Raw genomic sequence first — 144,179 nt, forward strand, 5'->3', positions numbered from 1 at the left:
CTACTTAATAGCTGTGATATAATGAAGGTACTTCAAAAATATGTATACTGAAGACCTCTTGACTTTAAATCTTAAACCTGAATAATCTCCAGTAATCCTGTATTCACCCATTTGCAATGCAAGAAATACAAAGCCCTCAAGATGCTGAGGAGGAATGTCACTTGAGCCTAGAAATTCTAGGCTATAGTGCACAATGACTGTGCCTGTGATTAGCCACTGCACCTCAACCTGGACAACACAGTGAAATCCTGTATCTTTAAAAAAAGAAACAAAGAAAGAAATTCAGAGTAATCAGCACAGTAAATCCTGTTGAGTCTATCTCCAGAATATTCCTCAAATTCATTTACTACTCTGCATCTCTACCATTGCCTTCCCAGGTCACTATTATTCCTTGCTTGGTTTATGATAATAGCCTCCTAACTGGTTACTTCTCTTTCAATTCATTTAGCCGCTCTGCTTAAAACCTTCCTTTTGCCAGGTGTGGTGCTCACATCTGTAAGCCCAGCACATTGGGAGGCTGAGGCAAGAGGATCACTTGAGCTCAGGAATTTGAGACCAGCCTGGGTAACATAATGAAACCTTGTTGCTACTAAAAATAAATAAATAAAACCCCAAAACAAAAAACAAAAACTCTTCCTTTTTTCCCATTACCTTTAGGTTAAAAACTCAATGTCCTCACCATGACCTATTAGGTTGCGATTGATTTAGCCTCTATCAACATCTGCAATCTTATATCTAGCAGCTTCACTGTTTACATACCATGTTCCAGACACACTGGTCTTTTCCAAGTGCCTTGAACTTTCTCTTTCCTGCCAGTGTTTTTGTGTTTACTGTGCTCATTGTCTAGAACACTCCTCACATGTCTGGCTCCTTCTCATTTTCATGTTTCTTAATATTCTCTATTAAAAAACACTTTTTATTTTCCTCACAATACCAATTTCAAGGTTTATCAACTTATTTATTCATTTTATGTTGTATATTCTCTACCAGCAAATAAGCCCCAGGAAGAAACAGAGATCTTGTCCATTCTAATCCACCATTTCATCACCATTGCCTAGTACCATACCACAGACATAACAGATGCCCAATGAATATTTCTGAATGCCCAAGTGATTGAACCAGTACTTCAATTTTGACATTTTAATACATATGTAAATAATTGAGTGATCTGGATGCCTAAATTTGGCTAAGAGGATAGGTTATATGGCAAAGTGCTGATCTGTTTGAGCAGTCTTTCAATAAATGCTTTCAGTTGTCATCAGCACAGTTCTTATTCATCTTTCATTTAAGCATTTGTCATTGTGCCCCATTGTAGAATAGCATAATACAATGCATACATGCCTCACCAATCTGATACATTTAAGGTCACGTTATTAGTAATACTTGAATATTGCTATTTCCGACTTCTCATTTTCTCATTCAGGAACTCAAATGCCTTGACACTTCCGACCCCTTCAACAACAGAAAGGATCTTATATGCACTTCAATATCAGTTTGAGCCGTAATTTCCCACCATCCTCTGCTACTCCAAGCTCTATCTTCACCATCAATCCTTGCCTCAGACAGGCCTCTTATTTCATTAAGGTCCATATTCCTACCTTTTTATTTGCAACAGTAATGTTGTCAGTGCTCAAACAATGTGTCAAGACTCTTTGCAATGTTTCATACCACTATATTAAGCTAAATGGGTAGGGTTCCATAGCAGGAGTGCTTGAGTATCTGAACTAGAGTAGACTCACAGTACAAGTAGACTCAAAAGCATATATGGCTCACAACAATAGAAGTGTATTTCTTGATTACGTGACAGTAAGAGGTGAGAGAACAGGGAGATGGATCTGCCATCTCTTACACTTTCAGTCACACAGAGACCCAGATTGGTGAAGTTCCTGCTGTTTCAGCATGAGGCTTCTAAAGTTCCCTGGAAGAAGATTTTATTATAGGCAGCAGAAAAAAAGAGAAAAGATCACAGAGGAGCACTTTCATGAGCCAGATCTTGAATAGTAACATCACTTCTTACAATATTCCACTGGATAGAGCTGAGTCACCCTGGTAATGCCTAATGACAAGGAGAGCTGAGAAAGGTAATACTTATCTGAGAAGTCACTTTTCAGTAACAATTTATGAATTTTTGCTGGATAATTGGCTCTGCCTGCCACAGCCCATACATATTTCAGAATATAGTGGAACACCTTTTCCAGATCACACGCAGAGCCCTTCATGTCCTCAGGATCTCCACATGATTCTAGGGTAGGTATATTGGGATCGGTTTCAGGACTTGGTACCACACCATACTCAGAATTACCATTTCATTCCTACATCAGTCTCAGATTCAGAAGCTGCTGAATCTGCAAACTTCTGCAAGAGTTCAAGGTTCTTTCTGTATCCTGGCTTGCAAAGGCTTCTGTTGAACCATAAGTTACATCTGTAACATTTTGGATAAGTACAGGTTTTTTTTTTGTTTTTTGTTTTTTACCTTCAAGGAAACTCTTCAACCCTCAACAAAAAGTCACTGGGAGAAAATCGAGATTTTCTGGTGACAGTGTTGCTCAAAACTATCTACCAGTCATACCCATACCACAGCTCCAACCCTTCTCAGATCCTTGTAAGGAGTCTGAATTAAGCCAGAATATTGGTTGGAATTTATGAAGCCATAGGGGCTAAAGAAAGAATTCCAGATAAGAGATAAGACTTCAGTAAAGACTGACAGGAATTCATTCATCGAACATTCATTCATTCATTCATTAAAGATAGCTCTCTGAGGTTTAAATAGCTTTTTGATGTATAAACAAGTGTAATATTCTTTACATTAACTATAAACTGCCTTATGGTAGGAGCTATTTGTTATTCTGTTAGTAATCTTCACAAAGTTGATTCTAAATCCTATTTCACTAGAAATTTAAGAATACATCTTAAAGTTCAAAAATGGTTATTGGAGGTTTTTATATATGATTTCATTGATAAAGATCTTTTAAAATTAAGATCAGAAGTAAGATTAGAATAAATGCAGAAAGAGTATAGGTATTTTCAAGATGAAGTCATAAAGCAACTAAAAATACAACTGAAAATAAGGTTAATATACTACAGAATTGTAATTACAGGCAAGAGTCCAATGTTCATGAATCTCAGTCTCCAGAAGACTGGCTAAGTAATGACATTTGAGAAAGTAAGCAGCAACTCTCCAATCCTTCTTTCTGACGGAAAGCTGGACAGGCCTAGCCTAGCTGGCTTGAGTTTGAGGGGCCGCCTCAGAAGGTAGAAGTGCTTCTTGCTTGCATCTGTGGTGCGTGGTGCCAGAGTCCAAATACAAAATTTTGTTCCAAGAAGAGATGCCAAGGGCCAATTTGCAGAAATGTGTCCAAATGTGCTGTCAAACCAAAGAAAACTGAAAGTCAAAGCCAAGACAACCAATAATCTAGGGAAGTCAACACCAAGAAACAATGGGTCAGAACTGGGCAATAACCAGGATCAAATGACTTGGGCAATCATTGTTCTAGGTAGGATATAAGGTAAAAAAAAGCCAGTATATATCTAATAAGCCGTAGAACAGGGCAGACAGTGAGAAAACTGGTTTCGAAAAAATAGCTAGGATAGAAATTAATTCTACCACATATTTTTAGGAATGTGAAATAAGTGGTAACAAATGTAACTTGAGTTGAAAAAAGCTGATAGATCTTGGCTGTTCCTAAACATATTCTTTATTGACTTGATTTTCAAATAGAGTTTTCAATTTTGACCAATAAAGTAATTTGTGTAGAATAAGACATTATTGACAGAAGATTTGTATAAAATATTAGAACCCTAAAAGGATGCACTCATTCAGTAATCTCCTCTTGAAACAATTTAATTGCTTATAATCCAGAAAAAAAAAAAAAAAAAAAAAGCAGAGGCCTAAAGGTGAAGGTTTGATTAGACAGAAATTTAGTAGCCATATAGTTTGAGTGTAACTTAGACTGGGTGCCCCTGAAACAAATTCAGACCCAAGAATCCATGTGCAAGTGATTTCTGAAGAAAGAGCTCCCAGGGTAAGGGAGTGAGACAAGCAGGAAAGGCAGGGGAACAACCCAAACAAGAATGCAATTTCAGGCAAAGCCTCCTGCCCTAGAGGATAGCTGCAACTCGATTCCACCAGGGTTCTCTGCAGTCTAGAATGTATGTCAGAGTTATTCTGCCCCAGTGCAAGAGAGCTGGCCTTCATATTTTTGCATTGCACTAGACCTTCATTAGTTAAGAGTTACCCTGTGTGGAGGTCCTCTTTTGAGCAGTCATAGGTACAGGTTGCTGGAAGCAAAAATGCAGTAAACTTAGGGTCAGAGCTACATGAAATAGTAAAAGGCATCAGAGGGAAGCTGGACAGAAGATTGGTAACTGTGGTGGTGTTAGAAGTGATTTTAATTTGCATATGTGTCTCACTCCTTTTGGGCTGCTATAATGAAATACTTTAGGCTGAGCAACTTATAAACAGCAGAAATGTATTACTCACATTTCTGGAGGCCGCGAAGTCCAAAATCAAGATGCCAATAAATCTGCTGTTTAGTAAGGGCTCACTCATTACTTAATAGATGGTGCCTTGTTGCTGAGTCCTTACATAGCAGAGGCACAGGGAGTTCCTTTGAAACCTCTTTTTAGTTGGGGTACTAACCCATTCATGAGGATGAAGCTCTCAGGCCTTAATCACTTCCTAAAGGCTCACCTTCTTACTACTATCACACTGGGTATTAAGCTCCAATATATGAATTTTGGGAGACACCAATATTCAGACCATAGCAGTATATAAACTGTTCCATTAAAAATACATTCTACATAATCATATGATTAAATATTCTTTTATAGGAAAATAGTATTTTACTAAAACGGTTATAAGAGAATATTTAAGTCAACTACAACAAAAATTGGAAATCAGTTTGCTTCTCAATCATAAGCAAAATAAACCCATAAACCAAGAGATATAATAAAAATACAAATAGGAAATGTAATAAAAGTGATCTGGGATGATGGTAAGTTGACCTAGTAACATAATTTTATAATGGCTGAACAGAGTGTAAATTCATGCATTACCATAAGACATAATAATTAGATTGAAAGGTAAATTATGAGAAAATATATAAGGTATACTGGAATGGTAATTGCATTATGATAAAATGTATTATTAATGAAAATATGGCATAAATATGATTTGACATTTGAAATAAAAAAGCTTTTAAAATGTGATGTAAAATCTTTGAGACATTCAGAAAGCATTTGACAGATGAGTTATAGAGTGGGAGTTAAACTCAGCTGTATCTGTTAATGGTTAAACAAAATCTAAATATGAACATAATGATATCGAATGATACTCCCAACACAAAATTATCAGGTATATAGGTAAATTTTTTACAAAAAAATTGAATATGCCTTTATTAAAAAATGGATTTTCTCCAATAAGTATTTATTCAAAAGCAATATGTGTTTCCTAATATAACTGAAGCAATGCAAGTATAGATAAAGAAAAATAATCTAAATCTAAAGCACGAATCCTCCATTTCTATTTCCTCAACTAACCAATTTTAAATTGTTAGTTGTTTGTTCTTAACATCTTTACCCATATTTATGCATACATGTGAAATGTACATAAGATTTATTTTTGTTCATTTAAAACAGTAACATTACACACAATATTTTTTACTTTCCCTTGCCCACTTAACAATATTACATGACCATCCTTCCAGGTAAATACACATACATTTACTGGATTTTCAAATAGGAGAAAAAATTTTAATAATAAGGATGACCCAAAATGTATAAAATTATTTCTCTGTGAATGATGAATATTAAATATGAGGCTTTTTCTATGTCACTATAAACATTGAACACTAATAAATTTTGTACCTATGTCCTTGTATGCCAGTGTTTTGTTTCCAAAGGATAGATTCCCAGAAGTGGAACATCTGGGTCAAAGAGTATGTACATTCTTTTAATGTAAAAGGTAAAAATAAAATTCAGTTGATGACCAAGTTTTTTTATTTCACTAAGAGCATAAGAAGTAATCAAAAGGGAAGACTCTCACAAGCTACCTGAGACAAATTTGCCACTTGACAAATTTGTATATGTGTATGTATATGTATATCATCTATATCATATACCATGTTCTCTCACCTATGGTAAAATTAACTGTTTATTCCCCTAAATCTAATCCCTTCATCTATACACCATATTTCATTCTCTCTTGCCGACTCAAAGGCAGTTTCCCTACAGCACTTCTCCCCTTTTCTTCTGTATCTTACACAAACTCAATATTTCCACTTTCTCAAGGCAAAAAATCTTGGTTCTGTCCTCGACTGTTCTTTCTCTCATGCTGAACATACAACATATCAGCAAATCAGGTTGATTATACTCTAAGATGTAACCAGGATACAATCACATTTCACCACTTTTAATGTTATAACCTTTAGTCCAGCTATCTCATTTTCCTGGATTACAGCTCTAGTTGTCAAAATGGTCTCTTTGCTTCTGCCTTTGTTCTTTTACAATATACTCTCAGCCATCAGAGTAATTCTTTTCACCCTAAGACCAATGATGCCACTATTTTCATAAAAAGTCTCAATAGTTCTGTGCTTCTGTCAGAGTAAAAACCAAAGTCTTTACACACATGAACCCACAGGTCCACCTGCAGCTCTTTACCAGATCTTTGACCTGATCTCCTGTTACTCTACACCTTGCTCACTCTGTTCCAGCTAACCGACCTCTGTGTTCTCTCTTAACTGTGCTAGATATGGTCCACTTCAGGGTCTTTGCACTTGTCACCCTTAACCATAACAAATTGCTGCTTACTTAATTGCTTCACCTCCTTTAATTCTGAACTTGGGCGTAATTTTCAGAGTGAAGACTCTGTAACAACCCTATTTAAAATTGCAGGCACCTCCCATATCCCAATCCATCTAGTCTTCTCTGTGTTATTATTGTGCAGCACTTATTGCTTTTAAATAAAATGCATAATTTCCACATTCTAGATCAGTTTAGATATTTCATAATTGTAAATCATTTTTATTATTGTTTAATGATTTTTGTATTCACTTGTCTTTATATTGTCCAAGATCTCCTTATGGAAAAACTTTAACATACGACTTAGTGGAACAAATTTTGTAATAAACATCCTAATACTCATCACCTATATTTGACCATATACATTTTACTGTGCTTGTTTTATTGCATATATCTCTATGTCATCATCATCCCATTTAGCAATCCAGCCACTTCACTTTATACGCATTTCTAAATAAATTGCACATATCAGGTTTAATTCACATTTTCCTGATGCCAGATAATGCTGAACATTTTTTTACATGCTTACTGTCCTTTTATATATCTTGTGTTGTAAAATGTCTGTACAATTTTTTGCACATTTTAATTGGGTTATTTGTCTTTTGCTTATTGAATTATAGGGTATCATTGTATATCCCATGTACCTCCTCTTTGCCAGCAGTATGTATACAATTTTCTTCCCACCTGCGGCTTGCCTATTCATTTTTTTTTCTTTTCTTTTCTTTTTTTTTTTCATTTTCTTAACTGCGCATTTTGATAAGCATATTTTAATTTTTGATAAAGTATAATTTCTCAATTGTTATAGGTATTATTTCTGAAACTTAAGAAACCTTTGCTTACATGAACATCATGAAAATTACATTTTTTTGAAAAGTTTGATTATTTGAGGTTTTATATTTATGTCATAGTCCATTTTGAGTTAATTTTTCTGTATGTGTCAGGGAATTTTTAATTAATAAAATTTATCTATTGGAAGAGTTTTAGGTTCATGGCAAAATTAAGCAGAAAGTACAGAGAGTTCCCACACACACTGTCCACCGCCCCTCAACACAACTACCACCGCCACTATACCAGAGTAGTACATTTGTTACAATGCAAGAATGTATATTGGCACATCCTTATCACTGAAGTCCATAGTTTACATAGCGGCTCACTCTTGGAACTGTACATTCCATAGGTTTGGATGAATGTATATTGACATGTAAAATGGTGGTTACTTTTTTTTTTTCTCTTTTTTTTGGAGACAGTCTTGCTCTGTTGCCCAGGCTGGAGTGTAGTGGTGCAATCTCAGCTCACTGCAAGCTCCACCTCCCGGGTTTCAAGCGATTCTCCTGACTCAGCCTCCCGAATAACTGTACTACAGGCATGCGCCACCCAGCCCGGCTAACTTTTTGTATTTTTGGTAGAGACAGGGTTTCACCATGTTAGCCAGGATGGTCTCGATCTCCTGACCTCATGATCCGCCCGCCTTGACCTCTCAAAGTGCTAGGATTACAGGTGCATTGTACTATTGTATAGGATAATTTCATTGTCCTAAAAATCCTCTATCCTCTGCCTATTCATCATTTCCTTCTCTTGAACTCTCAGCAACCACTAATTTTTTACTGTTTCCAGTTTTGCCTTCTCTGAAATGTCATATAGTTGGAATAATATAGTAACTGTAGCTCTTTCAGATTGTTTTCACTTAATTAGTAATGTCCATTTAAATTTCCTCCATGTTTTTTCATGGCTTGATAGCTCATCTCTTTTTAGCCCTGAATAATATTTCTTCATCTGACTGTAGCATAGTTTATTTATCCATTCATCGACTGAAGTATATCTTGGTTGCTTCCAAGTTTTGGCAATGATGAATAAAGCTGCTATAAACTTTCATGCAGAGGCACAACTTTGCAATTCATTTGGGTAAATACCAATGAGCATGATTGCTGGATTGAATGCTAATGGTATGTTTAGTTTTATAAACAACTGCCAAACTGTCTTCCAAAGTGACTGTATCATTTCCCATTCTCACCAGCAAGTGAAAGACTATCTTTTCTCCACTGTACTGCCTTTACTCCTCTGTCAAAGTACAGTTGACTATATTTTTATGGGTTTGTTTCTGTACTCGCTATTCTGTTTCATTTACATGTTTGTCTATTGTTTCACCAACACCAAACTGTCTTAATTACTGTAACTTTATAGTAAGTATTGAATTTTGGTAATATCAGTCATCTGATATTCTTCTCCTTTAATAATTTGTTGGCTGTTCTTGGTCTTTTGCTTCTCCATATAAACGTGGTAATCAGTTTGTGAACATCCACAAATTAACTGCCTAAGATTTTTATTGGGATTGCCTTGAGTATATAGATCAAGTTAGAAATAACTGCCATCTTGACAATATTGAGTATTCCTATCTATGAACATGAACTCTCTCTCAATTTATTTCTTATCTGCTATTTTTCATTAGCGTTGTATAGTTTTTCTCATACAGATCTTATACATATTTTGTTAAATTTACATCTAGGTATTTCATTTTTGTGGTGCTAATGTAAATAAAATTGTGTTTTAATTTCAAATTCTACTTGTTCATTGCTGGTATATTAAAAAGTGATTGACTTTTGTATATTAACTTTGTGTCCTTCAACCTTGCTATAATCGCTCACTAGTTTTAGGAGTATTTTTGTTTATTTCATTCATATTGTCTACATAAATGATCATGTTATCTACAAAGACAGTTTTATATATTTTATTTCCTTTTCTTGTCTTTATGCATTAGTTAGGACTTTCAATATGATGTTTAAAAGCAGTAGTATCTAATCTTAGTGGGAAAACTTCAAGTTTCTCATAATTATTATGTTACTGTGGACTTTTGTATGTGTGTGTGTGTTCTTTAACAAGTTGAAAAAGTTTCTATTTCTAATTTCCTGATAGTTTTTTTTTTTAATAAACAGGTGTTGAATTTGATATGATCTTGTGATTTTTATTCTTGAGCCTGTTGATGTGATGGATTGCATTGGTTTAGCATGTCAATCAGCCTTGAATACCTGAGATGAATCCCACTTGGTTATTGTGTATAATTCTTTTATACATTGTTAGATTCAATTTTTTTAATTGAAAATTGTTTGAGGATTTTTGTTTCTATGTTCCTGAGTGATATGGGTCTGTACTTTCCTTTTTTGAGTTGTCTTTTTTTTTTTTTTTTTTTTTTTTGAGATGGAGTCTTGCTCTGTTGCCCAGGCTTGCAGTGGCATGATCTCAGCTTACTGCAACTTCTGCCTCCCAGGTTAGCGGAGATGGGGTTTCACTATGTTGACCAGGCTGGTCTCGAACTCTTGACTTCATGTTATCCACCCGCCTTGGCCTCCCAAAGTGTTGGGATTACCAGCGTGAGTCACCATGTCCAGCCATTGTAATGGCTTTATCTGGTTTGGGTTGGGTAATGCTGACCTCATATAATGAATTAAAAATAATTTCCTGTGCTTCTATATTATGTAAAAGATTGTAGAGAATTGGTATAATTTATTGCTTAAGTGTTGTGGTAGACTTCATCAATGAACCCATCTGAGCTCTCTATTTTGGAAGGTTGTTAATTATCTGTTCAATTTCCTTAATAGACATAGGCTTAATTTCAATCATCTGTTTCTTCTTGCATGAGGATTGTCAGGTGGTGTCTTGCAAGAAATTGGTCCATTTTACCCAGGTTGTCAAATTTGTGAGGAGAAACTTTTCATAATATTTTTATTACCCTTTTGATATGCATGGGACCTATAGTGATGTTCTCTCTTTCATTCTTATACTAATCACTTATATTTTCTCTCTCTTTTCTTAGCCTGCCAGAGTTTTATCAATTTTATTGATCTTTTAATAGAACTAGCTATTGGTTTCATTGACTTTTCTCTATTAATTTCCAGCTTTCAATTTCATTGAGTTATGCTCTAATTCTTTTTTTTTTATATACTTTAAGTTCTAGGGTACATGTGGATAACGTGCAGGTTTGTTACATATGTATACTTGTGCCATGTTGGCGTGCTGCACCCATCAACTCGTCAGCACCCATCAACTCATCATTTACATCAGGTATAACTCCCAATGCAATCCCTCCCCCTCTAATTCTTATTATTTCTTTTTTTCTGCTTACTTTGGATTTCATTTGCACTTTTTAAAACTCTGGTTTTCTAAGGTTGACACTTAGAAACTTTATTTTAGCTCTTTCTTTTTTAAATATATGCAATTCAGTGTCATAAGTGTTTCTCTGTGCACTAGTTTTACAGCATTCTACAAATTTTGATAAGTTTTGTTTTCATTTTTTTTTTAGTTCAAAATATTTTTTGAATTCTCTTGAGATTTCTTTTTTGACCTATGTGTTATTTAGAAGTCTGTTGTTTAATCTCTAAGTATTTTGGAATTTTCCAGCTATCTTTCTGTTATTAACTTCTCATTTAATTCCACTGTATTCTGAAAGCAGGCATTGTACAATTTTTACTTTAGATTTGTGGACATGTAATTTATGGCCCAGAATACAGTCAATATTGGTGAATGCTCCCTGAGAGATTGAGAAGCTTTTGTATTTTGTTGTATTTGGATGAGGTAGTCTACAGATGTGCGTTACATCCAATTGACTGATGATGTTGTTGAGTTCAACTATGTACTTAATGATTTTCTGTCTCCTAAATCTGTCCATTTCTGACAGAGGGGTGTGAAAGTCCCCAACAATAATTATGAATTAATCTATTTCTCCTTAAAAGTCTATGAGTTTTTGCCTCAAGTATTTTGATGTTCTGGTGTTAGGTGTATATACATTAAGGATTGTTATGTCACCTTGGAGAACTGATATCTTTATCATTACGTAACGTCTGTCTTTATCGCTGATAAGTTTCCTTGTTCTGAAGTCTTCTCTGTCTGAAGTTAAAATAGCTGCTCCAGTTTTTTTCTTTCTTCTCTCTCTCTCTGTCTCTCTCTCTCCCAGGCTGGGGTGTAATGGAGCGATCTCAGCTCACTGCAGCCTCCACCTCCCGGGTTCAAGCAATTCTCCTGCCTCAGCTTCCCAAGTAGCTGGGATTACAGGTGTGTGCCACCAGTCCGGCTAATTTTTGTATTTTTTTAAGTAGAGCCGGGGTTTCACCATGTTGGCCAGGCTGGTCTCTAACTCCTGGCCTCAGGTGATTCAGCCCCCTCGGCCTCCCAAAGTATTGGGATTACCGGCGTGAGCCACCGCACCCGGCCTACTCCTGCTTTTTAAAAAATAATTTTAGTATGACATATCTTTCTCCATCCCTTTGCTATTAATATTTATGTTCTTTATATATAAAGTGAGTTTCTTCAGACAACATATAGTTGGGTCTTATTTTTTTATCTACTCTGAAAATCTATTTCTTTAAATTTGTTTATTTAGACCTTGATGTTTAAGATGATTATTGATGTAGCTGAATACAATACTATTAATATTTTGAACAAACTATGATCTATCAGATCAATTAAGAAAAATGAAAATTAAAGCTTATTATTTCAATATTTAGGATCTTCAATACAATGTTGAATACAAATGGTGGTGACTGTGTGCATCTTTGCATTATTCCCAATATCTGGGGGAAATATTAAATATTTTACCACTATATAATGTTACCTGTAAATGTTTATATATGTCCATTATAGGGTTCAGAAAATCCCTTTATATTTTTACTAACTGATACATTTTATTATAAATGGGGGCCGAATTTTCCCAAATATTTTCTCCACATTTCTTGAAATTGGCTTTTCCTATTTACTCTAATAATATGGTGATTTATATAGATTTATTCTAAATGTTAAAAACAAATGGACATGCTTGGAATAAACTCTACTTTTTCAAGATTTAAAATGCTTTTACATTGCTTGATTCCATATGGTAATATTTTATTTGTTATTTTGTGTCTATATTTATGAGGGCTAATTGTGTTTAATTTTTTTTTTTACAATGTCTTTGTTAAACCTACTCTTAGACTCATAACAAGGCTTTTGTTGCTGTTGTTGGTTTTGTTTCTTTTTTTTTTTTTTTTTTCCCCGACATGGAGTCGCGGTCTATAGCCCAGTGTGGAGTGCAGTGGCGCGATCTTGGCTCACTGCCAGCTCTTCCTCCTGGTTTCACGCCATTCTCCTGCCTCAGCCCAAGTTGTCTTCTTTTAATAAAATATTTTGTGTAATATTAGGTTATTTCTTCATCAGTGTTTCTTAGGATTCATCAGGGACACCATCTAGGCCTGTTTTCTTTTGTGATAAAATATTCTTTAACAAATTCAATTTCTTTAAGACATATGGGGCAGTTATCATGTAAGTTGGGAGGCACTGAACTTCTCTAAATCTATAAATTTGTATCTTTCACCTACTTGGAGAAATTTAGGCCACTATTTACTCTCTTTTTTGTGTGTGCTACATGCTCTCCCTTCTCTCTTTTGGGACACCATTGTGCTATAGGTCCCAGAGTTTCTTTTTATGTTTTAAAAATCTTTTTCACCCTGTTCTTCAGATACCTAATTGCATTGACCTATGCCCAGTTCCACTTCTCCCTTCATAGTCACAAACGCTGTCATACTTCCAGGAACTGTATCTATGTATGGCAATGCCTGGCAGAATAAAAGAGACATCTCTTTTTATTTACCAGTAAGGTTGCCAGAAGCCTTCCCCTATGACAGAACTATGTCACATGTCCATCCTAAGTCCAATTACCAGCAAAAACAATGGTATACTATTTTTGGTTTAGTGAGTTATATGGCCTTTAGGAGGAGAGTTTGTTCAACAAATAAATTAGAGACTCTGTCACAAAGGAAAAAGCTGGTCGTACTTCTTGGATAGGCAGCCAGCAGTATCTTCTACATAAAGCTCTGCATTGCAAAATTCCAAAAGACAATTTTCATATAGACTAACACAAGAATCATGGGCCCCAAAATTGTACGATTTGATACTGTTAAAATTAATTACTAGGTGATTTTTTAAAAATAGAATTGGGAAATTCAAAAAATGAAAACCAGCTTTATTTCTGTCTAACTGCAAAGCCACCTAAATATGAATGAGATCAGTATTGGTTAAAATTCAGGATATAGACACTCTAAGCATAGTTTAAAAGGAACAAGGAGAATATTCTAAGGTGTGTAGATTAGCATATAATCATTATTGACAAAAACATGGAAAAAGAATAGGCTAAGATTTTGTAAAAAGTCTACAGTAAGTTTTCTCGGGGTGGGGGGAAAGCAAATAAAGTTGTGTTACTCAGAGTTCTCCAGAGAAATAGCATGAATTGGAGATATATATATATATATATATATATATCCTATTCATATATCTGTATATATGGCTATACATTTATTTATTATCTTATAATACATCTATATATTGGCTCACAGGATTATGGAGGCTGAGAAGTTCCAAGATCTATAGTCAGAAAGCTGAAGACCCAGGAGAAACAATGGTGTCATTTCAATCAGAGTTTGAAGTCCTGAGAGATCATAGAGCTGATGGTATAAGTTTCATTCTGAATGGCCATGGCTTGAGACCTAAGAAGAATTGCTTTTCCAGCTTGAGTGTGAAGGCAAGAAATTTTTTTTTTCAGAGTCTCACTTTGTCACCCAGGCTGGGGCGCAGTGACCGTGATCTCTGCTCACTGCAGCCTCTGCCTCCTGGGTTCAAGCGATTCTCATGCCTCAGCCTCCTGAGAAGCTGGAATTACAGGTGGGCACCACCATACCTGGCTAGTTTTTGTATTTTTAGTACAGATGGGGTAGAGAGGCTGATCTCGAACTCCTGACCTCAAGTGATCCACCAGCCTCGGCCTCCCAAAGCACTAGGATTACAGGCATGAGCCACCATGCCTGGCCAGAAAAAGGTTGATGTCCCAGTTTATCCAGTTAGGAAGGAGTACTTCCCTCTTATTTATAGGAGGGTGAGCTTTTTTATTCTATTCAGGCCTTCAACTGATTGAATGAAGCCCACCCACATTAGAGGGCAATCTGCTTTACTCAGTCTACTGATTTAAATATTAATCTGATCCACAAACACCCTCGAAGGCACACTCAGAATAATGTTTGACTAAATTATCTGGGCACTTCATGGCCTAGTCAATTTGACACATGAAACTAACCATCACAAAAGTATGTCATTAGTTGATGACAAAAGCAATTATTTAATGATAAACTTCTCTGTTTACAGAAGTATTCCTAGAAGACGAAAGGACCAAAATAGGCAGTAATTAGATCCAGTTAGTTCAAGAGTGTGGTGCATATTAAAAATTCAGTCATTTTTTCAGATGAAGAGAAGGCCAAGGACTTTTTTCTTGGGATAAATTCCTAGAAATTATATCATTTTTCTGTTCATTAATGCAGTTTTTGATAGTTTCTTGGCAATTAATTCCTTTTAGCTAAAAACATTCACTGCCTAAAACATCAGTGCAATTAAGGACTGTCAAATATTAAACATGTAAACAAACAGAGTAGTATCATCTCATCATGGTTTGACTTCCAATCCCTTCCCATCATAAAATACCTACATTTATGCAACACCTTTTTATAGAAACTTGCATAAGACTTAAAAAATCCATTTAGTCAGAGCTCCCTTTTATCAACATTTGCATTTTCTCACTATATTACTCATTATCTTTTTTCCAAAAAAAAAACAACAAAATTTTGCCGTTTGCTGTAAAATATTGGTATTGTAAAAAGAATATTAGAAAGTTGGGGCTTCTAAAGATTCTGTCATTAATTAACTAGACAATATTGGAAAAGTAATTTTTCCTCTATGGACCATAGTTGTTTCATATGCAATTGTATAAAAAAATGAAAACAGAGCTTAATTTTAGACAGGACTTTCAGCTCCATAATTCTATGATTCCGTGAAATAACCGAGTAACTAGATTGGGTTTTCCATGTTAATGACCACCTGTTTTTACTATTGCCATTAAGTGGTGCTAGTACAATACAAACATCATTATTCTGGGTCTCATAGGTTAGAAAATTTTAGAGTCAAAAGGTCTCTATCCCCTTGCCTAAATATTATCCCTAAGACACAAAATTATGAGTGTCAGAACCAGAAATACAATGTAGATTTCCTAACTTTTTGGTTCAGCACCCTTTACCTCTTTTCCCATTCATCTGAAAATATAAATAAACTATGTAAGCCTGAAAAGTATTTTGAATTATTCTTTCCTCCCTATGGGACAGAAGAGACTATTAATATAATTTGTTAAAGCACAGGTTATCAGGCATTATTCCGTATCTCATTCCACATCATGTCATCATTCCATAGCTCCCTTTCATCCTCAATAGACCTGGCATTCTTCAGCAATGTGAAAGTCTACTAAGTGAAAGCTAAGAAACTGTATATTTTCCTATAGGAAACAGTTCCAGGAAATACACTTTGTTGGAGAATAAATCTAGAATAATATTCAACAGCACACAGCACACACGTCTACTTAGGAAAACACTGCCTTTTTCAAGATATTGTTCAATTCAAAACACATTACTTCCATACTTTATGTATTTTAGGTCATTTTATCATGAAAAATCATTTAAAAATCTACTAGTTGAAGACTCATTCCCAAATAAAATCATGTTACTTGTACTAACTTTAATATCTATACAATAGTGCTAGAAATAAAACATTATAAAAAAGAGGTTAATTTAGGTATGGGGTCTGTATTAATCTGTTCTCACACTGCTTATAAAGACATACCTGAGACTGAGTAATTTATAAAGGAAGGAGGTTTATTGGACTTACAGTTCCACATGGCTGCAGAGGCCTCACAATCATGGCAGAAGGCAAAGGAGGAGCAAAGTCACACCTTGCATGGTGGCAGGCAAGAGAGAGCATGTGCAGGGAAACTCCCTTTTATAAAACCATCAGATCTCATAAGACTAATTCACTATTACAAGAACAGCATAGGAAAAACCTGCCCTCATGATTCAATCACCTCCCACCAGTTCCATCCCATGACAGTGGGAATTATGGTAAAATTCAAGATTTGGGTGGGGACACAGCCAAAGCATATCAGGATCTTAAATAGCACCACTTTTGGAAAATGTGCTCAAGGTACCCCCTCCCTTCTGTCAGGCTCGTAAGCATACAATTTCTTTACAGGAACCTCACATACTCCTGAAATTGAGGACCGTGCCTCATCCTCTTGTCTCCACCACAGAGGGAAGTGATTGGGTCCTGGCTGTTAGTCTTGAGATGCTTTGACCAAAAGCAGGGATCTGGATCAGAGCCCCTTCCATTTGCATGCCGCAGGAGGGCTCTCTGCACTCCTCCCTTCACTAGTGCCTTGTAGGGAGCAGCGCTGTGACAAAACATTCCACCTTCCCCTCCTCCTCTCTGAACATAATGTTCTGTTTCCAGTCTGCTCTTTTGTAATGGAAATTGGGGTACACAGCTTTCTCATTCCTTTCCACCAACATCACATCAGCTATAAATGTTTAATTTTTCCTAATGGTCATTCACCCTTCCTCAGTTGGGTAGCTTTGAAAAATTCATTTTGTAAGAAAGACAATTCAACCAGGAGACAAGCTTTCCTCCAAATGACAGAAGCAAATAGTTTTGAGACAGAAAAATGATGAAAATGAAATTGGCTCCCCAAACTTTATATAGCAATTAATTTCTTCATAAAACCTTTATATGCTGTCATGTGGGTACAACTGTGTATTTTCAGTAGGCCTAAAAGGATAGCGTTTATCAATAAAACGTTCCTAAGTGCCAAAATGAATTATACTTTGTATTGCTAAATCTAAAAGTTGGTTTATTTTAAAAAAAGAAAACTCTGAAGCTGAGGTTTCTAACTTTACCAAAAATGTGGTTTCCTTGCTGTCTGTGTTTCATTTCCCTTGCTTATTTACCAAAAGATAAACTAGTCACATTTTTCCCTGGCTTTGCTTGGTTATAATTTTTTAACCTAAGAAACAATTTCATTTTGGACTTTGATAATAGGAGATCCTGACTTTAGGTTAAGACTCATTTTACTACTTTAAAGTTTTACTTATTTTAAAAATGCAGTAGCTAAAATTCAACTGACACACTCAAAATACCAAAATAGAGGTGAGAATGGCAGCAGAGTTTGTTAGCTAAATTCTAACTCTTAAGTAATGAGTAAATAGGGATTTTTTTTTCTTCATAGCCCCCTTGACGTCATTTTAAGAATCTTCACTAAAGTAAGGTTCAGATGCTCTCAGGGAACATTCTCAACTAGCTTGAAAAGTTTTTTACTCCACTAATTATGTAGAGTGTATGTGAACTATCCAGCCTGAGTTTCTAGGCAAAATAATCATTATTTTTTTATCTTGGTGGAAAAGTAGCCCAGAAGTTAGGTCTCTGCTCCCAAAGGAAAGAAGAAGGGTTAACTTGACACAGAGCAGAGTCCCAAGTCAAGGACAAGGGCTCTTTTTACTGCTACTGTTGTAGTATCAATAACCAAACAGAGCAGGTGGTTTTGCAGAACAAACCTCTACATTTGGGAATGAAACAGAGAAGAAGAGAAATTTCTTTCATTTAAGTATACCTTCAGAACCAAGAATTTTCTAGAATAAAAAATAAAATCAGGCACCTGAAAGAGAAAAATATAAAAAGACATAATGTGAAGTACCACTGTCCCTATTCCTTAGGCTCTCTCAACATGGAGTCTCCCAGACTTTGCCAACTGGCATTTCTGAGATTCAAAGTACTGAATCTGGGTGCCCAGGGCTTTTCTAGGCAGAGGATTGCGTCAGAAAATGGAAATAAATGTTGGCTTTGCCACTTGGGCAAGTTACTTCACTTGCCTGGATGTGGACTTATGTATCTAAAGTCCATCTTCCTTTCTACATTTTCCCCATCTTGTCAGACTGGAGGGCAAATAACTTACACATCTAATCATACAACACTTAAATTTCTTTGATAAATCAAATGCTCATAATTGCCTTCCAGTTACAATGGATTACTTTTATTGTTCTACTATGCAATTCTTTTACTAGCGTTATTTCTGTCAGTCTAGAAGCTGACCTGTAAAACAGAATCCAGCAATAATTAATATAAATAACATTTATCTGTTATAGATATTGAACTGTGCCAAAATTGTATACATAAGTTTTTAAGCATTTTATTATTTTTTCAATCTATTCCTAATGATCTGACAAGCTTTATTTTTCAAATTCAAAACAAGACTGTATGTCTAATAAGAGGTCCTTGAAGGGGTGTGTGTGTGTGTTTATAAAATGACAGGAATGAGTTGGGTGATTTCCCACAACTAAGTTTCAAATTGTAGAAAATAAATGATTAAAATATTTCTCATATATATTTTAGGAAATTATATATTTATATGTATGTTCCTATTTTTAGGAAACAAAAATATAAGACAGCAAGTATAGGCAAAACCCTGAAAATACACCAGCTAAATAAATAAACGTTACTATCTAGTGCTATAAGGTAGGAAGACTCTACCTTAATTCACCTACATATGAACATGGTTTCAGTGGTGTAAAGCAAAAGAATGTTTCTTTCTCACAAGTTGGCCAAAGAAATATTTCTGAGTTCTTTCTCCATCTGCCAATAGAATTAAAGTATCAAATTAAAATAGCCAAACTTCTGCTAATAACTGAAGATATCAGTCTGTCTTCATGCTGCTGATAAAGACATAACCTAGACTGGGCAATTTACAGAAGAAAGAGGTTCAATAGGACTTACAGTTTCACATGGCTGGGGAGGGCCTCACACTCATGGCAGAGGGCAAGGAGGAGCAAGTCACATCTCACATGGATGGCGGCAGGCAAAGAAAAAGAGTCTGTGCAGGGAAATTCCTCTTTTTAAGACTATCAGATCTTGTGAGACTTATTCACCATCATGAGAACAGCACAGGAAAGACTTGCCCCCATGATTCAATTACCTCCCACTGGGTCCCTCCCACATGTGAGAATTCAAGATGAGATTTCAGTGGGGACACAGCCGAACCATATCACTGCAATAAGAACATGAAAGCCAGAATTTAGACTTAACATATAGGAAAGAAGGAGACATTATAGATTTTTAAAGAGAAATGAATTTGAAAAGGGCCTACTGTTGAACCATTAACCTGAAAGCAGTCTCCTTCACCCCTGGCTAAGATTCAAGAGATATATCAAAATGCTGTCCTAACTTAGGGATAGCCCAGAATGTTTTCAACCACAAGGACAGAATCTTCCAAAGGCAAACATTGCAGTACACCATGAGAATTTTCCAAACATCATGTGCCAAATGCCCCAGAGATTCTGAAATGTTCCCTCTCTCCCTTCTTGCCCCACAGCCTCAGAAGGGACCACTGTTATTCTTGGAAGTACATTATATCGTTAAGTATGTAAGGTTGAAGTCTTGCCATTCACTAGTTTAGTGCACAGGAAGCAGCTTGTCACTATCGGCCCTGTCATTCTAGACAGCTCACTTTGCGTTCCCAGATCTCTTTTTTTTTTCACCTGTAAAGTAAGGGCAGTAGAACTACAAGGGTTAAAGTATTTTCCAGTTATAAAGGTACAAAATTCTATAATTTGTCAGGGTTATAAGATTAGAGGATGAAAGACTAAGCCCTGATCTGGGCTTCGTAGACTCTAGCCTATATTGATTTCTATAAGAAGTCATTTGTTGATGAAATTTGTGAAACTGTCTAGATAGTGAGCAATACACAAAATTATCTGCATATGTATTTCATTTGGGGGTTTTTGGTGCTCTACCTAGATTTAGCACCTAGCTATACAATTGAGGGCTGCATATTTCTTCGTTTTTAAAGATCTGTCTTTAGTTGAAAAGAAAATGTTCAAACAATACCTCTCAGTGGGCTAGAAAAAATATTAATTTCCCTCATTCTTTTATACACCAGACTATTAACAAACATCAGTATAACATGTTTCCTTATAAAAACATTGTTTTTAAAGATTAGTAAAGATTAATATTAGGAAATATTTAAACTAAAAAGAAAAAAGCTGATTTTAATTTAGAACTTTACAGTTTTTCATAAATGTATGTGATTTATGAACATAATTTCTACTTTGTTGGATTCCTTTTCTGAAGTCATTTATATAAATGTATTTTATTGAACAATCAGCAATCAAAATAAATTACTCGTTGACTTTAGACCTCAAAATCTCTGCAATTATATAAAAAACTCTGCAATTATCAATCAAAATTCAATATTAGATTATAAATTTCTAGAGGGCAAATGTCATGCAGCATTACCTTTTGTATGGTTCAAGGAATCCTGTACATCATCACGCAAGCATCAGATGCTTCACAACCTGCTTTGTAGTAAGTTGCACTTCCCTGTTATCTTAGATATCCAAAAAAAAAAAACACATTTTATGGACTGGTTACTTACTGTGATGGTATGTACTACTGTTTGAAGTAAGTGTCCTGACTAGGACAGAATTCTTTCCAGCTGATTTAAGTGAAGAGGCTTTAATAAAGTAACCAGTTACAAAGGTGTAGGCACTGTGAAAGAAACAAGGGATAATGATGATAGGCAAGCAATAGACAGGAACTGCTGCCAGTCCTTGAGCTTAAAGAAGATGGAGAAGAAATATTATTTTAGGGATGTCAGTGATAGCCAGAGTCCTGGAGGAGGGGTCACCCAGTAAGAAGGGATACAGCCATGGCCAGAAATGTGTCACTGAAACATAAAAGAGGAGAGGAGGAAATATCCAGAGTTCTCTCACCTTCTGTGTGCTGATCTAAGGACTCCATTGTCCCATTGACAAAACAAACTCCAAGTCTTCTATTTAAAAAGGACTGGTGATTCACAAATGTCAGCACAGAGCTGAACAGAGAAGGGGAAAGAATGGATCTGGGGGCCAATCGAAGGAAATCCAGTATAGCAAATATTGCACTGCCCCCAACACATTACATTTTCTGCTAATACTAATTCATAGAAACTACTTTCTTTTTGTCAAAATTTGCTTAACAGAGGCAAAATTTTTCAAATAGAAAAGACATCAGGTCAAATTATATTTCATAATAAGAGGCACAGAGGACAGCAAAAGGATTAGGGAAATTTTGTTGGGAAGTAATTAAAATAATAAGCTAGAAAGCAAGAAATATGCTTCTAGGAGTCTGGGAGCAGGAGTAAAGGAAAGGAAGTCAGGTTGGGTCAACACAAAGGATGCAACCAAAATCTCCACACAGTAAGGAAAACCTAGAAAAAAGGATGGTGCCAGGGACATAAAACAGGAAAAAATCAAGTCTTAATCGTTCATGAAGCCATAAATAGAAGTCACATTTTCCCTTAGCTCTTGTTGTAGAGAAAAGGAAAATCAAAAACAATTTTCAGGGGTTCTTCTTTCTTTTTCAATATCTCTCTTTCCAATACCTGGTTTCTGAGTCCTAAGATAACTATATTTTGCCCATCATTAATGATAAACTACCTAAATTCATGTATTCAATCATGTATGCACGTTCTTTATGGGGTAAGTTTCTCTGCCGTATTTATTGGAAAAAACCTTGCACCATTCACAATGCTTACCTACCATATAGTAAGCACTCAATAAACATTAATTGAATAAAAACCAGTTAAATGTCTGTTGGCATGACATCACAACTTTAAAGAAAATATTATAATCTGCCAGTTAATTCACAAACATAAATGACTAATATCAGAATGTTTACAATTTTGCCATAGGTAATAGGACTAAGATGCCTAGAGGGCCTGAAGTAGAAAGAGGCACAGATCCACAAAAGGACAGCTGGGAACACAGAAAACAAACAAAACTCTTCAGAGACTTCACAACTTTGTCAAGGGAAGGTTCTGTTTACCATCAGCTGGGAGGGGACAAACAGCAGCTTTGTGAAAATATGTTTGTTGTGTTTACTGCCAAGATGCAAAGTTCAGTTCCAGGAATTTGTGGTGATTTATTGTATGTTTTAAACAATCTATACAGAATTCTTTTTTTGTTTCAAAAGATTATTTTTATCATCTTGGCCATATTTCCTTCCTAATAACAGATCATTAAGTCTGTTTGAAAATGAGGGAACAGAAAATTAACCTTGGTTTCAAACTTTGAAAAAAAATTGTTTAAGCAACCTATGCTTTGAAATATCACAATACTTTATGGGAAATTAATATTAGAACACAGAAACCCAGATCAAATTATAAATCTACTTTTCTAGAAAGTCTCATCAATTTTCTAGAGGCGAACTTATAAATTCAGATTCTATTAAACAATTGGATCTCCTGAAAATATGGGGTATTCATTGCTTTTTGATTGTGTTCATCTCAGAAGCATTGATAAAATATCCCCCTTTGCCAAGCATATATCAATATTTATTTTGGCTAACCAGCTGGTATTTAATAATTCAACACTACTTTATTACTTTTCCCTGGTTTATCTATTGCAGCGAAGATGTAATTGATTTTCCATAACTAAACCCCTAACCCTTTTTATCATTTCTACTCTGCCATCTTAGACATATTAGAATAATGAGTGGTCAATGGTAAGAAGGGGAGCAGGAAGGAAGAAAAAGAACATAAACAGGACAGATGTTGCAAAAATTAGGGTAGTAGCCTAAGGTCTATCACAGGAGTTCCAAATTCTGGTCTACCATGGAGTGACCTGGGAATCAATTTATTCATCTATAAAATGCATGTGCTGGATTCAGTTATAGCTAAGATTCCCACTGGTTCTGAAGCACTGCATGCTACTATCTGTGGGATAACACCGCTTTTCTGTTCACTTGAAGCTCCTCATTTAAAAACAATAAGGTATCACTCCTTCATTCATCCAAATGTGAGTGATTATGAGCATCATTTCTAGCTGCAGCCTGGGAAGTGCACAAGTCCTAACAATGCCTTAAAACTGGCATGATCTGTGTCCAGGAGGGAAAAATGGGCTGCGACACATACTCACAAGGCCTGCACCACAGGCTGAAAAAATTAGGCCTCCATATGTCTAAATTTTTGAACAGCCTGGCTGACTTTTGACCTGACTTAGCATTATTTGAAGCAGCGTACTGACACTGCCAATAACATCATTCATAATAGGGCACACATCTTATAACTGAACCACAGATAGTGCTGAGCAACATAAAGAATCCAGGCAATACATATGTATAATGTAAACTGCTAAAACAGAATAGCTACTGAAGGATCTGCTAGTACGTACACTGATTGCTTCTCTGAGGTTGAAGAGCCAGGTTTTAGGATTCTTCAATGGCTGCAGCCATGGTCTCGTTTTAAAAAGCCTCAATCATTTCTCAAGACATCACATGTAACAAAAGGCTGCATCTATTTCTGTCAATACAGAGCTAGCCTAATAGTAGTAGATATGTTTAGGGCATAGAAATAAAGTATGCCTTCCTGAGGTTGGATAAAAGAGAAAAACAGCCTTTGAGAATTAGTAGGTACCACTCTAATCTGAAGCTTGTACTGTCCTTTTCAATCCTAGCAAAGAAACAATTAATAAAGGAACCCATTAAGACCTGATTATTGCAGCTAAAAAAGGAAGGTAGAATTTCAGTCCTTTGAAGTAACTGAGAATGATTCAGGCCTCATTACAGAGATATAATCTACATTCATACATTTATGTTAGCGATTCAAATCTATTGGGAGAGATTGAATTCCGTTAAATAGTGCATCTTTCCTGTGGAACTTTTCTCAGGCTTTCTCGGGCTAACCTAAGAGGTGACCTAACAATGCAAAGTAGTGGGGTATTTAGGGATTCAGCTGTGCTGTAAAAGAAAGGCTGTACAGAAAAGAAAAAGAAGAATGAGATATAATCTAAAAAGCTATGTCAGCTTTTCCTTTGGGCTGTTTTGTAAATGCCCTCTTGTCATCACACTGTACAGAAGAGTGGCGAAGGGGCTCTAGAACTTTCAAACACTGCACCTGCTGCAACCAGATTTTAATATGAAAGTTTAAAGACATCTTTTCCCTCATTTTAGACAGAAAAAAAGAGAAACTCCTAGCTAAAAGGTCTGAATAGCTTCTTCTACTGGAACATAAAGTTGGTAGATTGTGTGTGTGAGAGAGGGAGAAAGAGACTCGCTTTGGATTGGAGGGGCACATGTCTAGGGTGAGTTTAACAAAAATTTTTAAACCCCAAGGTGGCATCAATAGTGTTGGTTCCTATTGTAGAGAAACCCCAAAATAATAACTTCCTGTGTTTTGTAACTTTTCACAGCAGAATCTTTATTGTTTGGTTTCACCAAACATAATTTTGTAAAAACGTAGTTTTAATTAGTTGTAAATTCAAACATTTGGATTCTTCTGGACCATTGGCCTGAAATGCAAATCCACGGGAAACACTACACTGTATTTCAGGCGTTTGTCCTCTCAGGTATAAAACTGTGAACTAAAACATTGAAATTAGCACTGTTGGTTAATTTTTCAGTATCCTAAAGAAAAAGACTTGTTTGATGGATGCTCTTTATTTGCTTAACTTTCCAATTAATATCTACAGAAATTACAGCTAATTATATTAAACTTAAGAACCCTATTGTAATGTTCACCACATTGTTGAACTCTTCTAAATAAGCACGGCATGAATTATAACTAATGCAAGTAAAATCCTGATTCTAGTATTAAATGATTCTATTTCAAAGGATTTGAATGCACAGAAAAATATAAGAACATTCATGTAAACTCATTTTTCAAGTCACTAAATACTTAATTGAGCAATCATTCCTAATGCTCATCTCTAGAGCTATTTTTTTTATTTCTTTGCATTTCTCTGGTTCACCACCAACATGGAGGTCAAACACACATTATAGGGATCCTGGCTTGTGTGAACACAGGCTCTTCTAATTAGTTCCCTCCAAATTACAGTTGCTGTTGTTAAACTCCCAGTTCACCTTGAAGTGTTTCTCTATCTTACACTGGCAGCCTAACTTTAGTTTGAAACATATGAAATTACCATTTTTGTAGGTACAAAACCTTAAAATGTTGGCAATTTCATGGGCTTCAACAAAATACAAATGTCTAACTGTACTATGTGACATAGATACTTCATTCCAGTACATGTTTAGGCATTCCTTCTAGTTAAACGTTCCCTAGTTTAGAGTCATTCTTAAAGAAGTGGTCCTCTAGGAGTTGTTTCTTATTCAGATTGGGATGGATTATCACAGTATTTCCTTTTTTGTGCCTCTTAACTCTTGGCAAAGGCTTCCTAGCCTTGGACTTAGTTCTGTCAATACCTGGGCTGTGAGCTAGTTTCTGCGAGCAAGGGGGGAGTTGCAGTGGCGTTAAAGAGTGTGAAAAGGAGAGGAAGACTCCTAGAGCAGTGATATTGTAAAACAGAGCCCTTTAAACATAAAATGTGAAGATAGATAAAATTAAAAAAATAAAAAAATAAAAAACCTCCACTTTCTGACTAAGTGCAAAGGAAATTGCATAGAAAAGAAAACAGACAGCAGGGTATTCAGCCAAACTGTATGGTAAAATCTTTGCGATCGCCATAAAGTGCGTTTGCTTTGAAGTGCACGCGTGATTCAGTGAAGGGCTCATGTTAGCAATTAGAAATCGGTTATTTGGGTCCCTGATTTCATTTGCGCCAAGAGAGAGGCAACTTTTAAGGGTGACGATAAATCTCCCTGAGCTTAAAAGGCAGAAAGGGCCAAAGTGTGAACTTTTTACTTCAGCAACGGAAGCGAGAAATCAGTGATTCATTAAAGAGGAGACCTCCTTGGAAGCTGGCAGCAGAGGAGGAAAGGACGCTAATTATGTCTTCCTTTTCTGTGCTCGCTCCGATCAGTTTATAATCTGCTGCTCTGGAGGGTTTAAAATCTTCAGCATCTTCTGCTTTCTCCCAGCCCTCTCCTCTTCTCGGAGTGAGAAGGGGGGAAAAGTCAGCCAAGCATCAGGCTCCAGGTGGCTCTCAAGTACTTCACTGCCAAAAGAAATGGGGGTGGGGGGAGGATATCCTACGCAGGAAAACAAGTGAGAAAGGGGCTCCCCAGAAGGGATTAGTTCAGGCTGGAAGACAGCAAAATTCGGAAAGCTGGAGGATACCGTCAGCGCCGTGGCCCGCGCTGCGAGCAGGACGCTTTAGCAACGAATTTGCCAGAGCTAGAGGCGCCGGCGGCGGCTGCGGCCGCAAGAGCAGCTGCGAGGAAGGGACCTGGCAGCCCCCAAGCTGGATGCAAAGGCATCGCGCTCTCTCCTCGCTCCCCTGCTCCCCCACCCCCTTCTCTGCCCCTTTCACCCTCCCTCTCCCTGGCGTTCCCAGCAGCGTAGGGTTTCAGATGTCCCACCGCCGGTTGACCCCCTCCCCCCTCTTCTCCACCCCTGCAAATGAGGTTTGACCAGCAGAGGCAGAGCCCACCTCTGGCTTAGAATCACTGACATTTAGACTCCAGGTTTCAACCTGTTTACAAGCGGACTTTCCAAAGGAAGGGGGTGGGGGATAGGGCCATACAAAACATCAGCCGCCGTCCCCCAAAACAAAAAGTGGCTTTCGGCAGCCTTCAAATCGGCAGGCACCACTAAAAACAGAAGGGAAGAGAGGGAAGAAAACAACGGCGACTGGGTAGCTGCCTGCAGTTCTGACAACTCCAAAGGGATACACTTGTAGAAGCGGCTCGCAGGCTGGGGCTCCGCAGAGAGAGGCCAGAAGGTGCCAACCGCAGAAGGGCGCAAATATCTCCCCCTATTCCCCACCCCACCTCCCTTGGGTTTTGTTCACCGTGCTGTCATCTGTTTTTCAGACCTTTTTGGCATCTAACATGGTGAAGAAAGGAGCAAAGAAGAGAACAAAGTAACTCCTGGGGGAGCGAAGAGCGCCGTGACCAACACCACCACCGCCACCACCAGCTCCTGCTTCTGTGGCCACCCACGTCCACCATTCACCCGGAGGCTCCAGAGGCTCAGGCAGCGGATCCCAGAAAGGAGCGAGGGGAGGCAGCCGGCTTTTCCAAGGAGTTATGGATGTTGGTGCATTCACTTCTGGCCAGATCCGCGCCCAGAGGGAGCTAACCAGCAGCCACCACCTCGAACTCTCTCCTTGCCTTGCACCAGGTCTTACCCTTCCAGTATGTTCCTTCTGATGAGACAATTTCCAGTGCCGAGAGTTTCAGTACAATGTGGAAATGGATACTGACACATTGTGCCTCAGCCTTTCCCCACCTGCCAGGCTGCTGCTGCTGCTGCTTTTTGTTGCTGTTCTTGGTATCTTCCGTCCCTGTCACCTGCCAAGCTCTTGGTCAGGACATGGTGTCACCAGAGACCACCAATTCTTCTTCCTCCTCCTTCTCCTCTCCTTCCAGCGCGGGAAGGCATGTGCGGAGCTACAATCACCTTCAAGGAGATGTCCGCTGGAGAAAGCTATTCTCTTTCACCAAGTACTTTCTCAAGATTGAAAAGAACGGGAAGGTCAGCGGGACCAAGAAGGAGAACTGCCCGTACAGTAAGTAACAAATGCGTGCTCCCCTCCTTCCAATTATCCACCCCCAGCCCACACGGGGGGGAAAAATCTCTTCCAGATGTGGCCAGCTAAATATTTACGTCCCCAACCCCTGTAAAATGATTAAGTGGAATACTTTCACACTAATTCACCACCCGCCCCCCCGCCGCGTGTATACATTGTGCTGCCGCATCGCCTCCCTTAAGCGCGCTCCCTCCACATCCCCCACCCCTTGCCGCCCTGTACACCCCTTCCCTCCAGCCTGTCACTCGCCGGACCACGCAGGGCGCTCAAGAGAGTTGTTGCAGAGCAAAGATGCCCCTCTTCTCTCTCCACCGCCCTTCCCACCTCCTCCAAAGAGCTCTCTTTCCTTCCTTCTGGAAATGGCTCAAGTAAACACATTTTGTTTCTTTTCCCTGGAAATCTTGTTAAGTTTGGGACAGGCTCTTCAAGCTGAAAATAATCATCCGCTGTCAATTATAGGGGCTTTGTGGGAACTTTATTTAAGAAAGAAAAATCAATTCCACTCTCTCCCCACCCCCATCTCCTCACCCCAGCACCTCTAGATATGAGGGAAAAGCATTTTTCTGGTTTTGATTTTTGTTTTGTTTTGTTTTGCGTCCCTTATGTTAGTTTGAGTGATTGCAGTCCATGAAGTTAGCTTTTCAGGCACCACCGCTGCTATTTGTCTTCTGCCTGCCTTCTCTCTTGGTAACATGATGCTCGTGTCTGCATTGTCAATAGCGTATGCACTGCTTCGTGGTGTCCTGTTGTACTGTTTCTTCTGAAACCTCTCATATTGCAGAGCCATACTACTACAGCATTGTAAACATCTGGGGCTGGATTCACACAGACCTCACACAAATTTCATTGTCATTCTTTTATTTTCAAAGTAAAAGTCATAAGTCTGTTTCCATGGCTATAGTTTATCCTACAGTGTGACGTTTTCTCCTCAGTGTAAATTATGCCTGGGATCCATAGATTTTGTTCTTGCCTTTTCCCTCTCTCTTTCCTTCTTTCTCTCTTTCCCTTACTTCTTTCTTGCAGGGGTGTGGGCTGGTTGAGGGAGAGAAAACTAGAAGAGGAGGGGGTGGATATTGTGTCTCTTCTTGAATCAACCCAGCAAAGCCAAATTACTCTGTTGACTTCCTTTCTCAGTTATTTTCAAGTGGTGAGACTTATTCATCCCCTGTTGATTATTATGTGAAAGGAACCCAAGACTTTGTAATGGCACACTGAAAACAGTAAACAATGATGTTTAAACATCTTTAGTGACCATTTGGCATTATCTCAGTGGTAAATTCCAAGTCACCTTTAAAGGAGACATTTTTGTGTTCGTTTTTCAGGAATTCTAAGCATAGATTGTCAGCTAACTTAAATACATGAGTCAAGCATTTAAAGATTCCTTGGTTTAGAAAGTACCAAGTACTAATGGGAATGACAGTTGACCAGAATTTAGCATTTTATTTTTGAATACAAATTTACAATAATTAAGAATTTAGTTTTCTTCTGTGGGGATGCACACACACTCAACATTAACTTCTGTTCCTCCTCAGCCACTGGTTCTATTTACTAAAATTCACAATATGTTTATAAGTAATAAAAATACGTGTAGAAGTGCTTTTAAAGTGTTTCATTTTATGTTTCATACTAGAGATAATTAAGTACTACATTACCTGATTCATAGAAAGTAGCTGAAATAATGTCATAATGATGACAATTATTTTTGCTTAAAAGTCATTTGTTACCTGAATTCATTAGATCCTATGTTTATAACCTTTAAGGTTTTTGATTAAAATTTTAAAAACTTTATTTTCTTCTAAAATAAAATAGTTGTGGTGTCATTCAGTTAGGAGGATGGGGAAGAAGCTATACAAACATTGGGCTAGACAGAGTGAGCTGGAAATTAAAAAAAAAGAAATTCCGATGGACTGATTTCTTATTTTTCATGGAGGAAACTCAAAAGAATATGATAAAGTCTCAGAGTGTTATCTTTGAGCAAACTTTTTTCTTTTTAACAAATGTTTGTGCTATACTTTAAAGGTCTTTATAATATGACTTAAGAACAGATCTGCTGTTTTAGTTTACACAACTTAAATTGCTATTTTCTAGAATCATAATCACGTGTGATTAGTTGCATAGTAAAATGATTTCCACAGTAGAAACTGAATTTCATCTTTACAATAAGAACTACCTGCAAAGAAGAAAAGTATACAATATATATTGTATAAAAGGGGTGTAGAAAAGTTCCATCCTAACTGTCCAAAATATACTAATATTTTATTTTCTGTGTGATAGCATATATTATTTGTTATAATGACAAACTAAATATCTTATATGGTAATGCAATCTTAATCAATGGTTAAAAGTGAAAGGGGAGGGGTTCACTCCACTAAATATTGTCAAATCATAAATAATTTAGGCTTTCCAAGAACATCTGTGTCAAAACATAGCAAGTGAAAATTAGAGATTGAAAAAGCCTTAATTTCACATGTGGCCAGGTAATCTAAATGCTGCTACAATTTCCAACTGGACTGATTCAGCTGAACTACATGGTAGTAAGATATTGTCTAAATGTTGCATAATAACATGTGAACAAATTTTTGCCATGCCTACAGGGTAGCCCGCCAGCCGTCCACTAAATGGTAGCTTGTTAAATACTAGGATCTCTAACCTCTGAAGAGTGTCAGTTCCTTTTCCATAAACCACATTTCAGTAATATTTGCCTAAACAAGTTATTAATTATTCTCAATACACAAATCTGTTCTTTTGAGGTTTGCTTATTTGAAGATTAATTTTCTTTGTTACTTTTGACCCTAGTATTATTGCTGCTAAATTGCAGTAACAGCTTATCTAAAAGGTTATATGTTTTTGATGTCCTGGATAATTAAAAAACTGTTTTACTGGCTTTTTGCCAGCAGAATGCTAGCAAAAGGAAAGTAAGACAATCATCCATAAGTATTGCAAAATCATTTTTAACTTCTACTTTCAAAGCTAGTTCCCAGAAATTAGATGGTTCTAAAAAGACCGCATATACTAACAAAGTTCTTCTCTATATGGGTGATTATTATAATTTTTGAGGGGGGGTGCTATACTTTTTGTTTGCTTCTTTGCCATGATATGAGAGTAGAATAAAGAGAGCAGACATGAATTATTTTTCTCCTGCTAGAAGTCTGAGAAAGCTTGAATAATTTAGAATAGCTGTGGTGTATCTGTCACTAGATATGTGTAGGCTCATTGAGGTTTTTGTTTTATCATTCTTTACATCTTGAGCTTTGCCCTTGAAACCTTACCACTCGGCTTTAGTTCTGACCTCTTAGAAAGGCTGGATACAGCTGTTAGGTATCCTTGCAAGTTGGACCAGTTGACTTATTTCTGGATGTGAGTAAAACAGCTGTGAGCTTCTCCCATGGTTGTCATTTGTAGAAAAGAGGGATCTAGTGAAAGGAAAATGTATACCTAAACTTCAGACAATTAAGAATAGATATTCCAGAAAGGAAAAGTCACAAAAAAGGCTCCTGGGCCTTTCTAGGAAAGAAGTATGGAAGGCAATAGAGAAATCAATATGTAAAGAGTATGCTGTATATGCTTTCTCTTTAAATACACACTTCATTCAATAATCATAATAGTCCTATAACTATCAATATTTTTCAAATTTGAAAACTAATACTGAAAAAAGTAAATTGTCCAAGGTCATTCAACTAGAAATGGGCAGAACCAGGATTCAAGCCCCAGCCTATTGGTTGTATCTCTCCTTTCTTATTGTACCTTTATGTTACTTCCAACATTAATATCAATTTATTAGAATTGGACACCTGAGATCTCTACAATACAAATTATCCAGATCCTTACCTGCTTCTTGCTGTGAACACCGTTCTCTAGAAATAAATTGGAACAGAAATAAAATGACAATTGCAGAAAAACAAATACATTAAATGTGTCATTGCATGTGGCCACATGATATCAAACAAGGCTAGTGTATTCGCTAGGTAAACTCTCTCTTTTGATATTTGGGAATATAATTGCTTACGGATACATGCAAAATTCACATACATCAGTCTCACTTATGTTAACAGAGGTCATTAGGAATACATGACTATTTAAGAAAAATCCATGAATGTCATTTTATATAGTAATTGTTTATAGCTGAGGGCCAAATGTTTAATTGTTGCCTTGTGTAATAAAATAATTTGATTGTAAATACCTGTGAGAAGTTGGACTGTTGTAGAAACTTCTGATATATGACTCTAAAAAGGGCGACATCTTAGAGACTTAAGCTATATATATTAAGAAAATTTTAAAATAAACCTGCAAATCAAAAGGTACTTTACCATATAAAATGACAGATTATTGTCTGGGATTATTACTTTTTAACCAGGACTAGAGCTTATTGTAGGAAGCTAAATGAAGTGAGAAAAAATAATTGTTGAGGAAAATAGGAACTCAAAAATTATCCCCTAATAATGACACAAGAGTTTTCTGTGAAGAAAAACTATAGACAATTTATGGCTTCCACTGGTATCTTATTTCAGTTGTGGTTGTTTCTAGAATTTGGTTGCATAATTTATAACCGGCAGCATTTAATCATGAGCATTGAGGATTTATGAAGGTGGAAGACACTGTATTTAATGTTTACATGACATTGTCCTGTTACCTTTACTGCATTTCTACCATATGGAACCTCCAATTTGATGGATTTATCATAAATCTATTAAAAATGCACAATTCAAGAGAGTTTCCTCTTCATAAACCTGATTTATAACCACCTACAAGGAGAAATCTAAGGAAACAGTTGTCAGGAATTACATGCCCATATTGGAGCATGAGAATTCAGAGACACCAAATTCTAGGTCTTGGATATTTCAGTAACCTATTACCTAAAGGTGTGAATGACTCTTTAAAAGCAAGTGTTTTCAAAATGATGTTTAGGCACAGAATTTTAACAAAAGAAAAAGAAGTAGAAGAAGCGTGTCTTATAGGATCAAATAAACTCCACTGTCTTCATAGTTTCTTCTACATTTATACTATCCAGTTTAGAGTGAAAAGCTGCATTTCTTTAGAATTTAAAGAACTTATAGTAGAACATGAATGAACACTTTAAATTTCTATACAATTACTTTAATGTTCAGAAGCAAACCCCATTTATTATCCAAATGTCTAACTTTCCACAAGCCAAAAAAATGTTGAAAAAAATTTGACAGCTCATTTGAGATGGAACTAATGTTCCTCCCATTTATGAGCTGCCTGTGAATAACTACATCTTTCCTAAGCCTTAATGTCTATATGCTTATCCGACATTGTAGTGCAAATGATATTTCTTTATTATGCTTCAGAAAGAAGAGTAATATATGTGTATTAGTTCAAAGTGATTTTAATCTATCTTAACATTAATTTTGCAAACTTTGCAATCAAGAGTAATTCAGATGACATTTTTAGTATTACTGTTCCCTCATCTGTCAACCTTAATAGTTGATGTTTGCTTAATATAAGTAAGGAAAATATTAGAATTTTCCTTCCAGAAATAACAAATCTATTTTATTTTATAGAAAAGATGGAATATACAATTCATGTTTATATAATTTTAATATAGTTTTATCACAATATAGACATGTAATCAAATTCATTTTGTCTCAAGTCGTTTATGCAGAAGTGTTTAAATCTTTCATGGTATATTGCAATGATCTAAGATAATTTACATTTGACATTTGACCAAGGGTGTTTATTACTTTGTTTTCCAGATTTAAAACATTATTTTGTAATCAGCGCTCTTTCTTCTCAGTGCATGTTACCTTTATCTGTGCCATTCAGTCAGTATAACAAAGAGTAGCTTAGAAATGCACCTTTAAAATTAGCGAAAGGAAATATACCCGCATCTTGGAAAGTCACCAGTGACACCCTGATACTGAATTAATGAATACAAAATGTTGACATTGTACAGAATCAGTTTAAAACTCAGTACTTAATTTGTATAGATTTTACACAAATAGAAAGTTTCAAGATATCTAAAAGGGAGCCAGGTCACCCACAAAATAATGGCTTTAAAGGCTCCCTTGCTTTTAAATCAGATCAGTTGTGTTCTTCCTTTGAACGCTGTGTTCTAATTGGCACAATAAATCAAAGAAGACACTCAGAGTAGATTCCCATGTAAGGTGGACAACTGGACAGTGACTTTTTACTGCTGCTAACACGTGCATCCAATTACTATCTGATAGATTCATAGTGCTGGCAGTAAAGCATTGCCTTATTTTATAGTTCACCTAATAATTCTTCAACCTAAACAAGTCCACCTTTACCTATACCCATTCTGTCAGTATGTGCATTATTAATGAATGATTTTCAAAATTTTGGCACGCTTTCTGCAAGGAATGATGTCATTGAGCTATTAATGAATCATCTAACCCTAATAGAAGGCAAAGTATTGATTAACTTGATATACTCCAAATTTCAAAGAATTGTCAACTAAACAAACCTAATAATTTCACCACAACTGGAACCTAATTCTGAATAGGGTGGGTTAAATTCCATCTAATTCTGAATAGTGTTGGATTGCCACAAGATTTAGAACTTTTTTAAAAAGGTATTTTTAATGTTTTTCCATAATAATTATTATTATTACTTTTCTTCAAGGACCTTGTGTTAACATACTTTACTGATAAACAGACATGTTATTTCATCCTTAACCTTTTTTGTTCCTATGTTGAGGACAACTTGACATATTCATAGAGTCTTTACAATTCAAGGCTCATTGACTTCTTTCTAATAGCTTTGTTTTGAGTCAGTCTGTGACAACCTGCTTCTGAGGCATTTTAAATCCCTAATAGTTTGCCATCCCTTCCTCACTCCATTATTTTCACCTCCTTGGTTTTGTGGGTTTTTTTTTTTTTTTTAATAACTTTTCTCTGGTTTCAGAACTGGCTACATACCTTTAAGGCCAGGGAAAGTCATTCATGAGTGTTACTTGGCACCCAAGGTGACATTCAGGGCGTAGCATCTAAAACTGATAGTGTTGTTTTTATTTTGCATGAAAATCTTCAATGGTGTAAATTCAATGTACTCCATCAGGACCATCTTCTCATTTCAATTCTGCAGTGAATTCCTTCTTATCCCAGCATTCCAGGTTAATTTCTTTTAAGCTTTGCTGTAAGTGAAGTGGACAAACCACAGATGAGCCGCCTTCAGAGTGCTGATTATCCCATTACTAGATCATCATTCTGCATTTTTTCCTCCAAGTTAAATTTTTGCTCCCAATACCTCTCCTTGCTTTTCCCATTTTCTTTTAAATTATTTGCATACGTAACACTTACTAGCTACTTTGCCATTTTTCTTACATTTTTGTCTTTGTCTGGACTACCATAAAAGAAAGAAAGTGAAGATGATTTTAAAGACAGGGTCTCACTCATGATCACAGCTTACTGCAGCCTGAACCTCCTGGGCTCAGGTGATCCTCCCAAGCAGTGGGAACTGCAGGCATGCACCACCCTGCCTGGATAATTTGATGATTTTTGTTTGTTTGTTCGTTTTGTAGAGACAGGGTCTCACTATGTTCCCCAGGCTTGTCTCAAATTCCTGGGCTCAAGTGATCCTCCAGCCTCGGCCACCCAAAGCACTGGGATTACAAGTGTGAGCCACCACACCCAGCCTGAACACTTCTATTTTTCTACTTTAGTGATCATTTATTTTTTAAAAAATGAATGCTGATTTGGAGGTCTTTGATATTCCCAACTTCCAGAATGGCACTTAGATTATCAAGCTTCTCTGTGTACCCCTGTCAAATATATGTGGCTTTTAAAAATAAAACCGAGGTTCTCAATAAAACTGTTTTTAAATCAGGAAACAATGTAAAATATGTATACGTATGTCAGATGAAACAAATGTAGAAATGCATATGCCTTTACTAGGAATTTTTGAAATACCAACAGGAGTTAGAATCTGAAGTAATTTCGTAAGTATTTTCATATACTTCTCCTAAGAAAGAATTTTTTGGCACTGATTGATGAATTAGATTTAAGTTTATCATATGCAGAATCTGACTCAATAGTCAGATTGAGATAAATACGTTAAATTTATCTGTTATAATAATAATAAAAGTCAAGCTTGTTTTTACAATTGTTTTCAAATTTTAAGTAACTTTAATTTACTGACAGAATTATTAAAAGAAGAATTAATATTCTGTAACATGGGGTAAATGGTAACATATGACACTGATTTACATACTATTGATCTAAAGTAAGATACATTTATAATGGTATTCATGGCAGTAATTACCAGAATTGGGGGGTCACTTTTTGGGAATATCTCTGCAGAAGGATATGATTCCACAAGTATAAAAGAAAAGTGTTAGTGATGTTAATCACATTATAGTATAAAAACCTGATGAACAAAAATAGTGTTTTAGAGCTCAAATATGCTGACATCCAGGAAACAAGAAAGACGGTAAAGATCACATAATGAAACTTTTGAGAAGCCAGAAGGAAAAGTAGAAAAAGAGAAGAGGCCCTAGAGTGTTTAGACACATACTGTGAAAGGAGGAGGAGATGCTTTGCTGGAGTGATGAAGACAAGGGTTTTGAACTCTCAGGAAAGAGATCAAGCTAATGAGTAGCACTGCAAAAGGGCTGACATGACAAGAAAGGTGTGAGGGAAATATAACCCAAGCCCTGGCATTCAACTGGATGTTAAATTAACTGAAATGAGAACCTATGATCTAAGAGAAGTCCCACAGAAGTCATCGCAGCCAGGCTATCAAAGTAAGGAAAGCGAAGTCCCAATTCCTGCTAAACAGGAGGTATGACAGAGTGATTAAAAGTATGCGCTTTGATTCAAAGTGATAAAATGTATAGTCCCAGAGTGAAAGCGGGCTTTGAAGTCGCACACCTGTAGGCAAACTGCGAGATAAGAATTGGTAACTTTGGGCAAGTTGTCATCAGTAAAACAAGGATATTTAACAATACCTACCTTTTTACTGCATGGTAAAGATGAAATGAGATCTTACATTCATTCATTGATTCATTCAACTGAAATTTGAGTGCTTGCTTTGTGTCAGATAGTGCGTGAGGCACTGAAAAATGCATTGTTGAAAAAAGTTGGTCTTTCTGCTCTCATAGAGCTTACATTCTCCACAGAAAATGTCAAAGAACAAGTTAACCAAGAGGTGATATGATAAAAAATTGAGGTGAGTGCTATCAACGACACAAGTAGAGTGGTTTAATAGAAAACTAGGAAACAACTGGGAGCTACTCCAAAGAGCACAGCTAGAGAAGCCTTTTGAAGAGGTGAGAAGGGAACTGCAAAGGGAGAGTTTGGTGTCTCATTCAAGAAGTACAGAGAAGGCACACTGAGGCTGGATGTGGCAGAAGTTTGAAATCTGAATTGACACACACAGCTTAATGGTGCCTGGCACATCATAAGCCTTAATCAAAAGGGTACTATATAAAGAAAAAGTAAATATGATGCTTCCTCTTATTTCAGGGTGAAAACATCAGGAAAGCAACAATTATATTATTCGATGAAGTGGCGTTCAACAATGCTGGAATTGAGGAAAGAGGCGGGAAGGAGAAATATACCTGGCTTTTGTTTAAAAAGGGAAATATTGGCCAGGCGCAGTGGCTCACGCCTGTAATTCCAGCACTTTGGGAGGCCGAGGCGGGCGGATCACGAGGTCAGGAGATCAAGACCATCCTGGCTAACACGGTGAAACCCCTTCTCTACTAAAAATACAAAAAACTAGCCGGGCGAGGTGGCGGGCGCCTGTAGTCCCAGCTACTAGGGAGGCTGAGGCAGGAGAATGTGGTGAACTCAGGAGGCGGAGCTTGCAGTGAGCCGAGATCGCGCCACTGCACTCCAGCCTGGGCGACAGAACGAGACTCCGTCTCAAAATAGAACTACCTGAAATTTGATTTGGAATTGTAATATTCATAATGTTCTGAAGTTTTGGGGAAAAGTAGAGGCCTGGTTCTTTAAGAAACTGGTAGAAGAAACAGATTTAGCACTTCTAATCCAAAAATCTCAAATCCAAAATGCTCCAAAATCCAAAACTTTTTGAATGCCGACATGATGCCACAAGTAGAAAATTCCAAACCTGTCCTCATATAACAGATCACAGTCCAAACACAGCAGCACAGTTTATTCAGCATCCCCAAGGGGAAAAAAGATCCTCCCATCCCCCCTTTAGCTGCTGTTGCTTAACAGCTGATACAGGTATTCTGGTGATGCTACTGTGCTGCCTAATTACCCCGAACACATTATTTTTTTACTGTAATAGTGGTATGTCATGTTGTTTACTCTTAAGTACTTATGTATGAATAAGTGTAGGAAAATGATTGCTTATCAGTAGCATTTAAATTCAGAGTCAGGAATGAGGGTGATGCCAAATAACCACAGATTACCTACATCAGTGGCTAAGATAGTAGTAACACCTTTGCTTTTTGATGGTTCAATGTATATGGACTTTGTTTCATGCACACAATTATTTAAAATATTTTTAAAAATTACTTCCAGGCTGTGTGTATACAAATCACAAATTAGTTCTGTGTTTAGAATTGGGTCCCATCCCCATGATATCGCATTATGTATGTGCAAATATTTCAAAAACTGAAAAAATCCAAAATCTGAAACGCTTCTGGTCCCAAGCATTTCAGATAAAAGATACTCAACCTGTATTTGAAAACTGAAGGTAACTTGAGGAGAGAGCAGGGTGCTTAAAATAAAGAATAGAAGATGGATATTCTCAAGGGCACAAGCTGTAAATGGTTAAAAGAAAGAAACAAAAAAGAATAGCAAAATAGGTAACCATGGAAATTTGATAATTACAGAATAAAAGGCAACAAAGAAAAGTAATTCTTAATTTTTAAATATTTCAGAATAAATCTTATATTTCAACTTACAGTTTCGAACCAGCATTATTACAGATACTTAGTTCTTCATAAAGTTGGTAGTTGTTTCTTGTTTCTTATCCTATTACTGTGACCTTTTTGGCTTATACCCTTAAAGCATTTGCAGTCTAGAAGTAGAAAGAAGAGATTGTCACAGGGAGTTGAAAGAGCATACAAGGCAGTTTGTACGCAATGCCAAGAAGCAGGGCAGAATTTAAGTAAACAGCAGTCTCTAACTGAGGGAGGGATGCATGACATCAGGGGGTCACACTGAGGATAAGGAACTCTAGCTAGACAGAGATAAAACAAGAGAAGGAAGAATATTCTAAAAGAAGGCGCAGAAGTGTGTGGGTGTGGAGTCAAACATGAAGTTTTCAGGAAATCACAGGCAGGAAACAGAAAGTTTGCATGCAGGTGGGCATCTTCTGACAGACAAAGCAAAGTACAGTAGAAGGTGGTATCATGTGAAAGGGAAGTTTGTAAATTTATCCTCATATTTGTGGATCTCAACTTCTGGCAAGATATTACATTGACATGATTTTTATTTAAACTTGCCCTTTACTTTTTTTTTTTTTTTCATTTTTACTTCTTGAAGTAAAAAAAGAAAGTGGAAGAATATTTCAAAGGAGTATTATCTACATTATAACTGACAATCTAAATATAGTAAGTAGCAAGAAATTGTAGCTTAATTAAAAGAAAAAAAGAGCTAATTTTATACGAGGGACATGGAAAAGAAGTAGTTCTTCTGCTCTTCACTAAAATGACATTATTCTTCGTATTTCTGATTTGCCAAAAGATCATTATTTTAAAATTTAAACTAATTGGAACTTCAAAAGTTCTTAATATGTATATTTCAATGTGAATAGGTTTTGTAATTTCCATCTAATTCCCAAAAGGAACACCTGAAGCATCAGTATTTCTTGCTCTAGTTGTGGGCCTTTTTTTTTTTTTTTTTTTTTTTTTTGACATTTGTATTGTAAATTGTCTTAGATTTACTTGGTTTACATGATCAGAAAAAGAAACAAAATATGCTAAACTTCTTTTTCTGGAAAAAGAGTACATGTAAGTATTTTTTTAAAACAAACTAGGAGAAACATACAGACAGCATATATACAACTACACCCCCCTACTGACACTATGAGCTCTCGAGTCAGACTTCTTGGTGTAGATAACACCCACAATCTGGGTTATTTATAAAATTTCGTAGCTGTGTGATCATGGCCAAGTTACTCCCTGGGTCTTGGTCTCTGTATCTTTTAAGTTTAGGTAATAATATCACCCACCTCACCACTGTTGGAAGAATGAGTCATAAATTTATAAATGAGACTATAAATGTAAAGTTGTATTAAATACAGGACCTAACACCATGTAAGAGTTCAACAGTGTTAGTTCTCATTACTCTTTTATGCCATGACTACTAATGTTGTCACTAATTATTCCATTATGTGAAAAGTTCCCTAAATCATTGAATAATAAAAAATTCACCAGATTAATGCTTTCATCAATTGATTTTCAGAAAAATTTTGTAATATGGGTAAGATCATCATTGTTATGCCCATACTATGTTTAGATGAGAAAATTAGGCCTAAACGTTATTGTGCCAGACTGACATTATAGAGTTAGCATAATTGAGGATAAAACCAGGCCAGTCTTAGTGATGTTGATCTTCTATCTTTGCTTGCCTGGGACAGTTCCAGTATATGTCTCTTGTTCTGGCATTTCATTATTCATACCTGTTCAGTCTCAGTGTACTATCACAAGACCATCCTAGTCTTAATCAGTGTGATCTATGTAAGGCACAAATCCACACAAGCTAGTTCCCTCTTAGATACTACTACATACCATCACATCACATGTCATATGTCATATAATATCATGTAATCTCTACATTCCTTCACATGTCATATAAGACCCTAATGATTTACTCCCTACCAACTCCCCGACCTCATTTCTTACTACAGTGCCAATTATAGCTATTTTACATTGATTTCAGTTCTAGAACGTGCCCTGTCCCTTCATGTTTGGCCTTGGCAGACACTCCTAGTTCAGCCTGGAATGATGCCCCGGCCCTCTTTCCCAGCTCTTCTTCTTTCCAAATTTCACTTAGATGTCATCTCTGGGAAACCTTCCTGCTGTCCTCTCAAAACTTGTGCTTCCAAAAGCCCTATACCTAGTATTATAATACAACACCACACTTGATCAGTTGACTGTTTACCCATCTAGTTTCCTCATAAACAGAAAACTTATTGAGAGTAAGAACCATACCTCATTGACTTTTACATGCAAGCACTTAAGATAGTATTTGGCATATAATAAGTCCTCTTTCTACACATTATTAAGTAAATTACTGCTTTTAACCACATGACCTTGGTCAACTTACTTAGACTCTCAAAGTTCAGTCACCTGGTCTGGAGAGGTGATTAATATGCTACCTACCTAAAATGATGGTTGAAATAAATTAGCTCTTAAAATTTCACTTAGTTCTAAGTTCTACAATTCTGAGAACTTGAAAAATAAGTGAGTAGCGTCATCATTATTTAAGAGACTGAATAAAAAAATTCATTGAATTCATTAAAATTTCTGAATAAAAAATGTGTAATCATGAAGTGAATCATTTTTCATGTTTCTCTAGTTTTCCTAAGGTCACTACTGATAACATTCCGTGGATATTAAAAGTTACTTTATCTCCTTTAAAATTCCTACTGACTATGAGACAGTTATTTCTAGTTTCAGAGTTGTATTTTTGGATTCTTGGATAATTTGGTGGCAATTAAAAAATGAGCAATTCTTAGGAATTATTTTGGAGAGGAAGAATAAAGTGCTGCAAGGAGTCGGAGCAAAGAGAGTGGTCTTGTCTGTGTCGAAATATTTACTGTGGATCTTAAGCAGGTCATTTACTTTATCTTGGCCTCAGAGGCTTAATAAGAATATGACTGTATTGAACTAAATTATTATTAAAATATTTTAGTTTAGTATATTTATTTCACAGACTAAGGACTAGATTCCTGGAGTGTACCTATATTAGGAAATGTAGCTATATTATGCTGAATAATGACCACCCAAAGACATCAGGTTCTAATCCCTGGAAACTGTGAATGTTACTGTAGTTGTAAAGTTTTTGCAAATGTGATCAAGTTAAGGATCTTGAGATGAGGAGATTATCGTCATTGTGCAGGTAGGCCCTTAATGCTATCGCAAGTGCCCTTATAAGAGAGACACAAGGAGATTAGACATATGTAGAAGCACAAAAGGCAGAAGGCATTTTGACAATGGAAACAGAAAGATTTAAAGATACAGTGTTGTTGTCTTTGAAGATGGACAAAGGAGTCATGAGCCAAGGAGACTGGAAGAGGAAAGGAACAGATTGTCTCCCTAGAACATATAGAGGAGTTTGACACTGCTGACACCTTGCTCTAGGCCCAGAAAATTTGATATTGGACTTCTAGTCCCCAGAACATTGAGAGAATAGATTGATATTAGTCGAAGACACCAACTTTGTGGTAATTTGTTGCAGAAGCCATAAGAAACCAATATAGATATGGTACTTAGTTCAGGGTCATGCTGTAACCAAATCTAAAAGTGTGAAAGTGGCTTGGGAAGTGGATAGTGGACATAGGTTGGATGGATTTTGAAGCACATGATAAAAAAGCCTGGATTTCCTTAGACAGACTTCTGTTAGACTTCTCTTAGAAATATAAAGATAAAAGGTGCTAAGGTGAGGATTTAGGAGGAGGTGTTTGGCACAGTAGAGAACGCCTACCTCATTTAGAGAATACATGTAACATCATAAACAGAATGTTGGTAGACATATTAATATTAACAGTGCTTTTGGTGAGGGCTCAGAAGGAAATTAAGAGTATGTTATTGAAAACTAGAAGAAAGGCAATCCTTTCAGCTACAGAAATGTAGCTGAACTGTGTTCTACATTGTGTGAAAAACAGAACATGTAAGTGATGAATTTGGATATTTAACTAGGGAAATTTCCAAGCAAAGTGTTGAAGGATCAGCCTGATTTTTCTTCCTGTTTATAGTAAAATTCAAAAGGAAGGAGATAAAGTGAAAAAAGAACTGTTAAGCAAAATCAAAATAGCACTTGATGATTTGGGAAATTCTCAGCCTACCTAGATTGCAAAAGATGCTAAGTTAGGAGATTCACTGTTAGGAAAGCATGCTCTGAAGAGAAGGGTAAGGGTATGACTAGATAACCTTATGATAGTGCTGAAGAAATGAAACATGTGATGGATAGATTCCCTCAGCCACCTCAACAGAAGTCAGGAATAGAGATGAGGTTATCTAGGAAAGATCTGTAGAGAACCCTCTCATGGCATGAATCCCTGTGACATACACAGGAGGACCACAGAGTTTTTGAGAGTGTTGTATCAGCAGAAACACTGCCAGCTTGAACTAAAATAGACAAAGACGGAGCAAATTGAAGGAAGGCTGTCAGACTCCCAAAATTCTACAGGCAAGTTGATAAAACTCTTCAGCTGCAAACACATGATACCTTTAAAGAAAAAGGATCACCATGAGTGCAGAGCCTTGGGTACAAAGGAAGTGCAGAGGCATAGAAGCAGAGACTCTAGCCATGTGCCCTGAGGCAGGACCCTCAAGTCACAGAGGGTGACTCCCAGGCCGGGAAACCTAGTGGAGTTTACCCTGCTGGATTTTGAAATTGCTTGGGACCAATGACTTCTTTCTTCTTTACATTTTTCTCCTTTTGGAATAGGAATGTTTATAACTGTTATACTATGCTTGTTCCACCACTGCATTTTAGGAACCAATAACTTTTTTTCTAGTTTTATGGATTCAGTAATGGAGAATAATTTTGCCCAGGATAGATCATACCCAGAGTCTTATCCATATCTGAATTCCATTATTTATATTATACAATTTGAGATTTTAGAACTGTTGTTATTTAAATGAGATTTTGGACTTTAATTTAGGTAGGATATAGAAGGCTGAATAATGGTCACCCAAAAATATCAGGCTGTAATCCCTGGAACCTGTAACTATTACCTTATATGGTAAAGTTTTGCAGATGTGATTAAAAATTTTGCGATGAGGAGATTATCCTGGATTATTCAAGTGGGCCCCAAATACCATGACAAATGTCCTTATAAGAGAGAAGCAGAGGGAGAGTAGACATACACACAGAAGGCAGAAGGTGATTTGAGGATGGAAGCAGAGATTTGAAGATGCTACACTGTTGGCTTTGAACATAGTAGTAAGTCCATGAGCCAAGGAATGTGGCCAAGGAATGTGGCACCAGAAGCTGAAAGAGGCAGGCAATGGATGCTCCCCCGGAGAGCTTCTAGATGGAATACAGCCCTGCCAGCACCTTAATTTCAGCCAAGGGAAACAGATATTAGAGTTCTGGCCTCCAGAACTGTGAGAGAATAAATTTCCGTTGCTTTAAGCCATCAACTTTGTAGCAGTTTGTTATATCTGCCCTAGAAAAGTAATATAGGAATCTATGAAAACTTTGTGCTGCCCAAATTAAGGATAATTTGACAAAAACAAAGCAGTATCTTGTGGTAGATAGTACTAAGCATGGACTCAAATAGATATAAGTTCCAACCTCTTAAGAATTGTGTGAGTGAGAAAAGTCTCTAAACTTTTGCTTTCTGATTCCATCTATGAGGATTAAATGAAATAATCTATGAAAAGTATCCAGAATAAAGTATCAGGCTTATAATGGAACCTCAAATTTTAGTTGAATCTAAAGGGATAACAAGTTTAATTGACTATATGTTTGTAAAACATTATTTTAAAATACAGTTTATTTTCTTACAATACCTTGACTGCGAGGCACTACAAAAGCAAAGGACTTTGGTTGTTTGATACAGAACCTGTCCACAAAACTGGCCTGTTTTTCCTTTGGGCAATCTGACTTGATTAAAGGGTTTCCATTAACCTGGCCCAAGAACCCCTTTTCTGAAGATGGGCGCTAAAATAATGGGAACCTTTCCTATTTAAAGAAGCCCCTTTATAGTTAAAGGTGAGAGAAGACCAATTTTTAAAAATGGGTAATTAGTGTTGCCTTAGTTCATTTTCTGTTGCTTGTAACAGACTACCTGAAACTAGGCAATTTATAAGAAACAAAGTTTGTTTCTTACACTTATGAAGTCTGAGAAGTCCAGAGTCATGGGGCCACATCTGTTGAGGGTATTCTTGCTACTAGGGACTTTCTGCAGGGCACCGTGGCAGCAGAGAACATCACACATCAAAGGGGCTGAGTGTGATAGCTCAGGTTCCTCTTTCTCTCCCTATAAAGACACCAGTTCTACTCCCATGATAATACATTAATCAATTAATCCATTATGAATTAATCCAATCATGAGGGCAGAGCATTCATGAACCAATCACCTTTTGGTTAATGCTGCCGTACTGGGGATTAAATTTCCAATGAATTTTGGAGGGGACAAATATTCAAACCATAGCAAATGTAATTAAATTTCAGTAACTAGTACTTTCTGAAGGATTTTTCAACATTTATGTTGACGTTACTGTGTATTTACTCTTTGAAACTAACATCTTTTATCATCCATCTTCTCTCACTATGTATAGAATTCCTTTAACACCCTACCTTTAAGCCTCTCACATCTCAAAATGTTTCCATAATACATAGTACAACTCTCCTAAAATTTATTAACATCTTTGTTTATATCGCTTGAATTTTTATGGCCTGGAAAAAAAAAAAAAACAAGATTCTAAAACTGGCATTTCCTCTTACAGAAAATTTGTTTCTCTCACAGTAATAGAGGTATTGAAGTTGCAGACAGCAGATAAAATGTTTTGTCAAGTCTTAGGGTAATGGGGCTTTTATGGAGCTGAGGCTGACTGAAACAGCTGCTAATTTAGAGTGCTATGGAGCTTACTTCTTTTTCTCCTCTACACTTATTGTCTACTGAGTGTTGTGACTATAGTAATTTGAGAAGATAGGTGATGGTTGTGATATTGGGAAAGGTGGTGCAATTAGGAATGGGCCTCCGGCGCAAGGGAAATAGATAAGAAATGTGACCCAGGATTACCATGAGCACAGAGAGCACATGAGGATCAATTCTACCAACCCCAGTGTCATTCAAGGATTTTACTTATATTATCTGATACTAGGCAAATAAATGAATATGTTCATTCATTCCAATCCCCAGGAAGTTTCTGCAACTTTCTTGGAGATAGAATGCCCAAAGGCAGAGTTGTGCATTCTGATTTGAGATCCATAGCCTACCTATTTCTCTTTATAAGAAGATTCCTTCTAATGAGCATTTAGAAAGAGGCTTGGAGCAGGAGAGGAAAGCCAGATTCGAAATAGATAGTAATAACAGTCAATAACAGATATTTCTCAAACTTAGGTCTATGGACCACATGCTCAGAATGAACCAATGTGCTTGTTCAAAATGCAAACTATAAAAGTCTCATTCTAGATGTACTGCACAAAGTTGGCGATGGAGGGGAGGGGCAAATATGTTCACACAAAGAAATCTGAACTTTAATAATCTCTAAAAAACAATAAAATTAAGAGTAACACTAAATTAAGTGTAGAGGTGATGGGAGGAAAGGCCAAAGGTTTTTTGAGATTGAGATAATCTGAAAAATTTGGCAGAATGAATTTCACACACATATTCCAGGTTTGCGCATTTTCTGCTTTTGGACATATTCTGGAAAGGGAGAAAGTGCCAGTATATTCTATAAAAAGGAGGTAATTTTTAAAGTAAGTTGAAACATACGCTTAAGTTTAAATGCTCCCTGTTTGGTGAAAGAGATTTTCTGATAAATCTGAGATTAGGTCAGTTTTCAGCTCACTCTTGTAAGTGTCTGAGTGCATGTGTGCTAAAGCTGGAGGGAGGGAAGAGAAGATATGATACTCATCAAAAGCTGGCTGTTTTCTCACCATGTCAGAGTGCTCCGCCACTGCTATTTATGAGGAAGAGCTGGGGATGCTACACCAAATGACAGTCATGTAAACAAACTTTTAGAGATCGAGAGCTCTTCCCTTCTTTTTTAAGCCACAGGAATTTATGCATATGTGTGTCTAACCTCAAGAGTGTTGGCAGGAACCTAGCCCTCAAAACGATCACTTGAATTTGCAGCCCAGCCTCCAAAACTGGAAACATGGAGAAGGAATATGGACGAGATTCTATAGTTTCCTCAGGAACCATCTTTTGAACTCAAACAGTTCTTTAATGTCTTATGGTTTATTAAGAAAAAAGTCCTCTATTGTGAGAAATTCTTTCCTTCAGCTGTGGAGATTATTTGAGTTTCAGTTCCTGTGGATGACCTTTTCTCAGATGACTGGAACTGGGACTACAGTCAAAGCTGTGACTCTGTCCACTTTGGGTGTTTCATGAGTATGCAAATTATAGGCTCATGTCTGTGTAAGTGACATTTCTTTTTAACTACAAAATATATATAATACCAGATTCATATTCCATATAATTCATGGAATATCTCCTGTAAAGTCATAGGAAATATGAATATGAACATATTAATAAATAATTGACAACATGGGCTGGAAGCAGTGGCTCATACCTGTAATCTCAACACTTTGGAAGACCGAAGCAGGAGGATTACTTCAGCCCAGGAATTTGATACCAGCCTGGACAACATAAGGAGACCTCATCTCTACAAAAAATAAAAAAATTAGCCACTCATGATAGTGCTTGCTGGTAGTCCTAGCTACCAGAGAGGCTGAGGCGGGAGGATCGCTTGCTCTTAGGATGAGGCTGCAGTGAGCCCTGCTTGTGCCACTGAACCCTGGCCTGGACAAGAGTGAGACCCTGTCTCAAAAAAACAAAGCAACAAAAAAACTGACAACACATAACACACTGAAGCATCTTTCTTCCATCCAGATCTTTTAAAAATATTTTTTCTTCTTATCAAGGCTTCAAAGTCATCTAATAAGCTTAACCTATAGTTTCAGCTGAATTTAGCAGTATGTAACCACTGACAACGGCCCTAACTTACTAGTCTGAGATGATTATTTTACTGAACAACCTAAAGTAGTGTGGTTGCATTTTTCACAATCCCAAAATACTTCATGGAGGTGTGGAGGTTTGAAATTATTTGTTATATTCTGTGCTATGTTGTAGGAGGCACTTAGCCGAAGACATCCCTGCCCTAATGTTTGGTGCTCCAAAGAAGGATCAAATTATTTCTACTATTAAAGAATCTGAATTGCAAACTTCCAATTTACTCATTGAAAAATGCCATCCATCAATTGTCTTATTATATATTTTCCTCTATTAGTGACTACGATTATAGGTAGAATAGAAATATATTGCCTCCACCCTAGACCATCCTACCCTCTCATGTCCTTATTCAGGGCCTGGCACTCTGATTGAATTAATAAAATTTTGAATTAGTAATATTGACATTTTGTGAAGAAGCAGGCTGGGGACTAGAAGAGAAAAAACTAGAAATTGGAATAAGTTGTTATTAAAATCATATTTTTATAATCTGTTAGACTGACTATATAAAAATCCTTGTTTCCCTGTGTTAATCTTGGGCAAGGTTTTGAGGCAATTCAGTTTTAATCAACATATGTGTTATTTATGTGCCACTGTGTTTTTTTTTTATTACTTTGTGTATCAGCACATTACATTTAAACAACAGATAGACTTTTTTTATTTTTTAATCAGCATACAAAACTTTCTTTGAATGATTAATGCAAACTGGGTGAATGGTCTTAATTACTGATCTAGCTCCTGGTTTTAGATATTGTTTCTGTTCTGTTTTTAGAATAGGAGAAAATAATTTAATAACTAATGATATTGAATGCTTAGGTCTGTGTATTTTATATGTACACTCATTTAATGCTCAAAACAATCCTAGGGTGTGGATACTAGGTTATCCTACTGTACTGACGGGAAAATTTGAAGCTACTGAGAAGCCGAGTAACTTCACTGAGTAGTTAATAAGTGATGAGACTAGGATTTGAACCGGGTAGTATGGCTTCAGTTCCTGTGCACTTAATCACTAGGTATTGTGCCCTTCGATAAGATGCAACTCGTCTAATCTGAAATCCTTCAATTAGACAGAGGCAAATTAGTTACTATGCTACATCAGCAAATTAAACTGTATAGCTAGAGGAAACTTCCATAGAGTATTCTGTGCTTTCTTGACAAACTTTGCCTACATAAAGAACAAAAAAAGATCTCTTCTTGCCATCTACAAATGTTTACCTGCTGTTAAAAAGTCTGGCTCCTGACCACTTTCATTTTGAAATTCATGATGGCTAAAAAAGAAACAGATGAAAAAGAAATGGATTTTTTCAGTAGTTACTTTTCAAAGGATGATAAATGGAAACATTTAAAAAATACTTTTATAGTATGAATTCATTTTCTATCAGTTCTTTCCGTTTGAAATTTCTTATGTCATTTGTTTAATATCAAAGATTTTTAACCATCTTACATATGAGGAATACTATTTATTTTATTTTCTTGCAGTTTGAGAAATATTTGTCTTGATGCCCAACTGCCTGAAGACATACTCTTTTACAAAGAAAGCAAAATTTTAAGAGAAGTTAACCGAGGGTTGCTGATATTTATTTTCTTCTTTATTTAATCTTCCCATAGTTCCCAAGTTCAGAACTTGAAATATTATCTTTATTAGAGAAAGTATTCATATTAAACTTCCACATCTATATGTAGCTATTTTTAAGTCTAAAGTATTAATTAAAAATTATCCAGACACTATCAAATAAAATCCCCATCTTAGCAAAAGCTTTTCCCAACGAATTTCAACCACACTAACCTAGAATCAGCTTTTGCCGTACGTTGTACTAATGGAAGATTTGCTTTTTGCTTTTGAAGGCAAATTGATATTCACAAATCATATGTCACAAGCCACTAAAAGTGTCAGAATCCCACAGCAGGCCCTTGGTAGCTTGTTAATCTCTCCTGTTTAAAGGAAACAGACTAATTCACTTAAATATAATGAAAGCCATGCCTGCTCCAGCTTAGGCCCTCAAAGCTTGAGCCCATACAAGTCCTGCCTTCTTTCTTCACCTCCTTCTTTCCTGGCTCTGACAATTAAACATGAAACTAAGAAGCAATGCTTTCCTTAATGTTGCCATGTCTGAGCTCTTTCAGATGTCACATATGTGAAAATTGTGAAAATGCGGGATGCCTTTAAAAAAAAAAATTCATCGACAATATATACAAAGGGGTATCCTTGCCCACCTTTCACCATTGTTCTCTACAAAGCATAAAAGATAAAGCAGGATGTTAAATGCAGGGACCAGATGTATATATAACCTTTTGCCCTCATTATTCTAATTGGTTTCCATTAGAGAGGAGGGAGGGAAAAGTAAAATAGCACAAAAAAAAAAAAAAGGAAATAATTGATATAGATTGATATAGAGTGAGAGAGTGACCTTTTAACATTGGATTGACTAAAACCTGGGAATATTATAATCAGAATAACAGAAGAGCAATTTCAAAAGTTCAAATCAAAAGGTGATTCATATAACACGAAGAAACGGGAAGGAAATAATTTATCTTAATTTTATGCACCCAGAAATTGTTCAACTGTGGTCAATAGTGCCCCAACTATATTATTTTTTAACACTTCTCATATTTACATTAATTTTTGCACTTTGAAGGAAGAGCCAAATGTTCTCTGACTCTTATTGCCCAGATATACACAATCACATTTGTGGTTAACTATATTTGTAGTTAGTTCTCTCCCTTCTAACCATGTGCATTTTCCCCTTTTAGTAGCATTAGCTATTTGTGGTTCTCCATGCTGAAATGAAGTATAATATGCAGTAAGTTTAGATCTTCCAATCAAGGACTTCAATGGCAAAGGACCTGAGACTGGGATGACAATGGAGTCTTACTTTCAACCTAAGTCTTAATCAAAGCTTAGAGTCATAAGATTGAAAATCTGGAGTTAGGGCATGTAGGAGAAAAAACCACTTTCATTGCAAGCATACTGTACATGTTAGTCATGGCTCAGAGTGGAATAGGAATTTTATGGAGCAAGAAAGGGGAGGTGCAAGAAGAAGGTTTTGAGTTTCTTTCTAAGTGTATTTTCAAATAGCATTACAGTATCAGGATTTATAAAGAAAGAAACAATACAAAAAGAAAGCTTTTTGCCTCTCTCTCTTTTTTTTTTCTTTGCAAATTATTTGAGAATGAAATTGACCACGAGGAAGGAGACATGAGGAGACCAAAATGAGCTGACTGATTAAAGAGTGAGCTCCTGAATGTGGCAAAGTCTGGAATCCTACAAGACAACATGCCAAAGCCTGTTGACAGCTAATCTTGGGGTATAAAGTCTGAGTGGAGGTCTTAGGTATGGACGGAACTTTCAGAGGTCATTTAGGTCACTTCAGTCTCTCTCCACAAATCACACTCTTTGTTATTTTAGACAACTCCCGCCCATGCCGACATTTTACAGTAATAACTTTAATTGGAAAGTTGACAATATCCATTAATTTCCAATTCTAGTGTTTAGCTGTACCTATTTTTATCTATATATTTTTTAACTCAAATCTCTTATTCTCGCATTTTAGCTCATTTTGCCTTGGTTTCTCCTCTGTAAGCATGAGAAATAATTGGGTTTAAATACTTACTTAAAATCTTTACATATTCTATGTAAAAACCACCTACACAGATAATATTGTCAGATTTCTACCTTGGTTTCCTTAAACTCAAAGGATTCACACTGTGTTTCAATTCATTTTGATACTTTATTTGGTTTGCAAGATGATTTTACATGTATAATGTTATTTAGTTTTCACAATAGCACTATCAATTAGGCAGCATATATAGTAGTATCTTCATTATGTTTGTGAGAAACCTCATCATATTTCACTTAAACTAGAATTGTCTTTCTTTGAGTTCTAATTAGTAATCTTTCCACTGCACTATCATTTTAATCTTAAATAAAGATTTGTTAGCCACAGCACTATTTTGAACCAGGTAATTCTTTGTGGTAGGAGTCTGCCCTGGGTTTCGTACGATATTTACCAGCATCCCTGGTCTCCACCTACTGAATGCCAGTAACACCTCCTTCCCAGTTGTGACAACTAAAAACTGTTTTAAGCTGAGGAATAGAAAATCTGACTATATTGGGAGAATAATTTCATTCAATTACTACTAAGTATCATGAGATTCTCTAAATATAAGATGTGCATCTTCCTATTCGTATACATAAGATTGCTGAGTTATCATTTTTTTTATTATGACAATGCCTGTCACCTCACAGAGGATATAATCCAATACATTTTCTTAATATGTCTAAGGGCTTTAGTTCTCCATCAAAAAGTAATTTTCCACTTTTGCTTTAAAAAGAGTCACAGTAAGAAATGCTATTTCTTTTTTTCTAAGAAATTTAATTTTCAAAAGAAGAAAATGTAACTCAGATGAGTTTTGAAAGTCTCAGCTACCTCAGTCTTGGTGGATAGTTAGGGTTTCAGCCCTAAGGTTTTCTTTCTTTCTTTATGGGGCTCCCTCAGGTTGTGAGTTTCTGAAATATATAGTGAATTCTACAATGCAATTCAAATATAAGGAAGTCTTGTTTATTACCAAGTGCAAACTTGTTGCTTCATTACCATGTGATCCAAGGATATCTTACTTGTGTAAATAAGGTTATAAGAGAGATATAAACTGTGAAGGAAAATGTACCTGGAGACTGAAAGTGTATATGAAATAACGAATGATTTCACATGAATATGTAGTCAGTGATTGCCCACCCTCTAAGTTAAAAATAGATTTCCTAATGACATAGGACAAATACCAGGTTGCTAAAATTTACTTTTTCCATATTGTAGAGAGGCTCTTTCAATGAAGAAAGATATTATCAATGACCTTATTGGAAAGTCACATTTAAAGTGGATGAATCTTTCATGCTGTATTTTTGCTCTTCAACAAACATATCTTTTCTGGTGCTTCTTGAGTGTATAAGACATTTCATGGGAAGTTTCAAACTCGGTGAAATTTGCTTGTACAAATAACAGAAAATTTAGAGCATAAAGCTTTGAAATGCCTTTACATTTTCCAATCTATATTTTTAAAATTACTGTTGGTTTCACGAATGCCTAATGGCTGAGTCCTGTTGCTTCACTGTAAGTGTAATTGTATTTCCTTATGAAGGTTAAAATTCCCATTTCATTCCTTCCATTTATCTAAGTTTCTGGGTGACATTCACAATTAGTCATTAAAAATGATTGTGTTTAATTGAGATTTACCAGTGGCTTTAATACAAGTTTTCACTTAAAGAGCAATTATGTTTTATATTGCAAGTTGAAAACTGTATTAACAGTGAATTCAATGAAGGAAATTTAGAGATCTGAAGCTAATGAAAACTTTTTAATGATAGGTAATACTTAGGTAATCATATTCATCTGCTGTTTTTCACAAAAATTAACTCCAGGAAAATTGATATCGTTGTAGAATATTGGAAAACTTACAGTGGACACTATTTAGAAGTACATTCATTATTCAACAACTACTTTCAATACTTAATACATGCCAGCCCCCGTGAAATATTTTGGGGACAACATGAATAATAATTGCTGTCTCCTACTAAAACCAGAGACAGACGCATACACACATAATCATACAGTACAGTAAGTGCTGGAATAACAGGGCAGTGGAGGCACAAAAAGAGAGGGGAAGAGATAACCCTGCCTAGGGTGTTGGGGGCAGGAACACTCAGAGCTGAATAGTGTCAATTCAAGTTTCTCCAAGAGGGAATTTCTTTAGCAGAGGGTAAAGGATATATAGGATATTTCCAAGACATTATGGACATTGTGACTAGAGGAGGGAAAGCAGCATTTATAAGGGCAAATAAGATTACAACAATTTGTCATGCTGGGGGAGTATTTGTTCTCTAACATATAGTATCCATTGATACTCTATGATATCTCTATATGGGATAAGAGGACAAAAGGAATACAGGATCAGCGCCTGTGAATAACACTAGCATTGTCAAATATCAGGAAATATAATAAGGTGCTTTGTGCCATTTGCTGGGTTATAGAGTTCTCCCTATGTCCTAGGTAATTTTATCAAAAATAATAACATTACAGTGACTGATAGAATAACAGGGCAACAGAGGTATAAAAAAAGAGAGAAGAGTTAACCCTGCCTAGGTCTGAGTGTTTGGAGCAAGAACACTAGGAGAGGAATGGTGTCAATTCAAGTTTCAAGAAGGAATGTCTTTAGCAAAGGATAAAAGACTGTCTCCAAGACATTGGGGGCATTGTGAATAGAGGACGGAAAGGAGCACACATCATGGAGCAGATGATGTCATTATCATTTTTCAGAAGAATTAAAGAGTAACTAGTCCAAGTTCGAAAAGATGGTAAGTAGCAGAACCATGATGCCAAGCTAGGTCTGCTTGACTCCAATTATTATGAAATATCATCTCTCTTTTATGTGTTTTATCTGGTTTGGCATGGCTTTTTAGAGAGTACAGTCTCCTCAAGGGATCTTCAGGAGTGGAAGCAGGAGGCATAAAGACATGAGATTAGTTTGGGCAAAACAAATACAGATCACCTTTCTGGTAAAGGGAGCAGTTGAAAGAGTGGTAGGAAGTGACTTTGTGTCCACATAGATTTGAGAAAGAGACCTTTTGCAAATGCAGATGAAAGGAAATGAGAATGGTATGTAGGTGCTTAGGAAATAGAGGCTGTAAAACTGCTGAATAGACAAACCAAAATCGGAAAATTTTTAAGCAAACGTACAGAAAATAGCAAATGCAGATTTATTAAGTGAAATATAATAATGAGTTTGTAAGGCATAAAGAATCTGTAGAAGCCCAATGTTTCCAAATCTTGCCAGACTATGCAAGACAGACTTCTCTCTCCTCCCTGGCTCAGCTCCTAAACAGAGCTATTATCTACAGAGATAATTCCAGATGCTCTGACCCCTTCCAAATTCTTATTTGATTATCAATCATCTGAAGTGGAACTCTTACTCCCCATTCAGGTTTCAGGGTGATGCACCAAACTTTCCTCTCCTAATTAACACTGTGGGTCATCCCCAGGCACCCAGTAGTTCTTAGAGACTGGACTGTCAGACTCTCAAATCTATGACATTGCCTCTGGGGAGAAGAAGGAAGGGTGGACCCCTTGAGTGGCCTTCAAATGCCTCAGCATTAAAATAGAAAGCTCTCATGAGTGCCTGAAAAATCTCAGCTGTTATTTCTCCAGCTTAAAAATGTTTGAACTCAGAAAGCAATAAACTATAAGCTAAGAAGACCCAAGGAGCTTCTGTGGGGCAGCAGAAGCTGCTTTTAGCTGAACTAGGAAACCCTCTGATTGTCATCATTCCAGTCAAGATTTCAGCACTGAAGAATAATCTTGACACAGAGTTGCTGCTGCAAGGCAACTTACTATTTTGCCTTGGCAACTTTACTATTCCTTTTAAGTATAAAGAGTACCTTTTAACAAAGACATTTCTGGGAACTTTGGTTTGAATTCTGTATTGGGTCAATGAGATAGCAAGGAGGACATTCATTCAGAAAAGTTAGAAGTTGAAGTTAGGAAAATTAGAGAATTTCCTAAGCTTTTTGCAGCAGCAGGCCTCCTTAAAAGATCCAAATTTTGAAATATCATTAGGACAGAATATTTGCTCAATAAAGTAGTAATGCCATTAATATTCTTTCACAATTATTCAGTTGGTGATTGTGTTGCCAGAGGTGACTTGCTTCTTTTTAATGGTAGTGTTAATGAATGTCATCATGCCTTGCAAATATTCATTACATCCTTGCAGCCATCATATAAAGAGACATTAAGATTTCAGCTCCCATGCTTAAAAGTCTTGCAATTAAATTTAGAAAACAAGACAGCTAGTATTCTGATAAGTACCTACCAAAGTTCCTAATTGTTGATGCAAATGAAATGACATATAAAGTTAATACAGAGGTAGGCATGAGAGGCCATGAGGTAGACAAGAGGTATTCTTTGAAGGAAGCCTGTAGTCTAGAGAAGTGGCTGCAGGGAATTCTAAGTGTTGGCCTTGACTTAAATTACAAATGTGGCTGTTATGTTCAGGGATCAAGGACCAGATGCTTATGGTTGAATGAATGATTGCCCTAGGGAAGGGAGTGTTAAAGATTAGTAGGGAAAGCTAAATGGGCATATCAAAAGTCATCAGAAGATATCAAATGTCAGGATAAGCTGGAAAACTCATTAACACATTAAATGTCTTGCCCTTTAAAACTACTTTTCTTGATGGAGTATATTTTAAACAATTAAGCGAAACCTATTTTAATTAAAGATGCTACTGATGTGATTAAGTTGTCATTTTACAGTGGCATGATGAATTGTAACACTTGGACTTCAAAATTCTCCAAGTGCATTTTGGCAAAAGCTATTCCATGAAGTCATAATCTGTCATCAAGAACCGAAGCATTTAATGGTGAATGCAAATTTGTTTCTGTTTTCAGTGCTGTGAGGATTGGGATGATTTGAAGGGCAACTCTTAGGGTTCTTAAAAGGATATAGGTATTCCAAGGTGATTCAGTTCAGGAAGGTGGCATTTTCTAAACAATCACAGGACTAACCCTGGATCACATAGTTTCAAGATGGAATTAGATTTTCTAGTTCAGTAGAAAGTAGAATGATAGACAGTGGAGACTTGGAAGGGTTAGGGAGTGAAAGCTGTGGTGGATGATGAGAAATTATATAATGGGTATGATGTATATTATTCAAGTGACAGATACCATGAAAGCCCTCACTTGACCACTACACATGTAACAAAATTCCACTTGTACCCCATAAATTTATATGAATTTTTCAAAAAGAGATTTTCCAGTCCAGTAAGGTGCCTATAGTAAGCCACTGAAGAAAATGGCATTATCACCATTTTATAATGAGGAAACATAAGATTTTGAGACATTAAGCCAATTAACTGAAGTTACCCCACTAATAATTTAAAACTTTAGCCCAGTCTGTTAGACTGAAAAGTCCACTGTGCAACACCCTCCCTCAGATTCAATCTGCAGGATTGGTCTAGAAAAGATTTATCTAATTCACATTTTCCTTCTACCAGGTAATGTGGAAGTTTTTGTGATTTGGTGCTATGCAATGACAAATGTCAGGAAGAGTAATTAAGAATTACTTTCCCTATAGGATTCAGAATATCATATGTCATTATCTTTGAATATGCATGTGATTTTTGCAATGCTATCCCATTCCATGTGTGCCAATACAACTTTTTCTTTCAAAGTCTTTTATGCAAAAATATGCAAGTTAATAGCATACCTAGTAGCAATCCTCAAAACTTCACTGGCACATAAACTAAATATAAGCACTTTCCAAAGATGGTGCAAAAGAAATACAAGATGATAACTTGACTTTGCTGACTTCAGGTCTTATTAGGAGGCTCTCACTGGGGTATAACACTGTGCATAATCAACTGCTAAAAGGCTTGAGCCTTTGTGTATGCCAAGGATAAGCGTGTATGTATTGCATCACATAGAAAACAAATGTACCATAAAAGCAGAGTCTTTACTGGAGAATGTTATTCTGAGATTTTTATTTTAGGAGGGTAATCCTATTAATTATCTAATTTCCATTTTTCTCTTGGCTTTTAAAGTAGATATATCAATTTTAGATACAATGTACTGAGTTTTTATGTTGTCATGAGTAGAGCATGTACCATTAAAACTGATGTGTGGAGATAATATGCACCACATGGTTTCTTACTGTCTATATGTCTGGCTTTAATCACAGATTCTTCATGAAATGTTGCAATCCTGGGGTGAGCTAGCTGTTAGATTCTTCTGGGGTACAGTCCGGGCTGTGGATTTTTGGTGAAACTGCATTACGAGGCTACTGGGGTTAATTATGTCTGAAAGTTTCCAGTACAATCCACATCAGTTGACACTCTGTGCATACTACATAAACAGTCTGGAGGGAGACCTTTATTAGCAGATCAAGAAAGCAGCTAGCTGTCTGTGTTCTATAATGTCCTTTGTTTTTTAGAGCTTCTAACTCATGTAGCCCTTCTGTTTTATTTAATATATTCTTAATCAAATGTGTGCTTATTAAGCCAAATAATGAAGAGTCAAGAGGTTCAAATCTTGAATACAAATTCCCTAAATCTAAGAACAATTCTTAATTTAAGATTATGTACCCCAGGACAGCAGCACATTGAATCTGGGGGAAAGCATGCCAATGTTTACCCAGAATTTCAAAGTACATGGTGGCACTGGGAGCCATCCTAACCTGCAGAAGTGCTATGAAGAAATTAGCCAATGAACATACATTAAAGATCTTCTCCCTTATGTATGTCGTATCTTATCTGTTGGAACTTCTGCCATGTAGAATCTTCCTGATTGTCAATTAACCATAATGTTCTTATGTATAATATTCTTTCTGTTTCTAAACAAAAGAAAGGTGGAAGAACACTAGTCTAAGCTAATGCAGAAATGCCTTTGCACCCCTCAAGACTCCTGACTTTGAAGTCACTCAGCCTCTTGGGTACACCAGTTCTACTTTACCTGGCATGAACTCTGCATCATCTTATAATGTGGTGGGTTTGGTAAGTTCTGGAGGAGACAGAGGGGAATGCATTATTCCAATAAGTCTTCCTAAGAACCTTCATAGCAGAAAAGACTAGGAAGTTTGAGGGTCCTGATGGCCTTTTAAGTGAAAATACACTTACTTGGCTATACTTAGCTATAAGGAGAAATCTATATTCACCAAGATATTGAAAAGCAGGAGAATTTTGCTCCCAATTGGCATCTTTGTCTCTAAACTACCTAAGTGCCTCACAAAGAGAGGCAAAATAGTATAATGGTTAAGAGCAAGGACACTGGATCAGATGCTGAGTTTGAATCCTGGCTTCACCACTTAAGAGGTATGTGACCGTGGACAAGTTATTGAACCTCATGTACCTATTACCTCTCAGTAAAATGTAAAACAAGGATACTAATAGTGCCTCACTCAAGGCTATGATGATGGCTAAATTACTTGATATTTGTCACTTGGTAAGTGTTAAACAGTTTCAACTGTGAATTCTCAATTCCATCCATTTCTCTGATAGAAAGTTCATTACTAGTCATTTATGTATAGATCAACTTTTATATCTATAAACTAATATGAAAAAAACCTGGCAAAACTACAAGATAACTTCTTGCTTTTAGCCCAACACTGGGAATCTGTGACTCTGTGTAATAACATGATCTTTCAGATTTAAGATTCCTCCGCTGTTTTACAGAAAGAGGTTGAAGTAGATCACTGGTATAGTCCCTTTCAGGTCTAACATTCAATTTCTCCAACTTGAGGGTTTTGTTGCTGCTAAGCAAAAATAACTCATCATATTTCCAAATTGCATTAGAATGTTGTTGTTTTTTTCATAAAAATCTTAGAAAATCGCAGGTAGTGTCGGTGATCTAAATGGCATCTCTTACCTACACATACTTTTTTTTTTGTAATAATCTTTTTTCCCAACAGTTTTGGCAATTGAAGCAGGAAGAAGTGAAACATTAGATTTTTGAAAGCCAAGTATACTGGGGGAAAGGGATGTAAGGTCACCTGGTTAGTTTGAAGTGTATAATTCTTTTCTCTCTCACCTCATTCTGGCTTCTTCAGAATGGCAGTTGGGTAACACTGCATCAGTTTGATAAGGCTCCCTTGCCCTTCCTAACAACTAAAACCATCCTAGACACCTTTTCAGGGACACTCCTTCCATTAAAGCACTAGAACTTTAGAACTGCTTTTTAAAATAGCAGATACATTAATGATGTTCTTAAGTAACACTTTTCACTAGAAGAGTCTGACTGAGAAACACAGTTGATAATGCCGTACAATATTCTTATATTGAATAAAGGCATGGAGTCTTTCTGCTTCGAGAAACAGTCAGAAAATAGCCCTGGGACACCGATATTAGAAAAGGAACAGACACAAACTCCATTGCATTTGGCTGCCAGTAAAGAGCTCATTTTGTTTACATTATTACTCTCTAAAGAAGACAAGATGAAATTGTCATTATCCAAATGTTGTCTAGTGTTTTCCAACTAAGTTCCTGAGCACAAGTAAGAGATTGCCAAAAACCATGTTTACAACATTGAATGCATTGTGTAATAAAGTGTTAGGTAGATCAGCTAATAAAATTACTTATTTTAGACTTAGATAAGTTGAATTTGGGTTTAATTCACTACCCAATGGGGATAAAGTGAGTTGATTTTCTGATAAACTGAAACGTAACCAACTTTTTGTTGATAACAGAGTGTAAGAGCCTTTAGATATTACCCAGGGTAACCACTCCCTTTCAGTGGGAAAAGCTGGCAAATCTCAACTGAATTGCTAATGGTCATCTATTTAATTGATTTTGATTCTCGAATTTGTTAAAATGCAGTTGGCAAGGAATGTTTTTTATTGTCCCTGTTGGCTGACCTATGGACTATGAGCTGGAATAGAGTTGGTGAAAGTTTAGGAATGGACCTGAAATTAAATGTTTAGATTCCCATCATCTATTTCCTAAGGGAAATTGTAACAATTTCATCTCCTTCTTTTTCCTGACACAGAGAATTGTATGACCAGCACTCTCTTGTTAAAGTATTAGTGGATCAAGTCTTTTGGGAAAAGCTGCAATGTACTTTGAATATTTGTCCCACAGTACCACTTAGGATAATTTACCTGAATTTATTTTATTTATAAGATGCAGAATAGGAAACTGAATCATGATGCTTTAAATATAAATACACCCTGCTCTCAGCATAGTCCTGTGGAATCATATGAAAGAGGTCCTCTCTTCCACACTGCATTTTACTTTACTTTTATCATTTTAATTTTGTTTAAATATTGCAGAAAAATGTGGACCATTATATTCTCCCTGTTTTTATTATACCTTCTGTACACTAATAATTAATTAGTCTTCCTTTGTTTTGCACTATGAGTCTGAGATGTTTGTTAGTTCTCTACTTTCTTAGTAAATGGTACCATTTAAAATAGATTGTAAATATATATATATATTGCATAGATATTTAAATATATATATTATATATGCATACTCAGAGTCCTCTATAAGCTCTCTGTTCTACTTGTGACTTTTCATACTAGATCCTTATAATCTGTTTTCTCTTTGTTTTTGATCTGTTCTTTTATCATGTCTACAACAAAGATGTTTAACCTATGTACAAAGGGAATACAATTTGACTTTACATACCCCCTGTAGAAGATCATTTTTAATAGTAGTTTGAAGCCACATACATCAGAGTCATTTGGTAAGATGAGATTTTACATTTCTTGAAAAGTCCAGGAGACAATGGTTATACTTGGTGAATCAAATTGTCTTCCTTCCTACCCCATTTTACCAACTCTTAATACAAGTGAAATGAGTGTTCTTGTAAATTTTACTTTCTTTTTATGCCTTTTAGACCATAGTTCTATACACTATGTGCACACATGATTTAGAGACTAGCTACGTGCAAAGAGGATAAAGTCACTGCCTTTTAAAGCTCTGTGTTCATGTCAACACTTCCTAGCTAGATAGAAAGCCTAATGAATGAAAAAGGGAACTGGTATTATAATGGTAGTGAATTAGGAAAGCTAATACAACCAAGATCCAACCAAAGCTGCATCTGGGAGTGAGGTTTTAAGAAGCAGGCAGGACTGCGCACTAATTGTTGGATTGTTATTATATTACATGTGGCTTGGAGAGGAGATAGTGTGACTCAGGATAGGCAGTAGCTGAATCAGTAGCTCTGGGTTTTATCCATCACAAATTTAGTATTAAAACTTCAGCTGCATTGTAACTTTCCTAATGGAGCAAATTTCAACACATGACTTGCTGCTACAGCCAAACACACCTACCACTGCTTTTAGAGATTTTAACACTCATATGAGGACTGGTTCTATTTGGATATTTTCTGAGCAGGATAGAAAGTTTACTTATATCTGCTGGGTAATGTTTACAGCTCTGCTGTAACAATGAACAAAATTAGTGGCTCTGAAGATTTTCAGATGCAATTAGATGTAAGAGTAAATTGATTATTTGACCTAAAAAGCCCACATAACCATCCTTTAGTATGAGATAGTTGTAGAGACAGGGAAGATATAACAGAGTATTAACTATAATATACTACCAATGGTATTATTTTAATGATTTAATAAGCACTTTTAATTAAAAATATACCTTCCTCTTAGTCCATGTGAGAAATGCCGTTAATTATAATGTTAAGGCAACATATATGCTAGACAAAAGCATTTTAGTAAGAACACATGAGTGTTCAATATGCCATCCACACTCTACTTTCTATTTAAGAGTTTAACATACAAAGGTGTTACTAGAGATGCAACTTAAGGATATAGTATATTATTTGTTAAGGAGTCTGTTTGTATTCTCTTAAGAAAAGGGAATATTTTAATATTCAAAGGGTAAGGTAGATCTAACATATTTTAATTCACCTAAACTAAGAAATCCAGAGAGTTATAGCTTATTATTCACTCTCTTACTCTATATTATTACTTGGTTGTCTTGCTACCAATATGAAAGACAAAAATAGAGGAAAAAAAATCCTCAAATTACTTATGACATAATAAGTGCACTTTTTGCAAATTTATTTTATTTCAGAAATGGAAGCATGTTAGCTGGCTGGATAAACCAGAAGTACTCTTTCAAGTCTGGCTGTATTCTAGCAGAGAAAAGAAGAGTCCCCCAACTTTTTTTCATGTTAAATTATTGCGTTTTCTCTTCCCATTGATGGCTTAGTAGATAGTTCACTTAATCTTAAAGCAAATAGGGAGAGATGGTAGAGCTTCTGCCACTTTCCTTACTCACCAGCTATTTTTGCTGAGGAAAAATTTTCTAGATACTTTCTAATTTTGTTAAGAGAATCTTTTAAATTAGAAGGTACCTGAGCTCTCATAATATTTGAAATGTACCTTCAGGATTTACTTTTTAAAATTTATTATTTCTACATAATTACCAAGGGGTTTGATGCAATTTAAAAATACAAACTCAAAACAAAACTAATGAAGTGGGAAAATGAGAATAAAAGCTAAATAATGAGGGTTTAGTTGCAATAGTTTTATTGGAAACTGTACTGGAGATTGCTATAAATCATAATGTTTAGCTCTAAGCTTATTGAAATGTAAAGAAAAAAGAAAAAGCAGAACAAACCATATAGTTCTCAACAAAAATCAAAGCACAGCAAGCAAGGCAGGAAAACTAACAAAAATAACAACAAACAGATCATTTAGACAATAAGCAAATATATCTTGGCATTGGATTCTTATGTGGATATTGAGGAGGGACTATGGGCTATGCATTGGGAACCTAATATTAACTAAGAAGAAAGCGCTCACAAGATACCGTTCTAGAAAATTTACCTGCATAATCTTATTCATAATTATCATAAAATCACTATGAAATAAATTGTGTCTCTGTAAGAAAGATGAGAACAAAGAGACTATTTGTTTTCATTGCACCTACAGATGGCATTGTGTCATATAATCTTTTTCACTTTGGGAGGCCGAGATGGGCGGATCACTAAGTCAGGAGATCGAGACCATCCTGGCTAACACAGTGAAACCCCGTCTCTACTAAAAAATACAAAAAAACTAGCCGGGCGAGATGGTGGGCACCTGTAGTCCCAGCTACTCGGGAGGCTGAGGCAGGAGAATGGCGGGAACCCGGGAGGCGGAGCTTGCAATGAGCTGAGATCCGGCCACTGCACTCCAGCCTGGGCGACAGAGCGAGACTCCGTCTCAAAAAAAAAAAAAAAAGAAAGAAATCTTTTTTAAATTACAAAACATTTTGTCTAAGGAAGTATCTCAACAGTTCTTGTGACAAGCCTAGGATATAATATGAGGAAAGCTGAAAGTTTTTATTTTTAATAGTGTCAAAAACAACTTCTGTTAGCATTTATTGAGGACATATTATAATTAACTCATTCAAATCTCAGAAAAATCCTTGTGTTAGGTACAAATAATATTTTACTGATGAGGAAAAAGAGTCACAGAGGGAATCCTGGGGGCACTTTCAAATACCATAATGAGAGCTTCTCAGATATCTTCTAAATTGGAAGGTTCTCTTGGTAGAATCAAATGTATCTGGAAAATTTTTTCTCAGCATAAGAAGCCTGGGTAACCGTAATTGTAGAACTTAGACATTTCCCCAGGAGAATGTCCAAATCATGTACTCCTATCAATCTAAACTTGCACAGGGGTGGGTTTTAAGATACTTTCATGGATGTTTTTGAGCTTTAGACTGTTGCTCTCAAAAATCAGCTGTCTCAATCAGAGTTATGTCAGCAGCTGAGTTGGAGTCAAGTGGAGTTCCCGAAATGCACAGTTGATACTTTGTTCGTAAAATGTAAGAGCGAGGCTTGTACCCTGGCCCTGGTAAGGGTCATGCTACCTCTGTATTGGTGTCCCCTTTTAGAGGTATGAAGGGCCAGGCATGAGTTCCCTCTGTGGTAGCTTTTACATTGTGTACAAGCTACTCTTTGACTAAACCATTGAAATCTATTGTCAGAGCACAAGAGTTCAGCCAAAGAATTGCATTGGAAGTCCCTCAAATCCTCACCCTGCTAACCGGGTAAGTGGCATGGCATTATCTTTATCAGTTCTGATGTTGTGCCCAGTGCTGAATGATGGTCACCCATGCAGTGCATCCCCAAATGTGCTCCTTTTTCATGGATTATGCTTCTAATTAATTTTTGGCCCCACTTAGTCTGAGATGGAATAACTGATAATGGCATAACTGATTGATTCTATAAATATTTGTTAGTTTATTTTACTACTGAAATTAGTAGTATTACAATTATTAGTAGTAGTATTAGTAGTATTAGTAGTATGAGAATTTCACACTTGGAAAACCCAGACCTTAAACTTAAAAATCAAGATATAAATCAGTAAATATTTAACTCTACATGTGTGTGCGTGTGTGTGTTTAATTAAAAAAAGGAATATTACTGTTGTTTATCTTTTGGCACAAATTATTACACTGAATCTTAAACTATTGACTCCATCTCTCCAAATGTATCCTGCAAGAATGGAAATTCATAGAGTTCAAACTAATAATGGCAGTAAAATATTAATAGAAATGTTAGTATAGAAAGTAGTCACAGATAATCTGGAAGTTGTCTTTCTTACAGATAAGAATCCAATGATGGGGCTGACTTGGAAAGCATTGACTTCTGGTTTTCAGAGGAAACGTTTGAGTAGCATGTTTCTCTGTTTAATTAAACAGTATTTTTGATCAAACATTTAACTTTAGTTTCACTTATAGTTCTCAAATAGTCAGAGATATTTCTATTTTTAAATCTTTGGAAAACCACTTAACTGTTAAAAAAAGATCCTATCAAATGGGATAAATCAGAGAATGTGATATGTGTTATGGATATAGGACATCTCAATATAATCTCTAATTATCAAAAAGAATTACCATTGCTAAAAATATTAAGACCACAAAGACCTTAATTTGTAAAGTGATGGTAAAAAAAAAAAGAAAAGATAGCTAAATTGCTTTCCATATGAACTTACTAATGATCTGGCTTCCGGGGTAAGCAGCAAGACAGATGAGATGGCTAAAGAAATAGGAGGTGAAACAAAACAGAATGAGACTAAAGATTATAGAGACAAGTGCCTAAGAGAAATTTGCTCAAAGTAGAAAGTGGGAGAGGGGCAGGGAGTGTAACCAAAGTGTCCTAGAAAATAAGCACATCTTTAATTTAATCTTAAATTATTTAAATGGGACAGATCTATAGTCCCTCTTTAGCTGCAAATGTTAAGCAAAGTCTGTTGTGTTCATAAATTTCTTCAACGAGTTTTGGAGGGAAACATTACAGAAGAGAAACCCTGGTTCACGATGCAACTAGTGCAGAGCATAAGGAAGAAGAGTCACAGAAAATGAAATCAGAATTTTAGTGGACACACAAGATTAAGCATTTAGGGTAAGCCAGAATTTAGAATCAGAGGTGATGAGGGGAAGCATACGTCACCACTTCCCAGAATTCTTCCCATGTAAAGTTGCCAGATAAAAATTAAATATGGATTTCTATTAAATGGCTTCCAATTAAATATGGATTTCAGACAAATAACAGATTTTCTTTTTATAAATATGTCCAAAATATTGCATGTAATACACATACATCTAAAATAAAAAGCCATTTATTATATATCTTAAATTCAAATTTAATTGGGAATTCTGTATTTTTGTTTGCTAAGTCTGGGAACCTGCTCCTGAGAACCTCTAGAGATAATGCGAAGGCTGGGAAGTTCCACCTTATCTGGGATGGGAGTGATAGAAACTTGCACTGAACTTTCTTTACAACTCAGAAGGTCTGGTGAACACAAATACGCACAATTAGTGTCAGAATGATTATAAAATCCAGGTCCCGTGTTAAGTGCCCTTTCTTCTGTCCCTAGTTCTGTTTTCAGAACTAGGTAAGGCTACTCCATTAGTAAATTGTGTTACTCTGGCAAGGAAGTATGGCAAGACTACTCCATTAGTAAGTTTTATTAGTGTTAACTTTGTTTAATACTTATGGAATATTTCATCCTACTATTGCCAGTGATTTCAAAAAAGCAAATTATATTTTTAATAACTCACTGTTAACCCACCTTTATAGGCACAATTCTTCAGAACATATGAGACATTTCTTTAAAAAAAAAGTTGCAAGTCTACTTGTGCCTTATTAACTACTTTATCCATGGTATAGAGAGATGGCAGATAGAATCCTCAGGAGCTTCTGTTAACCATCCACATATTTGTCAAACATTTTTCCCCAGACACATTCTATTTACATTTTATACCAAACTGGCAGTCTTAGGAAAAGGCGTATTCCAGAAGGATTGTGTGGAAGACTCCTATATTGACCTTCTAAATTAAATAAAAATATAGCATGTTCCCAACATAAATAAAATCATATTATCTAGACACTAAAAACAGTTGTTCTATATAAGAAAAATGGTAGAAAAGAAAATAAATAGTTTTTCTATAGGAACAACAAAAACCTTGAGACAGAGTCATTGGGTCCCCTCCACCAGCACAGTGGAACCCTACTATAAGGGCATGAGATGAGTTTAATTAGCAATTATTGATTGAGCACTTATTTTGTGCTATAGCTAGACCTTTTGCTCTGTGCTAAAATTACAAAGTACGTCACAGTCCATGCTGTCATGTATGATTTATTCATGTGGCAATCAATATTTGGGCAAAGTATAAAAGGGTCCAAAAAAAGAAAAAAAAAAGAGTGATTCTTAGCAGAAGAAGAAAGATTTGCCAGGGACGAAGCATCACAAAGAGCAGCCCTCAGAGTTTTTGAAGGATGGATATGGGTTTGCTAAACAAAAAGAAGAAGTTCTATTGCTACTACCCTAAGGTGTGAAAAATGGCAAGTACATCAGTATTGCTCGAGTAAAATATGAGGTGGACAGAGCCAGACTAGGCAAAAGTCACCATATTATAAAGGGTTGTTCACATTTCTTCACAATGGTAACGTAAAAACCAAAGTGTTTTAGGCAGGAGAGCATGACTTGATCCCATATGTAACTCAGACTGATCACATTGACAGTGACGTGAAGGAGAGAGTCGAGTGAGGCAGGAGTTGTCCCAGGGAGCATAGGGAGGATGCAGTTATACTAGTCTGAACTGGAGACATTATGACTCATGCTTAACTTCATGAGGGATAGATTCATCCATTCATGCAGTTATCTATTTTTTTCTACAAATGTTTATTGAGTATTTACTATGTGCTGGGCCTTCTTCTAGGTACTGATTATATGAAAGCAAACTGACAAAGACGTCCCCACCCTCATGGTGATTATGCTGTAGAGAAGAGAAATAAATTTTTCAAAAGTATATCAATTCATTTTTTTAATTTATAATTTTAAATTTTATTTTTTAAGAAATAAAAAATGCTGTGCTAGAACTGCATTATTCAATTCAGTAGTCACTAGCCAAGTATCACTATTTTAATTTAAATTAGTTGACACAGTAAATGAAAACTAAATAGAATTATTCTGTTTCTCAATATTATTAGTCACATTTTAAATGCTCAACACTCACATACTGGATAGCATAAATTATCAAACATTTCTATTACTGCAAAAAGTTCAAGATGGAGCTACTTTGAAACTGATGATTTATATCAGATTATTTACTTAGGAGATGATATTTGCACTGAGACCTGAATGACAAAATAGAGTAAGCTATACAAAAATCAAGTAAATAAAGCTCAGGCAGAGTGCATGAGTTCTGAAAAAGGAAATCAATGTGTGAAAAAGAAAGAAGGCCAAGTGAGCTGGAGAATGTTGTGTGAAGGAGAGAGTAGTGGGAGAAATTTGGAAAGCAGATTCTGGCCATGTAGGCCATGCTAGGAAATCTGACATTTACTCTAACTAAATATTGATCTTATCTCCAAAATTAATTGATGTGTTAATTTGGGAAGCTAGTGAATGGATTAATGTAAGTGAAAGACATGATATAATTTTTATGTTTGTTTTTTAAATTCATTTTAACTATTTTGGGGACTGGGAAAAATGAAGGAAAAACAGAAACGAGAAAAAATGATGGCTTTGGATAGCACTGACAGTGGAGCTGTAGAGAAGTGAAAGAGTCAAGACATTTTGGAGGCAGAGCAAGTAGGTGTTCATGTTTGACTGTAAATGGGAGTGGAAGTACATAGGTAAGAAAAAAGGAGTAAGTGGTATTGCTTCCTGCTGAAATGAAGGCTATGGGACAAGGAACAGCTTCAGCAGGACAAATCAGTTAATTTTGGAGATAAGATCACTATTAGAATTTCAAGGGCAGCCGTTAAGTGATTAGAGGTTTATGAGGTTAGAGAAGAGGTCAGGGCTGGAGATGTATGTTTGGGCATCATCAACATATGTATTGAATTTAAAGTCATGAAACATAAGTGCCTGTGGAGGCAGCATACAACACTTAGACCTGAGTCCAATGTCAACCAAATATTTTCATACTGAGTAGAGGAAGAGAAGAAAACAGAAAAATGACTTAGAGGTACTAAGGAATGGGAGAAAATCAAGAGAATGATATCTCAGAAGATAGGTAAGAAAACTTTCCAAGTATAGAAGGTCAGCTATATTGAATGCCATGCAAGGAGGGGTAAGATGAGAAAAGACGGTTGAAATTGAGCAGCATTGTTGGTGCCTGATGAAAGGCAAGTAGAAGTTCGATTTTTGTTTGTTTGTTTTTGAGCCGAGAAAGGGAATGAACAGTGAAACAATGAGGAAACACTTTCTATTTCAGAGAAGGGAGGCAAAGGAAAAAAAGGAGAGAAATTTTGAGGAAAGCTTGAGGTCAAAATAAGGTTGTTTTTGTGAAGAGATCCCCAAGCATGTTGCAGAGAATGATCCTATATATTGTCAGATATTGATGATGGTAATGGTCATTCACTTTGGTTAATATGAATGGAAGTTCAATAATAATGGAAAATTGTAATGCATTAATAGTCTTGTAAACAGAAAATATAAAACCTAGCTGAAATATGATATTCTTGGTTAAATTCTACTTGTTCGATTTTATTTTACTGATTTTTTTCCTCAAGGTATCTTCAAATCAAGTCTTTCCATTTTCTCATTCTACTATTCATTATTTTCCAGCAGTATATTGTTTGTTTTGGAATTCGAAGACTATTTTTAAGGTCAAGATATTTTGCAGACTCCCACATCGAGTCATTATACCTACATTATGATGAAAAGCTAGTGTGGATGCTTTAAAACAAATTTTATTATCTTGTCACTAAAAATACCCATATATATTTAAAAATAGTGTATATACATAATATATGCTGATTTAAGTTATAGACAATCTCTAATGTGACTCTCAATTGTAATAACTGAAGTTTTTTAGGCACCCAAGGCCACAGATTGGTGGTCCATATGCAATATGAAAAGAAGGGAGCAAACAATTAATTGTATATACTGTTTGTTGAATCAGGGAAATTACAAGGAATATACAAGTGTTATTATCCAAATTCAAAAAGTTATTTTTTCAGATGAAATCCTTTGAAAGTTCCAAAACTTCCTTTCTTTTACTGACCCCTAGAAGCTACTGACCCGGTACATACCATAAAATTGGAACAATGTTGAAACTTACGTTCCACAGAAAACCATCATGAAGGAAAACTTGTACTTTCTCAATCCTAAGTATTGGAAATGCAAACTATTTGACCCTGGAAGCAGAAGTGGGTCAGGGAGTTAGTTTAAAACACACACACAAACACACACACACACACACACACACACACACACACACACACACACACAGAAAACAAAACAGTAAAACCCTAATTTTGGTAAAGGAAAAAAAAAAAAGGTTAGCGTTTGCCCCAACTATAACTCATCTCAAATCTGATATTTTTACTGTTTGTTTGAAATTTTGTAATAAAAAAATTCATTTAATCTTTTTAACAACTTTCAAATGACACATCTTATGGTTTTTATAGTACCCTAGTAACAAATACAATTTCTTAAAATGCTGTTTTCCTAACTGTTTGTCTTCAATCAGACACAGTATTATCATCTGCCTGAATTTATCCCCATTTAAGCATGAAGTCATAAAATTGGTTGGACTGTGGCAATGGGATGCATTAAAGTACCTGGGCTGGACTAGCAGTTTGCTTCAGCCTTAGAGCTGACAGCTTTTCTGTGTTTTCAATCTCACCTGTCTCTCTGTTCTCTATGGACGTCTCTTTGCTTGCACTCTGACCAGATCCCTGACCATCCAACCTGGCTTTTTCTGTTGTTCCCTATGTCTGGATGCACATTTGTTCACCTCTAGTTCTTTAATCAGAGTTGTGCTTTGATCTGTCTGCATTCAGCAAGAGCTTTTACTTTCCTGGGTTGTTAAACCATCATTAGAAGTATTTTCTCAACACCAGTCATTCACATACCACTACTACAAATGTTGCCATATCTGTCAGGCCCTATCCTATTATTTCCTTAATTCTTTTCCTTTAAGTTGACTCACTTTGTATACTAAAATTAATTTATTTTTAAAGACAAATTATTATGTCACTCTAATAAAGGGAAAGCCAATATCTGTTGCCATAAATAGAAGGTGATCACAGAATTAAATATAATAAAAACAAGATACCATGGTTAAATTCTGGCTATATGCTATGTTTTGGCAAAAGAATCTAAGTCTGAAGGCTCAGATTTCATTTGTTGGAAAGGGAGATAAGCAAGCTTTCCAGAGGTGTTAATGGCATATTAGTAATAAACTGAGATTTTACTTGACATAATCAGAAGGATTAAAAAACAGGGAAGTGTTTCATTTTATGACTTAATGTTATTTCATACTACTTGTATGTGTCACCTCAGAATCATCTCATATATCTCATAGCATGAAACATCTAGAATGTTATGTGTCCCACATTTTAGAAGGTAGAATTTTAATGTAAAATTAGATATCAGAGAGTTTGTGCTAAACATGAATAAAACTTGATAATACAATCAGGTAATGCATGATCTTCAGTCATATTTCCTATGGTTGAGCTATAATATTAGCAATAGACTTAAGGATCTTTAGACTTAAGGGATCCAAGATAAGTCATGATTGCAATGATTCTTCTTTTTCTTGTCATTTAATAAGACTTTAGGATTCATAGCATAGATTTCAGTGGGGAATGAGTACTTGTACCTAACTTGTATATAAAGTGGAAATTTAAATTCAAAAAAATTATTTAGAGTTTTTAAATGAAAAATTATTTTTGTAAACAAAATGCCTGTCATGAACTATAAACTCTAGACTAGTTATTTTTATTTGCTCATGTAAGGGTACCACACACCCACCCACTTCTATTTGAATCTGCACCCCATCTCTGGAGATGCTTCTTTCCTGAAGTTCGGAACTTTGATGGAATGATGAGGAAATTATTAAAAAACTAATTAGATCCTACCAAACTATGTGATGCATTTGGGGAAGAGGATTAATGCTTTGGAACTAGTATACAATGCAATAAAAGCTAGAGACTCACTTTACTCCACTAGAATTGGCTTACTGTTCTAGATTCTGTTTACTAATGTAAAACAGAAAGATTGACATCCCCAAATTTGGAGATATCATGGATTTCCTTTAGAGAGTAACATTCTACAACTTAAATTACTGAAATATCCCAAAGCAAGCAACTTATTATTTTTTTTTAATGCAGATGAACTTTAGTGTGGTCAAGGTAATGAACTTCCTAAATATTTTCATTCCCTTTATGTAAGGGTACTCTGGCTTCCTCCTGCCTGTGGTTTACTAGAGTGCTTAACCTATAGGTGGCAGTCAGTAAATACAGCACTTTGAAAAATGAATTCTGGTTAGCTAGTTTTTTTTTTTTTTTCCTAAAACTTTCTATAAATTTCTTAATTCCAAATCCTTGTTCCCTTGAACTCCAATTGAAGTCTTTTTGATACAATTTATGCAGAAACTTATATGTTATAAAAGGATTTGTGACATCTATATCTAATATTTATTAACTTTCACAAATTGTTTTGTCCTTTGACAGAATGTGCCTAACACAATGTGCACTGAATTTCAATGACTGAAGTAAAAGTAAGGTCTAGATGCTGGAGTGTGACTTCTACTTCTTTGTATCCTATAGCTAATAATCCATATGGGCTACTTCATAAGTGGTCATTGATTTGTCTGTGATACTCATGAAGATCAAATTTAAGACTAAAATAATATAATTTTATAAAGGAGACAGCTAATTAAGGAATATGTGGTAGCATGGACTGAGAATATAAATTTACTTGCTTCCAGATAGTTTTAAATTCACAAATGTTATTGCTAGAGTGAGGTTATTAAGATATGCATACATTCTTTTTAAAGAATATTATAAAAAAGACAATATTGTTTTCCCATCTCTAACTTCTATCATCACTAAATGGTATTTCTGCAAAGCATACAGGATTCATTGAAATTTAGAAATAAAATAACCACTATTTGTTGAATACTTTCCATACCTTAAATAATGTATTACTTACATAAATTCTATGCAGTAACATTGTTCAATATCAATCAAAAGAGTATAAGGCAGATCTGGTTCAACTCTGTCTGATTTTAAATTATATGATGAACCCACTGTCCCATGATTTCTCCCCAGTCACTTTGGATCTTATTCAGAAATGTTTCTGTTCTTACATTTAGGTCCTACAGCAGTGCTGAGCAACCATAACAGTTCCCTAGAAGTTTTAGGTCTTCAGATAATGGGTGTTAAATCTCCTCCAAGATTATTACATTACAGTAAGTTGGTCTATTATGTGGACATTATAGAGCTTTCATTGCTCTGCTTCAAAGAATAGACTAAAATAACTTACCTACTTGAAAACACTCATCAGTTTTATGTTTTTTTTTAAATAATAAGGCAGTGAATTATGGAAATAGCTCAGACTATTATCTATCTGAATATATAAAATAATAAACCATATTATATTTTTTCTTCTTCATTGTATTCTGTAAACCAGATACAGGACCGAATGAAGTAGAACTGAGTGGTGTAGTTTTATTTTTTTTACATTCTTGCTCCTAAGAATTCCCTACAAGTGAAATTTTACCAATTTTTATCCAATGCAGCATTCCTTATGTATACCACATTTTCAAGAAGACATATTCAATGAATCTGCATAATATCTGTAGGAAAGAAGCAAGTATAATGTTTTCTATTGTAAAAAAAAACTATAATAGTTATTAGATTAACAAGCATTTATTGCCATTTATTTCACCTAGAACTCGTATGCAAACTTTTACTCTAGAACCGAGAAATTGGACAGACTCTAGAAATGCTAAAAAATAAGAACAAAGGAAGACTTGATTAGAATATATTTTTCTCATATTAAATGGAAAGTATATTTCAAGTCATCATGTAAACCAATCGTTAACTTGGGGGTGGTTCTCATGTTAATTTCTAAGGTTTATACATGGATGTGGTTTTTCTTTCTTTATTTTGTTTTGTCTCTCCCCTTTCACCTTGGATTGACTCTTTCTTTGACTGTCATTTCTTTTTTCTTTTGGGCAAAGGACAACAAATACATTCCTAATTCTCTTTTCTTCTCGACAGTTCTGAGTTTACCAAAGGTGGTAGATTTTAAATTCCTAGAAAAAAAGGTTAGCTATATACAAGAGAGTTATTCCACTAGAGTCTAAATTCTCAAAGGCATTTTCTTTCAGAATTTCGTATTTAGTAACACTCTGCTGTCCTAAAGTGAGAGCCAAGAACTATCAATAATTTATGTCAGTATTGTCATAATAATGAAAATTAAAATTATCACACTGAAAAAAGACAATACCTGTAGCCACCATGACAAAGAAACATTTATCTGTGACCTGTTATTAAACACTTCTTTTCATGCTGCATATAATGTCATTGAACTTTCAAATTTTTATTATATCTCATAATATTTTGCTATTAGGTTGGTGCTGTATGTTTTTTAAAGAGCTAATGGAAAGTACACCAAGAAGCTAAAACATTGGCACTTTATGGATACAAGGGAAGATTTCAAAGTCTTATAACCTTCGCTAAAGTTATAACTTTTGGGCAATTCTTGAAGGGACATGGAAAGAAGCAAGCCCAAGGAATGTTATTCCTATTCTTTGGGCTACTTTCATTTCACCTTCCAAATTCTGTGTTGATGCCAACTCCTGCTTTTTCCTTCCACAACTATTTCAGTCTCATCTGCTCCTGTCATTTTTATAGACTCCTTTCTTCTTTAACTCCATTTCTCCTTGACTGTCCAAAGTGGTAGATATGTGTGAAATGGAAAATTTCATGACCACTTTGGCAGTAGTGGCAAGTGGTCACTGGGACAAAGACAAAGCTACTTTCTAAAGTTCTTCACTCCTAGCCTCTCATAAATCTTGATTTCTTACCTTTTTCTGTCCTATTAACTAACTAAATAGTGGAGAAAGAAAGTTCAAGTCAAGAGAAATGAGCAAAGCTCTACCTTAATTTAAAGCAATATATAAGAATGAAGACTTGAGTCTTCAGATGTAAGAGATGGATGTTGATAGGAACATGAAAAGAATGGGGGCAGATAGCCTGAAGTGCCAGTCCTTTGTCTGAGATAATACGGACTCTGAAAGAAGGGAAGAATTTAACCAAAAGTTGGAAGGTGAGGAGCTGAACAGCACAGGTAGAAAGCATGACATTAAAGATAAGGGTCAAATGGCCAGAGGAAACCTTGAAGATAAGAAGACATCATTCAAAGAATCGCAAAGTGGAAAAAGAAGAAGTGGAAATTTCTCAGTATGGGCCTCATAGGTTACTGTTTCACAAATAGAGTGTTGATAGGAGGTTATCACTGCATTTTAGATAATTTGCAAATACACAAGGAAAATTGTCTTGCTATACCAGAACAAAGCCTACTTATATAAAGAGAGCTAATATCCCCAATAGAATGCCTTATGCTAAAGTTTTTTAAATTTGTGAGGTTTTTCTCTTGTCCTCAACTCTAAATGTCTTTAATATACTGTGAGTACAATTATCATAATTTCTACATTCAAAAGTTAAAAACCAATTAAATTATAATAAGTGTAACATTTTTTGAGTGGTGGGTTAATTTATACTTACTGGTACTACTGAACTCTAGAATAATTTAACTATTCTGGTCATATCTGTACAACATTTAGAACCTCAAATGTAAAGACTTCAAATAAAAATAATTAAATAAAGTTTAAAATGTTCTTTGTGTTTGAATTTTAATCTCTATTTAAAGACAGATTAGATATTTTGGAAATTTTCATAAAATACCCTCTTTAAATCATATTCATTGTGTGCTTTGATCACTTTCAGAAAAAATAGTGAAAGGAAAGAAGCTGTTTAAAATTAAATATAGTTGGTCTTAAATGAACAGGAAATTAGATTCATTGATTTGACTTTACATGACCATTTATCCACATTCTAACTGACGTTCTTAACATGCCTTAAATTCATTAAGTAGCTAGTTAGACAATCTCAATTTAGATATAGTTTGTTTTTCTACAATAATTCTCTATGTTATCTTCTTACATTACTCACTCAATAACAATAACATGTCTCATTCTTTTGACTTTGATACTTAAAGCAGAACATATTAATCACAAACAACAAAAATTAATAGAGTACTTTAACTCAGCAGTTTGGGAAATTCTGATAAAGTTATAGAGAAACTTTAAATTGTAATTCAAATCTGGGGACACATATTTGTTAGAATTTAGCCTTTTTATAATAAATGTTTCTTTGAACTTGTGTTGTGATGAGGGAAGACAATGGAAAAGCCTTGCTGATCTTTTAAACACATCAAAGCCTTAGGAAGCTAAACATGCTAGACAGATGCTTTTGTCAACCTGACTGGTATCTGTGCCACATCTTTCAATGTAGATATGGCATTTATCTCCTCTAAATGGCAGAAGACCTCCGGTCACTGCATGCAGGGACTCGAAACCAAGAGGTCTACACAGAGCTTCATAATTTCTTTTGGTATCCCTCAAATTTGATTATTGTCATATTTTCTGAAAAACAATTTTGTACTCTGAAAAACAAGTACTAAATACTGGTTGTAGAAAATACAGAAGAGTACAAAGAAAATAAAAATAACCAATAATGTCATCACATAGAAGCAATCATTGTTATTTTAGATTATCTTCCTTCTTTCTGATATGTAAAAACTATATGTGTTAAGATAATATGTTAAATTGTAGCTTTTGTGGAATTGTGAGCATAAAATTTCATATTTAAAGCTTACATTTTATTAGCAATTCCTCAACTCATTAATGCTATTTTTAAACTTTTTCTAACATATTGTATGATTGTTGGTGGAAGCATAATAATTACGTTAGAATAATAATTTATTTAACACATACATTTATTTGGACATTTAGATTGTTTTCACTTTGTCATTATTACACATAATAAATCTAATATGTATTTTTTTTTTTTTCTGACATGGAGTCTCGCTCTTTTGCCCAGTCTGGAGTGGAGTGGCACAATTCGGCTCACTGCAACCTCCACCTCCCGGGTTCAAGAGATTCTCCTGCCTTAGCCTCCCATGTAGCTAGGACTACAGGCGCGTGCCACCACGCCTGGCTAATTTTTTGTATTTTTCGTAGAGACGGGGTTTCACTGTGTTAGCCAGGATGGTCTCGATCTCCTGACCTCATGATCCACCTGCCTTAGCCTCGCAAAGTGTTGGGATTACAGGCGTGAGCCACCACGCTGAGCCCTAATATGCTTTTTAATATCCAAATCTGTTTTTGGCATCTCTGACCATTTTATTTTCTAATAGTGCTTGGTGTATAGAAACATATTGATTTAAAATACTTTTAATTCAACAAACTGAAATAAATGTTTTCAGTAGATTATTTTTGTGTTTTGGCTAGGCAGTTATCATCAAAAGGTAATGATGGTATGGTTTCCTCTTTTTAATACTTATCTTTCTAATTTTTGTTTAACGTTACATTGCATTGACCTGGAATTGTGAGTTAATGTTAAAGACTAGTTGTGTCAGTGGGTGTAGTTTACTAAGAGGGAACTTCATTTGAATTCCTGGGATATATATCATAATGAGATCTTCTATAATACACTATGGAATTAAATTAATTAATGTTTTATCTAGGATTCAATAGTATCTTTCTTTTTGTGTTATCTTAATATTTCAGTATCAGAGTTATGCTACTTTTTTTGCAAAATAAATTGGGATCACTAATACAACATAAGCTTACCTATTTTAGAAAATTTAATAATATTCACAGGTGAAACCATTAGATGTTAAAGCCTATTCTGGGGATTAAAATTTGTTATAATAGTAGTGGTAGTAATAGCGGTACTCTATCTTACTAAGATAGCCTCTTTCTTTGAGTCAGCTGTGGGCGGATATAGGATCTAAGAAAATTGGAGGCTCACTTTTTGTTATTTTCAGGTTTACCATTCTGCCTTGCCACTTCCCAAATTGGTTAGTAAGTGCTCTTTTTCTTCCATGTCACTTCCTCTATCTAGACTTCACCTTAGATGGAACATAACTTAGATGAAAAATTGCTCTGAAATATGCAAAACAAGGAGATTAATAATAATAACTGTTATTTTACCATATCCTTTTATCATTCTTCTACATCCTTTTAAGGCATCATCTCGTTTAATTCTCACCACAGTTCTAAATTCTATTATTATCTCATATTACAGATGAAAAAACTGGGCTTAGTAAGCTTAAATAATTTGTCCAAGGTTACAAAGATAATAAGTGGTGGAGCCAGGATTTGAACTTCATCTTTCCAAAGTCCAAATGTATAAGCTCCTGAGGAGGAGGGTGTGGGGAAATGAAGTGATATGATTACAACAAAAAAAAGCAGACAAACATAGAATCTGGCAATCAGTAATTTTGATCACAGTAAGTATTTGAAACTGATTATCTCTCAATATTATGAAACAAAACCACAAAAAGATGAGAATAAAATGTATAAACTGGCACAAAATTATGGATTTAAATACGATGAAAGAAATTTTGAAAAATGCCAGTATTTCTTAGATGATTTAAATCATTTTCAGACAAAAATTATATATTTTAAGGAACTCTCATTAAAGAGATAAAATGAATTAGAAAAAAAACCAAAAGAGAATCAAACTCACATACAAACAAATTAATAATGAGCAGTTATAAAAACCACAGTTCTCCAAAAACATTAATGAAATGCTGATGAAAATTTGGTTTTAAAATATGATGCAAACATGCAGGTTCATTAATATACAATGATAAAGATAAAACAATTCTATCTTATTCATCTACAAATTTGTAGTTCAAATGGTACATATTTTATGTTATCTCGTTTCAGTTTTCTTCCTTTTTACTTTCTAGTCTATCAAGTATTTGAATCCATAGAATTGTCCTATTTGTTAGACCTCCACTGAAGTTATTATTGTTATTAATATTTATTAATTATATTCTGATTTTTAAATATTCAATAATATGAATGGTTACATGAGTTACTAAAATGGGTATGCCTAGGTAAAGTAGCATATTCTATAACATTTGTTTACAGATTATCTTTCATTTTCAATCTGGACTTCCCCAAATTGTATAGTCAATAGAGTGAAAAGCAGTATATTAAAGCTAGGCAGGCAACTCTAATCATATGGCTTAACTGCTATATGAATTGGTACAAAGGATTTGTTTTCCATAATTAGCTTCCATGTGCTAAAAAATAATTTAACCAAAATAAATAGAATGTAATTGGCCTCTCTTAATAATGCTCACATTGTAAATCCATGAATACATTTAATATGACAAAAATTATATTTGTCACATAGAATTGGGAACACAAAATCTAAATGATTCTTACCAGTAGAATTCCCAAGAGAACTTTTGCTTGAATTTTATTTTGATAAAATACCCTTAACATGAAAGTATGTTTTTTGTTATATACTAAGATACATACTAAGTAGAACGTTAGCTATAAATAGGATGGAAAATATAGCCACTAGAGTTTAACTTGATACAAAAAGGAAAATCTGGAGATCTCCAGTCTACTTGGGCATGCTTAAGGGAAGGGAAGGGAGAGTAGGTCATTTCTTCTCACCATTAAGAAAAGATGCATGAATGCCTCTTGGTGAGTGATCATTGTTATGAGTCATTGTTGTTATGTTATGCTCCACATATTCCTACCTGTAAGCCTAGTTTAAAAACCAAATTCCATTTATAACTGATAATTAGAAAAAGCTTATTCAGATTTATACGTTCCTATCTTGCTGTTATTTATCACTCTTTCATGATGAGGTTAAATTTTGAGTCTGGAAGTATGTGGAAAGATTAAATTGAATCAAATACAATATTATATCTTTTTAAAATCCTAACGTTAGTAGGGGAAAATGTTCAAGTGAGAATGATTAAGAGAGACAAAGAAAGGGAAAAGTTCTTCTGTGATACAGGGATTTATCTTATGCTTACTCATGATTTCCTCCCAACATTTATGATCAATTTCCACTGAGCCTTTCCTGGGCTTGTTTATGCAAGTATCTTTATTTGTCAGCTGACTAAACAATGTCAGGCACCAGCTATCATGTTCACCAGGCATTACCATATCAGGTGGTAACTATTCTGCAATAGTATCATTTTTTCTAGAGCTAGTGAAAAGCACATTTGGCTGGTACTAAAAAAAATATGAGTTTAAATTTCAGCTGGCCTAACTACCAGTTGTGTTAAGGTAGGCAATTCATTCAACCATTAGGACATTCATTGTGTCCAATCCAAATTACTGACATTCTTTAATGTGACCTCTAAAGATATTTCCACTGGTAAGTTTCTAAGGTTGTGCACATGTACCCTAGAACTTAAAGTATAATAATTTTTCTTTTTGTTTTCCTGTGTGAAGTAACCATATTCCCCTATGTATCTGGGATAGGAAGGTGGCTGACATTTCTTTTTTTTAAGTGACCTGGGAGAGCCTTTATGTTGGTTTTGGATTTCAAGATTTCTTTGTAGACAATCCCTGAGACTATTCCAGAAACAAACTTAGAATATTCTATGAAAGGACTAGAAGAAGGAGTATTTTCAAATGAATTCTTACTCTGGAGTACAGAGATAATATGGCAAAATAGAAACGAATACAAGGCCTAAAGTTGTGGACATAAGGATAGGGCACTATATCCTCATTCAAAATAAAAAAAAATGGAGCATAACAAAGTTTCAAGACAAGTAACTGAGGCTTGCTTGGAAGTAGAAAACTGCGAAGGTAAATTTGAAGTAATATTTACCATTATTATAAGGAAATGGTGACCCTCCTAGTTGAATCACCTTTTGCCCCAGGTGACCATTTGTTTCTGAAAAGAAAGCGGGTGTGGGCCAGAAGATTTCATCTGCTGAAGAGGATGAAAGCTACGCTTTAAGGGTAGAGTAGGGAACTAAATTTAAAACAGAGATACAAGTCGCAGGCTCTGCTTTCTCTCTCCCTGCCTTTTCCTACAGTCACACTCCTCACAGATCGATTAAAAATGAAGAGATGCTGAGACACCAACACACATTATTTATTACTCAAACTGGCAGCCTCATGTCATCTCCTTCCATTGCACTAAAGAGGCAACTGTTGAAAATATGGAACACAGAAGGGAAGGATTCCTGTTCATCTGTTGATTAGCTGGAGTTAACATTTTGAAAATAAACAAAATGCAACACAATCTGGTGGTTAAGGTTTGATATCATACATGAGTTTGGACCTTGACTCTAACCTCTTTTAGTTTCAGCTTTCTCATGTATATAATGGAGAATATAATGGAGCCATCACACTAATGGCCGATGTTTGCTTAGCATAAGGTCAAGGACATAGTGATACCCCATAAATGGGACTATTATTAATCTTCTATAAATTTTGTTATACTTTAACATAGTTGTTTATTTTTTTTCTTCCTCTCTGTAGAATTAACTAATGACAAAATACCACTGCTGGGTTGGCTTCCTTGCTTAGGTCTATATTCTCAGTACTCAGAACAGTGCTTTGAACATACAGGTTTTTGTTGCTAAACTTTGACTATTCTACTGTCTGGGAAGAAATCTCACTATGCAAGAGTTAAGTGCATCTGGCTATATATACTCAGTGTTCCATCAACAAAGCTTACTTCTGTAATAAAATACACAAAAGTAGTGAGTATTTTCTGTCTAGACTGATTTGGATATGTATTTTTACATAACTACAGAATTGTAAAATCTTAACTTTGGTTCAACAAGTTGTAATTTTTTTTGGGGGGTCAGGACTTCTTTTTAATTAAAATTTACTAACATATAATAAAAGATAAGAGGAACACAATGTAAGTCCTAATGCATATACTGTCCTATTAAGCCTAGATATAGAAACTTTCTAGAGATTGCCAGTGATCAAGAACTATGTAGTTTTGCCACATGAGCCCTTTCAATCTGGTGGATTTAATTTCTTCCTCATATTCTTCCCCATCTCCTTCTCACGCTCTTGCCCTTTTCTCTCCTCCTCCTCCTTCCCCTCCTGTTTCTTTTTCTTCCTCTGCATCTTCTGCTAACTAGAAACTTCTTTCACATCATGTGCCAAATATGTTTCCTTCCTTCCTTAAAGTAATTATGTACCAAGGCAAATCACTTAAACTCATGCTACTCAAAGTGTGGTCCTAGAACCAGCAGCATTGAAACCACCTGGGAGTTTGTAACGCAGAAGCTAAGGCGTCACCCCAGGTGATGTGTATAGTTTGAGAAGCGCTATTTCAACCTAACTTGTAACTACTCTAGGGAAGATATGGTTTTATCCACTAGAGGGCAGTAGGACATATGTGCCACTGGCATTACATTTATTTCCCAAGTATAATTAAAAGCTCTTTTAAGAACCACTCTCAGTTGCCAAATGGATAGTATGCTTGGTTCCTTTAAAAGAAAAAAAAAAACAAAGTCAAACCAGGTTACATAGAGAAATTCAACATGTGAGATTAATGAAATAAGCAGTTCTATGGCACTAGCATAGTATAAAATCAGGTGCCAAATCCTAAATTGTGATTTTGGCTCTTGTTCATAGATCATAGAATTATAAAGCTGGAAAAGTCTTTGATAATCACCTCTGGGGCAACTGACTTATTTTACAGATGAGGAAGGAAACTCCTAGACATTAACTGGCTGTTTCAAATTCATACAGCTTCCAACTTGCCAAGTCAATAGCAACAAAATCCCTACCTAAAGACTGCGAGAGAGAGAGAGACTTTAACATGATGCTAAACACCTTTTTGTATTATTTAAATGGAAAAATGGGGTTCATACTTCTGCTTTACACATCTATTGAGTTTAATAGTATTAGATGTTTCTGAAGAGGTGGGGAGATAGGGAGGAATTGGTAGGTTATTTTTTCCCTTCAAGTTATTTATATTCAGTTGCACTACCATCAGAACACAGCTTGCATGTCTCCATCTCAAGCCCAAAAGTGTCCACATGTAAATATCAACCAATCACTAAGTATTGAGTAACCACAATATTCATGGCACTGTTCGACATTCTTTTTAGCATGATGCTAGCATGATTTCTGTTCTCGATGATCTTTGGTTATGTGTTGTTAACAGCCTGGCTGGTAACTGCTTTTAATTTTCAATCCCTCATGTTTTTTGCATGCAAAATGGGATCAACAACATTGTGTCAGACTCAGAGACACAAAAGGTGATGAAAACTGAGCTGGTGGATTCTCATTCATCTAAGGAACTGGCAAGGCTTTACAGAGAAAAGAACCCTAATTGCACATACAACACCCTCAGTACAACTTGCTCATATGTCTTCAAAATGACCTTTTAGCTTTGTTCTTTTGACTTAGGATTGTCTTGGAGATGCGGGCTCTTTTTTGGTTCCATATGAACTTTAAAGCAGTTTTTTCCAATTCTGTGAAGAAACTCATTGGTAGCTTGATGGGGATGGCATTGAATCTATAAATTACCTTGGGCAGTATGGCCATTTTCACGATATTGATTCTTCCTATCCATGAGCATGGTATGTTCTTCCATTTGTTTGTGTCCTCTTTTATTTCACTGAGCAGTGGTTTGTAGTTCTCCTTAAAGAGGTCCTTTACATCCCTTGTAAGTTGGATTCCTAGGTATTTTATTCTCTTTGAAGCAACTGTGAATGGAAGTTCATTCCTGATTTGGCTCTCTGTTTGTCTGTTACTGATGTATAAGAATGCTTGTGATTTTTGCACATTAATTTTGTATCCTGAGACTTTGCTGAAGTTGCTTATCAGCTTAAGGAGATTTTGGGCTGAGACAATGGGGTTTTCTAAATATACAATCATGTCATCTGCAAACAGGGACAATTTGACTTCTTCTTTTCCTAACTGAATACCCTTGATTTCTTTCTCTTGCCTAATTGCCCTAGCCAGAATTTATGTTGAATAGAATGGCGATCATTAAAAAGTCAGGAAACAACAGGTGCTGGAGAGGATGTGGAGAAATAGGAACACTTTTACACTGTTGGTGGGATTGTAAACTAGTTCAACCATTATGGAAAACAGTATGGCGATTCCTCAAGGATCTAGAACTAGATGTACCATATGACCCAGCCATCCCATTACTGGGTATATACCCAAAGGATTATAAATTATGCCGCTATAAAGACACATGCACATGTATGTTTATTGCGGCACTATTCACAATAGCAAAGACTTGGAATCAACCCAAATGTCCATCAGTGACAGATTGGATTAAGAAAATGTGGCACATATACACCATGGAATACTATGCAGCCATCAAAAAGGATGAGTTTATGTCCTTTGTAGGGACATGGATGCAGCTGGAAACCATCATTCTTAGCAAACTATCACAAGAACAGAAAACCAAACACCGCATGTTCTCACTCATAGGTGGGAACTGAACAATGAGATCACTTGGACTCAGGAAGGGGAACATCACACACAGGGGCCTATCATGGGGAGGGGGGAGGGGGGAGGGATTGCATTGGGAGTTATACCTGATGTAAATGACGAGTTGATGGGTGCAGCACACCAACATGGCACAAGTATACATATATAACAAACCTGCACATTATGCACATGTACCCTACAACTTAAAGTATAATAATAATAAATAAATTTAAAAAAAAACCAAAAAAAAAACCAAAATGACCTTTTAAAGAGTGTTTTAATGTCAATGCTTTTTTAGAAAACATTGAATCAAACATGAAAATTGCTTGAGAAAAATTTTGCAATCTCCAAGTAAAGGCAGTCACATTTCCAGTTTCGTTTTCCTTTTTCTCTTATGATCAGTGGAATTATTTAATAAAACCTAAAATCACATGAAGTTTACGGACATATTTGGATACTGATAGATATTTGCAAGCAGTTTCTAAGAAAGCACCTGAATTGTTAAGCAAAGCTCCAAAGTGAAAAACATAATAAGCAAAATCTTGGTGCAGTGGCCCCAGAAACAAAGGAGCTCCTAAAATAAGTGCATAAAAATTTTAAGCACTCTCTAGTCTGGCTTAATTTGTATCTTGACAAAAGGAAGAGGCTTGTCAGAAATATAAATTTAGCTCCCAAAGAAATTTTTCAGAACTATGTCTTCAAACCACAGAAAAGCACTTCTCATTTGCCTGTCTCTCGCTTTACCATTAACTTTAGTATATAAATGAAGTCATAACCAACTGTCATAATTTTACCAGGAATCACTATTTATAATGTCTTTTCCCCATGATCTCACCTTAATTATTAAGAATATGAATGCAAAATACTGTTTGTGAGACAAAGTCTGAAGAAAACATCCATGTTTTTTATTTTAAGCGAACAGTCAATAATCTCACAAAAATGACGTCCGATCAATCAAGTTGATAATTCTTAGTTTATATTTTGAACAGTTTAAATTGTAATTTTGATATTTTTCTAAGAGACAGATGAGGTTTTATATTGCTTATATAGGCTATATATGCTCTCTATCCTATCAAATAGTACATAGTCATGAAACAAAACAGTAGCATTTAGTATGCTTTATCTTCAGCATTCATTACACACACAGTTATTTTAGGAAAGTAATGTTACCATTTGGACTTACTCTACCTATTTCATCTGAGAACATCCTCTGTTTTCCCCTCATTATAATAAAAGAATAGCTCTCAATTATTGCCAGTAATATTAGTGGCACACTCATGTTTATATCTCAAATATGCTTTTAATTTTCTGAAACAGAGGCAAATTGCTGGTGATATCTTAATGTTTTAAGGTAGTAATGCCAAAAGGCTTGGATCTGATCTTAAACTGAATATTTCCCAGATGTTTGGTAGGGTGAAAGGTGGAAATGCTAACCGAAACGAACTTCCTATCCCTGTTATACTTAGGTGAATTTTAAGTAAGGATTAATTAGACATTGAGACCTTATGAGTAGTCAACTTCACAGCTCCCAGAGATAAAAGCTGGGGGCTTGCTCAGTTGTAACATAAGCCATATGTTGAGAAAGAGAAGTCTCGACTGCCACTGTCTCCCTGCACCTTGTTGATAGTGCTCCTTTAACTTTCTTTTGAAAATGCAATATTTTGAAAATGTTGAAAAACTACTAAAGGACTAGACAAATTACAGTTTTTGAGTAAGTATTGGGTAAGTATTGAAGTTGCAGAAATACATCCAAAATATTTAACTCACAAGAATGAGCTCATAAATATAAAAAGACAGCTTAAGAATGAAAAGAGGAAACTGCTATTAATGTGGCTTATCCTAGACCAGCTTTGTACTGGCAGATACCCTGAGGACACTGAAGCTCTGAAAACTCTATGTCTCCATGGGAAGCCAGGCTGCCTATTACAGGAAGAAGAATTTAGCGCAAATTCACAGTTGTTTGCCCAGATTCAGTAGAGACCAAAGATGAACTGGAACAAGGCCTTGCCAATTACCCATGCTTAAGGGTTGGGTGCTTTAGCTTGACAAGATTTTGCCACCTAAAACAGCTGTTTTGTGTTGGAGACTAGATGGCAATTTTGCCAAAACTACTTAAAAAGTCTGATCCATCAATTTCAAAGCAAATGTTTCTTATATTGGGTACATGCTCATTTTTGTGATTTTTTTTTCATTTAAATTTTCATGTGAATATGAGTTCTAGTTTAGGTTGGAGGTGTTGATGAAGTAGCAGATAGTGATGCCAAGTTAAGAAACTATGACCAATCTATACCAACCAATGAGAGAGATCTACTTCTATAAATATATAAAAGACTAGGCCGGGTGTGGTGGCTTACGCCTGTAATCCCAGCATTTTGGGAGGCCAACGCAGGAGGATCAAGAGGTCAGGAGTTCGAGACCAGTCTGACAAATATGGTGAAATCCTGTCTCTACTAAAAATACAAAAATTAGCCAGGCATGGTGGCACACACCTGTAATCCCAGCTACTCAGGAGGCTGCGGCAGGAGAACCGCTTGAACTCGGGAGGCAGAGGTTGTAGTGAGCTGAGATTGCACCAGTGAACTCCAGCCAGGCCAGCCTGGGCAACAGAGTGAGACTCTGTCTCAAACAAAACAAAACAAAAGACTGTACTTGGTAAAACCAAAAGAAATCAATGAAATACACCTATTTACTAACAGTAAGAGCACAATCTACATTATTAATTCTTCAAATACGTCAACTAGTTATTCTGGGTTGGAATCCACTTGAAATATTTTTTCTTATAAGGTTTTCCTCTTCTAAGGCTATTTATTTATTTAGAGACAGAGTCCCACTCTGTCACCCAGGCTAGAGTGTAATGGCACAATCATGGCTCCCTGCAGCTTCAAACTCCCGGGCTTAAACATCCTCCCAACTCAGCCTCCTGAATAGCTGCAACTACAGGTGTGCACTGCCATGCCCAGATAATTTTGTATTATCCCCACTTATGAGTGAGAATACATATTTGTCTTTTTGTGTCTCACTTGTTTCACTAAAAATAACAGCTTCCTGTTCCATCTATGTTGCTGCAAAAGACATCCAGACTGGAGTGCAGTGGTGCAATCACAGTTCATTGCAACCTCTACCTCCTTGGCTCACATGATTTTCCTACCTCAGCCTCTTGAGCATCTGGAACCACAGGCATGCACCACCACGCCCAGCTAATTTTTCTGTGTGTGTTTTGTAGTGACGAGGTCTTACTATGGTGCCCAGGCTGGTCTCAAATTCCTAGGCTCAAGCAGTCCTCCTGCATTGGCTTCCCAAAGTGCTGGGATTATAAGAGTGAGCCACCATGCCTGACCATTAGACTTTTTAAAAGTATTTTATGCATATACATGAGATTGTCAGTATGGGTTAAGATCTCATAGATAAGATAATTATAAGGGTTAAGGGAAATGTACATAATCTGAGAAAGTACGTATCTTGTAAATAAAACAACTGGTTATATGTTTTTCTGCCTGTAATAAATTTGGCAGCAAGTCTGCTACCTAAAGAATTTTTGTGTCACAATTTTGCTTCAGTTTCAAAGTCAAAAATATCTCTGGCTTTCCAATGTGATTACCTTGTATATAACAGTTAGCCAGCAAGGGCAACTAAAAAAAGAAACCTATGGATTCTAATGAGCCGTACACTCCTCACTCAACATCTATGCCAGTAGTTTTGGAGGGGTTACATAAAGGTGAAAGCAGAAAAAACAAAACAAAACAAAGCAAAACAAAAAAAAAAACATGAAAACAATTTTCAAGTGCAGCCATTTAACAGTATAGTATGAATATCCCTTGAAGTTTGTGAGTGGGAAGACATCTAAGGAAATGTCTCTGTAGTTCTCCTTTTGGAAATAAAGCTTAGCTGGACAAGACCCCTGGCCACAAGCCTATGCAATTAGATTGCTTATCCCAGTACCACAGATGGAATTGTTAGCAGCTGTCTTTGTCAACAGGCAAGTTGGAGAAACAATAAAAAGAGGAGCTGGTGATGATGACAGAAGAAGGGTGTGAAATGGTTGTGTGCTTCCTAGTAGTCTTTAAGTCTCCACATACAGAAAAGCATTTGTCCTCCTCCCTGTAGTTAAAGTGTTGAATGACCGAGAAGGCAAAGAGGGATGAGAAAGCTGTTTGTTGTCTAGAGGAAGAAAGATAGGATCTCCTACCATGTCAGAAAGCTGTTAAACACTCAAGATGAAAACACTCATCAGGGTTTTAGAGTCAACAAGCAGTTGTTTATGTTTGGATGTTTGCAGCGGACCTTATTACCTTAACATCCTTGACCAAGTTTCTGAGACAAAGAATATCCAGGGTGTGGACTGAGATATTGTACTTTGCGGTTAAGGGACTCTTTTTAAAAACCTTTTTTAAAAGGCTCTTATGACTGCAAACTTGGGTAAGAAAAGAGTACCAAAGTGGTTCTGGGCTTTTGTTGTGGTTGAAGGAAGTGAATTTAGAAGAAAAAGGCTGAGCAGAATAATTCTGGTTTAGGTTTGGGACTCTTTTATTAGTTCTCTTCCTATAGCATACGAGTCACAAGATATCCTTTTTATGTTTCATAGATGGCTTTTATATGCAGTAAACATCAAATATTGTCAGTGTGATTTTTCACAGGGTTACATTTGGCAATCAGTCCCTCGGGGTACACGTTTATTATTTTGAGTCAAATATCCATACATAAAATAATGTGAGGATTCAGCCTCAGGCTGGAAACCACGCTGAAGACTGAAGAAAAATTGGGGCAGTGGGGTGGGGAGTGCTGCTCTATAGTGCTGCCTACCCTGGAAGGGCTTCTGATTTTACCCCACTGAGTACCCTGGGCATAGTTGAGACACAATTAAGTAGGGAATACCTGCCAACAGAGGAGCAGCTTCCCTTTTCCTGTAGCGTCCCCTTTCAACTTGAGAACTGAACCATGGTGAACAGAAAGAACACCCAGCACTTCTTTCTTCTTTCCTTTTTCTAGGAAAAAATGAGTTTGCCAAATTGAAGCAACTACTTTTCACATGAGTTTCTTCAGATAAATTTATTAATTTGTTTATATATATACATATGAAATGAGAGCCCGGTGCCGGTAGTACAGCATCAGGTAAGAGAGGCAGATGAGGCCCATATGAAGAAAGAAGAAGTATGCTTTCAATAAACTAAGGGCGGTCTCAACACTTTGGGAGGCTGAGATGGGAGGACTGCTTGATCCCAGGAGATTGAGAACAGCTTAGGCAACATAGTGAGACCTCTGTCTCTACAAACAATATTTTTAAAAAATTAGCTGGGCGTGGTGGTTTGTGCCTGTAGTCCCAGCTACTTGGGAGGCAGAATTGGGAGGATCACTTGAGCCTGGGAGGTTGAAACTGTAGTGAGCCATGATCATGGCACTGCACTGCAGCATGGGTGCAGAGTGAGACCCTGTCTCAAAAATAAGTACATAATAAACTATGGGCAAGTTGGATCTCTTTTAACTTCAAGCCAAATTTGCCATCCTCTTCATCATACTTCTCAATTCTACTACATGATCAGAGATAAGAATTTTGAAAGATCTTGAAATCTGCACACTAAATATTTCTCTTCTAAATGAAAAGATACCTAGTTCTTGTATCAGTGCATTAAGAAATAGGCTCAGCTACACAGTAACTGTAATCTATACATAAGGAAAAATTGCTTAATAGAGTTCTATTCCTGAGTTCTGTTTCCATGGTTTGCCAGAGTTTAATTAGGTTTTTCAAGCTTTTTAAGGGCATGTCTATTTTTATTTATTTCTGTTTTGATTAAGTTTTATTTTTATTTTTAAATGCTTTTTGTACCTGTTTTTGTATAAGATAGATGTGTATCTATTCATATACATACCTATTGATTAATAGTGACTGTGAAATATATGCTGTATGATGTATGTATATTTGTTAAAATATATATTTTCTGAAATTAAATTATGACACTAAATTTGATGTCTATTTGGATATCATTTATAAAATCCTTATAAAAACAAATAAACAGGGTTTACTTTGAATTTTACCAAAGAATAATCTACATTGAAATTAAGTTATGTTACATACAGTTTTTTTCCTGATCTTTAAGAATTAGCATAAAAAGAGGAAACCTTTGCAAAAGAAATTGAATAGTATGAAACTGTTGGATGTTGCTTGTTCTTTATAGATGTTTACATTAATTTATTAATCTGACTTGGTAAAAAGTCAACCACTTTACCTAGAGTTATGTTTACCCATTTTGGTGGCAAGTTGCAAAGTTGTTTTCAAATTTATCCAGTCTTTTCCAGCTTTTGTTTTTCCCTGTCTCATATTTATGTACTGACATTTTAATCATCATGCATTATTATAAATTATTTTATTTCAGTTGAATTTAATAATTGTCTGACAATACTTTATATGCTAGTCAGATTTGAGAAAATCAATTTAAAGTCCTTCTTGCAATTCATTATATGCAATAAATAATGTTAAGAGAGTCTTTCTTCCAAAAGGAATGCCTTCAGATTTTGACGAATAAATGTAAATAGAAACATTTCTTCAAGATATGATATTGTGGGGTTTTATGTAGCTGAACCCAGGTACATTAAAAAGAAGCTTAAGATAATGTTTCTCTGAATATTCTTCATCTAAGTTTTAAAAGTTTTAACAGTTTCAGATAAAATTTGATGAGGAAAATTAGACATTTACAGTTAGCATGACTTGGATATATATTTTAATAATGTATTTAATAATGTAATATATGCAAAGTCAAGTCAGTTCAATAATTTTCTTTTTTTCAGTGTTTCTTCTCTTTTAACTTTTAGTTTTTGCCTTCTCCTTTATCTCCCAGATCCCAGCAATATTTTATGTGCATGAGAACTCAAGTGCATAGTAGTTTTAATCTATCGTCTATTCTTAAGTAATGAAATGTCAACATATTCCATTTAGAATCGTTTACTAAGACACCAAAAGGGGTATGAAATAACATTTGTTTGTGTGTAGATAGACAGGTAGATAGATAGGGATATACATTATTTTTCTCCACTTACTATTCTCTTTGCATTTTAAAAACTCTTAATTTTTCCTGTTGATTATGTAGCACCAATTCCCACATAAAATGTTTCCCTTATCCATCAGTTTTCATTTTCAAATTGGATCAGATAGATCATGCTTTTTCTTAAAGGTCATGAGCACTTTCTCAAGAACATACTACTTTAAAACAATGTAAGCATTTTTAAAAAGTCAAATGGAATAATGGGACAATTGCTGACCTTTTCTCTCATGAGGAAACAGATCATAATGTGTCAGATTGTACTCATCCTCTCTAGGAATTTCTTTATAGATAGTTTGTTAATTCAAGATTTAATAAAAGTGTTTCATGACCTTTATAAAACCATCTTACCTGACAATCCATTTCCCACATTTAATTACAAAAAACAATAATGCATATATGTTGGATTCTAATATCAATCCTTAGTTGCATCTCACTAAAGAAAGAGTAATGATCCCTCCCACATGTGGTTAAGGTAAGAGTACCTGTTCTTAGATCATCTCTAGCCCAATGTTGCTTTTCCCATATTATCTGTACTAGAATGTCAGATTTTTATGCTGAGTTCTAATATTTGTTTTATTACTTTCTTAAAATTCAATTTTTAAGCACCAAGAAAACCCTTTAGATTGATTTCTATGAAAGTACTTTCTCTAGCATGCTCTGCAAAATACTGGCTGCATGCTTTACTGGTGGTCAGAAATGATGTGTGATGCTGTCTTCTTGTATTTCCAACCTATGGTTCTGTTTTCTTTGCCAAGTGTGTGTTGTGGCAAAAATAGGACATTTCCATGGACTTTGGGGATAAAAAAGCACTTCAATCTTGGTATTCAGCCCAAAGGGGGAAATCTGTAGTCCAGAAAGCCAGGACCTTCTAGAATATCTTGATTAAACATCTCCTTTACAGCAGAAGCCAAAAATCTTTATTGTCAATATTATAAAATACAGCAGCGGTCCCCAACATTTTTGGCACCAGGGACTGATTTTGTGGAAGACACTGTTTCCATGGACCACTGAAGGAGATGGCGTCACGAGGATTCAGTCACATTACATTTATTGCGTATTTTATTTCTATTATTATTATTACATTGTAATATATAATAACATAATTATACAACTCACCATAATGTAGAATCAGTGGGAGCCCTGAGCATGTTTTCCTGCATCTAGATGGTCCCATCTACCCCATAATCTCATTTTGGTTGCTGTCACTGCAGAAAACCCAGATTCACAAAGATAGAATGTTGGAAATTGAAGCAGGCTCTTTGGTGCTTTTGTGGCAGTCACAGGATATTCTGCCTTGACTTTAATCCAGAACATATGGAGCTTTGAAGTTGTCTCAAATGTATTTTAAAGTCCACTGTCATTTGTGATCTCAAGCAGTTGATCCTCTTCTAGCATGGACAAAGTCCATTCACCTGGATTATTCATAAATAGGTCGTGAATCCATTTCTTCCCAGTTTGGAGGTCTTTTGAGTAATACTCAAACTCTTTTGAAAGCTGAGGTAAGTTATCATGCACCAGCTGGGAAAAAGAAGGCCCTGGCTCAGTCTCCTTATAAATCACAGTTAATGTTTAAAACCTATCAGAAATCTCAATGTTCACTCGTCACCCCCATAATTCTAGTTTGACTTTGAATGCAGACCCTTTTGCTGACTTGAACACAGTTCTCATTCTCCCCTGAAGTGACAGATTGAGTTTGCTGACTAGGTTGAATATGTCACACAAATAGGCAAGTTTTGGGACCGATTCTGTGTCACTGAAATGTGCTGCCAGTGGTAATTATTGTTCTGAAGGAAATCTCTGGAGTAGTTCTCATAACTAAAAAACTCTGGCCAGTGATCTACCTTTAAAAAGCCATCTCACTTCTGTGTATAAGGGAAGATGTAGCTGGGCGCAGTGGCTCATACATATAATTCCAGCACTTTGGGAGGCTAAGGCGGGCAGATCGCTTGAAGTCAGGAGTTCAAGAACAGCCTGGCCAACATGGAGAAACCCTGTTTCTACTAAAACTACAAAGATTAGTCGGGAGTGGTGGTAGGTACCTGTAATCCCAGTTACTCAGGAGGCTGAGGAGAATCGCTGGAACCCAGGAGGCAGAGGTTGTGGTGAACTGAGATCGTGCCACTGCACTCCAGCCTGGGCAACAGAGAGAGACTCTGTCTCAAAAAAAAAAAAAAAAAAAAAGAAGAAGAAGATGTATGTGCTCTCTGTCTATCTCCTCACAGAACTGTGCAAACAGACATGAGTTGAGGGCATGTACTTTAATGTGGCTGATAATTTTAATCACAGCCTGCAAAATGTTGTTAAGTTTAAGACATTTCTCGGCTAGCCAGCATTTCTCTGTAGATGACACAGTGCATAGACCGAAATTCAGAAGTGAAATCAGAAAGCCATTTTAATCATGGCAGCTACTCTGTCTATGCATATACTGACACAAAATGACCGATTCAGTTTTAACGATATATATTCATTCGAAGACTTGAACATTTATGCAGCTGTGGTGTTGATTGGCAACAAAAGTGCACATAACAAATCCTCATGCACATTGTCCTGAAAAATATATTGCACTAAAACAAGCATTGTTGGCTTGTCAACATTGATAGATGCCATCAACCTAGACTACATACCATGGTAACTCATTAATCCTGTCTAAAAATTGTGCCCTGATATCCCCTACTATTTCATCAATTGGTCTACTTATGGTGCTAGCTGAAAGAGAAACATGTGCCACCTTTTGAATTTCTGCCTCTTCTATAAGTTCATGACAAATGTCCTTAGCAGCAGGAAGGATGAACTCTTCACCAGTAGTAAAGGACCTCTTAGCTGTAGCAATGTTGTTAGCCAGTAAGAATGATGCTCTCAGTTTAGATACATTTGATGAAGTGGTGTCCTTCAATGTTTGCTTCTGTTCTTCATGTTCATCTTTTTCTTTTTTTCTTTTGAAAAACTTCAAAGGGGACTGGCACTTTGGGAGGCCTAGGTGGGTGGACTGCTTGAGCCCAGGAGTTTGAGACCAGCCTGAGCAACATGGCGAAACCCCATATATACAAAAAATACAAAACTCAGGCATGGTGGCACATGCCTGTGGTTCCAGCTACTAAGGACACTGAGATGGAAGTATCACTTGAGTCCAGGAGGCAGAGGTTGCAGTGAGCCAAGACTGTACTACTGCACTTCAGCCTGGGTAGCAGAGTGAGACCCTACCTCAAATAAATAAATAAATAAATAAATAAATAAATAAATAAATAAATAGATAAATAACCTCCAAAGACTTGAACTTGACTTTTGATGCAGAGTGCTTGTGGTGGTGCATGTGGTGAAGCAGTTTTGAAGGTTTTATGGCTTTGTTGGATAGCCAGTCATCACATATTATACAAAGCAGGCTTTCAGAGTGAATGTGAATCACCTGTTGCAATGAATCCATAATTTAAGTAGGACTCTTGTTATTTTCTTTTAAATGCTGATATTTTGGTAGGTTGTCTTAGAGTCTTCTGCTGTTTCATCGCTGGGTCTTTCCCTCCTTCGAAGAAGCTCTCCAGTGATGTTTGTTTTTTACTCATTTTGGTTGGTTTAGCTTGTGGGCTTACCAAAACTGTGACTGAAACAAGAGCACAGTGCAAGAAAAAAGCGTGGATGGAAGTGGTAAATACAATAATGGATGGACCATGCATGGACTAAATTAAGTGCTAGATTCTGACTTAAAGCCTGATACCAGATGCAATTGTACAATCGGAGTACATCAACTCACTTGCCACTATAAAGCCTGCCACCATATGCAGCTTAATTGTCACTTGTCACTCACAGATAGGGTTTTGATATGAGTCTGCAAACAACTGATTCATTATGGTCTCTTTGCAGTCAAATCTCTCCGCTAATGTTCATCTATATTTGCAGCTGCTCCTCAGTGCTAGCATAGCCACCTCAGCTTCACCTCAGATCATCAGGCATTAGATTCTCATAAGAAGTGTGCAACCCAGATCCCTCACATATGCAGTTCACAATAGGGTTCGAGCTCCTATGAGAATCTAATGCTGCTGCTGATCTGACAGGAGGCAGAGTTCAGGCAGTAACAAGTGATGGGCAGTAGCTGGGGAGTGACTGTAAATACAGATGGAGCTTCACTCACTCACCACCAGCCACTTCCTGCTGTGCGGTCTGGTTCCTACCAGGCCATGGACCAGTACTAGTCCATGGTGCAGTGGTTGGGGACCCCTGAGTTACAGAAATATATAGTTATAGCAAATGAATCAGTGTTGTCATTTGTCAAGTATACATAAATAGACAAATTGTCTTTCTGCACAAATCAAAATTCACATACCACACAGTGGAATATATATTTCTTAAAAGTATTATGATTACCCACTATCTAAGTAATCATGGAAACAATCTTTGAAGGAGTTAAGAGGCCAATTATGTATCCATACCATGTTGGAAGCTTGTCAGATTTACAATACACATGTTCAAAGTGAGCCTACAGCTTGAACCCCTCAAACTTATTCCATATTAAGTATTTTAAACTACTTAGGGCTGTTCATGATTAGCTAATTTGTGAACACTTTAATGCATCAAGTAAGACTTTTTCTTACAGGAAACCCAATATCAATATCTACTAACCCATTTTATTATTTTCCTTAAATTGAGGAGAAAAGATACTCTATATTATAATTAGTTATATTAAAGAAATTCATAAAAACCTGAGTAAATGTAGTAGACAGTTTATAGCAATGTCTTTAGGGTAAATGTCTATATTAACATGTTGATCATTTAATAAAATATGCCATGCAGTAATTCCTCTAACCCTTTATGTTAGCTTAAATTTTTTTCTCCGTTTATAAATAAAATGCAGTGGACAAGCCCCAGTAGAATGAATTGTTTCTGTGTAAGAAACAAGATATAAAATCTTTGCCTGGCTGCCAATTGTTTGTAAATGTTAGCAGGAGCCTCATTGTGTGGTAGACTAAGTATTTACTTAAGGCTCTAAGTAACCTTTACAGATAAGTCCCTCAATCTCTCCGGATTTCCCAAAGTCATCTATTACGAAAGAGCATTGGATATGAAACAGACAATCTCTAGAATTCTTCGAGCTCTTCTCTGACTCTACAATTTGCTAAACCAAGCCTCAAATGATCTGAACTTTTTTCACTAAAATAATAAGTACTTTTTAAATTTGGTAATTTCAACTCAGATTGATCAGAGGTTTTGATTGAACATAGAAGATATCTCAAAATAATGTATAATAACGTAGTACTTTGGGGAAAAATGTGACAGTTGACATGCTTGCCAAAGCTTCTGTATCATAACAAATCTAATCTGGGTAGTAAATTGGCTTCTACTGATGCATAACATGTTTCTAATATTATTTTACATTCTGGATCTATTTTCCCAGAAGTGATAACATTGCAGTGATTGTCCCTTATTTTTGCATGGTCAGTATATGAAACTCTTTCTATACAGACTAGCAGGCTTTCTGTACTTCCAATGTTCAGTGAGAAGACACAAGCCACACAAAGATTCCCTTGGGATTTTCCTTAAAATGTGAAATGCAGGAGACAAGAATAGAGACAAAAGTGGGATGTGGCCATGATACCCTGGGAAAAAGCCAGGATTTCTAACTTTTCAGAATTTTTGAAGGGTTGATTTATCTACTAAAGGAAATGAGGGGAAGGCAAAATCAACAAATTGCTACATAAAACTTCATATAGAAATATATTTTCTGATACAAAATGTTTACCTATTAGGAAGAATTACTCTCTGCCTTGCTCATGGCTTTGTTACCATTCAAATGAGTTGTGCTGGGCTCTTCTAAGGTAATCATTCAAGCTTCCTTTCATTTTTCTGTTTTGTACCATTTCCTGCAATTTATCTCATTGCAAAATGGGATCAAATGTCAGTTATCTTGGGTCACAGCAAATGACTGAAACATGTAAGTGTTTCCAGTAGTTGTTGTTGTTGTTTTGTTTGTATGCTGGTAGTTGGGAATAATGGTAGCGTTTCTATCTCCAGAGGCACACAAGCTTTTCTAGATCTTTATTTCATCCAAAACTAGCGATAGAATCATTTCACACTTTGTGAGTTAAATTTGTATCAGCACTTATTATGAACAGTTCCCAAGAATTACAAATCCATTTCTGTCCTAGACACATGTCATTTATGTCTTACTGTGAATGCATCCTAAGAACAGAGAAGATAATGTTTGAACACATGACATTATTAAACATTGATAAGTAATTATTTCCTGAAATATTTCCATAATGTTAAATACATTTTAAAAATCTCTACCAGTGAGGAAAAAATTAGAAAAAAAATATCAAGTTTACCAAATCTATTGATCTAGCACAGTGTTGTGAAGAAACCTATTAGACGGCCATCTGTGAATATTTGTTTACTTATGATCAGTGGGAAAGATCTGGTGTCATATTTCATTTGTAATAAAAATGCAGTAAGAAATTGATCTTTAACACACTTTAACAATTAATTTACCACTTGAGAATATTGTCCCTATATTGCATTGTAAGTTTCTGAAACTTTTAATGTTAGATCAATGGCAATGGTTCAATGACAATACTGGTTAAATATAGTCTTAAATTGACAAGTGTTTTAGGATCTGCCACTGTACTCATCAATAAGGCTAAGCTAGGCACTGTGTTTATCCTATGACTTGAATTATCAGGTGAGAATGTAAAGTGTCATTTTGGTATTTAGCATGCTGGGAAAGATATATCATCTTATCCAGAGATGGGAAAGATTTTCTGCAAATTCAGATCTCATTTTATCTGTAATTATAAATGCATGTCAAGTGTATTGACAGAACCGTGGAAGATAGAGAAACTAAATAACTCCAATACATTATACTAAAAAGGCAGCCAGAGTATATAATGGTACAAGGTGTACTAGACCTAGATTACTCATTAGCCCAGTCTGGTACCCTCCTTTTAATGGCAATGAGATCATTCTAGAGCAAGTATTATTATATATGCTTTCAAATCTGGGTGTAGGGTGAGGGATAAAGTGAAGCCCTATTGCTTTGAGACAATTTCTTGACCATGTGCATATCTTTAAGGGGGCCACACAGTCCTTTAATTCTTGTGTTAACAGAATTAGCCCCTTGAAAAAGCCTATAAAATTCTTATGAGTAGTTGAAGGTACTTAAGTTTCCACCAACATTTCCACACTTTTAAAATGGAGAAGAAAATAAAGATTCTGATGACTATCAACTACAATGCAGTATATCTGTACACAAATCCCAAATTCACAATACCATAGTTATGTAGATGTTAAAAATCCCATACCTGTTCAAAAATGAGGTTACTCATTTTCCACATTGTTTAACATTTTTCTTGTTGTTAAGCTCCTGCTATTACTTGTGTCTATTCTTGTTTGTGGTTCTGCTTCTATGCACATGTTCTGTCAATGCTTTTTTTGCATCAAAGCTGTGCTCTGTCTCTGAATCATAGCATTTAGAATAGTGTGTAGTCCTTGGACAAGCAGAATTAGCATTGTTTGGAAATATGCTAGAAATTCTAATTCTCTGACTCCAATCTGGAATTACTAAGTCAAAAATCCCAGCAATCTGTCTTTAAGCAGTTCTTCCAGATGATTCTGATGCAGGTTCATATTTGAGAACCATTGGTATAGAAGATTGGTTAACTTGCCACTATTCTGATTGAGCAGACAGTAAATATATATTTAGCACCCACTCTCTGAGACTCTTTGCAACCCTATGAGCTATAGGCCAGCAGTCCGCAACCTTTTTGGCAACAGAGGTTGGTTTCGTGGAAGACAATTTTTTCCACGAAGGGGAATGGGGGGATGGTTTGTGGATGAAACTGTTCCACCCCAGATAATCAGGTATTAGTTAGATTCTCATAAGGAGCATGCAACCTAGATCCCTTGTTGCATGGTTCATAGTAGGGTTTGCACTCCAATGAGAATCTAATGCCACCACTGATCTGATAAGAAGCAGTTCTCAGGCAGTAATGCTAGTGATGGAGAATGGCTAAATACAGTTGAAACCTTGCTCTCACTCACCTGTGGCTCACCTCCCTCTGTGTGGCCCAGTTCCAGTATTGGTCCGTGGGACTTTACAGTTCCCATAATGTTTTGAGGTTTCACTTAATTTAACTTTGTTTTATTTTTAAAGAGAGGTAATACCACAGTTAGAGCCATTTAGACTCACACTATGGTATGGCCACATAATCTCAGAGGTATTAGTGAAAATGTGATAACAACCCCAAGGAGTTCTCTATGTCCTTCTATGCTAGGATATAATAGATGAGCTTAGGACACTGACAACAACTCTTGAGAGAGAGAGAGATTTCATTTAGAGAGGTTAGGATTTGTGTCTTACATTGTGCTAACCATGATATGTTTCAGCACCTTGATCAAAACTATGAGACTATATAGCATTATAATCAATTTTGAGTTAAAATGTTTAGAAAAAAATAGATGTGACTGATTCTGAATTAATGAGACTTTCCACATTTCACAATAATTTTTTTTTGGAAAGTACATTCCTCACTCAGAAAAGCACTACTACCACTCAATGAAGCAGAACCCTTAGTTTTAGCTAGTGGCCACCTCAAAGTGCTGTTGGGGGAGGTGGGGAGAAATGTGGCTCAAGCACTTGAGCTCTTTCTCTCTTCAAGTCTGTTTTTATGCATGCACTTTCTCTCCCTGGAATGTTCCTTCTCAACTTCCCAAAACTCCCCTATTAAAACCCTACTCTTGAAAAGTCACCTCAAACACCAGCTGTCTTCTTCAGGATGACTTCACTATTTAAAGTAATGTATAACATATTTTATCTCTCATACCACACTTAATATATTTTCTTTCTCATGTTTTATATTGTCATTACTTATTTGTGTCTTTATCTTACTGAGCTTTAAAACTCCTTGAGGCAAAAACCAAATCTTGTTTGCCTTTGTAACCTTCAGAATGAGAGCTAACACCTACCCTGCACATTGGTGCTCCATACACATTAGCCAAATTAATTGACTCGGTCTATAGAATCCCATTATATATTTGTGTTCTATTTATCTAGGAGTGGATAGAAGGATTTTGCATTTATTTTTCACATTAGTTTTCCTTGTCTATATCCATTCTATTTAATACAAGTTTTATTTGCCATATACTTTTTCCTTTTGTGTTTATGGAAAAATATTTAATGAGAAAGTTACCCTCCAGACCAATAGCTTTTTTATTCTAATAGCACCAAAACAGAAGTAGCTTTTTGTCCAGTATGATTGCTACGGGGGCAATAGGTCAGATGCTCCTCTTCTGGTGAAGAATGAGAAGCAGCAGCTGGGAAAGATGCTTGTGAATGGCCACCTTCTCAGATTAACTATTTAGTCACTCATCAAAACACTACCAGCCCAAACAATTATATACAGGAGCATTAAAAGAAAAAATGCATGTACACGAAAATTGTGACTTCGAAGTTATTTCCACTCAGAGATTATCACAAAATTTTCTCCATTACTAAGGTGATGATGTATCATGAGGGAACATTTGCAAAGTAATATGAACTGATTTTTGTCATAATCGCTTTTGTAATGTTGACTATAAAACTTTACTTTTTTAAGATTTTAAATATAATCTAAAATAAACTTTATAGATTGCTACTATTTATTGAAGAAATTTGCTAAATATTACTTTATTTCTAATGTATTATTTAAACAATTTTATGTTTGTAGACCAAATCCTTCCTAGTTGTCAAAATTCTTAGAATCTGCACAAGATGTTTACTAAACTGAGTCTCATTATCTCCCAACTTCACTTTTCCCAACTTCCTGCCTTGTTCCTTGTACTCTAGTTGGTAAATCAAACATCTTATGATATTTGAAAACACCATACTGTTTCACCTTAATGATTTTGCTCTTGCCTTCCCACCCTTCCCCTGGACACTTCTTACTCAACCTTCATGACTCAGTTCAGGTCTCATTTCCAACAGTAATTTGATCGTGGAACCCCAGCCAGTATGACCTGCCTTTATCTTTTCCCCATAGTCCCCTTGTCATCATCTTAAGTCATCACTTACTGCCGTGTAACATGTTTTATTGTAGTTATCTGTGTATTTGTCTTTTATTCCCAATAGTACATAGACTTTTCAATAGAAAAACCATTACGTATTTGACTTTATATTTTCATTTTCTAAAAGCGTACCCTTCTCCTCCTAGGTCTTCCTAAGTGACTGAACTAAATTGTCCAAAGACCCTTAAATAGATTCACAATGCTACCTGGGCTATTCATGTTTTAAGGGATATAAAAACTAATATAGTTACAACTTAATATAGATAATAGAATTTCACTACAATAATATGCCTATAAATTTATAAAATATCTGATTTACATGAATGGGAAATATAATTCATGTGACCTTTCATTAATAATATAATTTTCAGGTGTTTCTTTGAGTAAAAAAATCTTTTTTTTTAACTTTTAATGTTAAGATAATTGTAGTCATAAACTTGTAAGAAACACAGGGAGATCCAGTATGCCCTCAACTCACTTTCCTCCTGGAGGCTCTTTTAACTGGTGTTTAGTTTTGCTTCAAAATATACACATATAGAACTATAAGCTACTGATCCAACAATCCTCAAACAAAATTCTAGAACTCTTTTCCAAAAATAATTTGATAGGCAAACTTGATCATCCTCACCAAATAACAGAAAAAACAGGAGTGATTCCTTATGAAAAGTAAAGAAGTTCTCTAGGCTTCAGTCCTTCAGAGCTCCCCTTTTACATTCACAGATGTTTATAAGAGGTGCAGTCATTGTCCAATACCCACAAGATGATCAAATTATAACTTACCTGACCATATGCTGTGTCCAAAAATTATTTTCAAAATTCGAAAGGATTTTAAATCACCTATGTCTTCCCTCCTTCTATTTTGAGACAATAACTAAATAATAATATAAAAATAATAGCTAAACCTTTTTAAGCTTGCCTAAACTAGTGGCAGAGTGGGAAAAAAAAAAGGTTGATTGAGTCTTTGAATATTGCGCTCCTAATCAGGTAAAGCAGAAAGAAACCAAGGCGTATCTAAGCTAAATATAATCTACAATACCACATGCAGTGCATCCTCAGAAATAATGGGTCAAAAATTCAGATATATATTATACTATTACTATAGCTCAGTCTGTTAGTATAGTTTAATCCCACAATGTTGCATGCACCTTCAAATATTGGTTTATTTTTTGATTAAAATCATCCTTCATTCCTCTTTGTTCTATTAATTTTCAGTTTCAAAAGTATACATAAGGTAATATCTTGCAGTTTACTGACAGTACTTTCTTGTCTTTTAGCCAGACAATGTAAGGAACTGCCTAATCTTTTGCCCCCGAATTCTACTTCCTGCTCTGCTTTGTATTTTCTGCTTATGACATAAATAAAGTATATTAGATTTTGTTCTCTAAGATTCAGACGTTATCCTCTGTGGCATGCCATCATCCTTGGGAGGAACAGCACATTAAGTCATTAAAGAAAATGATCTTGATGAGTCATTTTGTCAGATGGTTTACAACAGGATTCCCTTGTAGGAATGGGAAAGAGGAGGAAGAGATGATGGAGAGGCAACATAGTCAGAGATGGCGAGCAATAGCATCTAAAAGTCAGAGGCTTAAGTGTTAACATCCATTATTCCTGACCATTAGCACCTTACCACCTGTGTGTGTGTGAGTTAAATAATCTAAGTATCTTCCTTTTTTTTTTTATTTGTAATCAAGACCAACAATAGTATCCTTAGAGGGTTATTGTGTGAATTAAAATATTTTTCAGAATCTGCAAATAAATGTGTGTGTGTGTATTTGTACGTGTGTGTATACCTTAGGGCAACTATCAGCATAAGGGAAACGGATGTAAAAAAACCACAGATAATGTCTCCTTTATCCTTCACAATCTTTCCTTGGTTTTGGCTTGCAAATAGAGTGAGATATACCTCTTTTGATGAAAAGGAGTGCTGTGTTAGGTCAGAGACTTCCTACAGATACATGGACAAAAGGGTCTCTGACATGTAGTTTTGGCAAAGTCTCTGGTTATGTCAACTTTGCAACAGGGGAAACTCAAGCATTTCTATTAGCCTCCATAAGGCTAACCCGTGAAGGAATAGGACAGAAGGTATTCATCTCTCGAGAACAAGTTAAGCCACTCTATCTCTATGGGTAGAGTGAAAACATATAATCTGTAGACAACATTGGGGATGGTGTTTCTCATGATACATGACAAATGATAATATGCTCAACTTTCAGATTTTATGTATTAAGCCAATGGGAATTTGTATCTATTGCTCAGGATTTACAAAGCCCATTGGAGAATTTCCAAAATCTGGAACTGTTGGAGAAAAACTCCCCTCTAATGATAATTAAGAAGATACTAAGGAAAATTCTAATCATTTTATAGGTACTATCTCATTTAATATTCACAACAAAATTATGAGGGAGGTACTATTATGTTGCCCATTTTGCAAATAAAATTGAGTCATGGGACACTTCAGTGACTTCTACTGTGGTAATTCACTAATAAATGTAAAGCCAGGAGTTGAACCCAGGTATTTTGGCTCCAGGAGCCACATGCTAATCACAATGCTACTTCTCTACCCTGAACAAACTGCTGAGAATTTTGAAATATGTAGTTTTAGTTCCTTAAGTCTTCTTAAACTAAAATGGGTGGGCACTTCGGGTAGACGACAAACTGCCTTCCCTATTGTGATCTACGAACTTTTCCGAGAAAATTATCTTTAGATGCAGCAATAGAAACTTGTGTATAAGGGGAAAAGGAGCTGTTGTCTACCTCTTACTACTTCCCTCAATTTTCCATTTTTCCTAGAAAAAAAAACTTTAAAAGTCCATGTTTATGGATTTTCCCCCAACACAGAGCAGTGATTCTGCTATTTCAGAGACAGTGTAAATGTTGGGATTAGTCTGTCTGTATCTCAGAATGTCAACACATTTGCCAAAAATGAATCTATCAGTTAAATGTAGCCAAGAGATTTAGTTTATCTAGATCCTACAAAGAAGAAATAGTTTACCACTGTTTTTACATATTGAGGTAATCTGACATATTATTGACATGTGCTATAGATTTAATTTAATACCATAGTACAGATATGTGCTTTGATAACTTATTTTGAAATCTAAACTGAGTGGAGTTGTTTCAATATTTATAGGGTTGAAAATGCAGAGTTAGCAAAGGAAACATTTTAATTAAAACAATATTTTTCTATGTATGCTCAGAGTAAAATGAAGGGGAATTCTTTTAAAGCCTTATTACTTTCTTCCATATATTTGCTGGAAATACTTGCTGGGTTTTAAGACACATTGAACAAGATTTGCTTGTTTGTTTACCAATGTTTTGAGCCTTTTGTTTTTAGAACCACCAAAAAAAAAAAAAAAAAATCTCAATAGTTTCTTTTGATTTTACTTTTCTTCCAAATAGCTTTAGGATTATTTATTTAGCTTTTTCAAATTGTATGTTTTAGGCATCCTGGAGATAACATCAGTAGAAATCGGAGTTGTTGCCGTCAAAGCCATTAACAGCAACTATTACTTAGCCATGAACAAGAAGGGGAAACTCTATGGCTCAGTAAGTATTCTGCTTTTGTTTTCAAATCCACTTCAGTAAATCATTACCACAGTTTTGGAATGTTTCCTCCAGACACTGAATAGCTTTGTTATCCTTCTATTGCTAGTAAATAGAGCCACAGCGGGTCGGTCACCACTGTTTCAAGGGCTGGCCAAACAGCTCTTCCAATTCTCTAATCTCCTCTGTTGTTCACCCATTAGTCCACCACACAGGCTGCTGCTGGCATGTGTCTGTGAATGTTCTAAACTGCTAACCAAGTCAGGCTCTCACGGAAGCATCTGGTCAGATTGGCACGGGAACTGCAGACAACTTGGAGAAAAAACACTAAGAATAAAGATCTTGAATTGAGTAGAAACCCATGTATTATGTGTGTGTTATGGCTGAAGATAAAACAAGGGCTCAGATGTTTTGCATTTTGTTAAAATCTGAAATGGGGAAATGCATCAAGAGACACCATTTTGCTTGTTGTTCAGTCAACTCTAGAATTTTATTTATCTAGACAATAACCATTAATTCAAATTATGCCTCAAAATCATATATATGTATATGGGAAATATTCTTTGCAATAGGGTCCTTGTGGAGCAGATATCCCTGCAGTGCTTTGGGCACATCCATGGCTGTATTCCATACCAGGGGTTGAGTATTTGGAATACCACTTCTGCAATCTTGGATCAAACTCATTTAAACCAATTTTTTAGAAATTTAAGATCTCACTTAAAATACCAAATAGTTGTTTTATAATTGCAATTGTAACAATAATTAAATTACCAGCAGTGAGACAATTTGTCCTGTTCAGGTCCTTAGAAAAAAAATGCATCAATCAATCATATCAACATCTACCATATGCCAGATACTGTTTGACATATCAAAGATGCATAAGAAAGAAGTATAGAAATGGGCCTTGACTTCAAATAATTTATAATATATTTAGGGGAAAATGTTAACAAATATGAAATAATTATAGCATCATTGGTTGTTACATGTATGAAAGGATCAAGTATAGTAAAGCAGCCCTATGATAAAGTTGGGAACTAAGTTTCAATCTCTTAGCTGTCATTCGAATGATGACAGGGGTATATTAGTTTGTGCATGTGGATCCATCTTATTGTGTCCCTCCCATAGGTACATCAAGGGGATGCTAACTGAATTTCATTTTTTTTTTTTCTCTGGATTCTACTGCAGGGGAGTGTATTGAAGGCAGCTGTAAACTTGGAAAAATTTTAACTGAATTTTTTGGAGAACATGTAATGTTACATATGGCCAGAAATAAAATCTGTGACACAAATCTCTTAAATAATTTTATATTTTTCAAAACAGATCCTGTGTCATTTTTACACTTTTATGTAATCAAAAAGGAATTTCACTTTAAATTTGTAGATAAACTTACTTTATTGATTAGCATAAGGCTGATGATAGTGACTGTTTAGAACCAGCAGCTCTCAAACTTGAGTATGCATCAGAATCACTGGAAGGGCTTATTAAAAGACAGAATAATGGTACTCACAGCCATATTTTCTGATTCAATAAGTCTGTGGTGCAGTTCAAGAATTTCCATTCCTCACATGGTCCCAGGTGTTCCTGATGCTGCTGTTGCAGTAACCACAATTTGAGAACTGCTGGTTTGGACGTAGGGTAACCTTGCGTTTTACAAATATCAGATTCACTTTTAACTGGGGAGTCAGGCATGCTTTGAGTTGGTCCCTGGGACTAGGGTAAATGGTTTTTTTGTGTGGGGGTCAGAGGAATTTTAGTAAAATTTCTCCATTACCGTGGCTCCCCTAATGAACTCAGAGGAATACCAGACGATTATAAAAAGTGGTTCCATTTAGGGGTTCACATCATAATCACTTTTGAGGCATGTTTAATGTTTTCATTACTTAGTCTAGACCCAACGTCTTAAAGTCAGCTAACACTAATTTAGACTAAGGAAGAAAATGTAAATAATTTTAATGAATATAAAATATTTTAAATAATTTTAATTGATAAAATATACTTATTTAAAAACATGACATCAAGGAGAAATGGATAACTTTCAAATAAACTCTGACATAAAAATATTTAATAATTTTCTTCACATTTCTCCTTTTTTCTTCTGCCCCAACACAGCTCATGGATTGTGCTTATGCTTCATCTTGAGCTCTAAGCTCTGTGAATTATTTCATTCAAATTCTTTACCTAAAGTGCAGTCCAGTGGCTTTCTATTATCTTCAGTGGCACTTAGCTGAGATTTCTCTCATTATTGTGTTTTTTGTTCAGTGTCTTCTCCCAGTAGATTGTGACCTTGGAGACAGCGAGGTCAGTCTTGTCCCCCGCTATTTGTTCAGCACTTAGAACTGTACAGAGCACAGTTATACATTGCATAAACCTAACCTCTCCTGGAAGCTCAGTCAATTACAGAACATGATTTACACTTCCAGCCTGTCTCAGAAAGAAACTCATTGTCTAACCATAATATTCTTTTTTCTGTGACTTTACATTTCTACTAGGAATAATGAAAAATTATGGCTTGTTAAAATTAAACAAAAAATTTATTCAAGTTGAATGTTCTGCTCAGAATGGAATAGGACTAACATCAAAATTTATGAATGCATATCTAATATAATTCTGTATATTAGGTGACAACTCTTGTAATTTCTACCTTCATTTTTTTGTTTCATACAGTATCCATCGATTCCATAAGCCCTCCTAAAAATCTAATTTGGGCAAAGATTCAGATTGACTGACTAAACCAGTTTTATATCTATTCTCTTGAATGATCTTCCTCTATTTCTTTTTGGAAACTATATACCTTTCTTATATTTTCATTATTCGTTATCAAAGCAATGTATCTATTGTATTGTGAGTTTTCTCCTGACTGATGGGATTCAGTAAATAAATTATAAAACGGAATTAAATAGAATAGGCCTTCATAGAGCATGATTTAAAGACCAAAGAAATTTTTTCAGGTAGCTGGAAAAAATCCAAACTTCTTTTTAAGAAACTCCCCGAACCCTGCTTTTGAGACCTTGCCATAGCCTGAATTTTCTTTTTATACATTACTGCTTATGATTTTCTTAGATCCTGTCAACAATATATTCGAGGCCCCTTCTCCAGAGATTTTGGTACCTTTGATCTATGGCCCAAATATTTGAAACATCTGAAAGAAAAGGCTGATACATGTGCACTTCAATTTCAGAAACATTACTCTATAAATTAATTTTTGGGAGGAAAATTAATGAAGCATGCATTCCCACTTTTCTCTACATAGCTTCATCTGAAATACGAAATCACCTCAAATAATCTCAGTCCTTCATTAGCCTCTAAACATACCCCATTTACTGAAATGAACATAATTATCCATATTTTAAAAATTCACTCTGCTTTGAAAAGTAGGTCGTTTTAGACAGACTGAGATAAAGAGAATAAAAGTAAATCTATACTAAGGATTTATATTCCTTTGAAATACAGAATTATTTTTGTTTTATCCAAATCCTTACCTTAAATAATTTACCTTTCCTTCTTACTTTCAGCCAGTTAAATCATCATTTGAATGTTATGTTTAAATATTACTTTATAGAAGAGAAGTACTTAAGACTAAAATATTTCAGGACAGGTAACTTGAGCTGGTAACATTAACATAAAATATATCTGCTTCTTATGGTTCTGATGATGTTCAAAATTGTGATATATCCTGTAGACACCTAGGTATATAAACATATACATTTTCAGGAATTTGGAATTTTGTAGAAATTTCAAAATGTCTCAAGGTGAGAGAAACTGCCAAGTAGAGTCCTCAACTGAACTATGCCTACGGGGCCCTTGCTCTGGATGAAGAAGTTAGAACCAGAGGGCAAGCGCTCCAATTCCTTAGCTTCTTAACTACTTTAGTTTGAGTATAAGAAAAGAGCTTACTTCTAAAGCCAGAGTCTTGAGATCATTGAGGTACCTCCTCTTAACTCCAGAGTAAGATCCTGGATTTGTGGAGTGAGTGAGAGCAAAGCCTTGTCCAGGTGTGTCTCCTTAAATCCAGCTGGCCTCCTGAACAAAACCAAAGCTCTATGGCTATAGGATGGAACTTCCCAGGATCAAAGTCCTTAGGCTTATACAATATAGGCATTGCTATTCACCATGCTCACAATTTCTTCAACACAGTAGTTCACAAAATGAGGAATTCCATGTCCTAGGTTTCAATCCCTGGAGTTCATGAGCAAAATCTGTCAAAATTACAAGCTATAGAATATTGCAAATAATTTCATTAAATTAAGAAATTTGATATTTGGAAGGAAGATATCCCCCTTTTTGGTTATGTAGAACTATTGTGGTTTTGCTATAAGATCTGCTTTCTTATGAATATGTGTGTGTATTTATTGTGGATTTGTAGGTAAAGTTTGCAAACTTGACAAGCCTATATCTTTCCTTTAGTTCTATTTTTTCCCATTGGGCCCCTGGTTATTACTGTAAAAGAAGCCTTATAACACTATTATTTATTACTGACTCATCACAAATATTGTGAGTGGGATGTCTACTTCTTGACAATTATTCTAGGCCCTTAAACCATGTAATATTCAAAGCGCATCAGCTTTTTAAAATGGCTTTCAAAAAATGACTATGATGATCAATTAAAATGTATCATGTGCTTTCAAACAGAATGTGTTTTGTGGCTCTGAGATTTACTTTTCTATTGTTGACATTATGTATTAAGCACACACCTTAGGTACAGATGGCAACTACAAACAGAATCCTTGGACTGGAGTTCTCTGGATCATTTGTATCAAATGAAATCAAGTACAATCACCATAGGAATAAAAGAGTCTGTTGTTTTTCCTTTGCAGAAAGAATTTAACAATGACTGTAAGCTGAAGGAGAGGATAGAAGAAAATGGATACAATACCTATGCATCCTTTAACTGGCAGCATAATGGGAGGCAAATGTATGTGGCATTGAATGGAAAAGGAGCTCCAAGGAGAGGACAGAAAACACGAAGGAAAAACACCTCTGCTCACTTTCTTCCAATGGTGGTACACTCATAGAGAAAGGCAATGTTTGTGGATGCAGCAGAACCATGGCTCTTTTGCCAAGAATAGTGGGTATTCTTCATGAAGACAGTAGCTTGAAAGGCAAAGACATGTTGCAGATGTCTGCTTGCTTAAAAGAAAGCCAGACTTTGAAGGTTTTTGTATTCACTGCTGACATATGATGTTTTTTTAATTAGTTCTGTATCATGTCTTATAATCAAGATATAGGCAGATCAAATGGGATAGAAGTTATTCCCAAGTGAAAAACATTGTGGCCGGGTTTTTGTTGTTGTTGTTGTTAGGTTTTTGTTTTGAAACTTCTGAGATAGAACTTAAAGGACATAGAACAATCTGTTGAATGAATGATCTTCGGGAAAGTTATTTATGGAATACGAACTCATATCAAAGACTTCATTGCTCATTCAAGCCTAATGAATCAATGAGCAGTAATACACGCAAGCATTTACTGGAAAGCACTTGGGTCACATCATATGCACAACCAAAGGAGTTCTGGATGTGGTCTCATGGAAGAATTGAATAGAATTTAAAAATATAAACATGTTAGTGTGAAACTGTTCTAACAATACAAATAGTATGGTATGCTTGTGCATTCTGCCTTCATCCCTTTCTATTGCTTTCTAAGTTATTTATTTAATAGGATGTTAAATATCTTTTGGGGTTTTAAAGAGTATCCTCAGCAGCTGTCTTTATCTTTTCTTTTTCTTCAGCACACCACATGCATGTTCACGACAAAGTGTTTTTAAAACTTGGCAAACACTTCAAAAATAGGAGTTGGGATTAGGGAAGCAGTATTAGTGCCCATGTGCTATCAGTTGACTTAATTTGTATTTCTGCAGTAATAACCATCAACAGTAAATATGGCAATGTTGTGCCATGTCTTGAGTGAGAGATGTCTGCTATCACTTGAAACCATACATTACTCTCGAGGCTTCCTCTCTCAATAAATAGACCAGAAGGCCAAATTCCTCTCTTTCAATACATCAATTTACCTCCAAGAATATACTAAAAAAGGAAAATTAATTGCTAAATAAATTTAAGTAGCCTCGCCTCATTATTTACTCGTGATTTTTTGCCATATGTCATGGAGGTAAAGAGACTGTCCACATCTCTAAAAACCCTCTGTAAATTCCACATAATGCATCTTTCCCAAAGGAACTATCAAAGCATTTGATATTAAGTGCAACTCTCCCAGGGACTTAAACTGAGCAAATCAAATGTACACTGGTATATGTGTAACCATATACAAAAACCTGTTCAAGCTGTATGACCTCATCTTTACAAAACCAAATAAAACTTGTTTTCTGTAAATTTAAAGAGCTTTACAAGGTTCCATAATGTAACCATATCAAAATTCATTTTGTTAGAGCAGGTATAGAAAACAGTACATAACAGTTTACCAATCATCATCACATTGTATTCCACTAAATAAATACATAAGCCTTATTTGCAGTGTCTGTGGTGATTTTAAAAATGTAGAAAAATACTATTTGTTCTAAATAATTTTAATCAATACCTATAAAAGTATATTGATGCTGCAATTTTAGCTTCATATTTCTTGTTTTGAAAAAGTGTTTTATTGTTTGGACACAGTATTTTGGTACAAAAAAAAGACTCACTAAATGTGTCTTACTAAAGTTTAACCTCTTGAAAGGCTGGTGTTCTGTGATTCTCTTACAAACTTATAGGTGTCAGTACTTAACCAGCACTTCCATTTAATCTGTTATTTTTAAAAATTGCTTTATGAAGAATTTTTTTGCATAAAATAATCCTATAAAAGGTCATATTCTTCAAAAAAATTGTATTTCAAAAGAAACACATTTGAGGCACTGTCTTTTGGCTTATAGCTTAAATTGCATTTCATCATACTTTACTTCCAACTTGTTTTTTGGCAAACGAGATTATAAAAATGTTTAATTGTTGTGGTTGGAATATGGATGTTAAAATTCAATTGGTAATTCAGTCTGTGAGCTATAATGTAATGTGTTCCTATCAAAACTAGGTATCTTTTTTTCCTTTATTTTAAAATAATAATTGCACCTGACACATAAACATAGACCACCCACAACCAAAATTAAATGTTTGGTGAGACAAATACACATTGGATGACCACAGTAACAGCAAATAGGGCACAAACTGGATTCTTATTTCACATAGCCATTTAGATTACCAAAGAGGCTATGTGTAAACAGTAATCATTATAGTACTCAAGACACTAAAACAGCTTCTAGCAAAATGTATTACAGTTTGCAGACACCAAAAATAGAAAACATCTCCCTGTCTCTCCCACACTCCCCTCACAGTAAGACAAAAATCCTGCCTGATGCAGTAGCTTACACCTGTAATCCCAGCAGTTTGGGAGGCTGAGGTGGGAAGATGGGATGGCTTGAGTCCAAGAGTTCTGGACAGGCCTGAGAAACCTAGGGAGACATCCTTCTCTTAACAAAACAAAACAAAACAAAACAAAACAAATGTAGCCATGCGTGGTGGCATGTACCTGTGGTCCCAATTACTCAGGAGGCTGAAGCAGAAGGATCTCTTGGGTCCAGGAGTTTGAGGCTGCAGTGAGCTATAATCTTGCCACTGCACTCCAGCCTGGGTGAACAAGAGCCAGAAAGAAAGGAAAGAGAGAAAAGACAGAAAGACAGGAAGGAAGGAAGGAAGGAAGGAAGGAAGGAAGGAAGGAAGGAAGGAAGGAAGGAAGGAAGGAAGGAAGGAAGGAAGGAAGGAAGGAAGGAAGGGAGGAAGGAAGGAAGGAAGGAAGATTGTTTGGTAAGTAGTAATGACATTCTTTTGCATTTAAAAGTGGCATATTTGCTTCAAATGGAAATAGAATTCTGGTCCCTTTTGCAACTACTGAAAAAAAAAAAATCAGTTTCGGCCCTGAATGTTGTAGGTTTGAAAAAAAAAAATTGGAGATTTTGAGAGCTCTGCCTCTGTAGGAGTATGGCCCTAGGCCCACAAAGTTAAAGTGCATCAGCCACAAATATGTGTCTATTTGAGTTTTGCTTCTGAAAATACTCCTCATAAAGGTGTAGAATCACTCCCTCCTCCTAACTCCCAAAAGGCCGAACAGTTATAGCATGTTACATTTAAATAAAAACAATAAAAATGTTGGGAAAAGAAAATTAAAATATTGTCCTTGTTTGTTTTATTAGTCAGAAACTCTACCTGGTAATAAAGAGAGAAGCTCAAGTATGTGCATGGCAGGATGTGGTTAAATGCCCAACAGCCCCAAACAACAACAGAAAAAATAAATTACTCAAACATTTGTAAGGTTTCTTTAATGTTTCACATGTGTGAGTTAGCTATCCTTACTTTAATAACAACCAAATGCTTTCAATCTTTCCTAAGTATTCAGGTCCACCTAATTTACAGAGTGGATAAAGAAAAATGAATTGGAAACGAGGATGGCTTGTGAAACAATGGAAGACTTTTGGAGGAAAGCCAGGTGGCTGCAGAATCTGATTTCAAGGGGATGAATGACAAATGAATTTGATTTGAAAATTAGAGAGAAAAAATACATAATAATGCAAGTTGCTTCCAGGGCCCAAGCAAGTTTATGAACCCAGTTTACATAGATCAGCATTAATGCTGCACAGTTCTAATAATTTGGATGCTGCCAATTCAAGGTTTATGATTATTCAGTGAAGTAAAATTTACCTTTTTCATATTAGTGAAGGGTTAGCTGGTTCAAATTTTGTCTAAATAAAGTTACATATATATATATACACACACACATATATATGTATGTGTATATCTTAAAATATTTAAGAGAAGATGTCTAGTACATTAGAAGTAGGACATATACATGCAAACAGATACCATATTGATTAAGAGTTCTTGTTTATTTCATGAAGTAGGACTTTTCCAACTTAAACTGAAAAAAATAAAAAATAAAAAGGAAGAGGAATATCTTTGAAGGATGCTCAGGAGAAAAAGGAACTCTGAGTTCTATAGTACTTAGAAATGAAGCAACGAAGATCTGCTTCCTCTCAGACATTCATTTTCTCTTACCTTTTATTGGTTTTATTTGGTTAGGCTAGATTGCCTCGAGTCTACTTCTCTCCTACTACAAAACCAAAAACCCCAAACTCCTTTCCTGCAAGATCCAAAAAGGTAAACATCCTAGATGTAACCCTTATTGGCCAGGTTTGGATCACATACCAACCTCTAGACCAATCAGTATAAGAGATTTGGGCATTGCGATTGACCAATCTTCAGTGATATGACCACAGAGAGGCAAGGTGAAGATTTTGGCAGCCCACACAACTGCAACTAGTGAAGAAGAGTACACCAAGGAGACAGCAGTGCTGCAGGTGCAAACACCAAATGGTTGTTTGCTACATCTTATTAAATGAGACTATGATGTAAACACATTTTCTATTCCTATATTTCCCACCAATTCCAGTTATTCTTCACCTGTTTTTCCAAATCAGAAAGGTTTCAAGATCCTTCTCTTTCATATGTTCTTTACCATCGAAAGATTATATTTGCATTGTTTTGTTTTAAGCCAAGAGTAGGGTCCTGGATATAGCTAGGCTCACTGTGGTTTTGCAGACTTTATATTGGCATGAATGCAAGTTTTCACTGAATAAAAAGCTGGTCCTTCTACTTCAACCTGTATCACAACATGATGTTATAAATGTTTCTTTCAGTTTATCCCAAGAGTATGTGCTAGTATTTTCAAATATATCAAAATATAGAAAAATTCTGAAACCCTGATGTCATTCATTTTTAAGTGTAAAATAAAAAAAGAAAAAAGAAAAAACCTGATTTTTCTTTTACTACATTCAACTACATTCAACATGTGACAAAAGAAAACTTTATTACCTAAACTTTATCTATTTATCTTTATTTTTGCAGAATAGTAAAAAATACAACACAAAATGCCCTTGCAAGTGAATAATCTGTGGAAAACACCTTCATAAATACCATGTATTAGTTAAAATGGAATAATCATGATCAAACTAATGAGGTCAAAGGAATTGGTCTTGTTCCTAAGTGGCTAATAATGAACATTTCCATGAGCCTGTTCCATGATAGCAACAAAGGACAACAATTTCATACACAGAGAAAAGCCATATGCCAAACATACATGCATGTGGCATGTATTATCTTACACATTTTTATTATCCGCCACAAAAGAGTCCATGTTCATTGTTTAATACAGGCAATTGCATCCTCTAGAGATGAGCACAGCAAATGAAGAATCAAAATACCCCATGTTCCTCATTACAACCGTAAATTGAACATATGCCTTCATACAACTTAGGCAGTGACCCCAGCTATAGAATAACCAACTACAGTGAGGCCTTAGCTCTCCTAACGTTTGGTTTTAATTACCTTATACACATCTTAAATGCCTAAATCATCTTACAGTTTTCTAAATTAGTTATTATCTCTGTGGTCAATTTAAGCTGCTGACAATGCAAATATTCCCAATGAGGTCTTTCAAGGAGAAGTAAATTAAAACCAGTGTTTCATGAGGTATTACAATTTTTAAAAGACTGCTTTTTATGGTTACAAGAAGTATTAGGGTTGGGGTCACTAATCGAATCAACTCAGCATTAAAAAGATTTTAACATCAGGTATATAAACACTAAATGTCTTGATAGTCATTTTTTTCAGTGACATAATATGTTTAGATATCAATGGTGTTTAAGTCAATACCTATAAAATGTTACAAGAAAAATATACGTTTTAGGGGGTTTTCCCACTGAGGAAAACAAGAGAGAAACACTGAAATATGGTATGAATGTAAGTAAAGATACAAACAATACCTTATTTGCTTTCCTGGCAAATCAGATACTGCATTTTACAATTTGTGTTTATTCTCATGTAGCAAAACATGAAACTAAATGCGATTTTCAAGTCAGTGTCAGCAATCATTTCTCCTCATCTTATAAAGTTCTGCATTTCATCCTCCAAGGTCTCCTAAGAAATGGTCAAATCAGTATATTTCAACTGCAACAATTAGCTTATCTTTCTCTTTCTCCTCATTTTCAATGCCGGGTTATATTAAATAGCTATGTGATACGTATTCCCTTATTAGACTCACAAGAAAATTATAGACTTTATTTAGACCAATCATCTACTTCAGCTGCTTCAAGTGAGTAAAGACTCCATAGTAATGTTTGTAGAGATTGTTGGAGGCAATTAGTATTGAGAACCTGGAATTATTGTTACATTCTCCCCATTTTAAAACATTTCTCTTTCTTTCCACACATATAAGTATTCTCTCATGATAAAATTATCCCTAATCATTTAAATTAATTAAACTTAGTATTGGAAGAAACTAAACATACGGGCTACTATGGGTTGAAGTCCTAATTCCCAGTACCTTCCAATGAGGCTTTATTTAGAAACAGGGTCAATGTAGATGCAATTAGTTAATATGAGGTCAGGCTAGAATTGGGTGGACCTCTAATTTGACTGATGTCTTTATGAAAAGGGGAAATTTAGACACTTGCTTGCACACAGGTAGAGCTGTCTTAGTCCATTCAAGCTGCTATAACAATATTATTATAAATAGAGTGGCTTTTATAAACAATAGAAATTTATTTCTTACAATTCTGGAAGTCTGAGACCAGGGTGCCAGCTTGACTGAATTCTGGTAAGAACCCTCTTCCTGGTTCATAGATGATTCCTTTCTCACTGTATCCTCACATGACAGAAGGGAAGAGGAGGCTTCCAGGATCTCCTTTATAAAGGCACTAATCTAATTTAAGAGGGCTCTCGTCTCATCACCTAATCACCTCCCAAAGGCCCCCTCCACCTCTTACTACCATTGCATTGGGGATTCGGTTTCAACATAGAAATTTTGGGGAGACAAACATTCAGTCTGTAGCAAGAACACCAGGTGAACATGAAGGCAGAGATTAGGGGTGGTGAGTCTTCAAGCCCAGGAACCCCAAAGCTTGCCAGTAAACCACCAGAAATTGGGAGAGAGGTGGGGCACGGATTCTCCCTCAGGAAGAACCAATTCTGCCAACACCTTGATTTCAGACTTCTAGCCCTCAAAACTGTGAGATAATACATTTCTGTTGTTCAATTCATCCAGTCTGTGATACTTTGTTATGGAAATCCTGGGAAACTAATATAGGGCATGTAACTTAAGACCACAGAACTTATAGTTGGGAAGTGGTCTTACACACCTGGAATCATAAGTCAATACAAGAATTGTTTGCTCCAACCTTCATATTAACAAAAAAATCCTTAACAAGCTCCTAAGGCATGCATGTACAGTTTTGCTCAGTAAATCTTTGCTTAATCAACCCATTGATTTTTTTTTTTTAATATTCCCATAGTCATGGGGATGCCGTGTGACTATGGTACACTTTTCCCTTAAAGTCTTTGTATGGTTGTCTGAATGGCCCTACACATAATAGGTTCGAATAACTACATTTGATCTATATCTCAATATGCAAATTAGGTGAGTTTGGTGTAGGCCAGAAAATTTAGTGTGGAATAGACATGCTATTGAGGGTTGTGATTTTTTTTTTAATTTATTTTTTATTATTATTATACTTAAAGTTCTAGGGTACATGTGCATAACGTGCAGGTTTGTTACATATGTATACTTGTGCCATGTTGCTGTGCTGCACCCATCAACTCGTCAGCACCCATCAACTCGTCATTTACATCAGGTATAACTCCCAATGCAATCCCTCCCCCCTCCCCCCTCCCCATGATAGGCCCCGGTGTGTGATGTTCCCCTTCCCGAGTCCAAGTGATCTCATTGTTCAGTTCCCACCTATGAGTGAGAACATGCGGTGTTTGGTTTTCTGTTCTTGTGATAGTTCGCTAAGAATGATGGTTTCCAGCTGCATCCATGTCCCTACAAAGGACACAAACTCATCCTTTTTCTTGACTTTCTCTGTTTACTAGAGAAATAATAAAAAATGTAATCAGACCATTACATACAATATAATTCTATTCATGGCAGCCTCTACTAGCTTCTGATAATTTATAACAGTTTTTATGGAGTAACACCTCTCTTAATGATTTTTTACACAAAAATGTTTGAAATTACACGATCAAGGAGACATAACTATAAAGTAATTGAATTGGCCAACATTTCAAAATTTATATATTCAAATAATATTTCTCACTTCAGATTAGAACATTGGAAGACTATTTATATTACTAGTCTTCATCTTAGAAATCAGATGCTCTCTTAAGCAACTCTTATGCCCTGCCAATGCATGTGTTTGATCCCAGTGACTTTGCATCCTATCCATGGAAGTTTATACCCAGGGATAGGTACATGGTCCCACAACCATTTACAGCCCTAGCTTCTGTCTTTTTTAGTCTTCCTTTTCCTAATAGAATTGCAGAATTAACTTTTGAGTCCAAATGCATTACTAAATTGGTTCCTTCCTATGTTCCTACTGTGTGCAACTATAAGATAGGTAAATAATAAGGATTCCCTTCTCTGAACAATTTAGTAAATCCATCTGGAACAAGCGATGAATAAAATAAAGGAATTTTTGTGTTATGTAGCCAAAAGTTACAAGGATCTTTTGTAAATACAGTCCCATTTGCCAAACCTTCTCTCCTAATTATCTTATTTCTTTAAAATGTTTTTGAACCATTAACATCTACCCAGGTTTAAGCACCATAATTCTTTAATCACCACCTGATGTTTCACAGACTTTCTAATCTGTCATTCCTCTTTGATAAACACAAAAATCCCAAGCTGTCCTTTAATGTTAGAGGAAAGTAAAAGCAAATTTAAGATCTTGACTAAAAATTTAAACTACTGGGTCAAGAACCTTTGTTTTCAAATTATACTTGACTCATAAGAGCATCTATATTAATGATTTTCTCTGTTAAAGACAGTTGAAGGCAAATATTTCACAACCTCTGTGCTATTGATGTTTTACACTGGACTGCCCTGTACCTTGTAGCAGGGATACTTAGCAGCATCCCTGGCCTCTACTAACCAGATGCCAGTAATGCTCTACCAGTTGTGACAGCCAAAAATGTCGTTAATTGGGGGTAAATAAACATTTTTATAATATTGAGTTTTCTCCAACCACGTACTTAATTTTTCTTTTCCTCAAGCCTTGTTATATGGTCTGCACATTTCTCATTAGGTTTATTGCTAAGTATTTAATAATCTTTTCCATTTTGGTTGTGATCTCTGTTCATTACATATTTAGACTAACCGTGAATTTATCTAATTTTAAGTTCACATGGGAAGATGTATTGTCTAGTGGGTATTTGGGGGAAAATCCATCCTTCGATGGTAATTTGCTGGTGAAGCCAATCATATCTAAAATGTTGACAGTGCTTTGTATCTTATCCTCCTGTCTTCACCATGTGAAATTCTGTCTCCATTGTGCTGTTAGTAGTTAAAGAAGCAAGGAGCTAACAGACCTTCAACAAAATAGACCTCTGCAAAGGAAATACAATTATGGTGGGATAACCCAATGCTAGGTGATTATAGGAGCACTCAGCATTCAAAATACCATAAATGGACTTTAAGACACAACACAGCCCTATTACCAGAAAACTTGTTTAAAATTTGGGTGCTATATCAAATGCAGCAAATTAGTTGAAATGTTTATCTCTATCCTTCTACTTTATTTTATTTTATTTTATTTTATTTTGGAGGCTGAGTCTTGCTCTGTCTCCAAGGCTGGAGTGCAGTGGCACAACTCGGCTCACCGCAGCCTCCTCCTCCTAGGTTCAAGCAATTCTCCTGCCTCAGACTCCCGAGTAGCTGGGATTACTGGCATATGCCACCATGCATGTCTAATTTTTATATTTTCAGTAAAGACACGGTTTCACCATGTTGGCCAGGCTGGTCTCGAACTCCTGACCTTGTGATCTGTCTGCCTTGGCCTCGCAAAGTGCTGGGATTACAGGCGTGAGCCACTGAGCCTGGCCTATCCTTCTACTTTAATATCTTAATCTTATAAATGGGAAAATTGAAGTTCATTTTACTTCCCAGAGCTTACTGCTAGATAATGAAGCTGGTATCCTGACTAAAATCACTCTTCTTTCCATTATATGTGTATATATTACTTTCCAAAAAATAAAACAAATCAGAATGATATTCTTTATAGCTCAATGTTCAATTTTTCAGGAATGCAATTCTAATGATAATGAAGGTGTTTCACATTAATGACACATCTCACATAGTGGATACTTTTTGGGAGGAACAGCATGTACTTTTGAATCAGAGAAACGTAACTTCTAATCCCAACTCTGCCAAGTTCTAGAAGTAAACTTAGAAAAGTTACCTCATTTAAGGTAAAAAAGAATGAACAAAAATCTTGGACAATAATTCCTAACACTTGGGACAGTCATTAGGATTGAATGTTATCATATTTGTTAACTGTTTTCTATAACTGCTGGCCAGAATTAAGTGCTCAGCACGTGTTGGTTTCCTGCCTTTCTGGTCAATTGTGAACATTTATTAAAAGTTTCCTTATGTGCTAAAGTAATGACTGGGTCACCCTCAAACTCTCCACATGTGCTCAAGGGATTATTTCATTACACAGATTTCAAGTTTGATTTCTGTAGTATTTCTTTCTTTTCCAGAAAATCTTTTTCTGACTATTGACTAGATCATCATTTTATATTAAAGTTATGCCTCTCTCAGCACTGTGGATTCCTGGGCATGGGGCCAGCTCATGAGGCAGTAGTTTGTTCCTGAACCACAATTTTTCCTCTTGGGAAGGTGGGCTTTCTAAACATCAGAATACAAGAGGCGAAGATAATGTGAAAAGAACCAAAGCATGGACAGGGCTTTCTTACCACAGGAGGTGGTAAGGAGGTGAAATGTCTGTTAGATGACTGGTTTAAAGACCAAAAGAAACTGATATTTCATGATGTTCTTTTGAAAGGAAGGGTCAGCCCTACTAGCATGAGGGCTTCTAGAAAAGTTACATGTATTAGTAAAACAATGGGTTAACAAAAATTTAGTTTTTTACCCCAACCAATACAAACTATCACTTTTATAGAAAGTGAAAGTGACAATTCTCTAATCCACAGGGATTAGGGGGCACAAGAAAATGGACAAATCTATCTTGAATATTCTGTCCTGTATAACCACCTGTTCTGTTAAATTCTTAATCATTGCATAAATAAATTGGGAAATGAGGACAAACATGCCTATCATCTCTGTTTCTAAGAAAACAATTCAGATTTTAGAATCCTGGGTGGTACACGCGTGGAGCACTGCCCAGATCCTAGACACAAGGCATTATTCCCCAATGGCTAGATGCAAGTTGTGTGGCCCCAGCAGGGCAGTGACATTCAGTGAAGACTCATAAATCATGCCCCCTTGCACAACTGCGGATTATTCTATAGGGTCATCCCCTGAGAAATGAGCTGAGACATTTGTTGTGTCTTGGTCTCATATCAGCTCTTTCCTTTTCTCAATCCTATTTCTTCACTCCCTCTCAGATGCTCCCAAGAGCACTCCCCAATAAACTTCCTACATGAAAATCTCCACAAAATCGACATCCTCTAGAATTAGTTCTAAGATATTCTATATATGCATTTTGTTTTAGGAAAGGAGTTATTTGAGAAAACTGTAACAAATAGCTTATCACTTTCTCTGAATGAGTTCAGTTTTAGCTTAATAGCATGTGAGTTTAATAAGTCTCCTGAGAAACCTGAAATCACACAACACTTTCTAGGAGCAAATAGATGAGGAAAGCAGCAAGTTTTAGGACTAGTTTGGAGAGATGCAACAGTATTGAATGGTAAGAGTGCATTTACCAATCTGGTTCCAGAATATAAATTACAGTCTCATGAGTACTGAGCTATGTGCCAAGTTCAGGCAGAGGCAAAATGGTAATTATCTAAGTTATTTCCTACTTTATTTTATTGGAGAACCAGTGAAGAGAACCTATGAATATACAAGTTATGGTGCAGAAAACTTAAAGGTTAAAGAAATATACTGAGAAATTCCAAGAGGAACATTTCTAAATTTTTTTTACACAAAATAAAAAGTTATTGAAAGGGAAAATGAAAGGTATGTAGGTGTATGACTTCATTGTAAGAGAGTTCATCAGAATTTGTCTTGAGTGCAAAAACCAAACAGTAATATTTTTGAAACTAAGAAAATTTCCAGAGCAGCCTTTTGAAACAGTTTGAGGCCTAATTATGTATTTGTATTTTTGTAAAGAAAATTACTGATAACGATTTGCTATTTTTTCCCCCGATGTTTCCAAAGTGCTGTGTTGAAATTTCATTACCGGGAAACTCGAACTTCATTATTCAGGATAATTCCCTATTATTATGTTGGAAATGGAACTTAATTTTAGGTTTCCAATTCCTAGTCCCAAGTGGGAACCAAATATCACAGAACAAAATGTCATGCAATGAGATCGGATGCTAAAGTATGTGACAGTAAGCAGATGTTTCCCTAACAATTACCAAACCGCCAAAGTCAGTCAAAGAAATGAAATACAACACTTCTCACAAGTCAAATGGCGTGCCACATTGTCATTAAGCATGTTGGTATTTGCCAGTTTATGTTCTGATGAGCACATGCTGGATGTCTCTGAAGAAACACAGAATAAAATGCAAAGTATGGGTATTTTATGAAATATATTTTTAAAGTATATTTTAATAGTTCCCAAATAGGGCAATTCATATTATCAACAACACAACCCAACTTCTAATCAAAACACCAAGTAGAGAAAAATAGGTTTTTGATTATTCTACTAAAACTTCCTTGTCATCGTTCCTGCCCCAAACATTCACATTATCTACTTTGTCATCTGTGAGACATCTGACGAGGTTTTTTAGAAATGAAATATGAGGGATTTTCAGCTTAAAGATGAAGAAGCAAAATTAAAACTGACCACCACCACCACCACCCCACAGCTTTAATATTATTTATGACACAGATCAGAGTCTTAGTTCGTGGTGGGGTTCCTCATCGTCAATGCCAAATTGCCAATCTCAGAGAGCAGATTACTTTTTAAGGACTTACATCTCTATTGCTTCTTGATATGCAGTTTTAACACCATGAAAGTGATGGTCAGTAGTGAAACCAAAGATGGAAAACAGAAATACTCTTCAAGCCCAATGGAGATAACCAAACCTCCATGAGGCAAGGGGCAAATATTAGTTTAATGGATTAGAGAAAACATTTCAACAGTCAAAAATCAGAAATATAGATAGAAATTTAAAAATCTTTTAAAGTAAAAATAATCTTAGATTAAAACAAGTGTTAGAGGTAATCATATAGTGTAAATAACAGATTGAACCAAGAAAAGTGAAAATAATATATATTTAACTTATCTTCCATGTGTATTTTTTTCTGGGAGCTCCAAAGTTTCATATGAACTAACATGAGATATTTATGAGTTTAATATAGGATAGGATAGCAATTTTGGAGTGTTTTAAGTTCTAAAATGTATCATTGAACTTTTTTGTAAGATCACACTTCTTATTACATCTAAGACACCACTTGGTGGCTAACACACAATATTCCATAGACAAGCTTTAAAAAAAATTCTGTTTGCTAAGACATCTTAAGCTATAAAAAATACCTACTGTCCTTTTTCCCCCACTTTTACAGAAATAGTCTTGGATGAAATGTACAGTTGTCTTCAGCATTCTCTGTATGCAGAACACAGCAAACAGGTGACCCAGTCAATTTTGAGAGAAAAGGTCAAGATCTGTCTCCCTACGATTTTGTAAAAATTTTTCTTTTGGTTCTTTTGTTTTAACTGATGCAATGCATTCCATTTTATGAGATACCATAATGTATTTGTCTTTCTTCAAACTGATACATAGGTCATTTCTAAATATTTATAAACATTGATGCAGTAAATTGTCTTGTACAAGTCCCTTTGTATACAAGGGCAAAAAATCTCTTCAGTGTGTAACAAAAGGTGGACTCAAGGGTTTGAGTATCTTTGAGTTTGTACACAGGTTGTCATGTTGCTCTCCAAAGTGTCTCCAAAAGGGAAGATTTAAATGTTAAATTTTAACATGATTTGTGTTTTCCTATCATTAAAAATATTCTTCCATATCTTAAAATTGTAAATGTTATCTCGTAATTCTTTCTGAAAGTTTGAAGATATATTTTCACATTTATATTTTCAATTCATGTCTAATTTATTTTTGTTATAGGTTAAGCTATGAATAAAACTTTTTTCTTTTTGATAAGGATAGCGAATGGTACCCCTATTTATTTTAATGTCTACTCCTGTCATACATAGAATGACCATATGGCCGGGCGCAGTGGCTTATACCTATAATCCCAGGACGTTGGGAAGCCAAAAGGATGGATCACAAAGTCAGGAGATCGAGATCATCCTGGCCAACATGGTAAAAGCCCGTCCCTAGTAAAATACAAAAAATTAGTTTGGCATGGTGGCACACACCTGTAGCCCCAGCTACTTGGCAGGTTGAGGCAGGGGAATCACTTCATTCCTGGAGGCGGAGGTTGCAGTGATCTGAGATCGCACCACTGCACTCCAGCCTGGCGACAGAGCAAGACTCCATCTAAAAAAAAAAAAAATAGAATGACCATATATATTCTGTCATCCAAACTGAAAAGTTTTTGAAATTGAATGGGGACATTGGCATAAATGGGAAGTATCACCAGAGAGCTAGGCTATATAGCCATTTATAAACCAGATTCATATATGTATATGTCTACTTTTTGAAATTTTAACCTCTTCTATTAAAACTTTTGTCTACGTCTACTGCCGGGCACACAGTTTTGAGTGACTAAAGGTTTTAATAGTTGCAGTTAAGTTTTAGCAAAACATTTTCTAAGAAAGATAAAACCATTTAGTATAGGAACTCATATATATTTTAGAATGGGAAATGATATTGGCAGCATATTTTATTGAGAAAGATTAGTATTCAGAATATACCAAGAAGTCCTACAAATTCCTAGAAAATAAAACAACATAAGAGACCACTTCATACTCATCAGTTTAGAAAAAAAATAGAAATTCTAATAACATCAAGTATTGGAGAAGATTTGGTGAAGAGGAAAAACTCATGCACCACCATTGTCTTGATAGAAAGTGACAAGGAGGAGGACAGTCAACTTAATTTCTTCTTCTGCATCGAAATGTTTCAAATGGGCCGGGCGCGGTGGCTCATGCCTGTAATCCCAGCACTTTGGGAGGCCGAGGCGGGCGGATCACAAGGTCAGGAGATCGAGACCACGGTGAAACCCCATCTCTACTAAAAATACAAAAAATTAGCCGGGCGCGGTTGTGGGCGCCTGTAGTCCCAGCTACTCGGGAGGCTGAGGCAGGAGAATGGCGTGAACCTGGGAGGCGGAGCTTGCAGTGAGCTGAGATCCGGCCACTGCACTCCAGCCTGGGTGACAGAGCGAGACTCCGTCTCAAAAAAAAAAAAAAAAAAAAAAAAATGTTTCAAATGTTTCCTGACCCTTTTCTATCCTATATGAGCTTTGTATCAGCTTATCATGTTCCTTTAAAACCATTTTTGCTCATCCAAGTGTTTTTTCTGCTCTCAACTGGGTATACTCATAAGCCTCAACATATAAAGCTCATCCATCACAGTTCACAGCTTGCTTGCTTAGGAGAGTAGATGAATTTAAATTATTGGTAATGATCTTTTACTACACTAGGGATTAACATATCAGAAAATATTTGGTGCCAAGGCAGCATTAGCAGAAGATGATAGGGGAAGTTATGTTGTGAGTGAGGGAGTTCAGTTGCCTCAAAATGTCTTCTAGTATCATGATGCTCATTATTTAAAATTAAACTATTATTCTAAGATATTTGTAGATTCACAAGAGAAATAATAAAGAATTTATCTAATTCTCCCCAGTGGTAACATCTTGAAAAACTACAGTATGACATCAGGAAAAGGGTATTAAAATTAATAAAGGTATGGGAACATTTTCATTGCTATAGAATCTTTCACTTTGCCCTTTTATAGCACTTGTTTCTTGCTCACTCCCTCCCTCTCCTTAACACCTGCAACCACTAATCTGTTCTCCATTTCTATAATTTTGTCATGTCAAGAATGTTATATAAATGAAATCATAGAGTATGCTACCTTTTGATAAGGGAACCAAGGGGACACAAAGAAAAGCAAGAGGAGGGGTAGGAAGGAAAGGCAAGAAAAGAGAATGGAAAGGAAGGGGAGGCAATACAAGGCTTGAAAAAGAAAGAGAAAAGGAATAAGAAGCGCCATTTTGGAATTATGATTGAATTATTCAAAATGCATAGTGTAATTAGGGGAAGTTTTTGCCAGTTGCCTGGTCATGTTTCCTCCTTTTTAATTATATTCCTAACAATTGCCTTGACCAATTTGGTGTGGAGTAAATTCTGCAACTCTAAAGTATCAAAGCCCTTTCAGCTATGCTCCTGTGTTGTGATAGAATAGCAACTTTTTAGTGAATTTGCTGTTTACCATTTATTTCACAGATAAACAAGTACTCTAGACTTAGGAATTGTGTTTGTTTCTTGCTAATACTCTGAATAGGTCTTCTCCCATTCACTTTACCATGCTCGCTTCTTTCCAGTACACTGATTGCTCTCAAAATCCACATGTGTGGGGCACCTCAGAACTTTCATACATGCTGATCCTAATTTAGGGAACTCTTCCCCAGGATATCTGTATGGTTCATTCACTCATCAGGTACCTGCTTCAGTGACACGTTTCAGAAAAGCTTTTCCTAAACATTCTATAAAAATATTTCTAACATATTTCTTACATGGATTCATTTCTCTGCATGTTACTTAATAAATTCTAACATACTACATATTTATTTGTTTATTTACTCCTGGAATTTAAGATCCATAAGAGCAGATACTTTTTATTTATTGTTATATCTCCAGAGCTTCGACTCCTGGAGTGTAGTTGGCAAACAAATGAATAAGTGAATGAATTTAAGATCGATAAGAGCAGATACTTTTTATGTATTGTTATATCTCCAGAACTTAGATTCCTGAAGTGTAGTTGGCAAACAAATTACTAAATGAATGAAAAAGGGAATTTTCACATCCTTACAATGCTTACATATTTCTAGTGACTGGGCATGGTGAGATTTTATTGCTACATATTTTTAAGGTAGGAAAATTCAGAGTGAATGTTTGAAAACATCAGAGAATTAATGGCAAAGCAAGGGAGAAAACCCAAGTCTCAGAACCCAGAGCTCAATACGTTATCCTTTATCCCCTTGAAACCTCTAACAATTCCCTACTTTTGCATGATAATCTGTTTTTTTATTATTATCTGAAATTCTTGCATCTGTTAAACCCACTGGAAATTTCACAGGCAGAGTTATTTTTTAAACATAAAATTTAAAGCAACATTTTTCTTCCTCAAATCTAGTCTAAATTACCCAAGAACAAGACTTCCTTATCATATTTTGGCATTTCCCCTCCTGGCTAAAAGTGTTCCAAAGGCATAAAGGTGTTCCAAAATGAAAAGTAACAGGAAAGAAAAATTAACTCCTGAGGCTTCTAAAATGATTGGTTTCAAGTTGCATTTGTATTTTGGTATAGAAGTCATGAGAGGTGAAAGGGAAGGGTTATTATTTTACTGAATCTAAGGATTCATGTTTGAGATATTTCTCTTTGTTAAGGTTTTCTTGGAGTTTCTTTGTTTAAATCTCTCCTGTTTCTTGCTGACAATTCATTTTTAGCAAATTTCTCCTTCATGTATATGTAGAAAATTTTCTTAAAGGGAGCCAGAACACATGTAACATAATCAGGATGGACCTAATTAAATAGGGGACAGATGGTGATCTTTCCATAATACATAAAAATCTCGTAAGATTTCTTTTTAATTGAGCATAAAATACGCAACAGATTTGTTGCCACCTAGATGGAATTTCAGATTCAAGAATAAATATACATGATGGTGTATCTAAGCACATGATAGTTTTCAAACATTCAGGAAAATCAAAAATAAACACATGTAGAAAATATTTTATAAACCAAACCAAACTTTGTGGCTGAGTTTGAGCAAAAGGGCTGTCCTCCATTCCTTCCAGTAATATAAGAGTATAAACTACAATAATGAAAATCATTATTAGTTCTAACCTCTTTTAATTATTGCCCTCACCTCCAAGTTAAATAATATAATACATTTTTTCATAATTTATTTCAATAAACAATCTCACTGTGGTAGAGAGAATATAAACACTGGGATCAGACATACCTACATTCAAATCTTGGTTTGGTCATTTGTTAATTGCATTGATGGTCAGTTTACTTATGATAAAATAGAGATTATAATTCATCCTTGAAGGTTTTCATAAAAATTTGAAATGATACATGTAAAGTTCCTATCACAATTTCTCACTTATGGAAGATGTTCAATAAGTGTGAAACCAATTGCACTTGAAGAAGAAAAATCTAGGTTTCCCACTGATATTTGTTTCAAATGAAAAATTGATTTGCCCTGCAAATTTTCCAGACACATACACCTTATATAATGTTAGCATTGGAAGGGATTTTAGAGTTTAACTAGTTCAACTCACTCGTTTTAGAGACAATGAAACAGAGGTCCTGAGAAATTAAGTGACAGAAAGAACACGTCTTGGGCAGCCCGACTTCAAATGTGTAACTCTTCCAAAAAGCCCCAGAAACTGCTTTCTCCTCCACTGGTGTGCTGCCTACACCTACATGTGTATATTTACTCTTCTGCTTTAATATAAAATTTGATGAAATGGATTTTTATGGAAGTTTCTTACGAATTTTTCTGTTTCTTACAGGAATTTAAGCATAAACTCATGATTAATTTGAGACACTATGGTTTTCCATTTTTTTTAAATTAACAGTAATAATCCAAAGTTCATAAAAATGAAATTCATAGTTCTATGATCTATAGCTTTTATTTTCCTGGTGTTTTCCCTCCCATCTCTTCTCATTTGATATTTTTTCCCATGTGTTGGGATTATAGCCTAAACATAATTTTATGACATTTATTTTTTAACTCTCTGAATTAAGAAGTGGGGGAAGGAGAGACGGAGTTGAAAAAAACACATTTAAAAAATCCTATTTGGGGAACTACTGTTCTTCGATAGTCTTAAACTGGCCACTCATCTGTCTTCACATTTATGCTCATTCAGTTGGAATTTTCTTTTTCTTTATATTAGAGTAAAAGACCACTATAACTTAATATGATGGTCCTTAACCAGGGGTAGTGAAAAGGCAATAATCTGAATGTAACAATTTTGAAAAAATTTCTTGTTGATCATTCATCTCCCCACCCTCCATTGACATTCACGAGATTAATTCATAGGTGCTTAAAAGTGGGGTGGGCAAAGCCACACAATTTGTGTGCCACAAGAAAAATTTTGTTACATATTTTAACGAAAACACAAGACAGACACTAAATTTTCCTGATATCTAACAAACACACAGACACCGTCGACCTTTTGTCTGATGGTCAAGAGAAATCATAGTAGATGAGGCACCATGACGGAAGAAGGGGGTGACTCTCTCCAGATTTCTTTGCTTTTAGCATATTAGCATGTGGTGGCGTTTACATATGGCCAATTAAGTAGATTTATAAGTTATATTATTTTTAATCAAACTAATCCTAACAAGATGGCTTTAAAAGATTTTTATAAATAGCCACAATAAAAATAACATTAATAATAGAAGCAAAAGAAAACAACAAAAAAGTTGTAGAACTGGCACTTTTACTCTTGGAACGAGTTCTTAGCTGTACTACAAGGTTAAAAACAACAAAAATAATTTTACAAAAGTGTTTGGAAAAAATAACGCTTTCTTTATGGTAAAGTTTTATCAATAAGCTTGAAAGCAAACCTTTAAAAATACATATACTAATTTTGTGGTGCAAATAATTTGAAAATAAAGTGTTTGGAAATGTTTCTATTGTTACATGATTATATGTTGAAACTGATGCACATTTATTACTTATGCACACGTATATCCACACAGTGAATCCTTTTTCCTAATTCCATTTTCACTATATTTACTTTCAGAGCTTTGTCTCTAAAACAATTTCTCACTTTACATTTTATTTAAACCTTAAAAACACCCAGCATTGTGTTCCTCCACCCTAAGACCTCATTATGAGGGTTGCTAAAGGTTTTTACAACAAATTGACTTTAAGTCAAAATACAATTCGAAGAAACGTGTATGTGTTTGTAGTATATGCTAGACACTTTGCTAAAGGCTCTAAGATTGTAAAAATAAAAACCTGTAATCTCTGTCTTTGAGGTGGCTGCAATATAAAATTAACCACAAACAAGTAGATAATCTTGTAAAGATATAATGTGATAAGTAATATGATAAATTTGCATTACAAAAGAAAACGAAGCACAGAGAAAAGACATTTAAATTTGGGTATTAAAAATGATAAGATTAGCCGGGCGTGGTGGCGGTGCCTGTAGTCCCAGCTACTCAGGAGACTGAGGCAGGAGAATTGCTTAAATCCGGGAGGTGGAGGCTGCAGGGAGCCAATATTGTGCCACTGCACTCCAGCCTGGCAACAGAGTGAGACTCCGTCTGAAAAGGTAAATAAAAATAAAAGAATGGTAAGATTGAAACAGGTGAATATTAAATGAAGTAGAGGACAGGAGAAGCAAAAAGCAGAATAAATACGGCTATCAAAGGAAGATAGGACAGGATAATAACAAAAAGGAATGTTGTGATTATCAACAACTTATTTTTCATAATAGTTATACGCATGCATCACTAGACAACTTTTAGTTTCAGAAGCAAAGGAATCAGACTACAGGTATTTTCTATGACTTTTTCCCCCAAGATTGGATTTGAGGCTCATCCATATTGGTAAGTTTGACTGTCATTAGTTCATTTCCATTGTTGCATGCTTTTATAAAAATATTATGTATTCATTCTACAATTAAGGGACCTAAATTTTGTTTGCTTGCTTATTTTTTTTTTTTTTTTTTTGGCTATTGTGAAAACATCTAGTATCCACGCATTTAGGAGGAGATGATATAAAATGAGTTTTCTTAGTGGTAATAGTTATACTCCCATGGTGTTCCTATTATAACACATCTTCACCAATAATGTATTTTCAGAACTTAAAAAAATATATTTTTAGTAACATAATGATGTGAAAAGATAACTCATTTATACATTAACTATTTTGCTTTACAATTGATAGCATTTTTCCCAGGTTTTTTTAAATTGACACATGATGTATATATTATTTTGGGGTACATGTGATAATTTGATTAATATAATGCATAAAGATCAAATCAGGGTAACTGGGATATTTACTACCTTAAATATCTACTTTTTCTTTATGCTAAGAACATTTGAATTACTCTCTTTTAGCTTTCTTTTGAAATTTACAATAGATTATTGTTAACTATAGTCACCCTACTGATCCATGAAACACTAGGTCTTATTTTTTCTTTATATTAGCTGTATATTTGTACCTATTCATCAACCTGTCTTCATGTTTTAACTTTTTTTCCATGTGTATTAATAAAGATGAGCATTTCATATACTTACGGGTCATTTGTGGCACAAGGTATGTTTTCATAACTATTTCCTGAATTAATAAATGAATTATCAAACAGTATTATATGAATTCTGTTGAATCATGAATAGTGTTATAACAAGATCCTACTAATCTTAGAGTGTAAAGAATTTTGAGAACCATGCTTATTTAGAAAATGTTGGTGTATAATAGCTTTTAGGGCTGTAATTGATTCAGTAAAAATAAAGTAGATTTGTATGTTTCTTATTAAACTGCTATCTTTCTTATCATTTGCTCTGGATATATAACAATGTTTGCTTCCAATTACAGTAATGCTAAGATAGAATTAGCTTGCCCTTAAATTTTGTAAATTGTTCAACAGGCAATTTAAGATTTGACTTACTAGTCATTATTTAGCATATATGTAGTTAAAGATCACATGAATATTCACAAGTCATGACTACAGATTCATTGTGATCACCTCCTCTATACCTACTGTAGAAATGCCCCTAGTGTTTTATTGAATCAAACATAAGTCCAGTTATACTGAATTTATTTCAAGTTTCCGAATGTACCATGACCTTTGTTGCCTCCAGGTCTTTAAATGTGCAACTCTTTCTCTTATTAATTCCTCTACCCCAATATATCTTCCAGAGTTTGAGCCTATGATCCCTTAGATTCTACATAACAAAAAATTGTTTCTTCAATATTGACATTAAACCGCTGTAGTAGATCGTTGCAATTACTTCTTCCTTCACTTTTCACACAATCATATTTTATCATTTTTTCCTCATTATTCTTTGAATAGATAAAAATCACGTAGAAACTATTATTTTGCACTTATATTTATCAAATAATCTTCATATGTTTTACTATTATCCACAGAGTCCAAAAGGCCAATGGATATTTTTCTCACTAAAAACCTATTTTAAAACCAAATTACCGTGTAGTTCTCAGAATCTTTTGTTTATTCTTTATGTCATTAATATTTGGGAACAGCTATATACTTGCTGCTACAAATTCTATATTTTTAGGATGCCTATTTTTGTGGATATATAATCACTGTTAAAATTAGTCATACTTGGGTTTTCCTACCATACTACATACACATAATTTAAATTTAAAAAAAAGAAATATGTCTACTTTCATCATTCCAATGAGGATAGTAAATGTTAATTTACAGAAAATAAATAAAATAGGAAATAATTACAAAGTAACTAAATTACTCCAAAAAGAAAGAACTGTAATATTCTTTAACAGGCAGAGATTAGGTTTTGCTCAAGCAATAGTATTTATGAGCAGTAATTTTCATGCACACTAAAGATGAACTAACACACTTTTTTCTAACAAGATGCATTGACATGTCAGATGAAAAATTATAAAACAGATTGTTTTTTCCTCAGTACCTATCTCTATATTTCTAAATATGAAATGAAATCAATAAATAATTCAAACATCTAGCTTTAATAGTAATATTCAATAATTTAGGGTGAAACACAAAATATTAAAAATTTTGAAAAACAGCTTTTATTAAGGGATCAATAGAATTATGCTGGCACCAAATTAAATATTTTTACTAATCAAAGTGTGATCGTGTCATTCTTCACAAGCAAATGAAACTTCTCTTCTAAGATCAAAGAGGTTTTCTTGGGAAATGAGCCCTTCCCCTTCATAAAACTCAAGCGTGTGAGAGTGTTTCTTAGAACCTCTCTATTTGTTTGGGTTTGCCTTAACTTATCCTTTGAAATCGTGCTGTTTCCATGTTTTAGAAATGTTTATGCATAGTATCTATAAATTTTAATGTTCGACATAATGATGTTTTGAAGTTGCTCGTGTTTATACATTATTTTCAACTTTACTCTCTGAGCACATTTCTAGGCATAACGGAAAGATCAGTTCTTCACAATGGCGACAGAAATATGTCTCACTTTCATCATTTTGCTCTCAGCCTTCAAATTACTCGTCTACACCATATAGGAGCCTGGAAAACCTCTTGGTATGTTCATCATCTGTCTAATTTAGGACAGAATGTTTACCATCACTTCAATAATGACTGCGCCCTCTAAGACACTACCTATTCCATGTAAGAAGTTGCAACTAGGGCTTCAACTCTGTTTCACAAATACCAAGGTTCATCCTTACCCCAAGTTTCTTCCATAATGGGTAACTCAGGTATTTTCAAAACACATTGTATTTGTTCAGCATAAAGAACAGTTAAAAGGAAACAGAGATGAGAAATATAACTTTGACTTGCCAGTGTTCTTAACATGAGGTGCTGCTTTATTGCATTGATGATTTATTTGTTTACCATCCTCATATTCTCTTTCAAAATTTTAACCCATTTGATAGCTTCCTTGGGTTTAATCTAGTGAAGCAAAACTTTTAGTCTATTTTAGCATTCTTTAATAGATTCCATTTAAAAAACTGTTTTAAGGTTTTGTGTTTTACCTTAAATTATTAGGCACTACCAATTAAACTTAGATGTGGAATTATTCATTGGTTTTATGTTTGGAAATACAGAGATAGATATTGAGGAAGGAACAATCTTTTCTATAATTTTTCATCTTAATTATGTCAACACATTTTGTTAGAAAAAGTGTTCTGTTACTTCATTTAGCCTTTTGTGTGTGTGTAAATCACTGCTTATAGATACTATTGCTGGAGTAAAACCTAATCTCTGCATGTTAAATTATAATATAATTATTTTTTCAGTAATTTAATTACTTTGTAATTATTTCTTAGAGTTTTAAGATTTTATTTTGCTATCATTTTTCTAGTTCATTAACCTCCCTTCTGTTTGTCCCAAGAATACCCCCCGGCAGTGCTTGCGGATACAGCTTCTACCCCAAGTTCAATTCGCCATGAAATATCTCACTTTTATTATGATTTTCGCATTGCTCTAGTATGCCAACTTTGGAAACAAAAGACATTATTCTATTTATAACATTCTATTTTTAATAGTGGTATTTCCATTGACAAAATACAGTAATTCTCGATTGCTGAAAATGTCAAATCCTAAAAAACGGAGCATTCTTATGCATATTAAACCTCGTCACTCTTGAACAGGTGTTGACTGAAGATTCATGTGAGGAATTTGATTTTTCCAAAATAGACAATTCTGATGTTAGTTCTGTTTAGAAATAACTCCAAGAACAGTTTTCATATTGTATTTTCACATTGAATATCAGTCATACTTTCTTTTTTTGTTTTTTTTAATTATACTTTAAGTTCTAGGGTACATGTGCATAACGTGCAGGTTTGTTACATATGTACACTTGTGCCATGTTGCTGTGCTGCACCCATCAACTCGTCAGCACCCATCAACTCGTCATTTACATCAGGTATAACTCCCAATGCAATCCCTGCCCCCTCCCCCCTCCCCATGATAGGCCATGGTGTGTGATGTCCCCCTTCTAGAGTCCAAGTTATCTCATTGTTCAGTTCCCACCTATGAGTGAGAACATGCGGTGTGTTTGGTTTTCTGTTCTTGTGATAGTTTGCTAAGAATGATGGTTTCCAGCTGCATCCATGTCCCTACAAAGGACACAAACATCCTTTTTGATGGCTGCATAGTATTCCATGGTGTATATGTGCCACATTTTCTTAATGCAGTCTGTCACTGATGGACATTTGGGTTGATTCCAAGTCTTTGCTATTGTGAATAGTGCTGCAATAAACACACGTGTGCATGTGTGTTTATAGCAGCATGATTTATAATCCTTTGGGTATATACCCAGTAATGGGATGGCTGGGTCATATGGTACTTCTAGTTCTATCCTTGAGGAATCACCATACTGTTTTCCATAATGGTTGAACTAGTTTACAATCCCACCAACAGTGTAAAAGTGTTCCTATTTCTCCACATCCTCTCCAGCACCTGTTGTTTCCTGACTTTGCTGAAGTTGCTTATCAGCTTAAGGAGATTTTGGGCTGAGACAATGGGGTTTTCTAAATATACAATCATGTCATCTGCAAACAGGGACAATTTGACTTCTTCTTTTCCTAACTGAATACCCTTGATTTCTTTCTCTTGCCTGATTGCCCTAGCCAGAACTTCCAACACTATGTTGAATAGGAGTGGTGAGAGAGGACATCCTTGTCTTGTGCCAGTTTTCAAAGGGAATTTTTCCAGTTTTTGCCCATTCAGTATGATATTGGCTGTGGGTTTGTCATAAATAGTTCTTATTTTTTTGAGGTACGTTCCATCAATACCGAATTTATTGAGCATTTTTAGCATGAAGGGCTGTTGAATTTTGTCAAAAGCCTTTTCTGCATCTATTGAGATAATCATGTGGTTCTTGTCTTTGGTTCTGTTTATATGTTGGATTATGTTTATTGATTTGCGTATGTTGAACCAGCCTTGCATCCCAGGGATGAAGCCCACTTGATCATGGTGGATAAGATTTTTGATGTGTTGCTGAATCCGGTTTGCCAGTATTTTATTGAGGATTTTTGCACCGATGTTCATCAGGGATATTGGTCTAAATTTCTCTTTTTTTGTTGTGTCTCTGCCAGGCTTTGGTATCAGGATGATGTTGGCCTCATAAAATGAGTTAGGGAGGATTCCCTCTTTTTCTATTGATTGGAATAGTTTCAGAAGGAATGGTACCAGCTCCTCCTTGTACCTCTGGTAGAATTCAGCTGTGAATCCATCTGGTCCTGGACGTTTTTTGGTTGGTAGGCTATTAATTATTGCCTCAATTTCAGAGCGTGCTATTGGTCTATTCAAGGACTCAGCTTCTTCCTGGTTTAGTCTTGGAAGAGTGTAAGTGTCCAGGAAATTATCCATTTCTTCTAGATTTTCTAGTTTATTTGCATAGAAGTGTTTATAGTATTCTCTGATGGTAGTTTGTATTTCCGTGGGGTCGGTGGTGATATCCCCTTTATCATTTTTTATTGCGTCTATTTGATTCTTCTCTCTTTTCTTCTTTATTAGTCTTGCTAGCGGTCTGTCAATTTTGTTGATCTTTTCAAAAAACCAACTCCTGGATTCATTGATTTTTTGGAGGGTTTTTTGTGTCCCTATCTCCTTCAGTTCTGCTCTGATCTTAGTTATTTCTTGCCTTCTGCTAGCTTTTGAATGCGTTTGCTCTTGCTTCTCTAGTTCTTTTAATTGTGATGTTAGGGTGTCAATTTAGATCTTTCCTGCTTTCTCTTGTGGGCATTTAGTGCTATAAATTTCCCTCTACACACAGCTTTAAATGTGTCCCAGAGATTCTGGTATGTTGTATCTTTGTTCTCATTGGTTTCAAAGAACATCTTTATTTCTGGCTTCATTTCGTTATGTACCCAGTAGTCATTCAGGAGCAGGTTGTTCAGTTTCCCTGTAGTTGAGCGGTTTTTATTGAGTTTCTTAGTCCTGAGTTCTAGTTTGATTGCACTGTGGTCTGAGAGACTGTTTGTTATAATTTCTGTTCTTGTACATTTGCTGAAGAGTGATTTACTTCCAATTATGTGGTCAATTTTGGAATAAGTGGGATGTGGTGCTGAGAAGAATGTATATTCTGTTGATTTGGGGTGGAGAGTTCTATAGATGTCTATTAGGTCTGTTTGCTGCAGAGATGAGTTCAATTCCTGGATATCCTTGTTAACTTTCTGTCTCGTTGATCTGTCTAATGTTGACAGTGGAGTGTTGAAGTCTCCCATTATTATTGTATGGGAGTCTAAGTCTCTTTGTAAGTCTCTAAGGACTTGCTTTATGAATCTGGGTGCTCCTGTATTGGGTGCATATATATTTAGGATAGTTAGCTCTTCCTGTTGAATTGATACTTTAACCATTATGTAATGGCCTTCTTTGTTTCTTTTGATTTTTGATGATTTAAAGTCTGTTTTATCAGAGACTAGGATTGCAACCCCTGCTTTTTTTTGTTCTCCGTTTGCTTGGTAAATCTTCCTCCATCCCTTTATTTTGAGCCTATGTATGTCTCTGCATGTGAGTTGGGTCTCCTGAATACAGCAGACTGATGGGTCTTGACTCTTTATCCAGTTTGCCAGTCTGTGTCTTTTAATTGGAGCATTTAGTCCATTTACATTTAAGGTTAAGATTGTTATGTGTGAACTTGATCCTGCCATTATGATATTAACTGGTTATTTTGCTCATTAGTTGATGCAGTTTCTTCCTAGCCTAAATGGTCTTTACATTCTGGCATGTTTTTGCAATGGCTGGTACCGGTTGTTCCTTTCCATGTTTAGTGCTTCCTTCAGGGTCTCTTGTAAGGCAGGCCTGGTGCTGACAAAATCTCTAAACATTTGCTTATCTGTAAAGGATTTTATTTCTCCTTCACTGATGAAACTTAGTTTGGCTGGATATGAAATTCTGGGTTGAAAATTCTTTTCTTTAAGAATGTTGAATATTGGCCCCCACTCTCTTCTGGCTTGTAGAGTTTCTGCCGAGAGATCTGCTGTTAGTCTGATGGGCTTCCCATTGTGGGTAACCCGACCTTTCTCACTGGCTGCCCTTAAGATTTTTTCCTTCATTTCAACTTTGGTGAATCTGGCAATTATGTGTCTTGGAGTTGCTCTTCTCGAGGAGTATCTTTGTGGCGTTCTCTGTATTTCCTGCATTTGAATGTTGGTCTGCCCTACTAGGTTGGGGAAGTTCTCCTGGATGATATCCTGAAGAGTGTTTTCCAACTTGGTTCCATTTTCCCCCTCACTTTCAGGCACCCCAATCAGACGTAGATTTGGTCTTTTTACATAATCCCATACTTCTTGCAGGCTTTGTTCATTTCTTTTTCTTCTTTTCTCTCTAGGTTTCTCTTCTCGCTTCATTTCGTTCATTTGATCCTCAATCGCTGATACTCTTTCTTCCAGTTCATCCAGTCGGTTACTGAAGCTTGTGCATTTGTCATGTATTTCTCGTGTCATGGTTTTCATCTCTTTCATTTCGTTTAGGACCTTCTCTGCATTAATTACTCTAGCCATCAATTCTTCCACTTTTTTTTCAAGATTTTTAGTTTCTTTGCGCTGGGTACGTAATTCCTCCTTTAGCTCTGAGAAGTTTGATGGACTGAAGCCTTCTTCTCTCATCTCGTCAAAGTCATTCTCCATCAAGCTTTGATCCGTTGCTGGCGATGAGCTGCGCTCCTTTGCCGTGGGAGATGCGCTCTTATTTTTTGAATTTCCAGCTTTTCTGCCCTGCTTTTTCCCCATCTTTGTGGTTTTATCTGCCTCTGGTCTTTGATGATGATTGTGACGTACTGATGGGGTTTTGGTGTAGGTGTCCTTCCTGTTTGATAGTTTTCCTTGTAACAGTCAGGACCCTTAGCTGCAGGTCTGTTGGAGATTGCTTGAGGTCCACTCCAGACCCTGTTTGCCTGGGTGTCAGCAGCAGAGGCTGCAGAAGATAAAATATTGCTGAACAGCGAGTGTACCTGTCTGATTCTTGCTTTGGAGGCTTCCTCTCAGGGGTGTACTCCACCGTGTGAGGTGTGGGGTGTCAGACTGCCCCTAGTGGGGGATGTCTCCCAGTTAGGCTACTCAGGGGTCAGGGACCCACTTGAGCAGGCAGTCTGTCCCTTCTCAGATCTCAACCTCCATGTTGGGAGATACACTGCTCTCTTCAAAACTGTCAGACAGAGTCGTTTGCATCTGCAGAGGTTTCTGTTGCTTTTGTGGTTGTTTACTGTGCCCTGTCCCCAGAGGTGGAGTCTACAGAGACAGGCAGGTTTCCTTGAGCTGCTGTGAGCTCCAACCAGTTCGAGCTTCCCAGTGGCTTTGTTTACCTACTTAAGCCTCAGCAATGGCGGGCACCCCTCCCCTAGCCTCGCTGCTGCCTTGCCGCGAGATCGCAGACTGCTGTGCTGGCAATGAGGGAGGCTCCGAGGGTGTGGGACCCTCCCGGCCAGATGTGGGATATAATCTCCTGGTGTGCCTGTTTGCTTAAAGTGCAGTATTGGGGTGGGAGTTACCCGATTTTCCAGGTGTTGTGTGTCTCAGTTCCCCTGGCTAGGAAAAGGGATTCCCTTCCCCCTTGCACTTATCAGGTGATGCGATGCCTCGCCCTGCTTCAGCTCTCGCTGGTCGGGCTGCAGCAGCTGACCAGCACAGATTGTCTGGCACTCCCTAGTGAGATGAACCCAGTACCTCAGTTGAAAATGCAGAAATCACCGGTCCTCTGTGTTGCTTGCACTGGGAGTTGGAGACTGGAGCTGTTCCTATTCGACCATCTTGCTCTGCCCCCATTCATGGAATTTCTATGAATTTTTTTGTTACAGGTTGTTGAATAGCTTTTATAGTTAAATAATTTTGTGTTTTTGTTTTTGTACTGGATAATACTCATACCACAGATGAGGACCCTGTAAAATGAATTTGAAAATCTCTCAACTATGTCACATCATAACTATGCCCAGTGGATCCGAGGGGATAAAAAGAATTCAGCTGCATCTCAATAGCTTGTAGAATAATTAGGAACATGTAGGTTTTGCAATTTCACTGCAAATCAGTGAAATCAGTGTCAATTTAATTGACAAGTCAGAATTTAATTTTTTTGTTGTTGTAACTTCTCTCACATTGTGATACGTGGTAAAGAGTATGACCAATAATTAAGACAACACACTATTTTGGAAAATATGTCAATTGAGTACCCACTGTGGACTTGATAAGCAAAATGTTTTCTTTTGAGTATTAACCACTTCTCTCTTCAAAGTTTCTTCAACCATTCCTATTTAGAAATATACCTGAGTAACCCATCTCTATCTCCTAACCTCAAACTATCCAATTGACACCAAGGTAGAATGGTGGGACTGATAGCAACAAATTGAGAACTTACTGTCTCTCTCCAGCTGCTCAGTTTTTTGTTTATTTTGCTTGTTTTTTAGACATTTATTCCTAAAAAGCGTTGATGCTGTGGAAGAAGGATATGACAATTTTCTGTTTTCATGGAGCTATTTGTTTTGTTGGGAATTCAAAAAATGGAGACAAGATTTACACAGTTGAAATAAGGAACTAAATGTGAATCGGGTTTCAGTCTAATGTTAGTACCCCAGCAAGGATGTAAGCTCCATAGCAGCAGGATCCTTGACTGACTGTCTATTCAGCTCCATCTTCAGGGCTTAGGACAGTGCCTGTAACACAGTAGCAACAATAGCAACAAACTCTGTTGCTACTGAACAGTCGCTGACCATATCCTTGACTGTGAATGCAGCAGCAAGCCAAAGGGAGAGAGTTAATTTCATCCAGAGAGCTTGGAAAGACTTCTTGGAGCAATTGGGATTCGAATGGTCAAGTACATTATTGATACTTACAGAGTTGCTGAGAACCAATGAACATTTTTAGTGATTGATAAACAACTCTCCTGAACCATACTTCATTGGTTTTCAAATCCTTCAACACATTTTAAAACAATTTCTGACTCTTTCTCTGCCAACATTACTACCATTGTAATGCTACCAATAATGCTTAGACAACTTTTAACATTTTATTTTTGACATATTTCCCTTTATGGTCTTTCTATACAACAACAATTCTGCTACCTCCATTTGATATTTTTAAGCTCTATAATCACCAGATGTGTGATATTGAAGTTATAAATATAAATGAGAAATGATTCATTCCTCAATGATCTCATAGTGTAGCATGCTTAAAATATAATTGCCATACTGAACAATAAATATTTTATGTAGTAGGAAGGAGAAGCCAAATATTAGAGACCTACTGTGTTTCAAGCTTAGAAGCAAGCAATATGCTACTGCTTTTCATAATCTTGCAAGCTACATAATCACCAATTTTACATCTGAGAATTCTGTATTCACAAAGGCAGAACTGCTTCCCAAAGCAAGAACTTGTATTTCCGGAATCCACACTTCATTGTGCTGACTATATATTACCACAAATTGTACTTCTCACCCAAATTCTATTATATGATTACATCATATTGCGATGCCTCTTCTTCAGTCTCTGCTATTTCTCCTCTCCTTATATTCTGGCTTACCTCCTGAAATGAAGTAAAAAGAAATGCATAATTACCTGAACTTAGATACTCTTTGGTAAGATGTTTTTGATGTCCTAAAATTTCTTCTCATGGTCGATGAAACCTTACAATTTGATATGTGACCTCATATTCTGTACTTAACGAATGCAGAATGTGTATTGTGTTCTTAGAGATCTAGGGCACAACTCAATCTGATTCAAACAGTCTTTTACTGGAGGCACTATTACCTCAACAGAAATATGTTCCCACAGATATTACAATACTTCTTGGAGTTTCCTGTCTGGCCACACAGGAGCCTTTGGTTTGAAGAACTATTACCAAAGTGATGTTTTTCCTTCATTTCTACTAGGATGGTGCAAATACTTAAATTCATCTAAAAAATCCTATTAAGAACTTTCATATATTCTTCTTGGCTTTATCTAAATTGAGATCACCAGATTGCAGACTTTTAATAATGCACTCTGCTCACTAGAACGTCAGACTTAAATTGTGAGTTCAAAACAACCTTGTAAAAACTAATAGATGCCATTTATGTGTACTAAGTCTTACCTCTAATTTTAATAAAATTCTTTTTCCGATGGCATCATTCATACAAAAGAAATATATTTGTTTTAAGTTTTATTTCTTCTCCGCATTTGTGGCAACTATTCACTCCTGGTTATTAATACATTACAGAGAGAATACTCCTCTGAAGAATGATGTGGCTACTGTGTCTGGAAAAACTAAGATTTTTGCTTAAAAAGAGTTAGCCACCAAAGCAAATAAGCTGGTTTTGAACTACAAAAACTGCCTACAAAAATTTTCCGTGCTTTTTTACCTTGTTTTCCTTTGGGTATACAGAATTCAAGGACACAAATACCAACCATTTCTGACATTAGCTTCTTAGATTTCACTTGCTGAATCCTTTCTTTTTCCATCTCTGAACTGATGCTACCCATCCAAAGGATAAAGCAACAATCCAATACAAACCTTCAGGGGCAACCTCTTTTTCTTCCAACTCAAGTATATTTTTGAGTTATTTTGACAGAGCAACTAGAGTCTAGATAGATAGATCTCTACCTTTCTGGCAACATATTTTTAATGTCTAATATATTTACTCTGGCATTCTTCTCTGAAACAAAGAAGTAATAAATAAAATTGTCCATGATATTCAAGCCATAAAATAGTGATAGTCTTAGGCCCCATGACAACTCTTTTCTATCATTTCTGTTCTAGAGAGCAGAATGGAAAAGTGACGCTGCTGTACTTATACAGAACTAATTTGAGTATTTTACTACCTACGGATTTTTTTTTTTTTTTTTTTTTTTTTTTTTTTTGAGACGCAGCCCCCTCTGTCGCCCAGGCTGGAGTGCAGTGGCCGGATCTCAGCTCACTGCAAGCTCTGCCTCTCCGGTTTAGGCCATTCTCCTGCCTCAGCCTCCTGAGTAGCTGGGACTACAGGCGTGTGCCACCTCGCCCGGCTAGTTTTTTTGTAATTTTTAGTAGAGACGGGGTTTCACTCTGTTAGCCAGGATGGTCTCAATCTCCTGACCTCGTGATCTGCCCGTCTCGGCCTCCCAAAGTGCTGGGATTACAGGCTTGAGCCACTGTGCCCGGCCTACCTACAGATTTAAAGATCTTGCTGCTTCTGGATTGATTAGTTCTTAGGGAGTAATTCCATATAATCTTTTTCACTTTGTATCCTACACAATTACTCATGTAACTTGGTTCACTGCTTGACACATACTAAGTTCTCAAATATTTGAGGAATGAATGAACAAATAAACAAAATAATGTATATAGAAAAATCCATGAAGGAAAAAAACCAAAATTATGTCATTACAGAATATATAACGGTCTCTAAGTAACTATGTACCCGGAAATTGGGGAGCTTCTAGTGTGGCTTCCTTTTTACTATAATAGTGAGTGCCGAAATACCAGATGTTTTTACTTAGGTCATCGTGGTTTGAAAATAATTACTTCCTCTTTTGAAGGTCTTTAGAAAAGATTTCAATGCTTTACAGCTTTAGTGAAGACACATATAAGGTACATCTATCATCAAGGCAACTTGGGAGAAGCACCTTAGTAGGCTATGAATGTGGAAATGCCATAGTGTAAAATGTAACTTGTAAAATATAGACCGAAAAAATATATATTAAAGAAATAAATCCACCCTGTTTCAAGTCAGTGATTTGAAGAAAAAACAATAGATGAACCACAGCCAGACCATATCTGTGCTTCACTTTCAAGTTATTATTTAATAATTTGTTTACCCTGTAAGCAATTCAGAAAGATGATTATTGTTTTATGAAATCTACAGTGATATGTTGGATTCCAAAGAGATCTGGAGGTCTTTTTAACTGTCATCTTTGACTACCCTATTCAGGACATCTTTTTTTTCTCTCTTCTTTTTGTAACTTATTAAGCATATGCTCTTGAGTGATGAGATGCCATGACGCAGATCAGATGCATTTTCTGTCCACAAATTATTTTAACTTGACCAAAGTTATTTCTGACCAATTTTTGGAAATAAAGGCTCTTATCAATCCGTGTTGCATATAACAACTGCTGAGTTGTTATTGCACCGTCAAATACTAAAAATGAGATTAACAGAACAGTGACCCATGAGAAGTCTAACCCTATAAACAAATTATTTTCTTTGAAGAGATCTGAAAATCCAAGTCAAGCCCTGACCAAGCGTTTTAATCACATACTGTACAGGAAAAATATGTGAATTGAATTAATGAGTAGCTAACCATTAGTTATACTCCTTTTCAGGTTTTCAGTTCAATTTTAAATTACTCATGAATAGTATATACTAATATGATTAATTTTTATATTTTGACCTTGTATTCTGTGATCTTGCTAAACTCACTTTTTAATTCTTATCTTTTTTGTAGATACCTCAGAGACAATGAGAAATATCATTATTGAACAGTTTTATTCCTTTCTCTCCAATATTTATAGTATTTATTTATATAACTATTAATTTACTTGACTTATTGCATTGGTTAGGATCCCCAGT

At 35.7% G+C, this 144,179-nt stretch overlaps 1 protein-coding gene across 2 annotated transcripts; it reads left to right on the top strand.

The window, feature by feature from the left end:
- The first annotated feature begins 26,747 nt into the window (after positions 1-26,747).
- On the top strand, positions 26,748-112,311 carry LOC105487492 (fibroblast growth factor 10). Of its 2 annotated transcripts, XM_011750957.3 has the most exons (4): positions 26,748-27,329; positions 27,421-28,118; positions 104,724-104,827; positions 109,639-112,311. In XM_011750957.3, exons 2-4 carry the CDS (start codon positions 27,794-27,796, stop codon positions 109,834-109,836), a joined length of 627 nt encoding a protein of 208 aa, XP_011749259.1. In that variant the 5' UTR covers positions 26,748-27,329; positions 27,421-27,793; the 3' UTR covers positions 109,837-112,311. The 2 variants fall into 2 exon arrangements, with proteins under 2 accessions (XP_011749259.1, XP_011749258.1); XM_011750956.3 differs by having other exon boundaries at positions 26,748-28,118.
- Positions 112,312-144,179: the final 31,868 nt, after the last annotated feature.

Source organism: Macaca nemestrina, chromosome 6 (genome assembly GCF_043159975.1).
Source record: "Macaca nemestrina isolate mMacNem1 chromosome 6, mMacNem.hap1, whole genome shotgun sequence".
Lineage (NCBI taxonomy): Eukaryota > Metazoa > Chordata > Mammalia > Primates > Cercopithecidae > Macaca > Macaca nemestrina.

Coding starts and splice junctions, on each gene's coding strand:
- LOC105487492 (XM_011750956.3), top strand. CDS start 27,794: ATGTGGAAATGGATACTGACACATTGTGCCTCAGCCTTTCCCCACCTG. Junction 28,119..104,723: donor GAAGGAGAACTGCCCGTACA/GTAAGTAACAAA, acceptor TGTATGTTTTAG/GCATCCTGGAGATAACATCA. Junction 104,828..109,638: donor AGGGGAAACTCTATGGCTCA/GTAAGTATTCTG, acceptor TTTCCTTTGCAG/AAAGAATTTAACAATGACTG.